General features: G+C 33.9%; 1 protein-coding gene and 3 long non-coding RNA genes across 4 annotated transcripts; all 4 read left to right on the top strand.

Annotated features, from left to right (window-relative positions):
* The first annotated feature begins 11,035 nt into the window (after positions 1-11,035).
* Positions 11,036-14,636, top strand: LOC146730062 (uncharacterized). Its single transcript, XR_014927951.1, has 3 exons — positions 11,036-11,394; positions 12,483-12,680; positions 14,490-14,636. It is a non-coding gene; the product is annotated as an uncharacterized LOC146730062 (long non-coding RNA).
* Positions 14,637-83,500: 68,864 nt separating this feature from the next.
* LOC146730061 (uncharacterized) lies at positions 83,501-84,363 on the top strand. Its single transcript, XR_014927838.1, has 3 exons — positions 83,501-83,610; positions 83,746-83,862; positions 84,350-84,363. It is a non-coding gene; the product is annotated as an uncharacterized LOC146730061 (long non-coding RNA).
* Positions 84,364-84,373: 10 nt separating this feature from the next.
* On the top strand, positions 84,374-92,868 carry LOC102808081 (death-associated protein kinase 1-like). The gene is made up of 5 exons (XM_085494407.1): positions 84,374-84,610; positions 89,819-89,930; positions 90,056-90,219; positions 91,075-91,263; positions 91,606-92,868. Exons 1-5 carry the CDS (start codon positions 84,449-84,451, stop codon positions 92,866-92,868), a joined length of 1,890 nt encoding a protein of 629 aa, XP_085350533.1. The 5' UTR covers positions 84,374-84,448.
* Positions 92,869-107,916: 15,048 nt separating this feature from the next.
* On the top strand, positions 107,917-123,662 carry LOC146730060 (uncharacterized). The gene is made up of 5 exons (XR_014927806.1): positions 107,917-108,158; positions 112,161-112,415; positions 113,364-113,432; positions 115,772-115,876; positions 123,194-123,662. It is a non-coding gene; the product is annotated as an uncharacterized LOC146730060 (long non-coding RNA).
* Positions 123,663-144,179: the final 20,517 nt, after the last annotated feature.

Here is a 144,179-nt window from a genome sequence, read left to right as displayed (position 1 = left end):
TATGCCAAAATTATGTTCTCATCATGAAGGGTATCCAGTTGGCATGTGCCGAAATCATGTTCTCATCATGAAAGGTATCCAGTTGGCATATGCCAAAATTATGTTCTCATCATGAAGGGTATCCAGTTGGCATATGCCGAAATCATGTTCTCATCATGAAAGGTATCCAGTTGGCATATGCCAAAATTATGTTCTCATCATGAAGGGTATCCAGTTGGCATATGCCAAAATCATGTTCTCATCATGAAAGGTATCCAGTTGGCATATGCCGAAATCATGTTCTCATCATGAAGGGTATCCAGTTGGCATATGCCAAAATCATGTTCTCATCATGAAGGGTATCCAGTTGGCATGTGCCAAAATTATGTTCTCATCATGAAGGGTATCAAGTTGGCATGTGCTGAAATCATGTGCTCATCATGGAGGGTATCCAGTCGACATATGCCAAAATTATGTTCTCATCATGAAGGGTATCCAGTTGGCATATGGCGAAATCATGTTCTCATCATTAAAGGTATCCAGTCGGCATATGCTGAAATCATGTGCTCATCATGGAGGGTATCCAGTCGACATATGCCGAAATCATGTTCTCATCATGAAAGGTATCCAGTTGGCATATGCCAAAATTATGTTCTCATCATGCAGGCTATCCAGTTGGCATATGCCGAAATCATGTTCTCATCATGGAGGGTATCCAGTTGGCATATGCCGAAATCATGTTCTCATCATGAAGGGTATCCAGTTGGCATATGCCAAAATATGTTCTCATCATGAAGGGTATCCAGTCGGCATATGGCAAAATCATGTTCTCATCATTAAGGGTATCCAGTCGGCATATGCCGAAATCATGTGCTCATCATGGAGGGTATCCAGTCAACATATGCCAAAATTATGTTCTCATAACGAAGAGTATCCAGTTGGCATATGGCGAAATCATGTTCTCATCATTAAGGGTATCCAGTCGGCATATGCTGAAATCATGTGCTCATCATGGAGGGTATCCAGTCGACATATGCCGAAATCATGTTCTCATCATGAAAGGTATCCAGTTGGCATATGCCAAAATTATGTTCTCATCATGAAGGGTATCCAGTTGGCATATGCCAAAATCATGTTCTCATCATGAAAGATATCCAGTTGGCATATGCCAAAATTATGTTCTCATCATGAAGGGTATCCAGTTGGCATATGCCAAAATCATGTTCTCATCATGAAAGGTATCCAGTTGGCATATGCCGAAATCATGTTCTCATCATGAAAGGTATCCAGTTGGCATATGCCAAAATTATGTTCTCATCATGAAGGGTATCCAGTTGGCATATGCCGAAATCATGTTCTCATCATGAAAGGTATCCTGTTGGCATATGCCAAAATTATGTTCTTATCATGAAGGGTATCCAGTTGGCATATGCCAAAATCATGTTCTCATCATGAAGGGTATCCAGTTGGCATGTGCTGAAATCATGTTCTCATCATGAAAGGTATCCAGTTGGCATATGCCAAAATTATGTTCTCATCATGAAGGGCATCCAGTTGGCATATGCCGAAATCATGTGCTCATCATGGAGGGTATCCAGTCGACATATGCCAAAATTATGTTCTCATCGTGAAGGGTATCCAGTTGGCATATGCCAAAATCATGTTCTCATCATGAAAGGTATCCAGTTGGCATATGCCAAAATTATGTTCTCATCATGAAAGGTATCCAGTTGGCATATGCCAAAATCATGTTCTCATCATGAAAGATATCCAGTTGGCATATGCCGAAATCATGTTCTCATCATGAAGGGTATCCAGTTGGCATATGCCAAAATTATGTTCTCATCATGAAGGGTATCCAGTTGGCATATGCCGAAATCATGTTCTCATCATGAAAGGTATCCAGTTGGCATATGCCGAAATCATGTTCTCATCATGAAAGGTATCCAGTTGGCATATGCCAAAATTATGTTCTCATCATGAAGGGTATCCAGTTGGCATATGCCGAAATCATGTTCTCATCATGAAAGGTATCCTGTTGGCATATGCCAAAATTATGTTCTCATCATGAAGGGTATCCAGTTGGCATATGCCAAAATCATGTTCTCATCATGAAGGGTATCCAGTTGGCATGTGCCAAAATTATGTTCTCATCATGAAGGGTATCCAGTTGGCATGTGCTGAAATCATGTTCTCATCATGAAAGGTATCCAGTTGGCATATGCCAAAATTATGTTCTCATCATGAAGGGTGTCCTGTTGGCATATGCCGAAATCATGTGCTCATCATGGAGGGTATCCAGTCGACATATGCCAAAATTATGTTCTCATCGTGAAGGGTATCCAGTTGGCATATGCCAAAATCATGTTCTCATCATGAAAGGTATCCAGTTGGCATATGCCAAAATTATGTTCTCATCATGAAGGGTATCCAGTTGGCATATGCCAAAATCATGTTCTCATCATGAAAGATATCCAGTTGGCATATGCCAAAATTATGTTCTCATCATGCAGGCTATCCAGTTGGCATATGCCGAAATCATGTTCTCATCATGAAGGGTATCCAGTTGACATATGCCGAAATCATGTTCTCATCATGAAAGGTATCCAGTTGGCATATGCCAAAATTATGTTCTCATCATGAAGGGTATCCAGTTGGCATGTGCCGAAATCATGTTCTCATCATGAAAGGTATCCAGTTGGCATATGCCAAAATTATGTTCTCATCATGAAGGGTATCCAGTTGGCATATGCCGAAATCATGTTCTCATCATGAAAGGTATCCAGTTGGCATATGCCAAAATTATGTTCTCATCATGAAGGGTATCCAGTTGGCATATGCCAAAATCATGTTCTCATCATGAAAGGTATCCAGTTGGCATATGCCGAAATCATGTTCTCATCATGAAGGGTATCCAGTTGGCATATGCCAAAATCATGTTCTCATCATGAAGGGTATCCAGTTGGCATGTGCCAAAATTATGTTCTCATCATGAAGGGTATCAAGTTGGCATGTGCTGAAATCATGTTCTCATCATGAAAGGTATCCAGTTGGCATATGCCAAAATTATGTTCTCATCATGAAAGGTATCCAGTTGGCATATGCCAAAATTATGTTCTCATCATGAAGGGTATCCAGTTGGCATATGCCGAAATCATGTTCTCATCATGAAAGGTATCCTGTTGGCATATGCCAAAATTATGTTCTCATCATGAAGGGTATCCAGTTGGCATATGCCAAAATCATGTTCTCATCATGAAGGGTATCCAGTTGGCATGTGCCAAAATTATGTTCTCATCATGAAGGGTATCAAGTTGGCATGTGCTGAAATCATGTTCTCATCATGAAAGGTATCCAGTTGGCATATGCCAAAATTATGTTCTCATCATGAAGGGTGTCCTGTTGGCATATGCCAAAATCATGTTCTCATCATGAAGGATATCCAGTTGGCATATGCCAAAATCATATTCTCATCATGAAGGATATCCAGTTGGCATATGCCAAAATTATGTTCTCATCATGAAGGGTATCCAGTTGGCATATGCCGAAGTCATGTTCTCATCATGAAGGGTATCCAGTCGACATATGCCGAAATCATGTACTTATCATGATAGGTATTCAGTCGGCATATTTAATTATTTCCTTTCTCCAAAATCACTCCTTTACAAGAGCCAATATTGTGCAATGTTTTTAAAATATCCAATATTCTAGTCATTAGATGAAAGTGCTGTTCAGCAACTAAATCGTTATTGACAAAAGGGTGGTTTGTTTTGATATTGGCTAAAATCGTTCAAAGCAGGCAAATTTTTTTCACCCAAATGCCTTAAATGTTAATTTTTAATGACTAATGCAAATAGCCCTCATTTTCAAAAAATAAGATTCAACTAGCTCTAAGCTATTTTCTGATTTCCTTATCACCCAATCAACATACTTGTATGCTTTACTATCATCATTATTCTTGATAGTGTCATTACTTTTTGACTCCCGTGTGCGAAGCACAAAAAGGGAGTCTTTGCAGTTAGTGTGTCTGTGTGTGTGTGTCTGTTCCACTGATATCTCAAGAACCATACATTGATTTTTGATGAAACTTGGTGCATAGATGCTCTGGGCCAATGCGCAGATTTGATTAGGTTTTGGTAAAAATCCATGCATATTAATTACCTCATTTACATGATAATTAGCTGATTTTAGGTGTTCCATGACTGTTCAACTGATATCTAAAGAACCACTCATTGGATTTTGTTGAAACTTGGCACATAGATGCTCCAAACTAATGCGCAGATTTGATTTGATTAGTTTTGGGTAAAAATCTGTGCAATATTAATTACCTAATTTGCATAATGATTAATCAATTTTCGGCTTTTCCACTGATATCTCGAGTACTATTCATCACATTTCAATGAGACTTGCTACATTATCTTCTAGGACTATGCAGAGACCTGATTAGTTTTAATTTAATATTATTTACCTAATTTGCATAATGTTCCACTGATATATAAAGAACCACGAATTGGCTTTTAATGAAACTTTTAAAAGGAACTATGCAGAGACCCAATCAGTTTTTGGTAAATATTTATACTTATTAATCACCTAATTAACATAATTAATTAACACTGATATCTCAATTACTGATCATCACATTTGAATAAAATTTGGTACATAAATGCTCTAGGACAATAGACAGACGTGATTAATTTTGGGTTAAAATTTGTTCATATTAATTCTCTAATTAGCATAATAATTCATAATTTTTTTGTTCTGTTCATATTAGTTACCTGATCTACATAATTAGTTTTCAGCTTTTCCATCAATATCTCGTGTACTAGTAATTTTGAATTAATTTTTAATGCGTCTTCAATACTCTCAGCACACGGGAGTTCTTTCTAAGCTTTCTTTGATCATAATTTTAGTGATGTTATAAATACCATTTAAATTATTGAGTGAATAAAGATTTTATTATTAAAGTACCGATGATGACCCACTTATTGCTGAAATGGTCAGCTAAGAATTGACTTATGCAAATGCAACAATCCAGTGGACATTTTAATTCTAACAAAACTGTTATTTATATCAGATCATTGTCTAATAGAACACTGCCAGCAAGGGCACATTGTTTCAAAACAGATTTATTATGTTGGTTTAATAATAAATACATCATGGCTGATGAGAAAATCAAACCACTTATCAGTGAATAATTTATTCTAATATTAATTTGTGTTGTACTCAAGCTGGTGTTATTACTACCGATATTTCAGATCCAACAAATAGAATATTTGAAAGTATTTACTTCCTGGCTGCTTATTCATATTTACCATTTTTACAGAGAAAGAAGGATGTGTTTCCAAGAAAACATGTGCAAAATAATCTAAAAACTGACCATTTTTAAACATTTTGCATAGGATCCACCACCAGTTCCCTCTTATCATCACAAGTTTATTAATGACATAGTCCTGTTTATAGTCTGCTCTTTTCTTTAGAAGATGGGGACAAAAGTAGCCAAATTTTGTGAGTGAAAAACTGAAAATTTACTCAGATTTGTGTCTGTTGCCCACAAAATTAGGATTCATTTCTAGAAATATTGAAGAATGTGATAAAAATGGGCAAACAAATTTAGGTGAGAAAGTCAGGTGGTGAAAAATTTACGCATATTATTCCATGGACCAATTGTAGAAATATTCAAAATTCTCCCATTTTTGTGATGTCCATATCGAGCCCTCATAGCACTATATATAATTTTTTTAGCATAGGTGACTGAATAAAATTTCTGCCATAGTGACCAATTGTATACTATTCAAAAAATGCACTTTTGATCAATTTTCAAGGTCGTTTTTTTTGAGAAATTAGTGACCTTATAGTTTTAATTTCAGAATTCTGAATATTACAATATTAAACCCAACCCCTTTTGCTGGATTTTGATGATTTCTGAGTATTTTTTTAATGGTAGCAAACTACCATAAATGAGTTTCTTAACCTGGGTTTACGTCAGCAATCAAAAATGTATTATTTAAAAGCAAAACATAAATTATATAAAAAGGTTGCAAATATAGTAATGTACTGACAACTGTTAATTCCTGAAAAGGCAGAAAAATGCTACTACTCAGAACAGTTTCCCAAATACCATAGGTGAAACATGGGAATCATCAATGACTTGATTGGTAATAAGCAGGGAAATAAGTCACTCCCAGACAGGCTGAAACGTCACGCTGGTGGTGCCAAACTTATTTGCTCAAATCCTAGAAAAATCACTGCTGAAGTCTTCTACAATTTGGTAAATATTGGTTCTAACCTAGCTTCTAAAATTGACAAAACAACCTCTAAACATATTGATTTGTTATGTGACCACCATACTTTTTTTTTATTGCCTACAACACAAAAAGTGATTATTTAAATAATAACACATGTTTGTGAGGGCATTATCACAACTTGTTGCCTACCCAACGGATGGTGGTCATGACCAAAATATTGATGATTCCAGATCCAAAATTAAAATTTCGCTTGATCTAATTAATGCTTTGCAAGGAGCCTGTGACTACTTTAAAGCATAAATGAAGAAATATGCAAATAAATACATCCCCAGAATTCATCTGCAGTGAGAACAATCTTTGGCTAAATTAGAAAATCAATACAATTTGTAAAAAATTACCAATAAAGTAATAATGTGTTTCTTCAATTACTATTCAAGTGGATTACTGGATGTTTATGGCACTGTGATGGGACAAATAGAGAATCATGCTGTGAAAAAGATTTGCTCTTTCAGGTTGCTTATCTAATGATATGCCATTGTTTTTGTTGTCAATATTGCCAAGAGTAACACTGTTGATGCTGTCTGGGGTTGTATATGTTTTGTGTCTCTGCCAATATATTGTTCATTTGTCATTGCTGGTCAATACTTGTCATTTTAGACAATGTGGATTCTTTTGCCAATTTAGTTGTGCATTAACAAGTTAATATCACTTTTATATTTTATGTTGATTATGATTTCAAACAATTAATACTATACATTTCAATATTTATAGTTTATTCAAATCATAATACAACAAATCATGTGAAACAACAGCATTTAAAATGTACATATTCCCATCAATATTGGTATATCTAAAATAATAATTGTTCAGCAGTTCACTCCCATAGACTGCATGGATACAAAAACGATATAATATCAGTCGTCACATGACAAGCATAGAGGGAAAAGTGTTGTCCCCTGATTCATGTCATTTTGTTTTGTTAGGCATTTATAGGCATGTCGAATACTCACTACTTGCCTTTAATATAAGCGTCTTAAATGAATACATCACTCTCATTTCATTTGTAAGTGTTCGTTAACTCTCAGACCGTGCAGTTTGGCGCTGTGTAGCAAAGTTGCTAAATTTGAGAATTGAGTTGACCAGCTTTGAACATTGCATTCTCATGTTCTTTGGTCATACCTAGTGCTTTCTTCAGTCAGTTGCATTTCCACATCTTCATTCATATTATACCATACTATTCTAAATAGAGATACTTCCTGTTTCGTCTTCATTTCTCTAATTTTTTTTATTTTTTGTGTACCAGACAGATTGTTGACTTCCATCATCCAGATGAAAGCAATTTTACCATCTTCCTCATCGTCATCGTCATCTATTACCTCTTTTATTTCAGTGTATGTTGATTGACGAACTATTTTCTTGAACGCCCAAGTCCATAATGTAAAATGAAATGAAGTTTGCATAATTTATGCCGAAATAAAAAAAATGCACTGGTACGTGACTAATTTGCATTGTAACATGAAAAACAAATATAAATTATCAAAGTACTGTCTCATTTGCATATTCTTGCAGTCAGTACCAGTACTAAAATTACTCATCTTCTATAATATGTTAAAAAGTAGAACACAATATCTTACTACTGCTTTACAAAGACTATTCAATATCATTTTTAAATGTGGAAATTAAGATGCCTGAATCATGGAATACAAGTATAATAATGCCAATAAATTAATCCAGTTTAAAACATAATCCAGTATACACGTACTACAGAGGTAATGCTATCTTAAGCTGCCGTGGAAAACTATTCACAAACATTTTAAACACTAGGCTAATATCATACTTAGATATGAATAACCTATTATCAAAGCAGCAGTTTAATTATAGAAAGAATTGTCAAACTACAGACAACCTATTTATATTAAAGACATATGTGAACAAATATCTGTACCATGCAGAACATTCTAAAAGCACTAAATCTAAGGCAAAGAAATCTAATAAAATTTATGCATGTTTCATTGACTTCAAGACAACTTTTGAGACCCATTTCAAATTTGGCTAGAAACATTTTTTTTGCAAGGCTTTAGACAATGCTTACTGGCTCAAGTTTCTGGGCCCTGATAAAACTGTTGTGTAAAACAAGGTAATTTGTATAGTACAGCTAATGACGTGGTGTCTAATCACTAAATAAAACAAAATTTTTGTTTATTTTAAGAGGCACCGCACCTCTGAATTTGATTTTAGAGTTCTGTTTAATAAGATATCTAATAAACCATATGAAATGCAAAATGTTTTAATACGATACTTACAGTGAAGGTCAAGGATTTTATACAGAATATGGTATATGTGAATGCAACTTTAAATCAAAGAATATATACAGGGTATTTTATCTAGCTTGTGTTTCTTACCCAATCCAAAAAAGTTCTCAGTTGGCATCATAACAAAAAAGGCTTGAGTTGCCACACAGAGCCGAGTCGGAGTTTCTGAGTTTCAATCATGATTTATCAGAGCTGAACATCTTGTAATTCAGAATGTTATCATATTTTCTGGAATGATCGATAAATGTCCTTTATGACAAGATTCACCTCCAATACAATTAATGTGGCCTGTACTAATTGAAAGCACACACAAAATATTCAAATATTCAATATTGCATATTCAGATGGCCCAAGTTGTCCATGTCACATGTATGGTATTGAGTGCCATGTTCGCCCAATCTGTCAGCTGTCAATTAATCTCATTATTGGTTACCCAACCTAAATGTCAGACCAATCAGAGAGCAGCTTGCTTTTTTAATATTTTTTTCATTTTTCTGATCATTGAACTTTCCCTTGCGTTCAATCTTGTTGAAAGATGTACATACTAATAATAGATCCATAGTTCTCCTTTAGTTGCCAGAAAATTAATTATAATTACTCATTTATTACAAATGTATCATCGGCCAAGTTGATGCCAATATTAATGAATTAAGATAATAGTCATTATTACTCATATGAATAGAATGATCATGAAAACTTGTAGTGCATTTTCTCATGTGTGCAAGTGAATGGGGCAATACAAAATGTTGGAATTATGTACTGTTTCTGTTCTGAGTGCAAGTACAGGTCAATGAACTAGGCATTACGTAACTTATTCAGACATTGCATGACATGACCTAGATTTCTACAATGATAAATGAATAAATCATGTTTGTACTGACCAAATCATCTACAGCATGCATTAGATATTCATGTTGTACTCTTCATTATATTTTGTTTTCCAGGATCAGAGTACTCCATTACATTTGACTGCAGTGGCTGGACATACACCTGTTGCAGAGTTGTTATTAAAACACGGTGCTGATATCACTGCTGTCAGCAATGTGAGTATACTGGTGATGTTGAATGAATGTATTTTGTTGTGAAAGCAATGTCAAAGGTCACAAGTAAATTGTGATAACATAAAAAATTTAGTGGTTTAATGTTGAGAAATACATGTAATGTACAGGCATGTGAACCCAATCACCTCAGCCACCCAAGCCTGGAACTTTGCATGTAACACTGTCATACCCCCCCTACATGCAATGATTGCTCTCACATCCATGTATATGTACATACATATAGATGTAAAAATGCCCCAAAAACCTGGAATTTTCTTTTTATGTCATACAATTTACAAACTGCTGTTATATAGCATAAACTGAATTCTAATTTCCCTGTCAAGGAATCATTTTGTACACATTAACTTTCCAGCATGTTGAATGTAAAGTCATAGGCTTTGGATGCAAATGACTTGTTGTATTTTGTTTATTGATAATGAAGTAATAAGGTATAGTTGGGGGGGGGTTCTGAATAAAATATGGTACGCAAGCTGAAGTATAAAAACACTTAAAAGGGGTGTCACTTAGTTATTTGATGCATGTATAGTGTTAGGATAGTCAAGTGTGAAAAAAAAGAATTTCATGAATTCATGTTACCTCAACTTGGAAACAGTATGATTTCAGTATGTATATACATGTAGGGTATCTATTTTAAGTTTCTGCACTTGAACAAGGGTATAATTTTACAGAAGTAAGTTCGTGTTTAGCGTTTTTTTTTTGAAAGGCAATACCTCAGCAGTTGTACCCGGTCTGACTTTGAGTACCCCCCCCCCATCGATTTCGATTTCATAAAAACAATGTAGTTACATATGACCACATTGTAAAATACCATTTCATTGGAATCCAAAAATGAGGATAGATTTACCTCTGTGAATCTCTACCTATATATTCAGATATATGCCTGGCTTGATGATGTTACAATTTCACACATGTCACATGTACACTCATTTGATGACCCAATTCGAGATGGTTGAATGCTGGCAATTTTATTTAAAAACAAATTATATCTTTGCCCAGAGTTTTATTTATTTAGCATTTTCAACTAACATTTTCCTCTAAATCTAAGCCCCACAATGCATCGTGTTTCAAGATTTATTAAATTACTTACAGTAACCTATACTAAATCATGACTTACTCAACAATGGTTAGAACGTTAAACCTTTGGCCCACATATTTCTACTAAACTAAAAGTCCAGTGAATCCTTCACAAACACCCCACTCGTAGACCACAGAATCATACCCAATGTTTTTTGATAAATTGAAAGTGAGCCTGTGATAATAACATAAATTTCATCATAAATCACAGTATAGTTCATGGTCAAGGTGATCAATAGTCTCAGTGTTTATATTTCGTAGTTGATTTCAGTCTCACATAATAATTAACGTGTTAATGATAGGAAAGTGTCAAGATGGACTGTGATTATAAAACTTTTATTGCAAAAGACGTCTTACTAGTATTTCGTGGCATGGCTTAGATTTATCGGCTCAATTGTTTTCAATTTTGCCATTGAATTGCGTGTTTGCACTGAGTGGTCAATTTCAGACGTATTCATCAGCCGAAATTCTTTCTTGCATCTTGGAGGAAATTCACAAACCTTAGGGTAAGTATCGAGGTCCTAATCTGAATATTGATTCATACGAGTTTGTTTGCATCTTTTATGTGGTGAGGCATGATGAATCTCAATTACTGTGTGCAAATGTTTTCTGTTTCTTTGCAGAGATCCCAGGAAAGAGATACAATGTGTAAGTGATTAAAGATTGGTTGTAACACTGTAGTAGAATGGAAGGGTGGCATACGTATAAAACAATTAAACCAAGGTATGGATACTGTCATAATCTTTTTCCAGAACTCCAATTAATACCCCAGCTTCCAATCCAGTCTGTTTCTCCACTTCACTATTTTTGGTAGCGAAGTGGAGAAACAGACAATGGAACCTGGGGTATTCAATCATGTATTACCACCACCCATCGTTCCATGGCTCTTTGTGGTCTTACTGCCCTCTACAGAGTAAATAAGAAATGCAGGCCTCAACAAAAGTGATGTGTTCCACCTCTGACATGAAAGTTCTATATTTTGTTGATGTTTGTAAATTACAACATTACCGGAATATCACAAAGTCATGGTAGCATCATATGGGTTATTCAACTAATGGGTGGTCATTATAATCATTCACATATCAACGAAACTATTTCAATTGGCAATTTCTGGTGAAAGAAAACAGTGATATTGGATATTTGAAAGTCTATTATAAATGACAATCCAGCAAACTTCAATCGTTCCTATATGACCATTGAAGGATTGTCAAAATTTGAGATATCTTAGTTGATTTTAGAGTGATTAATTAAAATCAAAATGATTTGGAATAACACCAATACCCCCTCCCCCGTCACATGTCAAATACATGGTATTCACCAAGTAATTTATATTAAAGGAACCTAAAAAAAAATATGTACTGCTTTTGACTGTTTTAATATTTATTTGACTTTTTATGCTTTTCTTTTTTTCATTTTCTGTTTATGTGCAAATCAAAATTTATTCTATGTTGTCAAAGTAATTTAAAATTAAACGTTACTGCTCAATCTGGTTTTACATATCAATACAAATTTTGTTTCATTGTTAGAATTCTTGGTTAACATTGCCCTTAATTTGTGTAATGTATTTGCTTTTTGTATTTAAAATGTTGAAAAATGTTGTCTCAAAATTGTGGCATTCAAAGTTAAACCTGTTGAATTACCATAGGTGGCGCAATAAGTTTGTTTGTTTGTGCTTTTTTTTGGAATGAGTGGTTGCTACATGTAAATGTTTATCCTTGGCGTCTTTAATAGAGTGACACATATTGCTGTAATACCACATACTTTGAATCATAATGACCATGCTGATTGTGTATCATGTATCGTACTTATAGGGACATGCATAACATCATTCCAAATCATGGAAATCAGAAGCGAAGGAAGAGTAAGACGTGTACACCCATGAATGCAAGTGGTATGCGTACTGACATGGGAATTGGAATTGTGTGTGCGTTTTCATTGATTGTGATCACTAATGTTGAGGTCTCTACATTGAATCCAAATTGTGCCAAGTCAGTGTGTTTGAAAGTCTGGTAAGTATGACACATGTGATAGACTGTCACATGTCTTGTTTTTTTATTAGTTGCAATGTATTGTCAAGTGACACCTAATTTGTTTAGAGGGTGTGGGGCGGCATAATCCAAGGAGAAAATCAGCTTTCAACGGTACAACTATTTTTACATTTTAGTTTAGACCGTCATTGGTTAAATATTAATTATTTTTTCCAAATATCATTGAACATTCCACTAACTACTTGATGATTCATTAGTAATTGGATTGTCCTGCATATGTGGAACAGAGCAATTACTGTAAAAAATAAAGATGTCAAACAGCCAGGGGAACAAAAACTGAAGTAGACTGAGAATCTGCTGCCACTAGGTGGCGCTATACAATGAATCTAATAGCTAGAGGGTGCTACAATAGAGAATACTGAACAGGCAAGGCTTTATATGTGTAGCAATTAACCCAATTTATACTGAAAACAGATTTAACACAATTACTGAAAAATACCTAATTTCCACTTTTATTTTTGATGTAGGGATGAATCAGTGAAAATTTTACAGTGATCCATACAATAGATGATTTAATTCTTATTATTGTTTTTAGATATTTAATATATGCTTATTATAATGCTCCTATCTAAATTCTGTAATCACTAGTAAACTTGTTAATAATATTTACTGTGTTTTAGGAAAAGTTTGTAGAACATTATTTGTAACCTTATAAAGATTTTGCCAGCTCACCTCCAGTCATACAAACTTGAATTTTGCTGATTGCTCAATTTAATATAACTGTACTTACCGGCAATTTCAATGTATTAATTCATACATGCCATGAAATAGGAATATTTTGTCAGGCAACCATTTCCAGTTAATTAATTATAAGTCTTACTTAATTACAGTTTTAGACTTGCACACAGTCTCTTGTTTATTTTTAGTTCCACTGTTGACTTTGTCAGTCGCATAATATTTTTATTTTTTCAGCTTCTTATTAAAGCCTTATTGCTTTGATACTTGGTGTATATGTACTTTGGGCAGACTTCTCAACTTCAATACAGTTTAGAAGTAAGGATTTATCAGCTGATTGTATTTATGGCGAGGAATTCAATGAAATTACAAATATTGTGAGCCATTTAAAATTGACTTGGTTAGGCAAAACAAATCTTGCTTCTTGTCACTGTGCACATCATCTTGAAAACAGTGCTTCACACTTTTTTCCAATGTTGCATAAAGTGCAGCCAAATATACAAATGTACATGTATGATAGAATGAAGAAATTTTGTTTTCTGTTGGCCCATGCTATATGTGAGACTAAGTAGTCATGTGCATTATTTTATTTTTCTTGATAATTATAATCCTATATTTACTATACTGTATATTTGCTCTATTAGAAGCGCATCTCCACTAGAAGTGTATATATAAATAAAAAAATCAGTTGTTATACTGAATTATTAAAATATTATTTAAAATATCTAAACATGTGCGTGTGCATTGATTGCACTACTAATACAGCAAATATGGTATACTATTTTTAAGTTTGAATTAAATTGTAACTGTTGTTTTCTAACTGTGTACCTGTGGTCAGCGCTTTGTCACTGTGTCATTTTGGTCTGTTTGCTTTGAAACCATCTAATAAAAGTTATATTTCTGATCCCCTCACATTTCCAGTCACTGTTATGTGAGCAACTAGAGAAGATCGAGTGATGTGAACAGGGAGCAAATCTCTCCAATTTTGAGCAATGAGTGTGACACAGTGTACATATGGCTTTATTTATTAAAGTATTGATTGCTTGAGATCTACATATATTTCATAATTGTTTTTTTTCTCTGCATTAAATTTAGATTTCCTGACTCTCCAGTATGGTGGCATGCTATCACAAAATGGATGGCTCTGTGCAGCATTCCAAGCTGTCCTACCACATACATATGTCACATGTATCTTTAAGAACAAAGTCACAGCCTCCATCATGCAGTCTTCAAAATGAGTTCATAATTGTGAGTATAATGTCAACTATTCTGTTTAGTTACAGGATGGTTGTCGTTTAATACGCAGTGCTTGTTTGATGTTTTCATATATTTTACATGAGTTGTATACTTCACTGTAGACTTGTATTGAAAACAATGTAACACAATGACCATCATTATTTTAGCTATGCTGTTGACTTTGTAGAGCGGAGCTTATCATTTGAGTGATTGTCCGTTGATGTCTAGTGGTATTCATTATTCAATACTGCTTGTTTCAGATTAGATATTGCTGCACACAACTATATGTCAGAACCATCTGATTCTTGGCAAGACTGTTCTTAATGAATAATGATTGTGAGTCACTCATAATTAGATGTTGTACGCCATTGGGTATTCATCTGTGCTAGTTTGATTGTCATTGTATTATTATCAACAATCAAACCATTCATTTTTACTTGCATTCTTTCTATAAGTTCCTCTTTTTTTATGCAGAATTTTATTTCTTGTATATCTTTATCTTTTATTTTAAGCTCCTTTAGTAATACTTGCACATAGTGCTTGATTATTGACATCATTGATAGAGCCTACTCTAGCATAGATTTGGCCGAGACATTCTGAGATGTTGCTGTCTATTGCTGTGAACGAAGGCACTTGTTGGTGGTGTCAACCAGTTGATGGTTTTCCATTTTCTTTATATTTTGGGGCATATATACATGTCATCATTGTATAGTCATTGTCACTAATCAGGCGTAGTTGGTGAGAATTTTCTTATTGTGGATATTGGTGTTTGTTTTCTGAATACACTTTCTTCAGGCAATTTAGCCAGAGAGCAATGTAACGATGTGTTTGATGTTACTGTTACTGTATGTACAGCTTTACTTCGATGCTAGCTGCCTCCTTTTTAGTCCCCGTTCGGACGAAGTCAGAAAACGTGGACTTATAATTCCGTCTCCGTCTGTGCGTCTGTGCGTCCGTGCGTCTGTGCATCTGTGCGTCCGTCCGGAGTCATATCTCTGAATCCCTTGGACCGATTCCGTTCATTCTTTGCATGTGCCGAGTAATTTATGTGGGACATATGCACATTCAGTGGTTTTACGATTCAATTCAAAATGGCCGACTGGCAGCCATCTTGTTTTTTTTTAAATGTTGTATTTTGGACATGCTTTGTCAGTTTTCATTCAAACTTGGTACATAGATTATACATGTTAGGATACATGTCCATGACGATTTATTTCACAATTGGATAAAAGATGGCCGACTGGCAGCCATCTTGTTTTTTGAAATGTCGTATTTTGAACATGCTTTGTCAGTTTTCATTCAAATTTAGTACATAAATCATACATGTTAGGATACATCTCCCTGACCGTCTGTGAGTTCCTGAGTCTGTCCATCCGTCCGTTCATGTGTCCGTCTGTCAGTCTGTCCAGAGTCATCTTTCAGAATCCTGTGGACCGATTCCGTTCATTCTTTGCATGTGCCTAGTACCTTATGTGGGACATATGCACATGCAGTGGTTCAGCGATTCGATTCAAAATGGCCGACTGGCAGCCATCTTGTTTTTTGAAAATGTTGTATTTTGGACATGCTTTGTCAGTTGTCATTCAAACTTGGTACATAGATTATACATGTTAGGATACATGTCCATGACGATTTATTTCGCAATTGGATCAAAGATAGTCGACTGGCAGGCATCTTGTTTTTTTATGCGGTATCTTTGATGTGCTTTGTCAGTTTTCATTCAAATTTGGCACATGTACTTTATACATGTTAGGATGCATGTCCATGACAATTTGTTTCAAAATCTGGGCAAGGATTGCCGATTAACAGCCATCTGACGTTTTGGCCTTACTACTATAGTTCCACAATTTATGTACCATTTTCATTCGTATTTGGCACATACATCATACATATCAGTGTGTTTCATAATCAGATCAAGGATGGTCGAATAACGGCTGTTTTTATTTTTGGCCATATTACTACTACATGGAATACGTGTTTTGTTGTAAATAAACAATCTGTTGTATATGCCACTTGGTACTCAAGTTTCAAGGACACACTCGCGACAACCCCTCCGCTTAAATATGACGAGCACAAAGAGAACTTTCAAAAATTCAACAGGGATTGTGTCATTTTCAATGACTTGTTCAATTTGGTTCTCCCCCTTGTCAAGCCTTGATAGCATGTCTGCTTCTAAACCCATCAACACTTCCACATGCAATGGTGGCTTTTTTTAGTCCCCGTTCGGACAAAGTTCGAAAACGGGGACTTATAATTTGGTCTCCGTCCGTCCGTGCGTCCAGAGTCATATCTCAGAATCCCTTGGACCGATTCCGTTTATTCTTTGCATGTTCCTAGTATCTTATATGGGACATGTGTACATGCAGTGGTTTAGCGATTCAATTCAAAATAGCCGACTGGCAGCCATCTTGTTTTTTTTATGCGGTATCTTGGAAGTGCTCTGTCAGTTTTCATTCAAATTTGGCACATACATGTACTTTATACATGTTAGGATGCATGTCCATAACAATTTGTTTCAAAATCTGGTCAAGGATGGCCGATTGACAGCAATCTGACTTTTTGGCCTTACTACTATATTTCCACAATTTATGTACCATTTTCATTCGTATTTGGCACATACACCATACATGTCAGTGTGTTTCATAATCAGATCAAAGATGGCCAAATAACGGCTGTTTTTATTTTTGGCCATATTACTACTACACGGAACACGTGTTTTGATGTAAATAAACAATCTGTTGTATACGCCACTTGTTTTTTTGTACTTTGATTCAATATGACTGCCCAATGTCCAATTCTTGTGTAAAAGCACTAAAATCATATTTTTTTACAAATCCAACTCCTATTAATGGTTTCAATCTAATCTCAATGACTTCATCAGCATCAAATTGATATGTCAGATCACAAAATTTGGGACGGGGACTGTGTCATTAACAATGACTTGTTGGCCTATGTAACTAAGACGTGTTTTTATAGTTGACTGGGTCTTGGTTCTGCTATTGTAGTGTACATGAATAGGTTTATTGTTTAGTTAGGGGCCCAAGCCCCTAGTCCAAAGGGCGAGGCCCCTATTATTATCCGTTTTTTCTTTCTTTCTTCCATAACTTTTTTCGTTAAGCCGTTTGAGAAAACCGCTGAACAGAATGGTCTTAAAATTCTCTATAATGATAGCCCCCTATGTGAACTGGTGCAACATGCTTTCAGAATTTTGATTGGTCAATTAGTTTGGCAGCCATATTGGATTGAAATAAAACCGGAAGTGGCTGTTTGACCACTTTCTGAGGGTCTAGGCGTCTAGATTTTTTTATGGTATATAGTACAACTCATGTGTAATAGATATCAGCAATAAAAACTTTAGCGGTCACGTGACTTTTTCCTGCCATTTTGTTTTTCCTAAAAATGACAAAAACACTTAAAAATCATCTTCTTTTACTCGGTAAAATGCTATCATATTTAGTACTTAGCTTTTATATATGAAGCACATTTATGTTTGAGAAAATTGTTATGATTGGTCACAGGTTTGGTCGCCATTTTGGATTCCTTCTAAACAGGAAGTAGTTTTTTACTCATGCCACACTCAAGGGATTATCTTCAGTTTTTCTGCATGGCATCTCTATATCGAACCTTTTCAGAAACCTAAAAAAGAATTCAGATCAGTCACGTGGTTTGGCTGCCATCTTGGATTTTAGGCAAAATTGACCAAAAGTTTGAGCATTTGTTTCTTAGAGGTGATTCAACCAATTAACTACTGATTTCGAATATAACATGCCTGAACATTGCTACATATGAGAAAAATAATATATTTTCGATAAGTCACGTGGTTTGGCCGCCATCTTAGATTTTACAAAAAACTGACCAATAGTTTAGGCATTTGTTTCTTAAAGGTGCTTCAGCGGATCTACTGGATGTTTTCATATTTACCATCCCTGTCTACAGTTCCATATGAAAAAAATAGTATTATTTTGATCAGTCACATGGTTTGGCCGCCATCTTGGATTTTGTGAAAATATAAATTATGCAGCTACATGTTTTGTATTAGTCTGATTACTTTCAAATTTTGTATGTGCATTTGTGTCATCAGATGCATCATTTTGCCCTAATAGCACACTGCTAGGCCTCGTGGCTCGGCACCCATGGGGTGGGGGCTTCTAACCCCATTAATATGCATAACAGTCATTCCTCAAGCACTGTTGTAGTTAGGAAGATGAATCCCGTGTTATTTTGACAACGTTGAACAAGAGATTTGATTAAAATAACAGATGATTATATATGGTCATGTGAGCTCATTACTATGCATAACCATTATATCTTAAACACTGTTGCAGTTAGGAAGATGAATTCTTGTGTTATTGTGACAATGTTGAACAAGAGATTTGATTAAAATAACAGATGGCCATATATGGTCACGGGAGGTCATTAATATGAATATTAACTGTCATATCTGTAACACTGTTGCAGAACGGAACATGCAACCAGTGCCATAATGGAGACATCAAATAAAAGAAGCAACTAACATAAGAGATTACCATATATGATCATGTAACCTCATTAATATGCATAAGCACATGCCTAATTTTTTTTTCTTTTTGTTAGAACTACTTATTTATTACTTTTTTTACCCAAGATGAATTTAACTTTAACAAATAAATAAATAAACGATTATTATTATTATTATTATTATTATTATTATTATAGCAAGCAAAAATTGATCAGTATTACATTAATATTTATAATTCATATTACATTTGTATGTGCAATTCAGACCATATTTCTAGAGTACTAGATATTGCCACTCAAAATTCAACTGTTTCAACAGCCTTGACATATGAATGTGTCATTTAATGGTTGATCCCAATGTAAGCCAATTTAATTACAGTTCCTATGCATATATTTTAACAACACAGTGAAACATAACCAGAATATTATTTTTTGTTCATGTTTGACTACCATTAATGAAAATTTAAGGGTGAGTCAGAATACAGTCACTATTTGGTCACTCAAGTTCATGTGAGGCAAAGGCTTTGGAATAGACTATGGCGCATGTACCAATAGGTAACGATGCACTAGTCACATTATTTATTTTTCATAATGGAGTACATCGGCATTAAATGTAGAACAGGGGCGTGCGTATTATTAATGATTGTGATTTTCAGATTGGAAAGTGGCCGACTGATGGCCATTATTTTAATGAATGCTGTTCAAACTTCACATATGCACTAACATAATATTATCACTGACATTTTATTGCTGTTAATCAATGGAAAGTATTTCTGAGGATTCAATAAATTTATTATTATTAAGTTACATACTTTGCCATAATGTGAAAATTCAATTGAAAATAGATGACTGTTTCAGTTTACTTTATAGCATGACTTGTGATTTGATGATGGCCGTTTGGTTTAATTCTAAAGTGTCCTTCTCTGACACACTCGGTGACCAATGGACTCCACATTTAATATTGGAACACGGGACATTGTTTTGACTTGTTTCAACTTCTTTATTTTTCAGTAAAAGAGAAGTGCATGACATTTGCTGTTGGACTATCAAACACTGTTTCAAGCACAAGAGACTTTCAGAAGCATACCACTGATGCTTGAACGAATATAACTTTGTACCTCAATAAAAATATCAAGTTATCACTACTTTAATAACAACATAGCAGCATTCCTATGGTGCATCTCAATTATAAAGTGTACATTTCTTGCTGTGATAGACATACAATTTATTTCAACTCTGTATTTAACGTAGAATCCATTAACATATGTAATTATTTTAAGTTTATCCTGGCAATATTCTGTGAGCTGTTTTTTTTTTCAATCATTAAACTGTACTTTGTAATACTATTTATTTTCATGTGTATTAAAATATATGTGGAATATGTATGTGTGTATACAAGGTTATGTGGTTTGTTTCTGAATCTCGCACAGCGTCATACTGGATTTGAAGAAGGTTCTAGAGGCAATAATGTGTTTGACTTCTCTCATATCATCTTGCCACCATATATCCTTCCTTATCGTTTAAATAACATGAATGGGATGGGGGATGTGTGCAGTGGGTAAGATTCAATCCCCTGTCTGAGAGACCTGTTATGACTTAATACTTGGCAGTGTTTTATTTGCGTGCGTCTGTACCATGGTTATAATCAGAATCGCTCATCAAATTTCAATGAAATTATTTACATAGATGCTCCGGGATTACTTGAAGACCTCAGTTTTGGGTTGACCTATGTGCATATTAATTACCTAATTTGCATAATAATCGATCAATTTCCACATTTTACACTGATACCTCAGGAACCACATCAGATTTTCATGAAACTTTGCTCTGGGTTAAGCAGCATATGTGAGTCTGGGATAGCCCACCTGTTGGATCTCAGTTGAAATATGTGCATATTTACTCAATTTACATATATTAGACCCATGACTCTTGACTGGGGTTTGTGGTTCTGAGAAACACTTGTTTTGAGAGTCAAGCAAGTAGATTAATTATTCAAATTTGTTTAGAATTAAAAAAAAATGACATGTGTCTTGGTGTTGTCACAAACACTCAACAGATGCTCATTTGTTTTACCAAGCATTGATCTGCATTGTCTGTTTCTGGATGTGAATATGTTGCTAACTGTTTCCTCATCCAGTCTACATGTGATATCCTATTCCATGTTTGGTACTTTGTATTAGGTGGGGGTGGTCGTGATTATGCCGGGGACTTTAATAAAACATATGTGTAATTTCATAACATACATCTCAGTAAGTTTCAAATATACTTTTTCTGTTGGGTTATCTGGAAACTACAAATTCCACAGCATTTCTGTGGCTGAAGAGAAAAATATGTGCAAATTTTACTGCATACTAAAGTGGAAAAAATGAAGGAAATGTATGAATAAAATATTAGTATGCCAAAAAATTGTGTAACTCCCCTAAATTTCAAATTGGTAATTCCTTTTTGTAGATTCAGGTTTGTGGGAACCATCGTTGGTTGCCACGCTGTCTTGCAGTGACTAGACTGCACATGGTGGCAAAGTTACACGTTCTTTTTGAGCTGTTATCTCTCATAATATTCATAATCTCGGCAATAATGTTTGTCTGGCTCTGAAGAACACGATACTTGGGGGTGAACCATCAGTAATTCTGGGGGGGGGGGCATAGCAGAAAAAAAAACTATGCAATATATTTTTTCCTTAACTTAGTTTTGTGCTAATTTTATTTTTTAACTAATGAAATCTTTTTTTTTCTTTTCTACGAAATAGACATGCAAATTGTTTCTGTTATTTTCTCTTTTTTTTTATTTCAATTCTGTCATCGCCTTCCCCCAGAGTTTATAATGGTCCTCCCATTAGAGTCCAAAATTGTATATTAGATTTTTTTATTCAGAAAGTTTGGGAAACACACTGCTAACATTCATAAGCTCTACCACAAGTGGAACATATTGAACAAATATAAAAATATCGTTATTGCTCCCATATAGCCCCACCTGGCATAAGGTTGGGAACTAGGTCACATTGGCTGGCATATAATGTAACGGGAAATGACGCCATGTCTCATGATTGAACTAACATGATTATGGATGGACCATTATGTTTAAGAATGGAGGCGACAAATTAAAAAAAAATGATAAAATTACGTTAAAATATACCGCTAGTTCCATTCATTAGTGCATATGAATTTAGCATCATGAAATAAATTAAGCATAAAGGCCTCGCTCATCTATGACATTGTATAAATAAATAATCCATGAGTCCAAGTCCATTTTTTTGACAGATTTGGTACCAGCTGTGTGGACTAATGTGGTATCATTGGATGGGTTTTGTGTGACAGTCAACTTTAGTATATGTATATGAATATGAATATGAATATGGAGGGGTCAAAGTTCATCTGAATTGCACTGGCTTTGCAAATATGTAAATATCACTGTCAATAGAACAGCAAGATAATCAGCTCATTCAGTTAAAGTACATTGTTACCTAGATTTTGACTGTATTTTAGGATATGGATATTATATCAAAAATATTTATTCAACCTAAAATAAAAATCATGAATGAATCCCACAGGTAACAATTTATGAAAAAGTTGGAAATACATAAATAAAGGGAATGAGTACTAATATTAAAAAAAAATCCCTGGTCTAATTACCCCTCTCAAAATTCGACCGTCCTGAGTCAACAATTGCATTTCCTAATTCTTGAAAACTACCAGCTCAATTGCTTTGATACTTGGTATGTTGGTACCTTGGGTGGATCTGTGTGTTCATTTCATGACGGTATCTTCAATTCTCTATTTTTGTCATTTTTTGTAAAACCACTATTTTTTACTATAAAACCACAACTCAATTGCTTTGATACTTGGTATCAAATTGAGTTGACAGTTTTTCAATATATCTTATGGATGCATTGCTCGACTTGGCTACCACAATGTGGGCTAATCTGCACTGGCTCGGAAGGTTGTAAATGATTAGCTAGTTTGAATTTCTAATTTGCATAACATTACTGAGAATGAACGTGCATTCAACGCCACAAGTTTTTGACTCCCATGTGCGAAGCACAAAATGGGAGTCTTTGCAGTTAGTATGTGTGTGTGTGTGTGTGTGTGTGTGTGTGTGTGTGTGTGTGTATGTGTGTGTGTGTGCGCGTGCGAGTGTGCGTGCGCGTGTGCGTGTGCGTGTATGTGTGTCCGACTGTTCCACTGCTATCTCAAGAACCATACATCGGTTTTTGATGAAACTTGGTGCATAGATGCTCTGGGCCAATGCGCAGACTTGATTAGGTTTTGGTAAAAATCCATGCTCGTTAATTACCGGTACCTAATTTGCATGATAATTAGCTAATTTTAGCTGTTCTATGACTGTTCCACTGATATCTAAAGAACCACTCATTGGATTTTGATGAAACTTGGTACATAGATGCTCTGAACTAATGCTAGGTTATGATTAGTTTTTGGTAATAATCTGTGGATACTAATTACCTAATTTGCATAATGATTAGTCAATTTTCGGTTTTTCCACTGATATCTCAAGTACTAATCATCACATTTCAATGAAACTTGGTACATAGATGTCACATGACACTGCACAGACCTGATAGTTTTTATGGTAATATCAGTACATATAATTACCTAATTTGCATAATTAATTAATTTTCAGCTATTGATATAAGTAGTGAGCATTACATTTCAATGAAACTTGGTACTTGCATACTCAAGGACTATGCAGAGATTGATTGTTTCGGATAAATATTTGTGTATAGTAATCACCTAATTTGCATAATTAGTTAATTTTCAGCTTTTCCACGGGTATCTCAAGTACTAATCATCGCATTTCAATGAAACTTGGTACATATATCCTTTAGGACTATGCAGAGACCTGATAAGTTTCAGGGTAAATAATTTTGCATATTAATTACCTAATTTGCATAATTAATTTTCAGCTTTTCTACTGATATCTAAAGTACTAATCATCACATTTCAATGAATCTAGAATTATGCAGAGACCCAATTAGTGTTTGGTAAATATTTGTGCATATTAATCACCTAATTTGCATAATTAACCAATTTACAACTTTCACACTGACATCTCGGGTACTAATCATCACATATCAATGAATGTTTATACATGGATGCTGTAGGACAATAGACAGACCTGGATAATTGTGGGTTAAAATCTGTACATATTAATTACCCAATTTGCATAATTAACCAATTTTAAGCTTTCACACTGATATCTAAAGTACTAATTTCCATTTTAATGAAACTTAGTACAAAGATGCTCTAGGACAATGTACAAACCTAATTAGTTTGGGGTAAAACTCTGTTCATATTATTTCCCTAATTAGCATAATAATTCATAATTTTTTGGTTCTAATCACATTTCAATTAAACTTGGTACATAGCGTTTTTGTTACATTGCGCAAACCTCATTAGTTTTACAATCAAATCTGTTCATGTTAATTTTCTGATTTGCATAATTAGTTTTCAGCTAAGTAATTTCAAATTATATTTAATGTGTCTCCAATACTCTCAGCACATGGGAGTTCTTTCTAAGCTTTCTTTGATTTGTTTTTTTAGCCAATCAGAATTCATCTTCCGAGCCAGTGCAGATCAGCAGCACAATGTTCTTGTAGGACTGCAGGAGCTATTTTGACCGTTATGTCGCTTGTTATCATTTACCAAAATTGTAGTAATGCAGTTGTGCTTGGTTGCTAAATGACTACTGGTTGAATTATGACCACAAAAATGCTAAAATTGGTACTATTGGGGCAAAACATCTTCCTATAGTTTCTGCTATATCACTTTCGAACTATATAGCATAGCAGTCTGATACAAAATACATTTGTCCGTGCGTCAGTCCGGAGCCATATTTCAGAATCCTTTGGACCGATTCCGTTTATTCTTTGCATGTGCCTAGTACTTTTTGTAGGACATTTGCACACGCAGTGGTTTAGCGTTTCGATTCAAAATGGCCGACTGGCAGCTATCTTGTTACTTGAAAATGTTGTATTTTGGACATACTTTGTCAGTTTTCATTCAAATTTGGTACATAAATTATACATGTTTAGGATACATGTCTTCCGACCTACAGTTCGTCCATTTGTCTGTGCATCAGTCCGGAATCGTATTTCAAAATCAATTTCATGTTTCAGAATGAGATGAATGGTATGGACAGAATAAAAGAAGGAATCACACATGTCAAATAAACTGGCCCCACTTTGAATCATTTTGAATAATTATTTGGCACTAAAACAGTCACTAAAAACTGGACAGAAACTTGTCATTGACAATGACTTGTATTATAAATACCTTGCTGTGAATTTTGTCAGACTAGACTTTATCTACTTGTTCGCCAATTCATTGTTATGGTATGCTACCTATGACAAGTTAGATTTCATTCTCGCCTGTGTGTTCCAGTACCAGGAGTAATTGTATGCCTCGTTCAGTTTGTTGTTATGACTACGCAGTTTATACTCGACCACCTTAAAGGGCGATGGTTGTCGTCTAGGACTGTGGGGCCGAATGATTAGCAGTAGGAGGCCAAGCTACAGGACTGTACTCAGGGCTAGTTGTCGTCCAGATCATGTTCTAATTTCATGTCAATAAACAATGTATTTTACACACGTCCTATACGTCGCTGTGCGTCTCATATCGAACAGGATGCGGCGTGATGACCACCGCCCTTTAAAATAAAAAAAAATTGTTTTCTATTGAAATACATGTAGCTGTTATTGTTTGGAAAATGTGATCTAGTAGAATAGCTTTTCTGCATATGTTCTGATAAATTAATTTATTTTGTTAAAACTTGTGGTTGGGTTCTGTCGGCCACATTCCAACATGAGACTTTAATGAAACTTGAACTTGAAAACTCACGAATCAGTTGTTTTACATAAACTACATTTATTGCTGTTCAAAACACCTCAAACGAATTTACAAGTTTAAACTTCTGGTAATTACAGAGACTTGTAGAATATCAAAAAAGCACAAACGTTAATATAAAATAGATGAAAAAACTGACCTACATAGTTTTCCATTCAGAAAGAGGTCAGTGACTGCGTACTAAACTAATCATGGAACTTCAGCTAGAAAGGAAGAAGGATGGAACATTTTTTTGATAGATTTCTATACAAACTGGAGTGGAATAATTATGTATATAACATCCTATAAACACAAAACCTGGAATTACTCATTAATTTGGAACAAATCACATAGATCAATAAATATATAGAAAATATCAAAACATATCTATGGTTTATTATGGTTTCAACGAAAAAACTGTGCAAACTGAGATAGTTATTAAACATGGATTGTATTTGTTTCTGTTGAGAACACGGCTTATGACAGAAATGATAGATATCAGAGTTATCATTGTCCATTACCACAAACAAGCATTCTAATTTTGGTGATAAAAATTAGCTCAGGGACATTCTTCTACTAAAATTCACTTGCATTCATAAAAACAAATAATGCTTTATAAGAAAAACATTTCTAGTAGAAAGAGGCATGAGGCAATGGAATGGCCTAAGTCCACTGTTATTTAATATATGATGACATTAAAAGACATATAAACGGGGGGGGGGGAATAATCCCCCATCTTTGTGAAATAATACACTGCCATGTTTACTATATGTAGATGACTTAATTCTACTATATGGAAGCAATTCAGGTTTGCAGAATGCACTAAGTAGTCTTCAAATTTACTACGAAAAAAATGAAAATTAAGCATTGATATAAATAAATCAAAAACCATGGTATTCAACAAAAGCGCAAACACGTTAAAAATTTTCCCATAGATGGTGTAGAATTAAAAAGTGTCAACCTGCACTTAAATTAAAAACAAATTGTAAATTTGACTTGGCACAAGAAGATCTTAAAAATAGAGCTATGAAATCATGTTTCAGGATGAAACAAGGTATTATTCTGAGATTCATATATACCTATAAAACACACCTTAAAATGTTTGATATGAATATCATGTCACCAATGGAACATTTACACTGGAAATATTGCAAATACCTACACAAAGTTAACAGCAAATTGACCTATTTAATTACAGCAGGTATAAAACAGATGATCAAATACTGGTCTAGAATAAACAAAATGCCTGCAAATTCATGGGTAATGTATATGAAGCATACAGTCTCCGCTTAGAAACAGACAACTCTGGCATCTACAACTGGGTCTCCGATCCGGTTCAAAACTTATCTTTAAATATCTAGATATAGACCATTTGTGGCATGAAGAAAAAATGCAAAACGTGAACAGTGTAATTATAGATAAAGTAATATCAGAAAAAAATTGTAAACTAATTTTTGGACAATGATAACAAAGGGGGAAAAATCACAAAAATAAATTGTGCACTTACAGAGAACTGAAAACAGACATTGGTTTTGAAAACTACTTACACATACCCTATAGTCATTACGGTAATACCCATCACAGGTCAACAATGATAAAATTAAGGATTAGTGCTCACAGACTACAAATAGAGACTGGGAGATATAACAACACAGATATAGCTGACAGAAAATGTCTATTTTGTGAGTGAACGCCATAGGGGACGAAGAACATATTTTTTGTTAACGTGTGATCTTTAGGCAGAAGAAATAAAAAAACTTTACTAGCAGTTATCACCCCCACATTTTGCAAAATATAAAGAAAAACTAAAATATGTTTTGAATAATAAAGATGAGAAAACAATAATACATAAGTAACTGTTTCAAAACAGCAGAAGAAAAACTGGAAAATAAAGTCAGCGACCTCAAGTTAAGGTCATGTACATGCACATGCATTGGTAAACCAAATATTCACCAACACAAATCTGAAAAACAATCCAAATTATTTTTTCATTATTTTTCTCTACTTTAATTTGCTTGTTTATTTTGTTGTTTTTCTTTGCTTGTGTTTATTTTATTTTATGAGTCATTAAAAGAGTTAAACAAAATAATGCTCTTTCACCTGGGAGCATTTTGTTGTTTGTCTGGTCTTCTCCTTTAATGTTCACCATTATTTGTATTCAAAATTATTTTATCAGTGTATCCTTTCAGTTAACATCACTAACATATTTTATCCCAGGGTATTTTGTCATAGATTGCATTATACTGATCAAAGTAATGTTTTCATTTCCTTTCCAGGACCAGAACACTCCATTACATATAGCTGCATGGAATGGACACACACCTATGGTTGAATTGTTATTAGCTAAAGGTGCCAATGTGAATGCTGTCAATGAAGTGAGTATGTTGCTGGTACCAGTGTAGTGTATAAACACACATGCATGTACCAGATTTATTGGGGAAGAGAAGCTATTTCGTAACTACATATAATAAAAAAAATTAAATAAATAAACAAAAATTTTGATGAATTAAAAAAAGTTGTGAATCTGAAAATTATCCATGGAAGTTAATTGCCAAAAATATTCCTCAAATAGAATTAATTTGAAAGAGTTTTGCAAGCAGTCTACCACACTACCACACCAGCGCCATTGTAGGATGTTTTCCAACAGTTGCTGTGTCAGGGCGTCCAGGTGAGGTCAAAATGACCACTACCCGGTAGCTGTAGTGAATTACACCATCGCTATTCACATATACGTCAATGAAATTTGCTCTACAAGAAGTGCACTGTCTCCAATGTAATTTGATTTCCAAAATTAAATGCATAACTATAATAGACTATTAGGAATCTTATGGAAACAACCAAAACTAAGGGATTAATTTACAGCCAGGCTGCTAGACATGGGTCTTTAAGCTAACAATTTATGCCAACTTCTTTTAACAGATTCATACTTTTTACAGCCATGAGTGGGAATAAATCATAGACCAGTTGAGATTTTTTCTAGGCAGAGGGCGGGTTAATTGAACAGCTTTTAATTTCACCTTTTTAGTCTAAATTAGTTAGCCCAAACTAATCTTTTTTAATATTTCACAGTTGATTTTTTTAAACAAAATATTGGTCACTATTAAAATGACATATCCTAAATAATAATAATAGCATAACGTGTTACCGATGGAAAAGTGCAAACAGGGAATGACATTCAAAAACTTTACAAAATACACCTTTTTTCGTGATGTGCCCTGTATCTACAATTTTCATTGAATCACCAATTATGGCGTGTTTGCTCTAAGTGGACGACTTTAGACAGATTCATTGGTAAAAATTCTTTCCTGCCTGCATCGGAAATTTACAAACCTAGGTAAGTATTAAAGTCCTAATCTAAATATTAATTCATATTACAGCTTGTGTGCATTTTGACGACAATAAATTACTCCAAAACCTATTAAGGTATTTGCAAAGGTCAACATCCAGGGTATCTTCAAGTTGTGTTTGAGTGATTTATTTGAAAAACACATGCTGAATGAAAAGTATTCTCTGAAAAATTTATGTTAAAGAACTGAAATATATTTTGCTAAAAAATTGATAAATTCAAAAAAAGCGTGATTCTGTGCATGTACAGCTTGTCTGTTTTATTTACTATTGGAAATTTCATGTGTTTGAGACTTCCAGGTTCATTTACTGTTGAAGCATCATTGTCATTCATTCTATGTTGCCAAATTAGTTTACAATAACATGATTTCCATCTGTCTTTGCGAATCAAATATCATTGTTGTGAGAGTTCAACCTATGTGTAATGTATATATTTATATTCAGCAATTTCACACAGTACACAGTAATTTTTGCGGTCAAATTTATCACAGGGATGATAATGGCATTCAGATTTAAACAAAATGAACTGATTGAGTGGCCGTAGATGGCGCACAACATGTTTACGCGTGTCGTTTTACAAGTGAGAGTGAGTGATGAGTGTCTGCATGGCATTGCTGTTGACTTATATTGCAGTAATGTCGCATAATTTGAATCTGCTGTTGGTGTATTGTGAACTTGTAGGTACCTGAGTAACACCACTCAGAATCATATAGAAAGGAAGCAAGAATGAGATTCTGAAAATTACAATGAGCTCGCACTCGGCTGAAGCTAGCAGACACTCCCAGCAGACAGTGGAAGCTAGCAGACACACTAGCAGCCACAGTCTATCAGGCATAATAATGCTTTGAATCAAGGTTTATCACATCTTTTTGCATCACGTAATCACAGTTTGACATCAATATATTAATGTAAATGGCTAATATTCATTTAAACAGAGAATTTCTAACAAATGTACTCACTCCCCCTGAAAGTGTATCTCTATGTGCATGTATATAAAGACGATTCCCAATTTTTTTGGGAAATATTGAGTGTGCACCTTAACCACCTATGTGGTATGAAACATACATATATTGACTACAATTTGTGATAGGTGACATTTAATAATTAGCAGAAAATGTTAAAATATGGAAATCATAATTATGGTAGAACTGCCCTATCTATTTGCTAGCAGACACTAATTAAGTCACAAATTACAGTAAAAATATTGAGTGTGCACCTTAACCACCTATGTGGTATGGAACATACATGTATTGACTACAATTTGTAATAGGTGACATTTAATAATTAGCAGACAATTTTAAAATATGGAAATCATAATTATGGTAGAACTGCCCTATCTATATGCTAGCAGACACTAATTAAGTCACTAATTACAGTAAAAATATTGAGTGTGCACCTTAACCACTTATGTTATATGAAACATACATGTATCGACTACAATTTGTGATAGGTGACATTTAATAATTAGCAGACAATTATAAAATATGGAAATCATAATTGTGGTGGAACTGCCCTTTTTGCTAGCAGACACTAATTAAGTCACAAATTACAGTAAAAATATTGAGTGTGCACTTTAACCACTTATGTGGTATGAAACATACATGTATTGACTACAATTTGTGATAGGTGACATTTAATAATTAGCAGACAATTTTAAAATATGGAAATCATAATTGTGGTAGAACTGCCCTATCTATTTGCTAGCAGACACCAATTAAGTCACAAATTACAGTTAAAATATTGAGTGTGTACCTTAACCACTTATCTGGTTTGAAACATACATGTATTGACTACAATTTGTGATAGGTGACATTTAATAATTAGCAGACAATTTTAAAATATGGAAATCATAATTGTGGTGGAACTGCCCTATCTATATGCCAGCAGACACTAATTAAGTCACTAATTACAGTAAAAATATTGAGTGTGCACCTTAACCACCTATGTGGTATGGAACATACATGTATTGACAACAATTTGTAATAGGTGACATTTAATAATTAGCAGACAATTTTAAAATATGGAAATCATAATTGTGGTGGAACTGCCCTATCTATATGCCAGCAGACACTAATTAAGTCACTAATTACAGTAAAAATATTGAGTGTGCACCTTAACCACTTATCTGGTTTGAAACATACATGTATTGACTACAATTTGTAATAGGTGACATTTAATAATTAGCAGACAATTTTAAAATATGGAAATCATAATTATGGTAGAACTGCTCTTTTTGCTAGCAGACACTAATTAAATCACAAATTACAGTTAAAATATTGAGTGTGCACCTTAACCACCTGTGTGGTATGGAACATTCATGTATTGACTACAATTTGTGATAGGTGTAGAACTGCTCTTTTTGCTAGCAGACACTAATTAAATCACAAATTGCAGTTAAAATATTGAGTGTGCACCTTAACCACTTATGTGGTATGGAACATACATGTATTGACTACAATTTGTAATAGGTGACATTTAATAATTAGCAGACAATTTTAAAATATGGAAATCATAATTGTGGTAGAACTGCCCTATCTATATGCTAGCAGACACTAATTAAGACACTAATTACAGTAAAAATATTGAGTGTGCACCTTAACCACCTATGTGGTATGAAACATACATGTATTGACTACAATTTGTAATAGGTGACATTTAATAATTAGCAGACAATTTTAAAATATGGAAATCATCATTGTGGTAGAACTGCCCTATCTATTTGTTAGCAGACACTAATTAAGACTCTAATTACAGTAAAAATATTGAGTGTGCACCTTAACCACCTATGTGGTATGAAACATACATGTATTGACAACAATTTGTAATAGGTGACATTTAATAATTAGCAGACAATTTTAAAATATGGAAATCATAATTGTGGTAGAACTGCCCTATCTATTTGCTTGCAGACACTAATTAAGTCACTAATTACAGTAAAAATATTGAGTGTGCACCTTAAACACTTATGTGGTATGAAACATACATGTATTGACTACAATTTGTGATAGGTGACATTTAATAATTAGCAGAAAATTTTAATATATGGAAATCATAATTGTGGTGGAACTGCCCTTTTTGCTAGCAGACACTAATTAAGTCACTAATTACAGTAAAAATATTGAGTGTGCACCTTAACCACCTATGTGGTATGAAACATACATGTATTGATTACAATTTGTAATAGGTGACATTTAATAATTAGCAGACAATTTTAAAATATGGAAATCATAATTGTGGTGGAACTGCCCTTTTTGCTAGCAGACACTAATTAAGTCACTAATTACAGTAAAAATATTGAGTTTGCACCTTAAACACTTATGTGGTATGAAACATACATGTATTGACTACAATTTGTGATAGGTGACATTTAATAATTAGCAGAAAATTTTAATATATGGAAATCATAATTGTGGTGGAACTGCCCTTTTTGCTAGCAGACACTAATTAAGTCACTAATTACAGTAAAAATATTGAGTGTGCACCTTAACCACCTATGTGGTATGAAACATACATGTATTGATTACAATTTGTAATAGGTGACATTTAATAATTAGCAGAAAATTTTAATATATGGAAATCATAATTGTGGTGGAACTGCCCTTTTTGCTAGCAGACACTAATTAAGTCACAAATTACAGTAAAAATATTGAGTGTGCACCTTAACCACCTATGTGGTATGAAACATACATGTATTGACTACAATTTGTAATAGGTGACATTTAATAATTAGCAGACAATTTTAAAATATGGAAATCATAATTGTGGTAGAACTGCCCATCTATGCAATTTAAATCACCAATTTAATTAAAAATATCGGGTGTGCACTGTCATTTAGCTTTCACTCATTAATTATCACTATATTAATGAGATTATCGCAATCTATATGCACTCTAGCATTACGGTAACTTATCAACCTCTGCTACACTTCTGTCGATATTATCACCATACTGCTGTTGTGTATACTTCGTGTTATTCTTGTAATAACCTCATAATATTATTATACATCTGTCACCGTAATGCCAGAAGTTACAGCATGCCGTAATTGTGCGGTATTTTATGGGGTATTTTCATCCTACCATATAAGGAAATGCAAATTCCAGTATGGAATGATTACATGCATAAGCGTCCTCTAATGATAAAAACAAACATGGCTGCCACTAGACTTTGAATTGACTCCACACAAAGAAGTTCGCTGATTCTGTTCTAAACATTTTGGACTTCAGCTTTCCCATTATGTACCTTTGGAAGGAAAAGATGTATAATAGTAAGGTTATTCTGAGGATATCTCAAAATATGCACTCAGACGGTATGCCGTTGCATCAACCTCATAATAACCTCATAATATTATTATACATTTTTTCCCTGCTTTTAATAATAATTATGAAACTATAACACAAAATCGCAATAAAGAACCTTTAGCATTATGCAATATTTAATAGTGTTCTTGTGTCTGAAGTGAACAAAAGAATGTGACGTTAAAGTGACACATAATTTTCTAAATATGGAAGACATACAAATGCATCAATAAAATTTTTGAACACATCTGTATGTGACATTTCAAAGATTGGTGAATTGTATTCGGTCTCAGAAATATAATAAAGGTGCTGTTGTTTGAGGTGTACTTGTGGTATTATATGTGGGGGTGAAAGTGCCTATATATGAATCATTGCTTTCACTCATAATGTCACAATCGTCATACGGTTCACATTCAAATTTTAAATAAAAAATGTATTTTACGTAAGTTGTACGCATGGGACTCATCTATGACACAACATGTTATGACGACTGTGACAATGACAATGACACTGGTAACAGTTATAATAATGGAATGCAACACATTTCATTGAAGTTCAAACGAGTTTATTTAAAAGTTTTCTGTAAAAACATTAAAAAAAATCCATTTCCAAAAATGATTTCTGTCGAAACAAATTTCATTGTGGTAAACAATGACAATAGATTTTCCTAATTGAATTAAAAAAAAACAAACATAGTCACTAACCAAATATAAACTGTGATTATTTGTGTGTGATAATTATTGACAGGTCAAAAAAATTCAAAGCTCAGTGATAATTGTGCCAAAATTTTAATGAGCTTTTCAGGTTGTCTTTTCAAAATTGTTTGTTAATTCCCTAAAATAAGTAATTTTTACTGATGACTTATCACAAAAAATCCTATGCTATGATATTTCCTGTACTGGGAGTGCATACATTTTCCCTGATAATTAGATCAAGAATATATGATGAATGCAGTAAGGCACAAAATATCTGCAAGATATAAAATTGTAATGTTAAAAAAAAACAAAATTTAAAAGCAGGTCCAATTTACTGTGGGTAAGTTTCAGATGATGTGATCTCACCCGAAACATTTATGCTTATGGACTACTGTCATGTCCTATTTGTCTTAGCAGTGTCTGATGCCATAGCAGATACCCACAAAGCTGTACATTGTGTGATACCTGCAGCCCAGGAAAGGATGGATGGGGTGATGACATGATTACCATGGTTTTAAATTCTGAAAAGAAAGAATTCTGACATAAGAAATCTTTGAAATCAGACTTCTACCAAAGGTAATTCTGGGATTTATGGACGGCCTAAAGTTTGTGGCTGTTTTTCAACAGCTACAAATTTTAGTACTGGTCACTTAGGGATGCTTGCATCTCTAGGCTGCTGGTTTTTCCAGCGCTCTCAGATGCTTGTATTTCAAACTTGGAGCTTTTGGATAGTAAAGCCGATCAAGTTTTAATCAAGCCGATCACGTTATAGGTAGGCATGACTGAACATTGTAAAACTAAGCTATTTATTTATTTATTTGTCTAATGGACAAGTGGCACAAGCATCAAATCCAAGATCGGAAGGTGTAATTGGCAATTGCTGTATCTGGAGCAGACACCCTTTCCATGATGGAACTTTCTGCCATTCATTTCCATGAATATCTGTTAAGTCATTAAGAAATACTGTTGAAATCACTATTGGTATCTATTTTATATTTAATTCTTTCGCAATACGTATTCGATGATTGCCATCATATAAGTATGCATGTCCAGTGTCAAGTTTAACTGAGAGTGTAAGTGGTTCTGAAATTTTGAAATTTTCACGGATAATTTTTGGTTTTATAAATCCATCAAGGAAGTCACTTCTCTTGCTTGGATTTTTAATTACTCTTCTATCTACCTCCCGATATCTCCAAATTACAGATGTTTCTACCCATTCGACTGACCGTTTATATAGTTTAGGTATATTAACTTTTTGTTTATCAAATGAAAATCTTCTATCTTGCAATTGTTTGCTCTATTTTACCTGTTGTTTGAATGGTTTTAATATTGGTTTCACTTGTAATTTGCTTTCTAACTAGGATATTCTGTGTAATTAGTTCATATGCCATGGTAACTCTCATGCTGTTTAGCACCTCTAAACTTGTGTCTACTGACAATGGTGCATCAAGCAATATGCACTTGGCATATGCACAACTTAACAACCCACAGTTTTGTGTATCATTCTGCTTTATGAATAATTTATTTTGAGATAAGACTTTTACAGTCCATTGGGTTAAATGATTTTTATTTCCATATCTTAATAGATGTATAAATTGTATGTATTTAAATAGCTGTTCTAAAAGGTGTTCGCCATTACTATCAAGTGGGCCATAAGGATCAATTACATAAATTTCCTGTAGTTTAATTTTGACTATAAATATAATCCAGTGTGATCCCCTTAAATTTGAAGGTATATAGATATATTCATAATTGAACCAATTTGTTTGTCTATAGGGCATTGGTAACCCAGCATTTAATGAACTTGACAGTTTTTGGAGTGCCCAACAAGCATCTTGGACAAAAATTGTATTCTGTTTATTATTGCCTTCAACAAGAAGTCTTATGTATGATGTAATCAAACAGTCATCTAGCCAATGTCCATTTATTAAATCAAAGATACATTGTTTTTGTATATTTATCCCTACCACTAAAATATCATCAATATCTCGCATATCCTCCAACATTTTCTCATACTTTTTCTTTCCAATTGATATTACAATTTTATTTTTACCACAACTATTCATATCATTATCAGAGCTACGTTTGAATTTAATATCGGATGATGAATATTTACTCTGAGTTATTCTGTCATAAAATGCTATGCATTCCTCTGCCTCAAAACAGTCAGTGTGAAGTTTACTAAATGTACAAAATGATTTATTCTGTGGGCTGGACATAGATGTGAGTTCCCACTTCCCAACATTTTTAATATAAGTATTGTATTGTACGTTTCCAGAACTAACAGATTTACAAACAACAATGGTCTTCATTGAAAATACAGTCCTTTTACTTATAAAAGTTGGGAATTCATCAACAACCACGGAAAGATCAAGATTTGCTGTTAGTTGGAAGTCAGTTGATGTTTTTTTGTATAAAGTATTATTGTTTGTCCTACTTGAAAAATGTAAGGTTCTGCACTAGGCTTAAAACTTCTAAATTTATCTGGCTTTGTACATGTGTTAGAATTACATTTTGGATTCATGGGCTTTAATCTTATTTCATTTATTGCATTTTTAACAGAGTCTTTTGTGAAATTGTTGACAGGCAGGGATGTAATTTCTTTAATACCACTTGTTGACACAGTTTGACAGTGCAGACAATTAAAATGTTGTAATAGTTTAATAACAAATTTCTTTTTACTTTGTGATGTTAGCATGTCTCCTAAAACATGATTTATAAACTTTATTGTAGATACATCTGCAAGTGGTTCACCTAGGTTCATTGAAACTGTTTTCAGTATATTAAAATCTGAATTATTTTTTCATGGTATCATCTTTGTGTGTTTTTTGGCTTATTTCTGCTGCTATATTTTTAACTGCCAAACAATTTTGCATTGCTGATAATAAAGTGTTTTGCCAGTGAGGTATGGGTGAATTTTTTTCTTTTATATCTTTTTCAAAAAATATTATGTACTCATGATAATTTGGAGGAATTTGTGTAATGTGATAAGTGTCAGTATCATCACACATGATTGGAAGATTATCTTCAGAATATAATGTTGAGACATAGTGACCACAACTGGCTGTAGTGCCAGCATGAGATACACTTGACTTTATTATGTAGTTATTTTCACTAATAGGGTTTTTCATTAAAGGAGAAAGATCAATTTTGTCCTCCAGTTCAATTTCATTTTTGATTTTAGATAACCGTTTTGTTCTTTTATTCCAGCTGTGCCTGGTCAATAATATGACAAGAATATTAGATGTTGATTTAATGAAGGCTTGTGACGTAATTATTCGATTTTCATTTTTACATTGCAAACTCTCACAGTCTACGTGAATTTCCTCTCTTTCAAATAAACGCTGTAAAATATCTTGTAGTGTAAAACTATCTTGTTTTCGGTTAGTTGGGAAGTTTAGTTGTATATAACTTAATATTTCATCTGTTCTTGTTTTATGCCCACATGTGTTGCAAGTTCTTTCTCGTGTTATTATCATTTCTGTCTGTAAGCCCCTGTACTTGAGGAATTTATCAATGAAGTTAATATAAAATTCATGTGCATCATGTTGCTTCCTTAATTGTAATCTCGCTATTTGACTGCTAGACCTAAGTGTATTGGCCATATCTGTTTTTGTTAGAGACATTTTGGAAGTTGTTAACATCTTGTTTAGTAACTGATGCAAGTTGTCAAACGAAAATCGTTCATTTTGTAATACTTCTATGAAATCCCTGAGTGTTGATTGATTTTTCATCAGGGAATTCTTTACTGATTCACAGTGTAGAATACTTTGAATAACAGCATTAAACCAACAATTATTAGAAAAGTTTTCTAATCCAACAACTACATTACTATTTGCCGAAATCGTTTGAATTGAATGATTTGGATCTGGTGTTGAAGGTGACAAATGATTTAGTTCATCTTTTATTAAATCAGGTGTATTATGCCACTCTTGGCCAAGTTCTCTGTTGAAACGATGTAAATCGTTTGGTCCTGAACATTGTTTTGTATTGCTAATAAATTTCTTGAATGTACCTGTTGACGTATTACTTTTAATTTGTCTTAATTTTTGCGAAATAACCTTTACTGACTTTGGTGGTGTGGCTTGATAAGAAAATGTTCTTTGTTTTTTTCTTTTTTTGCTATCCCATTGTTCTCTAATTGTTGTTTACATTTTGCGTTTCTTACCAACGAGAAGATTGCTAGTAAATGCATTTTGTTGACCTTTTATATCCCCATATACATCAGAAATAAATTCATCCAATCTGAGTGTTTTACCGCCAAGTTGAATATTCTTTAAAATCCCCATTCTACGTTCACTATGACCTATTGTCCTTGCATTTCCCCTGTCAATGAAATTATAGTTTTTATTAGTTAATTTATTTGTCTGTTCATGACGTGTCAGATCTCCCAACAATAACCCAGACCAAAAAGGACATGTTGGTAAGTAATATTTGCACATAAAATCTGCTAATTTGGGTGAATAATATGCATTTGTTTTGATCATTTCTGTATGTTGTTGATTTTCAGCTTCAATTTTTGCCTTTTCTTTGATCTCATTAAAATGTTGTTTGAAATTTGAATTGAATGTTGTAAGAAAATCCTCTTCAGTTTGTTGGGCTAAAACAGTTTTTGTTTCTTCTTTTGAAAGATTATCTGGTTTTTCAATGCAATATTTAATGGTGACCCCACCTAAATTATCAATGTTCCTGACTTTTGACTCCAAATGTTTGCATGCCTGTTCTAATGTTGGTGATTGTTGTTTACTGTACAAAAGCACCATTATTTTATACAAAGTTTCATCAAAATCATCTAAGTTTGGAGAATTTAAAAGAAGACTCATGCAATACATGATGCTCAGATTTGCTGATTTTTCACTAATGAATGTTTTGAGTGAACGTTTAACCTTTTTCATGAAATGACTTGCACATGCATGAGGAATTGTTTTTTGCAAGTCATCCTTTCTTGATTGGCCATTGACTGTACGCCAGGCTCTTTGTAGAAAAGCTTCTAATGTTTCCTGATTAAAAACTTCTAAAGTTGCCAAAAGAAAAACCCAGCTTTCATCACTGTTAATTTGTAATGGTTGTGATATTTCATGAAATCCAAATATTGTTTTTTCTGCATGACGAAAACACTGCATCCAGAATGATATGTATGGTAAGCTGTGTGCTTCAGTGATCATAAAGGAAAGTGGGAGATCTGGCCCTTGACCAACTGGATTTGCAACTGTTAGTTCATAGTAAAACAAACGCCCAGATGATAATGTTGATTTAAGACATCCACCAGTAGCATCCCAGAAAGCCACAACCTTTTTACTCAAATCATGCCAAAACCGGACACCTGCTTCAGTAAAACAAACAACAAAAAGTGGTGAGACACTAAAATGTTGTATAAACCCTTTAACTTTACAATTTTGTTGGTTAGATGCCATTTCATCTTTCATTGTCAGAATACTTTGTATTTCATCATTATGTAGTCTTTTACTGGTTCTGGCTTCACTTGAAATTTTCTGAAATACACTTTGAGTTTTACCAGTTGTATTTCTGTTGCCTGAAAGAATCTGTTTTCCATCTAAATTTTCCATTTCTGTTATGTAGTGTTTAAATGGCTTTGTACCAGCTGCAAATTTGTTTTCTAACTCACGTCTTCTCTCGCCACGAATGGGTCGAGCTATATTTTCTGTTGGATCATGCTTCATTTTTCCTTCATAATATATTTCACATTTGTATAATTTTTTCATTTTTATTGTCACTGTCACAGAACAGTGTTGCGACTGACAATGACCTCGTGCTTGGAAAAAGCAGCCCTTTGGATTTGGGGAATTTGTTGTTGTGACTTTGTGATAATTAAACATTATAGCACAGTATGGATTTGACTGTGCAATACCTTTTTCAATTGTTGACTGCCATTCACCTTTTGGAAATAGTCTCCCAGTTTGATGTTTTCGAAGATGTTCCCATGTATTTGGGGGGAAAATGAAAGAGGATGATTTTGGTATATCATTCTCTACAAATCCAGAAGGCATGTCACATCCAGACACATGTCTCATTGTATTAGAAGATATAAATTCTCTAATTAGTAATTTATTGGCTGGTTCATGTGAAGGAGAATAAATTTTCTTCTCCTGCTCATGTTGGTTAATTTCATTTTCACTATCACTAGATTCTGTGTCATACTTGACACTACTGTCATTTAATTCTGCATTTGGTATTTCTCCAATCTTTGCATTATAACTACCACTTTCCTTTTCTTGGTCATCACTGATGTTATTTTCAATTTCATATTTTGTATTATTGTTATTGTTACTATTTATAAAGTGACCAACCTTGCTTGACATTTGTTTTTGTACTTGTGTATCTATAATTATATTTTCCTGGCTATTACATAATTGAGACTGGTCATTATTTACAAATAGAACTAAATCCCTGGTTGAATCTGTTGAGTTTATTGAATTTAGTATTGATGATTTATCTTCTATTGTTTTCCTAATATTTTCTTTTATTTCACTAGTTGGCATTTTTGTTCCATTAATCTCAAATACTGTACTACTATCGTTACATTTTTCTAAACCACACACAAATGTAATCCCTTTTCTAGATTTAAAACCAGAATTCAATTGCAAACAATCATAATGATACCATTCATTACACATTTGACATTTGATGTATTGTTTTTTTTATCATATTTTGTTTTACAGACACAATATAACTTTTCACTTTTGTTTGAATTTTTTTCATTACATAACCATGATTGACGGCAAAACTTTTCTGGTAGTTTAGCATTTCGTTTTGGTCTGGCCTGTTTTTCTTTTTTCTCATTCGAAAGCTTGGGTGATTTATCAAATGAAGATTTATTGTTAAGATTAATCTTTTTATGTTTGTTATTTAAACCTGTTTCCTTGTTATCCACTGTATTGACTAAGGATGATAGAAGATGTTGGATATTCCCTCTGTTTGCTCTCCATATCTCCTGTAAATATGTCACTGTTTTTTTGTTTGTAGGCCATGCAGCAGTTTTAGCTACTCTAGTCCAAAATGTTTTGTCTGTTATGTCCGGATATTCACTATCTAAAGGAAGTTGTACCCATATAGCTTCTGCTAAACAATTGTAGTCTCTAATTTGTTTTCTATTGTTTACAAAATGTGATTGTTTTGATTCAGGGGCACCACCCAATAAACCGTCATGAATGTCAATTACCCTTTTAACTATACAAGTACTGTTTTTGCATTTGTACTTCAAATCATGCAATTTGTACAAAGAGCTGCACCTGGGTGGCTTGATTGCAGCTGAGAACTCATTTCCTATGTCAGTCTTAAAATATCTTGAAAGAAAAAGTTGACTACAAGACATAGGAGTAGAGGTTCCTGTATTTGGACGTTGGAGAGCAGAGGAACAAGTGTTGGAAGGTCTAACTGACCTTCTAGCACTCGAACAAGGCGGAGGGGAGGGACGAGTGCTGGAAGGTCTAACTGACCTTCTAGCACTCGAACAAGGCGGAGGGGAGGGACGAGTGCTGGAAGGTCTAACTGACCTTCTAGCACTCGAACAAGGCGGAGGGGAGGGACGAGTGTTGGAAGGTCTAACTGACCTTCTAGCACTCGAACAAGGCGGCGGAGAGGGACGAGTGCTGGAAGGTCTAACTGACCTTCTAGCACTCGAACAAGGCGGAGGGGAGGGACGAGTGTTGGAAGGTCTAACTGACCTTCTAGCACTCGAACAAGGCGGAGGGACGAGTGTTGGAAGGTCTAACTGACCTTCTAGCACTCGAACAAGGCAGCGGGGAGGGATGAGTGCTGGAGGGTCCAACTAACATTCCAGCACTCAGACAAGGCAGAGGGGAGGGACAAGTGTTGGAAGGTCTATCAGACCTTCTAGCATTCAGACAAGGCGGCGGGGAGGGACGAGTGCTGGATGGTTCAACTGACCTTCTAGTACTCAGACAAGGCGGAGGAGAGGGACCAGTGTTGGAAGGTCTATCAGACCTTCTAGCACTTAGACAAGGCGGAGGGGAGGGACGAGTGTTGGAGGGTCCAACTGACCTTCTAGCACTCAGACAAGGCAGAGGGGGGGGACGAATGTTGGATGCTCTAGCAGACCTTCTAGCACTCGGACACAACGGAGGGGAGGGACGAGTGTTGGAGGGTCTAGCAGACCTTCTAGCACTCGGACAAAGCGGAGGGTAGGAACGAGTGTTGGAGGCTCCAACTGACCTTCTAACGCTCGGACGAAGCAGAGAGGAATAACTGATAGATGGTAAAACATACTGTCTAACAGTCACAATGTCAGCATAGGATGGACGAGATCCAGCAATGCTGTCACAAGTTGGAGTACCTACCGCAAGGGTAGGCAACGTAGCACTAGAATAAGACACATGTCTTACTCTAGAAACATATGGGGGAATGACAGAGGTCGGTTGGCACAAAGCTGGGAACGAACCAGGAGGGAAAACAGCTTTACCAACACCAGAATCAGTACTAGTAATTCTGGAACTACTAGCACAATATCTAGCCTCTATCAAACGTAGTACAGAATCTGTTAAACACAGTGTCCCTTCAGATGTCTGTACCATCCTAAATGCAGCAGCTTCTAGACAACGTAGAAGCTGTCGCAGGCCATACTTACTCAGGTGTAATCCGTCATGGCTCCACAGATGACCTGCACTAGATGGAAATTGACTTGATAGGCCAATGAACGATACACCATGACTGAGTGCTACTTCCTTGCATCTCAAATTAAAATCTTCTACATAGCTTCCCAGGTAGTCAAGCCGGGGACTATACTTACTACTGCTATCTGTATAAGTTAAAAACGTATTCTTGTTTAGTTATAAATTACATTGATTTTCACACATATAATTACAAATAATGAAGTAAAATCATTCATGATATGGATTTTAACATAATTAGAATTTGTTTCAAGGACACACATTCTCCATGTTTGTCACCACCTCAATATTATAGCCATAGAAGCATATAGATAACAACCCTGTGACTTAAGTTCATAAAAATTTCAAACTTGTATTTGTATTTTATATGTTTTTGTTTTGACCAGTTTTTGTTTTGTGAAGATAAAAAATGCATTACCTTACTCGTCGGGAACTTCTCTTTAGCCACTCTCAGCAGCTTAAGATAGTCCCTTTGGCTTCTATCAAAGGAAACACTAATGTTATTAGTTCCAGCACAAAGCAAAACTATCTTAGGCTGTTGAGGTGGCATAGAATATGTCCCTTCCTGGCTGATATGGTGATATTGACCACCAGGAGTGCAGTTCACTCCTAATGCTAGCCCACTTTTGGAAGGTAATGTGACGTCACCTTCCACAGCCATCCTCAGTCCTCAGTAGCGAGTCACCATATAGCATGACAAACTGTTAAAAATAAAAAATAAATATTATTGTCATAATTTGTGCAATATAATATAATTAAAATATTTGAATTTAATAGCTCATACTGTAAGTCACATCACAATGTTACAGCCGTTCTGAGAATTATTCGGACAGTCAGTTAGCAATATATGTTAGAACTTTGCAAAACACTTGGGTCTTTTCCAATATAGACTTGATGGCGTCGTTGTATTGGCACGCCCACAATTGGAATCATTCCATTATCTTGCAAGATGCGGGTAAAACGCTGTTTAAAAAGACACGCATTGGTTACCATATATTAACAGGTTATATGTTGTATATGCATTCAAAGTGTTATTTTAAATTGTTATAACCATCTGAGTCCACCTGACATAGCACAATTTACAAAACAACTCCCGAGTGTTGAGTAACCCCAGGTATTAATGAATTAATAATTCTCAGAACGGCTGTAAGTGTGCACCAATTACAGAGTGGGATTTGCAATCAGAAAAATAAAATTCAAATAGTCATGTGGATGTCATATACCATCATGCCTGTGATACTGGTCTGCACTTTTCATAATGAGTTGTGGCTAATATTGCATATATTTAGCCATGATTGTGCAGTCATAGAGGGTGTTGTACGGTTGGCTTAAATCAAATAAAATAATTAAAACTGAATATTCTCAGAACACACAACATGATGAAAAACATCTATCAAGTCTGTTGTTTAATTTACCATGCATCACATCGTGCCATAGAGCATGGTCTGCAGCGGACTAATAATTAAGCAATAACCCCCAGCCGAAGGCGTGTGTACCACGAGATAATTGCACAATTCAAGACATATATACATAAGCCACAGACGAGTGCATATATGGAGTGAATTGTGCAATATCAAGTGGTATACTCAACTTCGGCAGGGGGTTATTGCTATTATATTATACCAGTATATTGACAATTTGATAAAACTTGTAAAAAAAAAGTTTACTTGCATCGACTATAAGATCATGATTATGGCCCTTGAACATGAATATTTATAAAAAATAGTATATAGTTGTACGCTGAATGCATACAAAAATTACATCCGGAACACAATTCAAATTGAATACAAACTAATTTTTATTTCGCATGAAAACAAACATATCCAAATAGAGCAGCGTAAACACAAAAATTAGCATAACAGATGACCTTTCTGACCTTTTACTGACTGCGTCAACGCCTTTTGAAATACAAGGTTATGTACAGTTTGGATCATTAAAACAACGAATTTTCTACGTTTTCATTCCAGTTTTTGTACAATTTGACCCGTATTTTTCCCATTTTGTGAAATAAACCGGGTTTGTGACTCGTAATACTACTTGTATCTGGATATTTGACATTCAGCGGTACTTTGGTTGACTGAGGTTTGAGACATGGCGGGACGTGGTGGTGTATGTATCATGTATGGTGACCGCCACCCTCAACCGGCATTTTTGCCTGTGACTCTTATTTTTTTTTGAATTTTTGTTGTTCTTCAATCCCTCAATCTCATCTAGTTGGTTTTCTTTGACTGTATTTAAGGATTAGTAACACTGAATTAATTAACAAGCTGACTGTTGACTTCAAAAGTATGTCATTTCTCCTTAAGTTTAAAGACAATTATGATATTTTTGCAGATGTTTATAACCATTTAATATTACAAATATATCCTGATTATTTATCACACATTGATGGTATTTTTCATATTTCAACTTTAGTGGTTTTAATATATAATTATGCATAATAGTTATCCAATGCTGGGTAAAATTCTCTTATAGTGGCATTACAATTCAACGTTATACCCTAATGTTTGATTTTTCATATTAAATTCTTTAATTTGTGAAAGCCAATTTTTGAAGAATGCACTCAATAAAAGGAATACATGTAGTAGCAGTTTGACTTGTAAACTTTTAAAATTAAAAACAAAACAACAACATACAATGTACCTTTAAATTTGTACAAATGTAGATAATTCATTTCGTAACCGAATAGAATTGTTGTTAAATATAATTTCACTTGATTTCTCAATTATAGAATTATAAATTTTCACCATATTTACTCAGTTAGTAGCCCATGTGAATAACTGTATGGTAAAATGAATACAAATGAAGTCTCTCTCACATATTAGGGACCCAGTTATTTGAATTGAAGCATCTGTGTTTTGTTTTTCAAAAACACAATATGCATATTATTTTTTTTTAATTATTAAACTTTCCCTACATTTATTTTCGATTGTCTGGATGTTGTACATATACATCATTTTTTTGTACATTTGTAAATACTGGTAGAGATTGTTTACTTCTTTGAATTAATATAGAATAATTTTCATAAAAGGAAATCAAGTCTTTTGAAGTGCCAGAGTAGGGGAATTATTATTTGTGTCATTCAAGAATTGTCATTTTTTTCATTGTATTTCAACAGAGGTTGCAGCACAATATTTTGCATGGGGGGGGGGGGGTCTGCTCACCAGCCCTCGCGCCAGTATTTACAATTTTTTGACACAAAATCTGATTGGACAAATTCCTGTAGGATTCCTTTAATATTTTGACACAAAATCCTTGTCAAAATATAGGCATTCTACAGGAATTCGTCCTATAGGAACCCTATAGGAAACTTTTGTAAGAGTAATTCAGCGGGATCTACTTATCAGCAAAAAATAATAAAATTAAAACCCAGTGAATAACTAATGCATTCACAGCAGTCTAGTACAATTGCACAAATTTGATAATCAATGAAACAAATAATGTCAAAGCTGATTTTCCAAAACTTGATATAAAATGTTGATAAATTAACTACTGATAATGCACTAAATTTTGATGAACATCGATTTGCATATTTCTCCATAAATATCGTAAAATCTGTATTGGAATTTGAATACTTTTTTGTGACTGACTAGAGTTTATGATTATTTCAATAATCTGTTAAAAATTTAAAATAAAACTCACCAGGCTCTTCTCGGCTACTGGTGGGAAACATGATCTATTTGTCTTCCCACTAACACCTCGACTCCATTTGCTCCTCTTACTACGCTTTACTACTGACCAGTTTTCATTCATCATGTTCTCCATAGAGTGTATGAATCAAAAGGAGCAGGAGATTTGAAAGTTCTTGCTTATAAGCAGAAAAACTGAAACACTTACCTAGTAACAGCCAATAACATTGCTAGCTGAAATGCCAATGTATGTGCATGATATGCAAATTCAAGACCACTCTCATGGCAACCACTCAGGTTCTTGCAACATTGTTGCAATATCAGGCAAATCAGCATTCATTCAAAATCACCATGTTGGAAGTCTGCCAGTCCAATTGTATCGGTCAACCAATAGCAGCACAGTCACGACGGCACAGCTAACGCGCATGCTACGCTAATACATATAATATATCTAATTTATATGAATATTCTTGGTAGTTGGCCAAAACAAGATAGCAATGGTACAAAATCAGGATATTGTGAGGGGGACATACATTATTTTTAGACTATCAGCAAGAACCTTATCTTTTGGTAATACTTTTTATTGTGCCGAAAGTATATATATCAAATTCCAAGTAAATTTAAATTTACTGGCTCGAACAAACAAACAAACAAACAAAATTAGAGGCGAACCATAGTCTTTATTAGTACATGTTATGTATATTTATTTCTTATTGAATCTGGAAAGTTCTTTTGCATCTTTATAATAAATTGGCAAAAAAAATCGTTCAAGTTAAGGATTTAACACTTAAAAGTTTAGGACAGTTCTAATATAATTATGTTTTCCATATTTTGAAATTGTCTGCTAATTATTAAATGTCACCTATCTGTATAATACTTTATTTTCGCTTGGAATTTATTTTCGCTATTTTCGCTGAAGGGATGATTCCGTGAAAATAAAATCCAGCGAATATACTTTTTTTCCTATATTTCACATTAAACTCATGAAAAATCAGTGAAAATAAATTCCAAGCAAAATGCCCAAAAAGCCTTTTCAGCGAAAATTAATTCCAGCGAAAAATAAAGTATTCCACAGTATCACAAATTGTTGTCAATACATGTATGTTTCATACCACATAGGTGGTTAAGGTGCACACTCAATATTTTTACTGTAATTAGTGACTTAATTAGTGTCTGCTAGCATATAGATAGGGCAGTTCCACCACAATTATGATTTCCATATTTTAAAATTGTCTGCTAATTATTAAATGTCACCTATTACAAATTGTAGTCAATACATGTATGTTTCATACCACATAGGTGGTTAAGGTGCACACTCAATATTTTTACTGTAATTAGTGACTTAATTAGTGTCTGCTAGCATATAGATAGGGCAGTTCCACCACAATTATGATTTCCATATTTTAAAATTGTCTGCTAATTATTAAATGTCACCTATTACAAATTGTTGTCAATACATGTATGTTTCATACCACATAGGTGGTTAAGGTGCACACTCAATATTTTTACTGTAATTAGTGACTTAATTAGTGTCTGCTAGCATATAGATAGGGCAGTTATACCACAATTATGATTTCCATATTTTAAAATTGTCTGCTAATTATTAAATGTCACCTATTACAAATTGTAGTCAATACATGTATGTTTCATACCACATAGGTGGTTAAGGTGCACACTCAATATTTTTACTGTAATTTGTGACTTAATTAGTGTCTGCTAGCATATAGATAGGGCAGTTATACCACAATTATGATTTCCATATTTTAAAATTGTCTGCTAATTATTAAATGTCACCTATTGCAAATTGTAGTCAATACGTGTATGTTTCATACCACATAGGTGGTTAAGGTGCACACTCAATATTTTTACTGTAATTAGTGACTTAATTAGTGTCTGCTAGCATATAGATAGGGCAGTTCTACCATAATTATGATTTCCATATTTTAAAATTATCTGCTAATTATTAAATGTCACCTATTACAAATTGTAGTCAATACATGTATGTTTCATACCACATAGGTGGTTAAGGTGCACACTCAATATTTTTACTGTAATTAGTGACTTAATTAGTGTCTGCTAGCATATAGATAGGGCAGTTCTACCATAATTATGATTTCCATATTTTAAAATTTTCTGCTAATTATTAAATGTCACCTATCACAAATTGTTGTCAATACATGTATGTTCCATACCATATCGGTGGTTAAGGTGCACACTCAATATTTTAACTGTAATTTGTGATTTAATTAGTGTCTGCTAGCAACAAGAGCAGTTCTACCATAATTATGATTTCCATATTTTATAATTGTCTGCTAATTATTAAATGTCACCTATCACAAATTGTAATCAATACATGTATGTTCCATACCACATAGGTGGTTAAGGTGCACACTCAATATTTTAACTGTAATTTGTGATTTAATTAGTGTCTGCTAGCAAAAAGAGCAGTTCTACCATAATTATGATTTCCATATTTTAAAATTGTCTGCCAATTATTAAATGTCACCTATCACAAATTGTAGTCAATACATGTATGTTTCATATAACATAAGTGGTTAAGGTGCACACTCAATATTTTTATTGTAATTTGTGATTTAATTAGTGTCTGCTAGCAAAAAGAGCAGTTCTACCATAATTATGATTTCCATATTTTAAAATTGTCTGCTAATTATTAAATGTCACCTATCACAAATTGTAGTCAATACATGTATGTTTCATATAACATAAGTGTTTAAGGTACACACTCAATATTTTTACTGTAATTAGTGACTTAATTAGTGTCTGCTAGCATATAGATAGGGCAGTTATACCACAATTATGATTTCCATATTTTAAAATTGTCTGCTAATTATTAAATGTCACCTATCACAAATTGTAGTCAATACATGTATGTTCCATACCACATAGGTGGTTAAGGTGCACACTCAATATTTTAACTGTAATTTGTGATTTAATTAGTGTCTGCTAGCAAAAAGAGCAGTTCTACCATAATTATGATTTCCATATTTTAAAATTGTCTGCTAATTATTAAATGTCACCTATCACAAATTGTAGTCAATACATGTATGTTTCATATAACATAAGTGGTTAAGGTGCACACTCAATATTTTTACTGTAATTAGTGACTTAATTAGTGTCTGCTAGCATATAGATAGGCCAGTTCTACCATAATTATGATTTCCATATTTTAAAATTGTCTGCTAATTATTAAATGTCACCTATTACAAATTGTAGTCAATACATGTATGTTTCATATAACATAAGTGGTTAAGGTGCACACTCAATATTTTTACTGTAATTAGTGACTTAATTAGTGTCTGCTAGCATATACATAGGGCAGTTCTACCATAATTGTGATTTCCATATTTTAAAATTGTCTGCTAATTATTAAATGTCACCTATTACAAATTGTAGTCAATACATGTATGTTTCATACCACATAGGTGGTTAAGGTGCACACTCAATATTTTTACTGTAATTAGTGACTTAATTAGTGTCTGCTAGCATATAGATAGGGCAGTTATACCACAATTATGATTTCCATATTTTAAAATTATCTGCTAATTATTAAATGTCACCTATTACAAATTGTAGTCAATACATGTATCTTTCATACCACATAGGTGGTTAAGGTGCACACTCAATATTTTTACTGTAATTAGTGACTTGATTAGTGTCTGCTAGCATATAGATAGGGCAGTTCTACCATAATTATGATTTCCATATTTTAAAATTTTCTGCTAATTATTAAATGTCACCTGTCACAAATTGTTGTCAATACATGTATGTTCCATACCACATCGGTGGTTAAGGTGCACACTCAATATTTTAACTGTAATTTGTGATTTAATTAGTGTCTGCTAGCAAAAAGAGCAGTTCTACCATAATTATGATTTCCATATTTTATAATTGTCTGCTAATTATTAAATGTCACCTATCACAAATTGTAATCAATACATGTATGTTCCATACCACATAGGTGGTTAAGGTGCACACTCAATATTTTAACTGTAATTTGTGATTTAATTAGTGTCTGCTAGCAAAAAGAGCAGTTCTACCATAATTATGATTTCCATATTTTAAAATTGTCTGCTAATTATTAAATGTCACCTATCACAAATTGTAGTCAATACATGTATGTTTCATATAACATAAGTGTTTAAGGTGCACACTCAATATTTTTACTGTAATTAGTGACTTAATTAGTGTCTGCTAGCATATAGATAGGGCAGTTATACCACAATTATGATTTCCATATTTTAAAATTGTCTGCTAATTATTAAATGTCACCTATTACAAATTGTTGTCAATACATGTATGTTTCATACCACATAGGTGGTTAAGGTGCACACTCAATATTTTTACTGTAATTTGTGACTTAATTAGTGTCTGCTAGCAAATAGATAGGGCAGTTCTACCATAATTATGATTTCCATATTTTAAAATTTTCTGCTAATTATTAAATGTCACCTATCACAAATTGTAGTTATTACATGTATGTTTCATACCATATAAGTGGTTAAAGTGCACACTCAATATTTTTACTGTAATTTGTGACTTAATTAGTGTCTGCTAGCAAAAAGGGCAGTTCCACCACAATTATAATTTCCATATTTTAAAATTGTCTGCTAATTATTAAATGTCACCTATCACAAATTGTAGTCAATACATGTATGTTTCATATCACATAAGTGGTTAAGGCGCACACTCAATATTTTTACTGTAATTAGTGACTTAATTAGTGTCTGCTAGCATATAGATAGGGCAGTTCTACCATAATTATGATTTCCATATTTTAAAATTGTCTGCTAATTATTAAATGTCACCTATTACAAATTGTAGTCAATACATGTATGTTTCATACCACATAGGTGGTTAAGGTGCACACTCAATATTTTTACTGTAATTAGTGACTTAATTAGTGTCTGCTAGCAAAAAGAGCAGTTCCACCACAATTATGATTTCCATATTTTAAAATTTTCTGCTAATTATTAAATGTCACCTATCACAAATTGTTGTCAATACATGTATGTTCCATACCACATAGGTGGTTAAGGTGCACACTCAATATTTTAACTGTAATTTGTGATTTAATTAGTGTCTGCTAGCAAAAAGAGCAGTTCTACCATAATTATGATTTCCATATTTTAAAATTGTCTGCTAATTATTAAATGTCACCTATCACAAATTGTAGTCCATACATGTATGTTTCATACCACATAGGTGGTTAATGTGCACACTCAATATTTTTACTGTAATTAGTGACTTAATTAGTGTCTGCTAGCAAAAAGAGCAGTTCCACCACAATTATGATTTCCATATTTTAAAATTGTCTGCTAATTATTAAATGTCACCTATCACAAATTGTAATCAATACATGTATGTTCCATACCACATCGGTGGTTAAGGTGCACACTCAATATTTTAACTGTAATTTGTGATTTAATTAGTGTCTGCTAGCAAAAAGAGCAGTTCTACCATAATTATGATTTCCATATTTTATAATTGTCTGCTAATTATTAAATGTCACCTATCACAAATTGTAGTCGATACATGTATGTTTCATATAACATAAGTGGTTAAGGTGCACACTCAATATTTTTACTGTAATTAGTGACTTAATTAGTGTCTGCTAGCATATAGATAGGGCAGTTCTACCATAATTATGATTTCCATATTTTAAAATTGTCTGCTAATTATTAAATGTCACCTATTACAAATTGTAGTCAATACATGTATGTTTCATACCACATAGGTGGTTAAGGTGCACACTCAATATTTTTACTGTAATTAGTGACTTAATTAGTGTCTGCTAGCATATAGATAGGGCAGTTCTACCATAATTATGATTTTCATATTTTAAAATTTTCTGCTAATTATTAAATGTCACCTATCACAAATTGTTTTCAATACATGTATGTTCCATACCACATCGGTGGTTAAGGTGCACACTCAATATTTTAACTGTAATTTGTGATTTAATTAGTGTCTGCTAGCAAAAAGAGCAGTTCTACCATAATTATGATTTCCATATTTTATAATTGTCTGCTAATTATTAAATGTCACCTATTACAAATTGTAGTCAATACATGTATGTTTCATACCACATAGGTGGTTAAGGTGCACACTCAATATTTTTACTGTAATTAGTGACTTAATTAGTGTCTGCTAGCATATAGATAGGGCAGTTCTACCATAATTATGATTTCCATATTTTAAAATTGTCTGCTAATTATTAAATGTCACCTATTACAAATTGTAGTCAATACATGTATGTTTCATACCACATAGGTGGTTAAGGTGCACACTCAATATTTTTACTGTAATTAGTGACTTAATTAGTGTCTGCTAGCATATAGATAGGGCAGTTCTACCATAATTATGATTTTCATATTTTAAAATTTTCTGCTAATTATTAAATGTCACCTATCACAAATTGTTTTCAATACATGTATGTTCCATACCACATCGGTGGTTAAGGTGCACACTCAATATTTTAACTGTAATTTGTGATTTAATTAGTGTCTGCTAGCAAAAAGAGCAGTTCTACCATAATTATGATTTCCATATTTTATAATTGTCTGCTAATTATTAAATGTCACCTATCACAAATTGTAATCAATACATGTATGTTCCATACCACATAGGTGGTTAAGGTGCACACTCAATATTTTAACTGTAATTTGTGATTTAATTAGTGTCTGCTAGCAAAAAGAGCAGTTCTACCATAATTATGATTTCCATATTTTAAAATTGTCTGCTAATTATTAAATGTCACCTATCACAAATTGTAGTCAATACATGTATGTTTCATATAACATAAGTGGTTAAGGTGCACACTCAATATTTTTACTGTAATTAGTGACTTAATTAGTGTCTGCTAGCATATAGATAGGGCAGTTCTACCATAATTATGATTTCCATATTTTAAAATTGTCTGCTAATTATTAAATGTCACCTATCACAAATTGTAGTCAATACATGTATGTTTCATACCACATAGGTGGTTAAGGTGCACACTCAATATTTTTACTGTAATTAGTGACTTAATTAGTGTCTGCTAGCATATAGATAGGGCAGTTCTACCATAATTATGATTTTCATATTTTAAAATTTTCTGCTAATTATTAAATGTCACCTATCACAAATTGTTTTCAATACATGTATGTTCCATACCACATCGGTGGTTAAGGTGCACACTCAATATTTTAACTGTAATTTGTGATTTAATTAGTGTCTGCTAGCAAAAAGAGCAGTTCTACCATAATTATGATTTCCATATTTTATAATTGTCTGCTAATTATTAAATGTCACCTATCACAAATTGTAGTCGATACATGTATGTTTCATATAACATAAGTGGTTAAGGTGCACACTCAATATTTTTACTGTAATTAGTGACTTAATTAGTGTCTGCTAGCATATAGATAGGGCAGTTCTACCATAATTATGATTTCCATATTTTAAAATTGTCTGCTAATTATTAAATGTCACCTATTACAAATTGTAGTCAATACATGTATGTTTCATACCACATAGGTGGTTAAGGTGCACACTCAATATTTTTACTGTAATTAGTGACTTAATTAGTGTCTGCTAGCATATAGATAGGGCAGTTCTACCATAATTATGATTTTCATATTTTAAAATTTTCTGCTAATTATTAAATGTCACCTATCACAAATTGTTTTCAATACATGTATGTTCCATACCACATCGGTGGTTAAGGTGCACACTCAATATTTTAACTGTAATTTGTGATTTAATTAGTGTCTGCTAGCAAAAAGAGCAGTTCTACCATAATTATGATTTCCATATTTTATAATTGTCTGCTAATTATTAAATGTCACCTATCACAAATTGTAATCAATACATGTATGTTCCATACCACATAGGTGGTTAAGGTGCACACTCAATATTTTAACTGTAATTTGTGATTTAATTAGTGTCTGCTAGCAAAAAGAGCAGTTCTACCATAATTATGATTTCCATATTTTAAAATTGTCTGCTAATTATTAAATGTCACCTATTACAAATTGTAGTCAATACATGTATGTTTCATACCACATAGGTGGTTAAGGTGCACACTCAATATTTTTACTGTAATTAGTGACTTAATTAGTGTCTGCTAGCATATAGATAGGGCAGTTCTACCACAATTATGATTTCCATATTTTAAAATTGTCTGCTAATTATTAAATGTCATCTATTACAAATTGTAGTCAATACATGTATGTTTCATACCACATAGGTGGTTAAGGTGCACACTCAATATTTTTACTGTGATTAGTGACTTAATTAGTGTCTGCTAGCATATAGATAGGGCAGTTCCACCACAATTATGATTTCCATATTTTAAAATTGTCTGCTAATTATTAAATGTCACCTATTACAAATTGTAGTCAAAACATGTATGTTTCATACCACATAGGTGTTTAAGGTGCACACTCAATATTTTTACTGTAATTTGTGACTTAATTAGTGTCTGCTAGCAAATAGATAGGGCAGTTCTACCATAATTATGATTTCCATATTTTAAAATTTTCTGCTAATTATTAAATGTCACCTATCACAAATTGTAGTTATTACATGTATGTTTCATACCACATAAGTGGTTAAAGTGCACACTCAATATTTTTACTGTAATTTGTGACTTAATTAGTGTCTGCTAGCAAAAAGGGCAGTTCCACCACAATTATGATTTCCATATTTTAAAATTGTCTGCTAATTATTAAATGTCACCTATCACAAATTGTAGTCAATACATGTATGTTTCATATCACATAAGTGGTTAAGGTGCACACTCAATATTTTTACTGTAATTAGTGACTTAATTAGTGTCTGCTAGCATATAGATAGGGCAGTTCTACCATAATTATGATTTCCATATTTTAAAATTGTCTGCTAATTATTAAATGTCACCTATTACAAATTGTAGTCCATACATGTATGTTTCATACCACATAGGTGGTTAAGGTGCACACTCAATATTTTTACTGTAATTAGTGACTTAATTAGTGTCTGCTAGCAAAAAGAGCAGTTCCACCACAATTATGATTTCCATATTTTAAAATTGTCTGCTAATTATTAAATGTCACCTATCACAAATTGTTGTCAATACATGTATGTTCCATACCACATCGGTGGTTAAGGTGCACACTCAATATTTTAACTGTAATTTGTGATTTAATTAGTGTCTGCTAGTAAAAAGAGCAGTTCTACCATAATTATGATTTCCATATTTTAAAATTGTCTGCTAATTATTAAATGTCACCTATTACAAATTGTAGTCAATACATGTATGTTTCATACCACATAGGTGGTTAAGGTGCACACTCAATATTTTTACTGTAATTAGTGACTTAATTAGTGTCTGCTAGCATATAGATAGGGCAGTTCTACCATAATTATGATTTCCATATTTTAAAATTTTCTGCTAATTATTAAATGTCACCTATCACAAATTGTTGTCAATACATGTATGTTCCATACCACATCGGTGGTTAAGGTGCACACTCAATATTTTAACTGTAATTTGTGATTTAATTAGAGTCTGCTAGCAAAAAGAGCAGTTCTACCATAATTATGATTTCCATATTTTATAATTGTCTGCTAATTATTAAATGTCACCTATCACAAATTGTAATCAATACATGTATGTTCCATACCACATAGGTGGTTAAGGTGCACACTCAATATTTTAACTGTAATTTGTGATTTAATTAGTGTCTGCTAGCAAAAAGAGCAGTTCTACCATAATTATGATTTCCATATTTTAAAATTGTCTGCCAATTATTAAATGTCACCTATCACAAATTGTAGTCAATACATGTATGTTTCATATAACATAAGTGGTTAAGGTGCACACTCAATATTTTTATTGTAATTAGTGACTTAATTAGTGTCTGCTAGCATATAGATAGGGCAGTTCTACCATAATTATGATTTCCATATTTTAAAATTGTCTGCTAATTATTAAATGTCACCTATTACAAATTGTAGTCAATACATGTATGTTTCATACCACAAAGGTGGTTAAGGTGCACACTCAATATTTTACTGTAATTAGTGACTTAATTAGTGTCTGCTTGCATATAGATAGGGCAGTTCTACCACAATTATGATTTCCATATTATAAAATTGTCTGCTAATTATTAAATGTCACCTATTACAAATTGTAGTCAATACATGTATGTTTCATACCACATAGGTGGTTAAGGTGCACACTCAATATTTTTACTGTAATTAGTGACTTAATTAGTGTCTGCTAGCATATAGATAGGGCAGTTCTACCATAATTATGATTTCCATATTTTAAAATTTTCTGCTAATTATTAAATGTCACCTATCACAAATTGTTGTCAATACATGTATGTTCCATACCACATCGGTGGTTAAGGTGCACACTCAATATTTTAACTGTAATTTGTGATTTAATTAGAGTCTGCTAGCAAAAAGAGCAGTTCTACCATAATTATGATTTCCATATTTTATAATTGTCTGCTAATTATTAAATGTCACCTATCACAAATTGTAATCAATACATGTATGTTCCATACCACATAGGTGGTTAAGGTGCACACTCAATATTTTAACTGTAATTTGTGATTTAATTAGTGTCTGCTAGCAAAAAGAGCAGTTCTACCATAATTATGATTTCCATATTTTAAAATTGTCTGCCAATTATTAAATGTCACCTATCACAAATTGTAGTCAATACATGTATGTTTCATATAACATAAGTGGTTAAGGTGCACACTCAATATTTTTATTGTAATTAGTGACTTAATTAGTGTCTGCTAGCATATAGATAGGGCAGTTCTACCATAATTATGATTTCCATATTTTAAAATTGTCTGCTAATTATTAAATGTCACCTATTACAAATTGTAGTCAATACATGTATGTTTCATACCACAAAGGTGGTTAAGGTGCACACTCAATATTTTACTGTAATTAGTGACTTAATTAGTGTCTGCTTGCATATAGATAGGGCAGTTCTACCACAATTATGATTTCCATATTTTAAAATTGTCTGCTAATTATTAAATGTCACCTATTGCAAATTGTAGTCAATACGTGTATGTTTCATACCACATAGGTGGTTAAGGTGCACACTCAATATTTTTACTGTAATTTGTGACTTAATTAGTGTCTGCTAGCATATAGATAGGGCAGTTATACCACAATTATGATTTCCATATTTTAAAATTGTCTGCTAATTATTAAATGTCACCTATTACAAATTGTAGTCAATATATGTATGTTTCATACCACACAGGTGGTTAAGGTGCACACTCAATATTTTTACTGTAATTAGTGACTTAATTGGTGTCTGCTAGCATATAGATAGGGCAGTTATACCACATTATGATTTCCATATTTTAAAATTGTCTGCTAATTATTAAATGTCACCTATCACAAATTGTTGTCAATACATGTATGTTTCATACCACATAGGTGGTTAAGGTGCACACTCAATATTTTTACTGTGATTAGTGACTTAATTAGTGTCTGCTAGCATATAGATAGGGCAGTTCCACCACAATTATGATTTCCATATTTTAAAATTGTCTGCTAATTATTAAATGTCACCTATTACAAATTGTAGTCAATACATGTATGTTTCATACCACATATGTGTTTAAGGTGCACACTCAATATTTTTACTGTAATTTGTGACTTAATTAGTGTCTGCTAGCAAATAGATAGGGCAGTTCTACCATAATTATGATTTCCATATTTTAAAATTTTCTGCTAATTATTAAATGTCACCTATCACAAATTGTAGTTATTACATGTATGTTTCATACCACATAAGTGGTTAAAGTGCACACTCAATATTTTTACTGTAATTTGTGACTTAATTAGTGTCTGCTAGCAAAAAGGGCAGTTCCACCACAATTATGATTTCCATATTTTAAAATTGTCTGCTAATTATTAAATGTCACCTATTACAAATTGTAGTCAATACATGTATGTTTCAAACCAGTTAAGTGGTTAAGGTGCACACTCAATATTTTTACTGTAATTAGTGACTTAATTGGTGTCTGCTAGCAAATAGATAGGGCAGTTCTACCACAATTATGATTTCCATATTTTAAAATTGTCTGCTAATTATTAAATGTCACCTATCACAAATTGTAGTCCATACATGTATGTTTCATACCACATAGGTGGTTAAGGTGCACACTCAATATTTTTACTGTAATTAGTGACTTAATTAGTGTCTGCTAGCAAAAAGAGCAGTTCCACCACAATTATGATTTCCATATTTTAAAATTGTCTGCTAATTTTTAAATGTCACCTATCACAAATTGTTGTCAATACATGTATGTTCCATACCACATAGGTGGTTAAGGTGCACACTCAATATTTTAACTGTAATTTGTGATTTAATTAGTGTCTGCTAGCAAAAAGAGCAGTTCTACCATAATTATGATTTCCATATTTTAAAATTGTCTGCTAATTATTAAATGTCACCTATCACATATTGTAATCAATACATGTATGTTCCATACCACATAGGTGGTTAAGGTGCACACTCAATATTTTAACTGTAATTTGTGATTTAATTAGTGTCTGCTAGCAAAAAGAGCAGTTCTACCATAATTATGATTTCCATATTTTAAAATTGTCTGCTAATTATTAAATGTCACCTATCACAAATTGTAGTCAATACATGTATGTTTCATATAACATAAATGGTTAAGGTGCACACTCAATATTTTTACTGTAATTAGTGACTTAATTAGTGTCTGCTAGCATATAGATAGGGCAGTTATACCACAATTATGATTTCCATATTTTAAAATTGTCTGCTAAGTATTAAATGTCACCTATTACAAATTGTAGTCCATACATGTATGTTTCATACCACATATGTGGTTAAGGTGCACACTCAATATTTTTACTGTAATTAGTGACTTAATTAGTGTCTGCTAGCAAAAAGAGCAGTTCTACCATAATTATGATTTCCATATTTTAAAATTGTCTGCTAATTATTAAATGTCACCTATCACAAATTGTAGTCAATACATGTATGTTTCATATAACATAAGTGGTTAAGGTGCACACTCAATATTTTTACTGTAATTAGTGACTTAATTTGTGTCTGCTAGCATATAGATAGGGCAGTTATACCACAATTATGATTTCCATATTTTAAAATTGTCTGCTAAGTATTAAATGTCACCTATTACAAATTGTAGTCCATACATGTATGTTTCATACCACATATGTGGTTAAGGTGCACACTCAATATTTTTACTGTAATTAGTGACTTAATTAGTGTCTGCTAGCAAATAGATAGGGCAGTTCTACCACAATTATGATTTCCATATTTTAAAATTGTCTGCTAATTATTAAATGTCACCTATCACAAATTGTAGTCAATACATGTATGTTTCATACCACATAAGTGGTTATGGTGCACACTTAATACTTTTACTGTAATTAGTGACTTAATTAGTGTCTGCTAGCAAATAGATAGGGCAGTTCTACCATAATTATGATTTCCATAATTTAAATTTGTCTGCTAATTATTAAATGTCACCTATCACAAATTGTTGCCAATACATGTATGTTTCATACCACATAGGTGGTTAAGGTGCACACTCAATATTTTTACTGTAATTAGTGACTTAATTAGTGTCTGCTAGCATATAGATAGGGCAGTTCCACCACAATTATGATTTCCATATTTTAAAATTGTCTGCTAATTATTAAATGTCACCTATTACAAATTGTTGTCAATACATGTATGTTTCAAACCAGATAAGTGGTTAAGGTACACACTCAATATTTTAACTGTAATTTGTGACTTAATTGGTGTCTTCTAGCAAAAAGAGCAGTTCCACCACAATTATGATTTCCATATTTTAAAATTGTCTGCTAATTATTAAATGTCACCTATCACAAATTGTAGTCAATACATGTATGTTTCATACCACATAGGTGGTTAAGGTGCACACGCAATATTTTTACTGTAATTAGTGACTTAATTAGTGTCTGCTAGCAAAAAGAGCAGTTCCACCACAATTATGATTTCCATATTTTAAAATTGTCTGCTAATTATTAAATGTCACCTATTACAAATTGTTGTCAATACATGTATGTTTCAAACCAGATAAGTGGTTAAGGTGCACACTCAATATTTTAACTGTAATTTGTGACTTAATTGGTGTCTTCTAGCAAAAAGAGCAGTTCCACCACAATTATGATTTCCATATTTTAAAATTGTCTGCTAATTATTAAATGTCACCTATCACAAATTGTAGTCAATACATGTATGTTTCATACCACATAGGTGGTTAAGGTGCACACTCAATATTTTTACTGTAATTAGTGACTTAATTAGTGTCTGCTAGCAAAAAGAGCAGTTCCACCACAATTATGATTTCCATATTTTAAAATTGTCTGCTAATTATTAAATGTCACCTATTACAAATTGTTGTCAATACATGTATGTTTCAAACCAGATAAGTGGTTAAGGTGCACACTCAATATTTTAACTGTAATTTGTGACTTAATTGGTGTCTTCTAGCAAAAAGAGCAGTTCCACCACAATTATGATTTCCATATTTTAAAATTGTCTGCTAATTATTAAATGTCACCTATCACAAATTGTAATCAATACATGTATGTTTCATACCACATAGGTGGTTAAGGTGCACACTCAATATTTCCCAAAAAATATTGGGAATAGTGTTTATATACACTCACATAGAGATACACTTTCAGGGGAGTGAGTACATTTGTTAGAATTTCTCTGTTTAAATGAATATTAGCCATTTACATTAATATATTGATGTCAAACTATGATTACGTGATGCAAAAAGATGTGTTAAACTTTGATTCAAAGCATTATTATGCCTTATAGACTGTGGCTGCTAGTGTGTCTGCTAGCTTCCACTGTCTGCTGGGAGTGTCTGCTAGCTTCCGCCGAGTTGAGTTCGCAGAAAACTGGATTATGGATTATGCCGCAGTCGTCGATTGACTCTGCCAGAAAGTTTATGTGTGTGCCTGTTCGTTGATTACATGGTGGTCACCGTCGCTTCCTTGAAGTCTCTACACTTATTCTGTATCCAAAGTGTGCCATGTCGGTGTGCATTTAAAAGTTGGTCTGGTAATGGAGCTCCGTGATCTGGTAAGCTTATCACATGTGATCGAATTTCAACGGTACTTGGACCTCGGGTTTATTTTGAGTTAAATTTGATAGCTACTGTATATTCTTGTGGTAAGAAGACATTTTGTGTCAATTGAATTGTTTTATGGTGACACATTTGCTTTTTTTCGAATTCAAGAAATAGTTGTTGCGCCTGCTCACCATGAGAGGTGGAAAATATCTTGTCATAATACATTTCCAGAGGTAATTGATTGTTGACCGTTGTGTGCTCATTATTGTTTTTTCTGGTTGATTGGATAAAACTGTTTTCATTGACATGATACATTATGCTTTGCTAGATCCCATAATGCGGAACAGTTCATTTTGTGCCTCTAACCCCACTTTAAAATTAAATTTAAAGATTCTTTAATTATTCTACTACATTTTGTGAGAGTGACAGTGTATTATTTTTGAAAGGGATAAATCAATTTTTTGCCTCCACCTTATTTAATTTAACCAGTTATATAATTAACAGTGAGTGAGATTGTTGCTGAAAATTTTTAAAGGTGAAGATTAATTAATATCTTGTATTTGAATTTATGGCAAGGAATTTAGTGAAATTGCAAATATTGTTTAGCCAAACAAAAATCTTTGTCAGTTTCAGATCAGTTTGAAACTTGTGCCCCACACATTTATTTTTAATTTTGTATACCAATGAATGTACATTTTCAGAGGATCCTTTGTCTGTCCAAATGATCCTATAAGTATGTGGTTTGAGCATTTAAAAAAATGTACACACATGTATCTACTTCCAGTATTGAATAATCTTAATAAACAAAAAATCAATAAACATCACTGCATGTTTTTCAAATTTCTCCCTTGGCTGGGAAGCAAAACATTTTTTTGGCGGGGATCTATACTACAGGGGTTCTGCTGTAATAATAAAATTATTTATCAATCTTTAAATTATTTTTAATTTTATTCATAGACGGTGTGTCACCACCAATCAAATTTCTTGCATGATCATGTATCTTTGAGAATAAAGTCACAATATCCTCCTCGTGCAGTGTTCAAAATGAGTTCACAGTTGTGAGTATTCGAATATTCTGTCTTAGCTAAAGGGTTATGGTTGTCATAAAATTAGGATAATAGTTTTTGTAAACTAAGGAAATATGAGTATTGATATTTTAATTTATGCAAATTAGCCATATTTCACTTGTAAAATGTTTTTTTTTGTATTTGTATTTGCTTCCTATGATGTATTAGTTGACTAGAACATGACAATAACATGTCCACTGTTATGATGACAGTAATACTTTCACTTTCATCTTGCATAGGACCCCATATATGAACCAAAAATTAAATTTAGTGTATAATGAATCATTAAAATATAATTTTATTTTGACCATGGAAACACCTCTGCAATTTACATTAAAAGCACAAGTGCATGGAGGTAATTTCAGAATGGAAAGTCAATAAAACCTGAAAACTGACACAGAACAATTTAAATGCAAACATAATTACTGATTTTGACATGGAAAAAATTTTGTTTCTTGTAATGGGCAAACAAAATATTGAGTAGGCAAATAGGGTTTCTATTTTATTTCAGTTTATTTTTCCCCAATAAAATACCATCTAACAGGTTATTTTTTATAACAATCATGCACTTATTACTGTCCCCTTCTAGTCTGCCATTACATCAAGTGAACTAAAAATATTTTGTGTGGCCAACTTTAATACACTGCATTCACAACCAGTCCTACATGTGTACTGAGTGACTCCGTATGAATGCAGCTTTTATTTCCAATGATGTAAATATTTCTTGTGATCAGATTCAATGTCTATGTAGGTTTCTCCTCTAATGCTAGTATTTGCATCTCAGTATTTGAATACACTGCATTCATAACCGGTCCTACATGTGTACTGAGTGACTCCATATGAATGCAGCTTTTATTTCCAATGATGTAAATATTTCTTGTGATCAGATTCAATGTCTATGTAGGTTTCTCCTCTAATGCTAGTATATGCATTTCAGTATTTGAATACACTGCATTCACAACCAGTCCTACATGTGTACTGAGTGACTCCGTATGAATGCAGCTTTTATTTCCAATGATGTAAATATTTCTTGTGATCAGATTCAATGTCTATGAAGGTTTCTCCTCTAATGCTAGTATTTGCATCTCAGTATTTGAATACACGGCATTCACAACCAGTTCTACATGTGTACTGAGTGACTCCGTATGAATGCAGCTTTTATTTCCAATGATGTAAATATTTCTTGTGATCAGATTCAATGTTTATGTAGGTTTCTCCTTTAATGCTAGTATATGTATTTCAGTATTTGAATACACTGCATTTACAACCAGTCCTACATGTGTACTGAGTGACTCCATATGAATGCAGCTTTTATTTCCAATGATGTAAATATTTCTTGTGATCAGATTCAATGTTTATGTAGGTTTCTCCTCTAATGCTAGTATTTGCATCTCAGTATTTGAATACACTGCATTCACAACCAGTCCTACATGTGTACTGAGTGACTCCATATAAATGCAGCTTTTATTTCCAATGATGTAAATATTTCTTGTGATCAGATTCAATGTCTATGTAGGTTTCTCCTCTAATGCTAGTATTTGCATCTCAGTATTTGAATACACAGCATTCACAACCAGTTCTACATGTGTACTGAGTGACTCCATATGAATGCAGCTTTTATTTCCAATGATGTAAATATTTCTTGTGATCAGATTCAATGTCTATGTAGGTTTCTCCTCTAATGCTAGTATTTGCATCTCAGTATTTGAATACACAGCATTCACAACCAGTTCTACATGTGTACTGAGTGACTTCATATGAATGCAGCTTTTATTTCCAATGATGTAAATATTTCTTGTGATCAGATTCAATGTCTATGTAGGTTTCTCCCCTAATGCTAGTATATGCATTTCAGTATTTGAATACACTGCATTCATAACCGGTCCTACAAAAATGTACATGTGTACTGAGTGACTCTATATGAATGAAGCTTATTTTTCTAATTTCACAATTGAATACACAGTCCTTAATTGGTGTTAACGCCTGAAAATGAGCAGTCATCACTCACTAGCGATTTCTCTTGTCATTGTTACCAATTTGACCTGGTTTTTTATCCGTGTTATTTCTCCGCCATTTTTCCTATATTTACCTCATTACTCATATATACATCAGTCATGACCTTTGACTTATGTCCACATCCTCAGCCTATCCCTTGCTTTATCCCTTATGTCATTCTCATTTACCAATTAGATGTCTGCATTGTTAGCATTTCCTTTGATACACCACTCATTCAACTCCTGTTTCCATGCAGTCCACGTCATTTCAAGTTTTAATCCTACATACTCTACAACTCTATCAGCTCTGCAGTTGTCTTCAATTGTTCCTCTACGTTACAATGAATACAGTGTGTGTGGGGTTTGTCACCAGAGATTCACAGTTCGGTTTGAGTAATGCATCACCCTTGTCCTGAGGTGAGTTAAATATGACCAAAACACCAAGGGAGATGAGGCCTCAGTGACACCTATGCGTACGAGTCCCCACAGGCGGCTGCCTCACTCAAGCACCACATTGTCATGTTCTGGGTCATTCATGATCTGGGTCACATGAGGTCATTCCCCCCAGACTTTTTCTTCCAATACCTGTCTCTGTATCATTTCTTGGGTGTTAATGAGACAATCAAATAAAATTCACTTTTATTTAGTTACTCATGATTAAAGGCCATAATTTGATTTTCAAAGACTGGGACTGTGGCATTTATGTCTTGTTTATTTCTTGTCGATAAAAAAACTTTAGTGTGATCATTTCCTGGCAGGTGGTTGAATTGTTAGACCAAAAAAACATTTAAGACGATCGGCCTATGGTAATACAAGTTTCTAACTAATAAAATATTACAATGAAATCTGACATAGTTATAAAGGTTGTGGTGTTGAAATAATTTTACAAGGTCTTTGTTTCGGTAATAAACTTTGTTAGGATCCATTAAAAGCCACAACAAAACTAATTTTAGTTTCTGCTCATGTCTGCATTTTCTTTTTCTGTGCAATGTTCTATAGCTATGTATTTCAGTATTTTTTTTCATTAAATTAACCCAATCATGCCCAAAGGAAATTATAAATTTTAATGTGTGCAAGTACAGATAAAATAAAATAAAATAAGTCATGTGGGGTTATGGAAAATACAAATATTTATTTCCCTTGCCCAACTGTACTTTGAGAGGTGAATTTCTGCTTTAAACATTTGAGGCCCAGCACATTGAAATATGCGAGGGTAGGTAGAATAGTCAGCTACTAGTCAATAGAATAGTCAATAATGTCAGAAAATATCTGTCTTCATTGTTATTGTTGCTGTTTTCATTGACTCTGTCAGAAACTTTTCTTGGGGCTGCATTAACTCAAATAGTTTTTTACCATTTTTTCCCCCAACTTATTGGTATGTGTTAAATTAGCATTTTTTCTCAGAGATAGTTGGGCCACTTTGGATCAAAATTTATATATTGATCATTTATATAGCGTTGTGATTCAACCAAATATGGTAGATTGTTGGCCATTTTCTATTTTATTTTGTACATGTTATTGAATGCAATGATCATCTCTGTTTAACTTTTATAAGTACACAGATAGAATACCAAGTGATACATCTGTGCCAACAAAAAGACTAAATTTGATACATGATGATAAGTAATTTCTTGCTATAATAACAAAAACAAATCACAAATCTCCAACAATTCATTATTTTTATACATAATTTAATTACCATGACATTAATTACGCCTAGTGCAATGACATAGACATACACCACAAGTTGCTTTACTTTCACTTATTCTTTGCTATGTCTTATGTTGAGTACATAAAGACAATGTTGAAACAATTTTATAGGAATTCTGTCAGTCTGGCTTGTATTTTATTTTTAACTTTTAGCAAAAAAGCAAATTATTGCTAACCAAGGTGAATTATATACATGTGTGTAAACATTTCTATCAAGGAAGAAATAAATGACTTGCCTACCTTGTACTGGAAACCAAAACTCAATAAAACATCAAAACTAGATTTATTGCTGGATCATTTAACCAACGAATATTCTGAAATAATAATATCTATTCTGTCTACTACCAAAGAGGTGCTCCAAGAATACTGGATATTGAACATTACAAAAATTTAAATCAAGATCACATGTTAAATTAATAATGATAAATTAAATTAGGGTTTGACCATTAAAAACTCTGCGGGGGGCAGAAAACTAAGCATTTTTTTTTTCTGCCACTTATTTTTTTCCCTATTTTTTCCCCAATGATAAATTCACAACATTTTCTTTATTTCATCAGTGTGTTATTTTTTTTTCGGTTATTAATCCCTGCAAACTTTTTTTCTCTTTAAGAACATTATCCATCAAGCATTTTTCAATTAAAGTGGTTCTAGTCAATTTATTCCTTTATTTGATTTTCATTTGAATTAATTAAACATGATCAGTACAGAGAAGTCAAATCCTTTACACTAAAGAATCTGTTTCTTACATAGATCTGTGCCTTGAATTTGATTCTATTTTCCACACCTTCATAGCAATATTCCACTCTCTCCTGCTTATACATTTTCCAACTCTTTCACTGAGCATGTAAGACATATGCAGACTTTCAAAAAAACTGTTACAAAGATGATCTTGGATGGCATCAATGTCACTTGTCTGATATCGATGTAGACCTCAGGATTCAAACAGAAACCATTTGATTATGACTCTAGAAGAAGTATGGCAAGTGTCACATGTGAAGCAGCATGTGCTCACTTATTTTTGAAACACCTGAAATCACTCCATATAAATTTCTTTTACTGATTTGACTATGTAGTATTGTGCATTTTGTCAGTTGTTATTGTTCTTGTTGATTGTTTTGTCAATCAATGTCAGTCATTTGTATCGTGTTTTGGACTTGTACATTTCCCTATACTACTTTTGTCTAAAGATCTATGATTGGGTATGTTATTTCTACTCCACTTTTATTTGGGAACTTTTTAGCTCCGCTGTCGACTTTGTCGAGCGGAGCTTATCATATGAGTGATTGTCCGTCGTCGTCGTTCGTCGTCGTCGTCCAGCGGCGTCGTCCGTCGTCCGTGTCAATGTTTTACTTGTTCGACTTCTTCTTGAAAACTACAAGCCTGAATGCTTTGATACTTGGTGTATATGTACCTTGGGTAAACCTCTCTTAGGTTTGTTAATTTCGTGATGATATCTTCAATTCTCTAATTTTGGTGAATATTTTTGTCATTTTTGGTAAAAAGTGATATTTTTGACTTCTTGTTAAAAACCGCAAGTGCAATTGCTTCGATATTACATATATAGGTACTACATGTGGACCGCTCTCAGATTTGTTAATTTCGTGATGATATCTTCAATTCTCTAATTTTGGTGAATATTTTTGTCATTTTTGGTAAAAAGTGATATTTTCGACTTCTTGTTAAAAACCGCAAGACCAATTGCATTGATACTACATATATAGGTACTACATGTGGACCTCTCTCAGATTTGTTCATTTCGTGATGATATCTTCAATTCTCTAATTTTGGTGAATATTTTTGTCATTTTTGGTAAAAAGTGATATTTTCGACTTCTTGTTAAAAACTGTAAGTTCGATTGCTTTGATATTACATATATAGGTACTACATGTGGACCTCTCTCATATTTGTTCATTTTGTGATGATATCTTTAATTCTGTAATTTTGGTGAATATTTTTGTAATTTTTGGTAAAAAGTGATATTTTTGACATCTTGTTAAAAACCAAAAGTTCAATTGCTTTGATATTACATATATAGATACTACATGTAGACCTTTCTCAGATTTGTTCATTTCGTGATATCTTCAATTCTCTAATTTTGGTGAATATTTTTGTCATTTTTGGTAGAAAGTGATATTTTCGACTTCTTGTTAAAAACTGTAAGTCCGATTGTATTGATACTATGCATATTGTTCATTTTCTAATGATGTCTTCAGTTCTTTAATTGAAATGTGCATTGCTAACAGCGAAGCTATCTCAGCCGATAGGCTGCTTGTTTACAGTTGATGTTGTATTATTCCATGGAGGTATAAACAGATTACACCTCCATGTTTATTCTATAAGGGCCATTATGATTAATACAGTACATGCAGTATTAATTGGCTAGTATTTTTTTTGCCAAATTTGGCTTGGATATGTAGCTATATTAATTTTAGGAACTTTTATAAAATTCACGTACCATTATTTTATAAGGGACATTGAGATTAATACAGTACATGCAGTATAAATTGGCTAGTATTTTTCTTGCCAAATTTGGCTTGGATATGTGGCTATATTAATTTTAGGAACTTTTATACAATTCACGTACCATTATTCTATAAGGAACATTGAGATTAATACAGTACAAGTATTATTATTTTTTTCATGTAATTATGATTAAGTGTTCACATCTAAATTTTAGCCTGTATTATTACGTTGTTTCTTTTGCCATGAAAAGAAAAGTTTGTGTTCCATTAATTTAACCCATCCATTTGTTATCTATATTCTGATTGGAAAGGTTATATGTAGGCTATTTTTGACTTCTTAAAATCTCTCAGCTGTTTAGGTTTCATAGTCACTGCAAATGTGCCCTTAGGATATGACCCGTATCTATGACAACAAATTTTATTTTTAAGGTCTGTAATTTTTATTCCTAAATATGATCATTTTGATTTCTACAGGCAGTCATTTCATTTTACTATTTTAAACATGCAATCATTTTGATTCCCACATGCACTCAATCAAAACGTTGGGCAATCTTTTTTATTCCACTTTTTTGCCACTGCACAGCACCCTCTGTTGATGAATTGAACAAACCTGCATAATTTGTGCAAAATCACCCCGTTACCTAATTTTTGTTTTTAGGTCTTGCATATACCTCATATATATGTATATGCATAACCCCGCCCCCACCCCGGATAATGTTAATGCATGGACATCCATGATGTGAAACATTAATGTCTTTATATAAAGCACTTTTACCAAACTCTGTACTTGTATGTGGTGTCTCATCTAGTGTTGACACCAATTTGTATGGGGATGGTGGTGGTCTTTTCTATAGAAAGGTATAAGGGTACCATGTGTACTGGGTGTAGTGGGGTTCTATTTTATTTCTGTTTAGACTTGGGTTTGTTATTTTTTCAGTTCAGTTCTGATGGCAGTACACACCTTACCTATTTTACAGGTGAAACCCCCTGGTTTATCAGTCATGCATTTAAACTTGAAAATTAATGCATATTACAAATACAAGTTGATTTAAACTGGTCAACCCTTTGTCATTGTAATTTTTGCATATTAATAAAAAAAAATCCTATAACGTTGGCGTTTGCCCCACGGTTTCATGTGGTAACCACCACGTGCCGCAAAGAGGCCTGGGTTTTACGAAACTAACTTCCAACGATGTAAATTAAAACACTGATATCGTATTCTTAAGAAAAAAAAACTGGTCAACCTTTAATCAGAAAATTTGTACCTACAAAGTCTGACTGCTATGATATATAGTATAGGTGTATCTCTCTCATATTTATTCATTTTGTGATATTATAATTTCTTAAATAAAAAATATAAATTTTGAGGAATATTTTTGTTTTGTCACATAGTTTGCCACTATATTGGAATTATGGGGTCTTCAACTGGTTCATGTTCATACAGTATGCTTTATATCCCCTGTAACATTGTTCACAACTTTACATTTTGAATGCTCTTATAAATATACCCTACATCGAATTGATGCCTTCAATTCACTCTGCATACAGGTCTTCTTTCTTATACTGTGGCACAGATTGCTTTAGACTGGCAAAGTCGGGACTTCTTTTTTGTTTTCCAAAAAGAAATAATTAATTCTTCTTTCAGTCCTTTTAGCGTGATCGCAAAAACTAACCTGACAGCTAAAGAGATCTTGACTGGACGCATCTGCGGGCATTTGACTGCTATTAATTATTCATGATGTCTTTGATTATTCATGAGTGGGTGTGTGCATATTCTTAATTCACTCCAAATTTAGTATGGAAATACTGGATCTTTACAAATTTCTCTTCTCTTGTATTTTTCAGTATTTGGTAGAAACCAGCTACACATGCATTTTCTACAGTCATATTGATTGAGAAGTGTGCCAGTTGAAGTATCAAACTATGCTGTTTCAAGGCGGAGGGAGACTTTCAGAACCATACCACTGAATGAATATTGTGTCGGTACCTCAATACAAATTATATGGAGATATCAAACTATTACTACTGGTATTTTAATAACAACACAGCAGCACTCCCATGGGGCACATTTCTTATGTGAAAGACAACTAAGTTATTTTAGCTTTGCTTTTCACAGAACACATCAACACTATTTCAAGTTTACCATGGCAATATTCTGTGAGAGTGTTTTTTTCCATAAAACTGTAACTTTATAATGCTGGTTATTTGCATATGTCTGTATTTGTGATTTATGTATGGGTATATACAAGGTATGTTTTTTAGACTAGTTTGTAAATACATCCCAGAGAGTGCAATATTTTTATATTGCTTCAGGGAATAATGGACAACACACTGCCCATTAGTGTGTGTTATAAATCACAACTATCAGAAATAGAGGTTTTTATAATGTCATAGCTTTTTTATCACATGATAAACCTCTATTCACTGAATCCAGCAAGTATATTTAATTCAGATAGTGGTGATAATGAATTCCCCACAGTGTCGTATTGGAGATAGACAAAAAATGTACGTTTCCTGTGGAGTTATCTGTATTGGGCGTATTTGGTGGTACATTAAACTATAAATTCCATTTTTGTTTTCTGATTTTGTAAACATAATATTTCTATGGAGAAAAAAAAAGGAAAACTGTGTGAATAAAATATTAGCAAACAAAACAATTTTTTAAACTTCCACATTCAAAATTTGGTAATCCCTTTATATGGTATAGATTCAGGTTTGTTGAAACCATTGCCATTTGACACAATCTCTTGTGGGGGCTATACTGCACCATTCTACAAATACCGTTGTGGGATTAGCAAAGGTGTGCAGATTTTTGAACATTTTTTTAGCAATGACCAACAAAGCAGATTATTTCTATTTTTGAAGAAAGAAACCAATTAAATAACTTCTTACTTATAGTGCCAAACTTATGTCATGCAAATGTTCGCGAAACATTTTTCTTTGGAATTGTGGGTTTATCTCTCATTTGCAGTAACATGCATGGTCATTTGATATAATGTTTGTAAAGTTTCCGTGTACAAAAACCAGACCTGTACTCTTTTAGTATGAGCTATTATAGGTCTAAGTTTATTAAACTACTGTTGATTGGGCAATTTAAATGACATCACTATTTATGAATAATTCATGATCGTTGTTTTGTAGCTTTATAGTTCCTAGATGTGTTGTATTTTGTATGTCTTATTTTTTTAAGAACTTACTGTGTTAGAGTTGTGTCAATAAAATATTATTATTATTATGAAAACCCAAGTCATATTATTGTCTCAGCTTTGTAGTTCTTGTGCATGTGCAGATCATCCGTTTACAATCCATATTATCCACCAGGTTATTAAAACCAAAAAAAAAACGTCCAAACAATATTGCTTTCTTTTTTACTACTCTCAGTGGGTACAAAGCACCACAACCATTTACTTGTTTCAAAGCATATACAAGGCAAAATGTGATACATAAACAAAAACTATCAAAAGACAAGCTGCTCTCTGATTGGTCTGATTGTTATTGTTGGGTAGCCAATCAGGCACAATCTTGTATTTAAAGTAGCTATTAATATGCAGACAATAGAGCGATCCTCTCGTAATGACAATGACTGCATCCAACTAGGATAAATTAAAAAAACTGCACTAAATTGCTTCAAAAGTTTCCACTTGATCTAACAAATTGTGGGAATTAAAATGAAAACAAAAGTGATTTAAAACTTGTGTACCTTAGCTGGACCTCTTTCAGATACATTTATTTTGGAATATCTTAAAATCTCTAATTTTGATGAATATTTTTGGTAAAAAGTGATATTGAAAATTACTAACCCGATTGCTTCAATATTTTCTATGTAGACGTTTTATATGTGATGGCCATGTCAAATCAGTGAGTAGTTACCCGGACACTTAAGAGCTGAAAACCCAAATATATCAGTCTGTACTATATTTCCTCAAAAATCCACCATTCAACGATTCATGTAAAATATAAAAATAAAAATGTTATTCATGTTTATTTATAAATCAATAAACATGCTTTCCAATCACAAATATATTTTGTTCAAAACCGTACAATTCATGAAAATTCGGATTAGAGGGAGTGCATTATGATTGGTTAAAAGTCAGCTGATTGGGCCATTACCCTGGTTACAGCACCATATTGGCCATGTAACCAATAGTGTTTTGTGCAAGCCCCTGATTACAATATAGAATATAATGAAATAATGTTTTCATTTCCAGGACCAGGAGACTCCATTACATAAGGCTGCCTATAGAGGACACACATCTACAGTGGAGAAGTTACTACATACAGGTGCTAATGTGAATGCTGTCAATAAAGTGAGTGTGTTATCAATGCAGGTGTAGTATATCAGTGTGTCTACATGTTATATACCAACTCACCCTCATGCATGTTCCAGGTTTATTTCTTAGGAAAAGGAGTTTTTTGAGATTTCATATTGGGAAGAGAACCATTCAAAAATGATTCTTGGAAGTAAATTTAATAATTTTTTTCCAGGAAATTTAGGAAAAATATCTGGCAAATTTCAAAATATATCAGACAAATGGAGGAATGGATCGGTAGACTAAACCTGCCTACTGTTCATATCCTTAATGGGCACACTATTGGAGACTCAGTCAGTGAAATTCTCATGATTTTCATGAGGAATTTATGGAGAATATCTATTCAAAATATATCTGGGGGGTCCAGACTGAGGCTACAAATGGAAGAAAATTATAAGATTTTCCCAAGAAATGTCATATTTGAGGTGTCGTCATAGTGGGATGTTTTCCAACATTAGCTGTGTAAGAGTAGGGTGCAACATCACCACAATAATGGACAATACTGTGGGGACACAGGTACGTTGATGAAATGAAGGTAAACAAACTTCAAGCATCACTCAAATTGAATGATATAAATTTGTCGTAAACAAAGACAAAATATCGAATTTATGACACCGGCCACAAAGCAACCTGTCCCGAGTTTGAAAAAAAATTATCTGTAAATGGTGCCATAGAGTAAAAATAGATTTCAAAAGATTTACCCCACCAGTAATTTCAACAATAGCGCCATCAACGATAAACTACGGAAATCATTCATCATTACCCAAATCTGGAAAAGTTGAGAATTTATTTTCCATTGATCTAAAATTAAAAATATCTCAGCATATTTTTACTCCTTTCATTGTTATCTGATTTGCTTTATAGTGTCATATTTCAGTGGTTTCAACCAAATCAAATGTCACACTATTGTAGTGATTGCAATCCAGGTGGGTGTTTGTACAACTGCACTGCTATGAACCGCAATTAGATGGTGCACTTCTCAGTGTTTATTGAACTAGATTAGATTACCAACTATATTGTAGTTTATAATTATATGCAGAAATGTCCTAGTACTTAGAATTGCTGCCAGTCGATACATGTTTTGTATTCGTTGTATGAAGATATGATTAATTAGCAGCTGGGCAGTGAGAGGTTGTGTTTTTAAGCTATGCTAATTTTTTGACACATATTTCATTTAAATGCCTGTGTCTCAAATACATAAAATACTAACAGTATATGGTTAATAAAAGTATAGCAGCCAGGGTTCAAAGTCAGATATTTATGTTTCACACAGCCATGGTTAATGAGCGACTTAACAAATTGCAATTCAAATTATTAGATAATAGTTATGGCGTTGTATTGTCTATTTGTAGCACCACCACATCTGAAGGCATTCATTTGTACCTTCTGTATACTTCTGTCAGAAAGAGGCCTCCGAAAATAACCTATGCAATTTTTAATTCTCTTCTGTCCTCACTACATTATACATGAATTCCTTTCTTTAACTACAAAATGTAATCATCCAACAGCTTCTGTGTGTTAAATGTCAGTAAAAGTTTGCTACTACCAAAATATTAGCACTAGTGCACCCAAAGTACAGGTAATTTTTGAAGGTCATAGTCATGCTTGTTAATTTCAGTTTTTGGCTAAAAAGTATTAGCATTATTTGTAAACCCAGACACTACTATTTCATGAGACAATGTCGCTTCTTATGATTTTTTTTTATGAATTCACTTTATTAAAAAAAATAATAAAATTCAAAATTAACCTTGAAAAGCAATTTAAAGCGAAATTTCTGCACTAATTGATCAATAATGTATTCTGCAAATACTCCATATATTATATAAATTATACCAGCCCTCCATATTATTTGATTCACATTTATGATGTAATGACTAACCGCTCACCCCTATGTAACCCTGTGCTCTAAATCAGACAAGTATGATACTTTTATTTTAGAGTAGAGATGAGAGGTGGCCATATGCCTAATTAATAGAATATTATATGCAAAACCTTAAATAGTACCCTTGCAATAGAGGTAACAGTTTATGAAGTAGGTATACTCACATATACCAGTAATTGTTATTCTTCGAGACCACATTTACATTACGTTTACCTTTTTATTACTTCTCCACAATCTCAACTTTTAACGGTATATATATAAAGATTTGCAGGAATACCAAACATTTGTCTTATTTGATTTTCATACACTGTGCTCTCAAGATTATAGTCTAATGATAAATTATCATCAGTCTCAAGAAATGTGAGTAATAATCCTCTGCTTCTGAGCCATCTTAAAAAAAGATTATTGACTGTAGAGGGCGCTATACAAGAAGCATCAAAAGCAAAATAAAGTTAGTGTATGTAGTTACTGTATAACACTTTATTTCAGCTGGAAATAATATTCGATGAAAATAATTTTTAGGTGTTTTGTATATAGTTTATTTTTTAAGAGTTGAATGGAAAATATAGGTAAATAGGTATCATTCCTGGAATGATATTTTTTATTTATTATTTTCACTGTTCCTCATCCCTTCAGTGGAAATAGCAAAAATGAAGTATTTTACATCTAAGGTCTATTGATTGAATTTCATTTGAAGAATAAGCATGGCGAACACATGTTCCCACTGGAGTTTCCTGGCTAAACTATTTTCTGCTACTGGCTATTCAAAAAATCAACTTAGGGTGAGTGAACTGAATACTGAACAAAAAGCTATTTGTATTTGGACCAATTTTCAATTCAAAATACCCGTCAGTATAAAATTCAATACCACAAGATTTTTTCCTCTAATTTTTATGTTCTCTTCGTCATGGACCCAATGGTTTAGTAAAATATCAAGGATTTGTATTGCTTTTATTTTTTGGTAACATTTTTTTTTATCATTTTCAACCTCAAAAGAATACAAAGAAAGTGGCACTCCTGCCACAGTACTTTTTATCACCTGAGACCGCTAGTCATTTTCCTGACTGCTAAAGATGTTTATCTTTTTATTTTGTTCTTTTTTAATATTCAATAAGCATGTTAATCATGACAATTTCAGAGCAAAAGTTTAAATTTCTGTGAACACGGCAGTATTGGCATGACAGAAACAAATTAGATTTTACTGCCACCACCATCGATGGCACCTGTTGGGCATTTTATTGTTGCATTTTCACAGCACTCTACAGTTTGTGTGAGTAGTCTGTATTTACAAGGACTGTGGATGCTATGTAAAATTTACTATCATACGATTGCTCTGACTATAATTTTAATGTTTTGTAATGAGGTGTTATGACATGAAATCACTCATGATAATCCTTTGTGGCAAATCTGGAAGTACTTGTATTGCTTTGTATTCAGGTGTGGTTGCCCAATGTAATTCGTTGGACTTGGGTGTTGTCATTTAGCGCAATGCATTTTGGGGAAGTTTTTGTAAGATAACTTTTGTCTGAAATGATGCCCTCCTCCCTCACTCACAAATAATTATTTGGTGTATATGACATCACAAATGAAAGCTTTACATAGGATGCAGTAGTGAATACAAATTGTATACTGAATTATTGAAGTTAAAATTTACAAGAATGACTAAAAATGGTTCAGATCATACTACCCAATTTTAGGAAAAAAAATAATTCTAGGTCCATGGCAGACTAATGTAAAAAAATAAATCAAATAATATGTACAAGTTTCAAGCTCGTTTTTGGCAAACATATATTTTGAATATTACAAGTAGTATTGTTAGTATTGTGGAATTTGGTATCAAACGTTTTAATAACTTCATTTTCATAAATCTAAATGTATTCATATTACTGTATGTTATTATGACACATGTTATGTTCAACACAGAGGGCGCTATTATGATTATAAAAAATGTATGGTTGTGGTCACGTTTTTAAAGAGAGCACATTTCATCATCGCATATATCCATATGATGTTGGCGGCGACAGGATGTGTGTTTTATACAGTGCATATAGTTAAGGTGAATGTCAGACCCGCTACCATAATTCTAATCCACTTTCTGTGCACAACTGAATTATGTGATTGTATTTATGACAACTGGCAATGTAGTAGTTCATCAAAATGTGGTCTACATTATCTGACAGTGTCTTGGTTGAGAGGTGGTGGTTATCGCGTAGTGTCGTGTTCGTGTTTGGTGCAGCTGGTGATTTTTTTTCATTAATGAGAGACCTGATATGGTGTTACTGAAAATATTTCCCTCTACAAACTTTAAAGCTGCTGGCATGAAAGTGTTAGTGTGTGTTTTGTGGTTTTTGTTGACACTTTCAAGTAAATAAACCCTTATCCTGCCAGCCCATGTACTTTTACATTGACTTGACCAGATAAAGGGTAAAGCAGCCAGTGTATAAGAAGCTAACACCACTTGACATCAGAGATTTGTGTCAGACTATGCCCTCACAACACTAATTATTTAGTGGATTTTAATTTTGTTGAAACAAATCCACATAAACATGTAAACAAACAATAGCACTTTTTATTGTCAAATTGGTGTTTCTAAAACTAAGTGAATATGCTCAAAATACTGATATTAATTTCTAGTGTAAATAAGTATACACAGTAGCTGCTTCAATTTAATAAAGGAATAACAACACCTCAGATGACAGTATACCACAAGATTTGAAACAGTTGACATGTACACATGAACAATTACAAGTGTTTATATGAAGTGAACTGGCCAAAATTGAGTGGTACACTTGCTCTGCAGGTGGTTATTAGTCCCTGACTGGATTGGCACCTCACGCATGGATTATTTGCATTTGATTCGATTATTACAGTATATCAGATTTTCCCCCAACTTGGTGCATGGTAGTTGCACAATGGTATAAATATACCCATAATATTTTGTTTTCTTCAGATACAAAATGGTCGACTGATGCCCGTATTTTTCCTCCAAAATAGACCAAAAACATACATTTTATTTTAAGTTGTGCTGGTCATTTTTTTCAAACATAGAATATGGGTATCAATTGTTAGCATACTGAGGCACATGACTATCGGCCATTTTTTTCGTCAAAAATACATATGAATGTGTACAATTACTAAGTTTATTTGTACACAGGCAGTATATTACCTCAGGAAGATACAAGATTTTTGCTCAATACTCCAATTCCTACTTCCCATTTAATTTCATTTTGTATTAAACCATTTAATCGTCAATCTATAGCTGTAATTAGTTAGGTCTAGTCTTTCATAGAGTACCTCGTCGTTAATTTGCTAATGTCTCATCAATTAGTAATCATTATTTCTTCTCTAATGTTCATCATTTTATGTATTCATATTTTGTTTTGCATTATTGATTAGTGTACAAGTACAAGATTATGATCATTGACGACTTTTTGCAGTTTTCTGTCATGAAATAATTCCTTCATATTTCGTTACTTTGATGAATTCCAAGGTTGTTAAAGCATTTCATTAGTTTGATATTTAATTTTCAAATGTTGTGTACTGGGGAAGTGTGCCACCTATGGCAGAATAGAGAAATGTTTTGTGTATTTAAATCAACCTTCAAAACATGTTTTTAAATATTTGTTTATAAAATGTTAAACTTTAGACATAAATCTTAGTACCAAGAAAAAAAAAATTAATTTGCAAGAAGTAAAATCTATTTTTTCAGCTCTTATATTCAATGGCAAAAGCATTCCCATAATGCACCACATATATGTGAAGTAGCAATAATTAACCTAATTAATCAACCTGTCGTTTATTTGTTGACAGACATAGTTTTACATCTTTGTTCTTTTTTCTCAGCCTAGATACAGGTTTATCAGATAATCTTCACTGATGATGTCATAAAATCCACTGGTATATTGAAAATACTTTATATAATAGCAGGGTTCTCCGCGGTTTGAAAATTAAACAGGGTGCACCAATGTGAAAGTGGAGTGGGCGTGGCACATTTGTAGCGTGCATCATTGGCATGGACGTTGAAAAATGGAAACCAAAAATCTATTAATCTAAAATTACATATGCATATTTACATATATATATATATATTTATTATTACAAAATAGTTTCCATACATGAATGAGAATTTCGAAGAGCTATTATTTAATAAGTAAACATCACCACATACAATCAGCTGATTTTAGCTCCACGATTCATCACGCGGCTACATCAGTTGTTGTTTACCAATAATGATCACGTCCAGAAAAAGACTAAACACGTTTGTTAATTTGTTTTACCAAATAGATAAATATGTTTAATATATGTTAATATGTTTAATATGTATATGTATAAGAAATAGTTCAATGTCAATGTCTGTCACTGAGCATTTCGCCTAAAAAAATAGCCATTAATAGCCATGAATTTTATGATATCATCACTGCAGATTATTTCAAATAATGTATCCATTATTGAGCTGCAAGGCCCCTTACCATGCATAGAAAAAAAAATTGGAAACGAATAAAGGGAATTAAGGGCTTTTAAAGAAACAAATAAAAATAATGGAGTAAAAACAAATAAAATTCAAAACTAAAAGTCAATATAGCTCTACTCTCTATATATGGTAAAAGATAGTAATTTCATTCATGGTTTATATAAAAAATAATTCTTGGTACGACGACAAATTTGTCACAAAATTATCACCTTAATTGTGGCTTTGCAAAGTCACATGACAAGGCATCCATCACCACAGCTCACCAAAAGTTACATGACAAGGCGTCCATTGCCACGGCTCACCAAAAGTCACATGACAAGGCATCAATTGTCATGGCTCACCAAGAGTCACATGACAAGTCTTCCATTGCCACGACTCACCAAAATCACATGACAATGTGTCCATTGCCACGGCTCACCAAAAGTCACATGACAAGGTGCCCATTGCCACGGCTCATCAAAAGTCACATGACAAGGTGTCCATTGCCACGGCTCATCAAAAGTCACATGACAAAGCATTCATTGCCTCGGCTCACCAAAAGTCACATGACAAGGCGTTCAATGCCACGGCTCACCAAAAGTCACATGACAAGGTGTCCATTGGCACGGCTTATCAAAAGTCACTTGTACAAGGCGTCCATTGCCATGGCTCACCAAAAGTCACATGACAAGGTGTCCAATGCCACGGCTCACCAAAAGTCACATGACAAGGAGTCCATCCCCACGGCTCACCAAAAGTCACATGACAAGGAGTCCAATGTTTTGCAAATATTTACCACCCTTATACTTGTTATAATGGTTGACCAATCATATCCATACAGTGACATCATTGTAATTACAGAGTATTGACAGAAAAATTGAATTGTCAGATAGTTATTAGTCCTAAATTATATAGTGCAGACTTTATAAAATATATCTTGAATTGAAACCTGAATTCAGTATAGAGATAGATATTTTCATACATCCTGCCTGGGCCAGGCCTCTGATTGAACGTTGTACATTGTACCATTTTGATAAATGACAATGAATTCAATGAATAGATTGTATTATAACGTCATCCATCTATCAATATCTACTATTCATATCATAAACAACTCCATCTACATTTAGTTTACCAATGTCAATATATTGTACATGAATTCTACTTTTTTTAGTCCCCGTTCAAACAAAGTCCAAAAACGGGGACTTATAATTTGGTCCCCGTCCGTTCGTCCGTGCATCCGTCCATCCATCCGTAGTCATATTTCAGAATCCTTTGGACCGATTCTGTTCATTCTTTGCATGTGCCTAGTACTTTATGTGGGACATATGCACATTCAGTGGTTTAGCGATTTGATTCAAAATGGCCAACTGGCAACCATCTTGTTTTTTGAAAATGTTGTATTTCGGACATGCTTTGTCAGTTTTCATTCAAATTTGGTACATAGATTATACATGTTAGGATACATGTCCTTTGACCGTCTGTGCATCTGTCAGTCCATCTGTGCGTCTGTCCGTCTGTGCGTCCATCCCTCAGGAGTCATATTTCAGAATCCTTTTGACCGATCCTGTTCATTCTTTGCATGTACTTTATGTTGGACATATGCACATGCAGTGGTTTATCGATTCGATTCAAAATGGCCGACTGTCAGCCATCTTGTTTTTTGAAAATGTTGTATTTTGGACATGCTTTGTCATTTTTCATTCAAACTTGGTACATAGATTATACATGTTAGGATACATGTCCATGTCAACTTCTTTGGCAATTGGATCAAAGATGGCCGCCTGGCAGGCATCTTGTTTTAATGTGGTATCTTGGACATGCTTTTTCAGTTTTTATTAAAATTTGGCACTTACTTTATACATGTTAGAGTACATGTCCATGACAATTTGTTTCAAAATCGGATCAAGGATGGCCAATTGACAGGCATCTGATATTTTGGCCTTACTACTATATTTCAAAGATATATGTACCATTTTCATTTGTAATTTGCACATACATCATACATGTCACTTTGTTTCATAATCAGATCAAAGATGCCCGAATAACTGCTGTTTTTATCATTTGTATTTGTGTATCATTTTCATTGATATTTAGTATATCATAAATGGATACATGTACATGTCAATTCAATTTGCAATTTGATCAAATATGGCTGACTGGCGGCCATGTTGTTCGTTTAAAATGCGATAACTTGGACATGCTTTCACTTGTATCTATGTTTTTCTTTGCTATGTCTCAAACCGGAGGAGTCGTCGCGCAACACGTGTTCGAATTTTATGTAAATAATCAATATGTTGTATACGCCACTTGGGACTCAAGTTTCAAGGACACGCTCATGTCAACACCTCCACTTTAATATGACAAGCACAAAGAAAACTTTCAAAAATTTAACGAGGACTGTGTCATTTTCAATGACTTGTTTTAATTTATTTTTTTATTGTTTATTAATGCCACTGTTATCTCAGCCGAATATATTTTTGTACAATTTGCAAGTGCAAGTGCTGACATAGTGTATTTTGCCACAGAGACCATATTTCGGTTTGAGACATGTACCCGACAGGACTATGTGACCATCTTCCTATCATAATGGCTTTATTTCAATTTAATGTGTTATGTTCTGGTGTCAACCAGACCTGGTCAAAAACGCCAGCATCTGCGAACCTTAACCAAGGTTCCTCCAAAGTAGCATCCATTAGTCAATGAATGTCAGTCAGTGAATTTAGCCTTCCTATTGAGTCTATGGCAAAGTCCACTTAGGTTAGAGGGGTGACCTTTTTTAGTGTGCTATATCCTGGCATCTACGGACCTTAACCAAGGTTCCTTCAAAATTGCATCTATTAGTCAATGAATGTCAGTCAGTGAATTTAGCCTTCCTATTGAGTCTATGGCAAAGTCCACTCAGGTTAGGGGGGTGACCTTTTTTGGTGTTCAACCCCAGGTAGGATTTGACACCAATCATGAGTTTGATGCAACAACCACTATGCTACCAGTGATCAGTTATGTGAATTCTACTTTAATAGATAGTCTTCATAATTCTTAAAACCATTTTTATTTTACCTATATGTGGTTACACCTGTATTTATTATCGTGAATATCTGGTCGTCTCCATTGAATCTATGTTGATAACAAAATGTTACGGGTCATCCAATTAAAACCAACAAGTTTTAATCCTGATGACGTATGGGCACTGATGGATTTACAAGTTGACATTCATATATGAACATTTGTTTATTTGTTTGTTTTCTACTTATTCCCACAACTGCTTTGACAACTTTTGATATTCTATTCACCATATAAACAATGACTCTTCAAATTATTACTTTGTTCACGCATTATGTGTTTTACATCAACCTATATATTGTATTGCAGGAGCATAAGAATGCACTGTTTAATGTTATTGATATGCCCAGCTGGCCTGTCATGACATCACAAGATAAAACCAATAGATTGAATATCATGAAGATTTTATTAGAGAAAAACATTGACATGACGTCACCAAATAAGGTTTGTAATTTACATTCCATAATATGTACAATTGATTTATAAATGTTATACAAAGGAACCTGTTAAATTGGTTACAACCATAATTGTAACTTTACAAAAGTCCTTTTACATTGGTTCACATAATACTTATAAAGTGTATTATGACAATAATGTCTGAAAGTTTTTTACAGATTTGTCATTGGTGCGAATTAAATATGGAAACTCATAAATTGTAATTTTAATGATTTATAAAAAATAGTAGATATATCTTCAAATTAAAATGTTCATGTTTCTTTGGCAAATTCTCCAAATTATATATTATAAAAAACCAGATACACTGAGTGCCACAGATATTATACACAATATTGTATTTTTGCAATTGTTGGTGATTTTACCGTAATAGTTACAATTTATTTTAAATTTTAGGCCGACGAGACTGCAATTGAGTATGTGAGGTCTGAAATTGGTACATGAAGTGATCTTCAGAACAAATTTTATGAAGAAGCTGAGATATTGTTGATTAAAGTGAAAAAGGTATTACTTATTTCAATACTATATTTCGTCTGTCAAACATAATACTGAACTCGTATAATTCCACCAGCAACCAATCACAGTGTATTCACTCAGGACAGTTATTCTGAAGTTAAAGTCAAATAAAATATATTTTAGGAACGTGACTATAAAATACTGCAGAAGGAGCCTGGAATCCCCATCGACGTAACAAAACTACTGTTTTGTGGAGATGGAGGTGCAGGGAAAACAACTCTGAAGAAGTCTTTACTCAAAGTGAGTAATGTCATGATAGTATATTTTGTTTTACAATGATCATCTATCAGTAGTACTTAACATCGTAAAAATGTATGGTAGATATATTTCATGGAAGACAGTACAGAGGGAGTATTGACCGGGGTTTCGCGAAGGTGGATGAAATGGTGTACTGTCTGAGTACATACTTTGAGGTATCCTCATAATAACCTTATTATTATACATCTTTTCCTACCAAGGATACATTATGGGAATACCAAAATACGAAATGTTTAGAACAGAATCAGTGAACTTCTTTGTGTGGAGTCCGGCCAAACCCTGGTGGCAGCCATTTTTGTTTTTATTATTAAAGGATGCTTATGCGCGTAATCATTCCATATTTGGAATTCGCATTTTCTAATATGGTGGGATGAAAATACCCCGTAAAATACCGCAAAATTAAGGCACGCTGTAACTTACAGCGTTACGGTGACAGATGTATAATAATATTATTTATCATATATTCCAGACATCCAAATCTAAATCTGGTCCTGAACCAGGCAAAGATAAGTATGTGTTGACCCCTGGCATAGACATATCCAAAGAAGAAGTGCCAGGTGTTGGTAAAATGGTTATGTTAGATATGGCAGGACAAGAGAGTTATTTCTCCAGTCATGCCATATTTCTGTATGCTGGCTTGGCCACTATAATTGTGATGTACCAGGTGTGTGACTTTATAAACGGAAAGATAATCAGACCATTGGATATTATGGAGAGAGAAAAGACTCGGGTAAGAGATAATTTCAATATGAGATGTTATCAGCTGTGTCATCAATTTCAAGTCTGCTTGGTAACATCAACAATAATAAGTATATGATGATTGTCTGACTAGACTTGCTTTGGGAAAAATTCTGATCCTAATCTAGCAATATTGTTACTTGTTAGACTCTGGCCAGATTATTATAGAGAGTATTACAAAATAATTTTGACCAGAATCTCAGGTAATATCAAATGTCTGAATATTTATATCATTGAAATTCATATACTTAATTCAATCGCATCTGAAAATAAAACTAAAATAACAACATTCAATATAAATATGAATTTACAAACATATCAAGTAAAAAAAGTATAATTTAGAATCTTCATTTTGGTATTCATTGCTGAACATAATGAGAATGTTGGTTTTGACAACATACATGTAGTATGGAGATTTATGAGGATTGTTTTTTACTCTTATGTGTGAAGGACACAATGGGAGTCTTTGCAGTCTGTGTGTGGGCACATAGGTACCCTTACAAGTCAACAAATTCCCTAGGGATTGCAATAGGACACATTTGTATAAGATTTCTATAGGATTTGAATAGAACAAATTTCTATGGGATTGCAATAGGACACATTGTTATAGGATTGCAGGAGGACAAATTTCTATAGGATTTCAATAGAACAAATTTCTATGGGATTGCAATGGGACAAATTGTTATAGGATTTCAGGAGGACAAATTTCTATAGGATTGCAATAGAACAAATTTCTATGGGATTGCAATAGGACAAATTTGTATAGGATTGCATGAGGACACATTTCTATAGGATTTCAATAGAACAAATCCCTAGGGGATTGCAATAGGACAAATTTGTATAGGATTGAATGATGACATATTTCTATAGGATTTTAATAGAACAAATTCGTATAGGATTGCATGAGGACAAATTTCTATAGGATTTCAATAGAACAAATTCCTATGGGATTGCAATAGGACAAATTCCCATGGGATTTCAATAGGTCTACTCCTATAGGATTTTGACATGTGTAAAAATATTGTAGGAATCAAACAAGTTTGTCCTGTAGGATTTTGTGTCAAAATCTGACAGGCTTCTTTTCCTGTAGAATCAGGATCTTTGGGGAGTCCATCATTCATTTACGTAACATCTAAACTAATTAGTTATACAAGAGTACATTACTCAACATGTACCAGACATAATTGATGGAAAAATATAAAAAAAAGATAAAACTATTACCATGAATACATTGCACAGCATTACTTGAAATATAATGTACAACAAATAAGTTGATTTGAAAAAAAAGTAATTCTGCCACCCTGATACTTCAGAAGACTTTGTTTATAAAATATATTTTATTTCAAAAAGCAAAATAGCTAATGATATAAACTTGCTACCAGTAATCACAAACTTTTCAGTCAATTAAAAAAAATGCACAGTGCAATAAACTTGATTTTTTTTGCCTTGGATTGAAATAATATAAAGTCACATCATTGGGACAATTGCATATGAATGTATGAAAAGTATAATAATTACAAAGAAAACAATATTAAGCAAAGTATCCTCAATCTAGGTCCCCAATTTCTAGGTCCCCAATATAAGACAAAGTCTTCATTTTAGGTCTGAAAGTTTTGTGACAACAACAAATAGAAAATATAAGATGTGTAATATAAAATGTTGATAGTCACTGTAGTCTTCAATATAAAAATACAAATAAATATAATTTCACTTCTTATCTGTGAAGTCATTCACAGGATTTGGGCACTACATCTGTTAAACAAAAAAGTATTTGTGGCAGTGATGTAATGTTTTATTTTTTTAAATTAAATTAATTTGCAAAAGATAAAAATAACTACCATTTAATAATACTGTATCTGCTCTATTAGAGGCACGTTGCAAATAGATTTGCATATAAATCAACAATCGCATAGGCTGTAAACTAAATTATTAAAATATTTATTTTGACCATTAAAAAATAATTTACATGAGCAACTAACAGAGGAAATATGGTGAAAATATATAATTTAAATAATTTTATTTTTGAGAAATCTAGACAAAAAGTAAAATTATATTTAATAACAATTCTATTAGTTTTCTGTAAAAACATTTGTTCAAATTTGAAGGCATATATTTTTTTAAATAGCAATTTTAAAAGTATATAATATGTCATCTGAGAAACTGCAATTCTTATATTCATCTGTAAAGAATGTTTTCAGCCGATAATATTCAACAATATTACATGTATTCCATTGCTTCCATTTAATGCATACATCTAAAATTGTCTTCAAAAATTAGATAAAATAATTTGATAGGAAAAAAAGAGGTTGTTTTAAGCATACACACTACTTGAATAAAAATTTTTTAATCATACTTCCCCAAACATGCAACTAGTTGTCATTAGATATTTAAATCAATTTAACAGGATAAATATTGGGATATAGAATTAAAATTTATTGCAGTTATAAGGAAATTAGTGCATTAAGTGACAATTATGTATAATTCTGTATGAGACTCACCCCCCCCCCCCACACACACACACACACTAACACTATTTTAAAACATCAATAGTTAATTATGGAAATAATCATCTGTTTGATAAATATATAATTGCAAATGGTTATGTACATCCACAACTATATTATATTTGTCTTTAAAGTGCATGATGGGTAAATCACTTAGAAGGAGGCTGCACGAAGTGCGCCATCTGTGGTGACAGGAAGTCCAGTCCCTATGTTCTTCCAATTATTTTAAAAGTTTTATGTTTTTCTTCTAATTCGGATTTAAGTTATTGTTAATTGTTTTGAAATTAATCAAATATCTATAAAATACTACAAAAAAGTATTAAAACTATACTTGTAGATCTGATAGAGAAGTGACGCAATTCACGATGCAGATCAAAAAGATAGAAAATCATGGTTTTCACAAAAAATGTGATTAGCGTTATTAATTTTTCAAATCACATTTCAAGTTTTAACAATTCTGTAACCACTATAGACTATCTGGTTTACACAAAGAAAACAAATGTTACTAAATGTATTAGTATTACTTACATATTGCAATGTCAGTTATTCACATTTCAACTGAATGTTTATTATGAAAACAATATCACAAAGGGAGAGTATTATTTCAACCACAATCCCTCTAGAGGGACTGTGTTTCAACATTATTTTAAAAACCATAAGGAGACATCATGTCTAATTAGCATAAATTAACATATTATTCAAAACTGTAGTTCCATAAAATCATGATTTCCCTTTTGTTTTGACACTTGGTTATTTAATAACTAGGTTATCACCAGATATCATTTATTTATAGAGCTGACTAATAATCATGACGTCATGTCCAATTAGCATAAATTAACATATTCATAACTGTAGTTCCATAAAATCATGATTTCCCTTTTGTTTTGACACTTGGTTATTTAATATCTAGGTTATCACCAGATATCATTTATTTATAGAGCTGACTAATCATGACGTCATGTCTAATTAGCATAAATTAACATACTATTCATAACTTAGTTACATAAAATCATGATTCCCTTTTGTTTTGACATTTGGTTATTTAATAACTAGGTTATCACCTGATATCATTTATTTATAGAGCTGACTAATAATCATGACGTCATGTCTAATTAGCATAAATTAACATATTATTCATAACTTAGTTCCATAAAATCATGATTTCCCTTTTGTTTTGACACTTGGTTATTTAATAACTAGGTTATCACCAAATATCATTTAGTTATAGAGCTGACTAATCATGACGTCATGTCTAATTAGCATAAATTAACATATTATTCATAACTTAGTTCCATAAAATCATGATTCCCCTTTTCTTTTGACTAATAATCATGACGTCATGTCTAATTAGCATACATTAACATATTATTCATAACTGTAGTTACATAAAATCATGATTCCCTTTTGTTTTGACAATTGGTTATTTAATAACTAGCATATCACCAGATATCATTTATTTATAGAGCTGACTAATCATGACGTCATGTCTAATTAGCATAAATTAACATATTATTCATAACTTAGTTCCATAAAATCATGATTTCCCTTTTGTTTTGACACTTGGTTATTTAATAACTAGGTTATCACCAGATATCATTTATTTACAGAGCTGACTAATAATCATGACGTCATGTCTAATTAGCATAAATTAACATATTATTCATAACTTAGTTCCATAAAATCATGATTCCCCTTTTGTTTTGTTTTGACTAATAATCATGACGTCATGTCTAATTAGCATAAATTAACATACTATTCATAACTTAGTTACATAAAATCATGATTCACCTTTTGTTTTGACAATTGGTTATTTAATAACTAGGTTATCACCAGATATCATTTATTTATAGAGCTGACTAATAATCATGAAGTCATGTCCAATTAGCATAAATTAACATATTATTCATAACTTAGTTCCATAAAATCATGATTTCCCTTTTGTTTTGACACTTGGTTATTTAATATCTAGGTTATCACCTGATATCATATATTTATAGAGCTGACTAATAATCATGACGTCATATCTAATTAGCATAAATTAACATATTATTCATAACTTAATTCCATAAAATCATGATTTCCCTTTTGTTTTGACACTTGGTTATTTAATATCTAGGTTATCACCAGATATCATTTATTTACAGAGCTGACTAATAATCATGACGTCATGTCTAATTGGCTTAAATTAACATATTATTCATAACTTAGTTCCATAAAATCATGATTTCCCTTTTGTTTTGACACTTGGTTATTTAATAACTAGGTTATCACCAGATATCATTTATTTACAGAGCTGACTAATAATCATGACGTCATGTCTAATTAGCATAAATTAACATATTATTCTTAACTGTAGTTCCATAAAATCATGATTCCCCTTTTGTTTTGACACTTGGTTATTTAATAACTAGGTTATCACCTGATATCATTTATTAACAGAGCCGACTAATAATCATGACATCATGGGCTGTTTTAATCTGAGTAAAATCTGATGTATTTTACCTTTACTATTTTTTTGTATTTATTATTTTGAATTTTTATGTTTTTTGTTACATTTTTTTAACTTATCGCCACATTGTTTGGCTGGCATTCGCAATTACCAAAACTAAGAAATGTGTATTTAGAACAATTAGCGGTTTACATTGACAACTTAGTTTATTATCAGTAATTGAATTGATATATGTGATACATTTCAGATTACTAAATGGTTTCAGATGTTAAAAGTCAGAAACCCTGGAGTTAAGCTGACGGTAATCTTAATAGGAAGCAGAGCTGATTGGGCAGAAAAGTTTAATTATTATTCTGAAGGTCAGCTTACCATTATTTGTTTTTTTATTAGTTTGAGTAATCAACACTATTAATATATCACTTACATCCGATCACTGTAAGATGGTGGTGTTCCTAATTTAATAATGGACAATTGTTTATTTTAGCTCTAAAAATGGCTAAAACATTGAAAGAAGGATTGGAGAAGACATTTAGTCGATATATTGATATCATAAATGAACTATTGGTTCTCAATGTACACGATTATGCTAGTTCTGGTATGGATACCTTACGACGAATTCTTAAAACACGTAGAGAATACGTGATTCAGGTAAATATGTATTTTAGTTGAATATATGAATATGTTCCTGTGAATGGAATGGGATATATGTGTGAATGAACTCTAACCCCACAGGACTATATTGGAGGGGGGACAGGTCTAGGGCAAACTAACATGTGAAGCGATTAACTCATTATCAATTCTAGAATCTTTACCAAAACCTTTATGATGCTGTTGGAGAATAATTATTTTTAAATAATTAAACAAATTTAATTATATTTGGGAGCTTTTTGTTGAATTGAATTCACTTATGAATAGAGGTTTTAGCCATGACGTCATACACACCTCTAATTTTGATAGTGGTGATTTATAATGGACATAAAAGTAATGCCAGGAACACTATTAGTTATGCGTGTGGTGGTATGATTTGCTTATTTGTAATAAAAGTAATGTCAGGAACACTATTAGTTATGTGTGTGGTGGTATGATTTGCTTATTTGTAATAAAAGTAATGCCAGGAACACTATTAGTTATGCGTGTGGTGGTATGATTTGCTTATTTGTAATAAAAGTAATGTCAGGAACACTATTAGTTATGTATGTGATGGTATGATTTGCCTATTCGTAAGCATTGTTAACATTCAAGTCCAATGCAAGGAATTAGACTGTCATACATTGCAACTGAAATGCACACAATTTTGTTGGGTTTAAACCATATTTATGACATCACAGACATTGAATGCATCACAGGAATTGCCTTGTAATCAGAGGACAAAAAAAAGTATTGCTTAATTTCTCAAAATCCATAAAGTTCACACATTGACTACAAGATTGGCTACTGCATAAATGGTTTTTCACATTGTGTGTTTCTCATCAGTTGAATGAGTATTGTTTAATGTTTCTGTAGATATCAGAACCAATGCCAGCGATATGTGCAAATATAATTCATGTGAAAAGAAAATGGATTGAGAAATGTATATTATTTCCTGTTATGTATTGGAGAGATTACGTGACCAATGTTAGACGAGATATCGATTCATCAATTGAAGAGGATTTCCTGAGTAAAGCATCTGAGTATCTTTATGACACTGGTGAAGTAAGTGGACACTAATAAGCGCACAAAATAAAACGTTACCAGTATGTACATATTTTACAGCTTTATCCACACTAATGAGATCATCAAATATTATTCAAAATAGTGCTTTTATATGACAAGCGTCATATTTTGGCTCAATATTATATCATAATAAACACATGTACCCATGTGAAGAAATGCTAATCTGTGTTCTGTAAATAAAATTTGTATTGAAACAAACTGATGACACAACTAATATTTATTGTATACATTTAATAATTACTGATGTAGTGAGGCAACGTTATATGCTAATTATCCAATTTATTGTGACGTCATTGTCTTACTTTTATATGTTGGTTTCAGATTCTGTATGTCAGAATGTCTGATATAGAAGATGTGATAATACTTGTTCCTCAGTGGTTTTGTGATAGAATAATTGGACCACTCATGGCTACTGACTTGTTTGTCCAGTACTCAGAGAAGTTGAAGAAGCAGACGATATACACATTTGAAGACATCAAAGAAGTGCTTGTGAAGGAAGCAGATATGGGCCTACTGATACCCCTGCTGGAACACTTTCAAATAATTGTTCTATTGGGTGAAAAAGATTATGGTGGTGGCCATAGAGGGAAGTATATTATTCCGAATTTACTTTCACTATATATGCCAGAAGATCAATGGAAGGAAGAACCCCATAAGCTTCATTATTTTGGTAAAGAATTCCTGTGCAAGGCAGCAGCTGACATGTTTTCCCCCAATTTCTTTCCTCAACTGCAAGCGTGTCTTCACGATCTTTACACAAGATTACAGCGTCCACCGAGTGGTATTTGGAAAAACGCTATCAAGGTATGTGAGGATGTTGAAGCCTTGGTCTTTCTTTCAGAAGACAATCGTGATGTCAGTGTCGCTGTTCGATGTGAAGGAAGAAAACATTTTGGAAAGTGTCATTCGTTAATGCAAAAGGTGGCTGTTGTTATACGTCAGGTTTTACATGAAACAAGCCCTGGTGCAGATGTGGAGTTTCACGTAACCAGCAGATCTTCTTTGCGAAGCCACCATGACCTCAATAAAGTCAGATCCTATCCAATAGAGCAAGTACTTCAAGCAGAAAAAATGAAAATCACTGTCTATGATGAAGAGATTGGAATAGCAGAAGAGGTCACAGATTTACTGATTCCAGGATTTGACTTGACAATTCTGAAAGAAAATGGTATCAAGTCCGATGTAAAGTGGATGGCAGACAAAACAAGACAAGAAGTGGTGAATGAATTAGAAAAAGAAAGAGATGACTCTAAAAATCACCGACTGCTGTCTGAGTATATGGGGATATCTCGTTCTGATCATGAAGCGATAGCTGAACATGCATCCAATACAGGGGTTTATATTACTGATTTGCTCCTTGACAAGTGGTCTGAAAGCTGGATCGAAATTGTCAGAGAAGATGGAGCATCCGCAAAGTCAACAGAAGGGGAGGTGTATCATGAAAGCAGCATCGAAAATCTGTTGGAAATCAACAAGAAGTACCTAGAAAACTACTTCGTGACACGTGCGATTGAAGATATGCTTAAATACCCTGATGGAAAACCTAAACGAGCTGCAGTGGAATATAGAGAAGAGGATGAATGAGAATAACTAACCTTGACAAAATTGATTTCATTACCATTTGTATGGTCATGCAATTCACAGTAACAGTACAATCTTGATATTTGAATCAATAACGCAAATTCACTGACAATATTTTCACAAGACATTAGTTTGATTGCAAAACAATCAGTGTTGAGTTGTCTTATTATTAGAATAAGTCAGTTTAATTTCGAGGGTTTAACTTGATTCCCTATGTTTATGTTTTTAATTGAATGAAGGCAAATTGAATTTCAGCAAATGCATATTTTTGAATTGAAAGTCATTTGTCATCCCATATAAGGACGATCAGTATAGTATGTCAATTTCTGTGTATATATTCGACCATTGATAGGAAAGCATGAATGTTACAGCAGTGTTTTGCAGTTAGAAAAATGTTGATCTGTTCCTTGAGTATTTTTTTATCATCATCGACCATTTCAGTAGCATAGTTTATGCTGATGATGTGAAATTTTAGCATTATAAAGCAGTTCTAAATTTATTTCAAAGGATTGACCAGCAAGCAAGGCACACTGTAATTGTTGCACTGCAATCCCTGGATTTTACTCGCTAATGCTGCATGGGTACCAAATCTACATAACAATGACGTTCCCAGTATAGGATAGTTTTAACTATGCTTGTTTTTTTTTTATTTGATTTTTCAGTTAATTTTAAAGCATTCTTGAGATACACTTCTCTGGTATCCACTGATGATATAGTAACATTACTCATTCATATCCGTTTGTTTGTGTGTGTGTGTGTGTGTGTGTGTGTGTGTGTTGTGTACTAAAATTCCTGCTCCAAGTAAAACTATAATTGGATTTTAATTTTAGTTTATAGTAAGGATTTTGTTTATGTCTAACATTGTTTATCAAATTAATCATTTCTGGGCTCTAATTAATGAGCATTATATTAAAGCATACCTTTTTACTTGTGTGTGATATTAGTTAAAAATTAGTTGCATCTTAGTTGGAACATTTTGATTTGAATTAATTTTTACTGTTTAAGGTAGCGGCACTATTATTTGCATACTTGATTTCATCTTCCAGTTGTGACTAAATGACTACAAATAGACCCAGGAAAGTATATATTTTCAGAATCGCCAGACTTCAAACCTTTCACAAGTGTATTTTGCATGCCCGTATCTGCATTCTACAATGTTTTACTCAATCAAAGGTGAAAAATTACTTTTTCTGTAAAAAAAATAATTACGCATTTATGCTGGCGATAAGAGGTATTTTTTTCACTTTTCCTAGTTGTTCAATAGTCTGGTAAATTGAATGTGTCTGGTCAGTTTTATGCAAGCAACACGTTTTAAAAAATAGTGTGCTGAATTTCAATTACAGTTTTAGTCGCATTGCCCCCAACTCAAACCACAACTCGTTGGTAAATAATCTATGCAATAGTTTGTCTGGACACATTCAAGTTCCTCTCACTGTCACCTTAAAGCTGTGAAAATTTGGTGTTAATCCTACGACAATAAATATACGTTATTTTTTGTTAAAGACCTTGTATTTTGAAAAACATAAACTCCTAGAAAACGTCCATGAAGTAACAGCAAAGATTTTCAAGCTTGTTTATCGGCACAATCAATTTGTTTTCCCATCAAGGTCTGTTTTAACATGTGTAGGGACATCCAAATGTGTAAGGCTATTGGTAACCAACAAAATAAAGGAATGGGATAGCTATAATTGGATAAATTCGGCATATGAAAACACCAAAATCAATGATTTTTTTCAGTGGCTGTGTGACCTTGTGTCTGACGCATTCACATGCAAATGACTAATCTGTGAAACAAACAGGGGGCGGGCGGAGACAAACCACTCAAATGTTTGGAAACACTCGTTGTGTGTCAGATAGCTACTGATAACACATCCTAACATTGCTTTGTCTTGAGTTTATCTTTGAAACTTATAGGCACACATATTAAACCTGTGTTGCTGATTTTGGAAAACACTACTGAGGCTGCCTTGCTTCCCTTCAGAAAATCAACATTTTAACCAACTTACATGACATTCTATATTATGTTGACTTTATCACATGAAAGTTTATAGTGCATTTCATCAATTATTAAATAAATGTGAAAATCGTAATTTTCAACACAAATAATAGTCTCGCTACCTTAAGTATATATAAATGTTATGCTATACAAGAATCTCTATTCTATATTATTCACATAGTCTTACTGTTAACCCTATTGTTACCTTGTAATGAATTGAGAAAACAATAAATATCATTTAATATGTATTATAATATCACCAGCAATGGCGGCATATTGAATATGAAAGTTCATTTTTTGGTTTTCAAAAATGGAATTAAATTTATACTAACTTTATGACAATGATGTGAACAACAGTTTCAATTCAACTTTGTAGTTTAAAATAAAAATAATGTTTATCAATAAATATAAGTGGTAAAGGGCAATATTGTGTTGTTATTGTATTGAATGTAATGCAACTGCATGTTTTATTTCATTTCCATCTTCTATTATGATGGATAATGTGGCAAATTGTTGAATTAATCAACTAAAATTTATAAAAAAAAAGTATGTATTTATTGCAAAATTTCGTTAGTTTTAGTTTGTAATAACACTGCTTTATGGTGGATCAGTTTGACATAAACTAACAATCTCTCAGACTTTCCACAAATTTCTGCATATTGTAAGTTTATTAAATAAATAAACTACAAATGCGTGTAGCCTGACATTTAAATTGGCACGTAGAAGCTGTGGGTATATAAACTTTAAGAAGGTTTAAAAGTAGGGCCTGTGTTTATGATTCCATGCAAGCACTACCCATCGCCAATGAGAAAGTCTGGTCAAAGGTGTACTAATGTTTTAGAAAGGGTCATTTAAATGGCATTAAATTGGATAGATATAAATGCAGCACAGTGTAGAGTAGATTAAAATTACCACAACTATAACAGCAATATTTAGTTGTGAATTAAACCACCATTACTGTAAAATTACTAATTTTCACTGGTTCAGTGGGCTTTAAATTCACGGTTTTATCATTTAGATAATGTATTCTACGCTAAATTTTACATATTCACTGGGTTTTAATTTAAAGCATTTTCCAGTCAGTGAAATGAGCAAAATTAAAACCCAGTGAATAATTAATCCTTTTACAGTATATCCAAAATATGTAATTCCGTGACCTCAAAGATATGAAAATATTATTGACACATTTATACATACGAACGACATGTTAATATATTTATAATGATTTAAACATTAACAAAATAGAAATATTGTAAGGCTTTGTTTTCATCAGCTTCTATGACGTCATAGGTCAATGGAGCTATGATTATATACAAGTATAGTAATTATTTCTCAATAAATATCCAACTGTTTGCCCATCCAACTGTTTGCCCATCCAACTGTTTGCCCATCCAACTGTTTGCCGCCATATTTATCGTTTTATGATATGCTAAATAACAGAAGAGATTAACTAAACAAACTTACACTAAGTGAAAACAACTTTTTCATTGCCAAAATCAGTAACGTATTCGAAATTTGCATAATCAGACTTGCTCTAGATCTAGCATGATTGTCTGGCACCTTCAATTAAGTAACCAAATTAACGAATACCTGCGGAATTTATTATTGCATATATTAGCAGCTGAGAGAAACAATTAACTACCGGCCTGAGTACTCACTAATAAACGATGCTGAAAGATTCTTTATACAAAGTTACGTGAATTATTTATTTAGTCAACATTGTTTAGACATTGACTCATCCATGAGTATTTTGGGATGGATGTTATCCTTATTAACGGTTATTTTATACATGTTTTGACCCGAATGCCATTATAAAAAGCCATATTTGGTCATAATTTGTATATTTATCGGATGCTGATGCTAGAAATAATTCTAATTTCAAGCTGTATAGATTATAGATTACAATAATATTATGTTATTACGAGAATATTGCAATGTGGGCATGAATACAGTACAACGGCAGTATCGAATGACTGTACGACCGTGTACTGTACTGATCCATACTTTGAGATATTTTCTAATAGCACTATTATTGTACATTACGTGTACTACTAGTATTTACGCTCCAAATGTGTGCTCAAAACTGGGAAAAACAGTGAAACTTATGAAAGCGAAATTTTAAAATAAAAATATTTTCAGACAGTTGACAGTAGGATACAGTGTACACTGGCGAGCGTGAAGTTATTGAACCCGATTAACCTCATAATGGAATGTTAATATGTTTACATTGTTCAAATATTAACTCTATATACAAACACTTGACAATACTTAATGGTTTATTATCAGCAGTCTGTACAATGACATTGATGCTATTCAACATGGTACGCATGCGTCAAGATTCCCAATGCATTTAGCGTGATTATATCTATCTAAACCTAAGGTAACTAGATACATTGATAAATATCATGATGCATTCAGTAAATTGAAAACAAGACATTTATGGAGGTATGCAGCCAGCATGATGTCACTGGCAATACTAAAAGATCTAGTAAAGAGAAATTAAACAATAAACGAGGACATGTGCTTTTAGAGTTCTGTCTGCAAAAACCTGTACTATCCGGTTAGATGATTTTAAGGTGGTAGAAAACAAACATATATTATGATTTCCAGTAACCTACAGCCAACACCTGATCAATGACGTATCCATTGTAGAACACCGACAATAAGCTGTAACGAATCCAGAATAATTGCATGACAAGTGACAATGTAGATATTACTAAATCATGTAATAATTGTTTATTTTACAATATCTATTCTTCTCAGAGAAATATTTGATTCAATTAGATTTTCATCATAATATGAACTAAAATATATTTTTATAGTTTCATGTCAACGAAAACGTTTTTTGTGTACGAGGGCGCGCTACAACACATTCCGAATTCGTTAACAAGATGGAGGTATTGAACCCGAACTACACAAGAACGGAATGTTAATGTTTACACTGGTGCAATATTAACTCAATAAACAAACACTTGACAACACATAATAGCTTGACTGTATGGCTGTGTACGTAATACGTACTGCATATTGTGTATTGCATGCAAGCTTGAACACATTTCACGACCATTCACATTTCGTTGCCATGGTGATATTTTTTGCCTCTATAGTAATTTGTATTCATAATACAAGAGTTGTCAGAACGAGTCAGATTAAAAGATCCAAATATATTGTGTGTGTAGTTATTGATAGTTAATATGGTTAATGGTTCAAATAAATCAGAATATGAGATACTGTCTCACGTCTGCTTATAAAGCCTAACGAATGAACGAGGAGATCGATTTGAAGTAACTTTGTCAGTACTGCAATAACTACGATGCCTACAGACGATGCATTTCTGCAGTGTTATAGCTATATTATACAGACGATATGACCTGAACGCTGATTGGTCAACGTGATGTAAACATAACATAAGAGTTCCATAATTACATGCAGGTTATGACTTTTTGACCCCATGTAATCCATTTACCTGCTACACTGACAAGTGTGAACACAGTATGTTTGTTTATTGGTAACACTTGAAATAATACTTCAACAGAAAATCGCCGCAGGACAAAACGAAGTATAAATTGCGTCTTGGTCACGTGGTAGTACGCAGTCCAATAGCAGTGTAGTATTTTGAGATATTGCTGATTCTATGTTTATCACGTGATGTTGAAAATACGTTTATATTACAGACGGTAGATGACAAATGTAATAAATAAAAAAAGCTAATATTGAATAGATGTCCCAGGGTAACTAGAACTGCTTACCACGTGTAACAATGTCATCGCATAATTACATACGTTTTTATGAAAAAAAAAACTTCATAAGATATCCGTGTATATTAAGACGATTTAAATTGTGGTTACTGTATGGAACTCTTTTCTAGAGGGCGAACAGTAAAAACATTGATCAAACTAAAACTGTAGGTTCATTGAATCTGAATTAAATATGACCATTGTGTTAATACATTTCAGCCAAGTCAAATAGTAACTGTGTCACGGATAGTCTGTTATCAATAAGTTGTGCTAAGTCATTGTTAAGAACGTGTTTATGACATGTTTAATTGGGGTGGTTGAACAGAAAATAGCTCCTCGGTATTTTTACAGTATTGTTAATAAAACATAATAGAGGGAATTATTTATTAAATATTAAGTTTATTGCAATACATTTCGAGGGCTTAAAGACAAAGTATGTCTTTTTAGTGTCCAACCAAGCCGACAAGAGTAAACTAAGTAGAGAAAATAACTAAAAACCTGTCAACCATCAATGTACGGTGCTCACTAAACTACTCACAGGTCACATAAAATAATAATGAAAAGAGGGCAGGGATGGGGATAAAACAAAATAGACGGAAATGCATCAGTAAAAATTTTCCCACTGGATGCCTGTTAGTCAGCAAGACCAGTTGCCAATCAATCCTTGGGACAGGGTCCGTGGTGCTGCTTAGTCAGTTATCATGACGAACAGTGATTATAACAGTGGTGAACATACATTCAGAGAGACCTGTTCGTATGGTAGCTAAACGATGTAATGATTTTATTACAAATGTTGCATCCAAAAGCGGGTAAACATAGACCAGAATAATGTACTCTATATATTGCATGCACGATGAAAACACACACTTGTAAAATTCTACCAAACATAACAGAACTTGGAATGCAATATAATGTTACAGGGCATTTCCTTTAAATATACACAATAACGCGATTGGAAACATGCGTTATTAGACTTGCATACAGTTTTTTGTTTATTTTTAGGGAGTGTTTTCAATAAAATATCATTGGAGTGTGTAAATGGCGAAAGCCGTGTTACGGAGAAGGTCGGCTTTATACACTCCCATATTATATAATATTCATTGGAGTGTGTAAATGGCGAAAGCCGTGTTACGGCGAAGGATGGCTTTATACACTCCCATATTATATAATATTCATTGGAGTGTGTAAATGGTGAAAGCCGTGTTACGGCGAAGGTCGGCTTTATACACTCCCATATTTTATAATATTCATTGGAGTGTGTAAATGGCGAAAGCCGTGTTACGGTAAGGTCGGCTTTATACACTCCCATATTATATAATATTCATTGGAGTGTGTAAATGGCGAAAGCCGTGTTACGGCGAAGGTCGGCTTTATACACTCCCATATTATATAATATTCATTGGAGTGTGTAAATGGCGAAAGCCGTGTTACGGAGAAGGTCGGCTTTATACACTCCCATATTATATAATATTCATTGGAGTGTGTAAATGGCGAAAGCCGTGTTACGGTAAGGTCGGCTTTATACACTCCCATATTATATAATATTCATTGGAGTGTGTAAATGGTGAAAGCCGTGTTACGGCGAAGGTCGGCTTTATACACTCCCATATTATATAATATTCATTGGAGTGTGTAAATGGCGAAAGCCGTGTTACGGCGAAGGTCGGCTTTATACACTCCCATATTATATAATATTCATTGGAGTGTGTAAATGGCGAAAGCCGTGTTACGGCGAAGGTCGGCTTTATACACTCCCATATTTTATAATATTCATTGGAGTGTGTAAATGGCGAAAGCCGTGTTACGGCGAAGGTCGGCTTTATACACTCCCATATTATATAATATTCATTGGAGTGTGTAAATGGCGAAAGCCGTGTTACGGCGAAGGATGGCTTTATACACTCCCATATTATATAATATTCATTGGAGTGTGTAAATGGCGAAAGCCGTGTTACGGCGAAGGTCGGCTTTATACACTCCCATATTATATAATATTCATTGGAGTGTGTAAATGGCGAAAGCCGTGTTACGGTAAGGTCGGCTTTATACACTCCCATATTATATAATATTCATTGGAGTGTGTAAATGGCGAAAGCCGTGTTACGGCGAAGGTCGGCTTTATACACTCCCATATTATATAATATTCATTGGAGTGTGTAAATGGCGAAAGCCGTGTTACGGCGAAGGTCGGCTTTATACACTCCCATATTATATAATATTCATTGGAGTGTGTAAATGGCGAAAGCCGTGTTACGGTAAGGTCGGCTTTATACACTCCCATATTATATAATATTCATTGGAGTGTGTAAATGGCGAAAGCCGTGTTACGGTAAGGTCGGCTTTATACACTCCCATATTATATAATATTCATTGGAGTGTGTAAATGGCGAAAGCCGTGTTACGGTAAGGTCGGCTTTATACACTCCCATATTATATAATATTCATTGGAGTGTGTAAATGGCGAAAGCCGTGTTACGGCGAAGGTCGGCTTTATACACTCCCATATTATATAATATTCATTGGAGTGTGTAAATGGCGAAAGCCGTGTTACGGCGAAGGTCGGCTTTATACACTCCCATATTATATAATATTCATTGGAGTGTGTAAATGGCGAAAGCCGTGTTACGGTAAGGATGGCTTTATACACTCCCATATTATATAATATTCATTGGTGTGTGTAAATGGCGAAAGCCGTGTTACGGTAAGGTCGGCTTTATACACTCCCATATTATATAATATTCATTGGAGTGTGTAAATGGCGAAAGCCGTGTTACGGCGAAGGTCGGCTTTATACACTCCCATATTATATAATATTCATTGGAGTGTGTAAATGGCGAAAGCCGTGTTACGGTAAGGTCGGCTTTATACACTCCCATATTATATAATATTCATTGGTGTGTGTAAATGGCGAAAGCCGTGTTACGGTAAGGTCGGCTTTATACACTCCCATATTATATAATATTCATTGGAGTGTGTAAATGGCGAAAGCCGTGTTACGGTAAGGTCGGCTTTATACACTCCCATATTATATAATATTCATTGGAGTGTGTAAATGGCGAAAGCCGTGTTACGGCGAAGGTCGGCTTTATACACTCCCATATTATATAATATTCATTGGAGTGTGTAAATGGCGAAAGCCGTGTTACGGCGAAGGTCGGCTTTATACACTCCCATATTATATAATATTCATTGGAGTGTGTAAATGGCGAAAGCCGTGTTACGGCGAAGGTCGGCTTTATACACTCCCATATTATATAATATTCATTGGAGTGTGTAAATGGCGAAAGCCGTGTTACGGAGAAGGTCGGCTTTATACACTCCCATATTATATAATATTCATTGGAGTGTGTAAATGGCGAAAGCCGTGTTACGGCGAAGGTCGGCTTTATACACTCCCATATTATATAATATTCATTGGAGTGTGTAAATGGTGAAAGCCGTGTTACGGCGAAGGTCGGCTTTATACACTCCCATATTATATAATATTCATTGGTGTGTGTAAATGGCGAAAGCCGTGTTACGGCGAAGGTCGGCTTTATACACTCCCATATTATATAATATTCATTGGAGTGTGTAAATGGCGAAAGCCGTGTTACGGCGAAGGTCGGCTTTATACACTCCCATATTATATAATATTCATTGGAGTGTGTAAATGGCGAAAGCCGTGTTACGGAGAAGGTCGGCTTAATACACTCCCATATTATATAATATTCATTGGAGTGTGTAAATGGCGAAAGCCGTGTTACGGCGAAGGTCGGCTTTATACACTCCCATATTATATAATATTCATTGGAGTGTGTAAATGGTGAAAGCCGTGTTACGGCGAAGGTCGGCTTTATACACTCCCATATTATATAATATTCATTGGTGTGTGTAAATGGCGAAAGCCGTGTTACGGCGAAGGTCGGCTTTATACACTCCCATATTATATAATATTCATTGGTGTGTGTAAATGGCGAAAGCCGTGTTACGGAGAAGGTCGGCTTTATACACTCCCATATTATATAATATTCATTGGTGTGTGTAAATGGCGAAAGCCGTGTTACGGCGAAGGTCGGCTTTATACACTCCCATATTATATAATATTCATTGGAGTGTGTAAATGGCGAAAGCCGTGTTACGGTAAGGTCGGCTTTATACACTCCCATATTATATAATATTCATTGGTGACTACGCTGAGTGGTCGTTTCGGTGTTACCGGTAGTGAACAATTTTAGCTATGTGCAAATAAACCGAGTTTATGTCAAATAATGACACTAATATTGCACTATAATAGCTAATGACGTAATCAATACAATAGCTGCTATGATTAGTCACTATAATGGCCAATGACATGATCAGCACTGTAATGACGTAATCAATACACTAACTGCTAACAGATGTAGTCACTATAATTGCTAATGACGTAATCAATACACTTATGACGTAATCAATACAATAACTGCTAACTGATGTAGTCAGTATATTTACTAATGACGTAATCAGTACTCAAATGACGTAATCAATACAATACTTGTTATAGAGTAGTCGCTATAATGGATAATGACGTGATCAGTACTCTAATGACGCAATCAATACAATAACTGTTATGATGTATTCAATATAATGGCTAATGACGTAATCAGTACTCAGTACAGTAACTGCTATGATGCAGTCACTATAATGGCTAATGCCGTAATCAGTACTCTAATGATGTAATCAGTACAATAACTGCTATGATGTTGTCACTATAATGGCTAATGACGTAATCAATACAATAACTGCTTTGGTGATGTACTGCTATGATTCAGTCACCATAATTGCTGAAGATGTAATCAAAACTCTAATTACGTAATCAATACACTAACTGCTCTAATATAGTCACTATAATTGCTAATGACGTAATAAGTACTTTAATTATGTAATCAATATAATAACTGCTATGATGTAGTCACTATAGTTGATAATGACGTAATCAGTACTCTAATGACGTAATCAATGCAATAACTGCTATTATAAAGTCACTATACATGTAATTGCTAATGACGTAATCGGAACTCTAATGACGTAATCGATACACTAACTGCTATAAAGTAGTTACTATAATGGCTAATGACGTAATCAGTACTTTAATGACGTAATCAATACAATAACTGCTATGATGTAGTCACTATAATGGCTAATGACGTAGTCAGTACTATAATGATGTAATCAGTACAATAACTTATAACTGATAACTGATGTAGTCACTATAACGGCTATTTATGTAATCAGTACTCTAATGACGCAATCAATACACTAACTGCTAAGATGTAGTCACTACAATGGCCAAATGACGTAATCATACTCTAATTACGTAATCAATACAATACTTGTTATGATATAGTCACTATAATGGCTAATGACGTAATTAGTACTCTAATGACGTAATCAATACAATAACTGCTATGATGTTGTCCCTATAATGGCCAATGACGTAATAAGTACTATAATGACGTAATCATTACAATTACTGATCTGACGTAGGCACTATAATGGCCAATGACATAATAAGTACTCTAATGACGTAATCAATATAATAACAGCTATGATGTAGTCACTATCATGACGTAAATAAACAGCACACCCAATTGATAAATAACTCCCCTGTGGGTGACCATACATACACGATGAAGGTAAATAAAACACGAGGTATCAGAAAGAACTATTTAAGCACCCTCTTAAAATCTCATGAAAAAAAAACACAATCTCATTTTCTTTAATCAATATTCATGAATAATGGAAATCGACTTTTATGTAAAACTTTGACAAAACGTATTCCAACAGCCAGCCTACAGGTATAAATTGATTGATTTTAAAAGAATCCATGAAACCAATAAAAAGTAACCATATATTTTCATTTTAATATATTCATCTATTTACGACTTTCATGGAGAATGAGAGACACACGTTGTCAATTCACTCTAGTTTTATTGCTCAAAATTTCTCACAGTTTGTCCAATATGATTCACCAGTGATCAATAAACAGTAAGCATGTGCAGTTTGAAATGAAACATCTTTAAACGCAATAAAATCCACCATCGTAAATTCCCGGTTTCTTTCCCTCACCTGGTGGCTACCATGATTTTATTGTAGTATTCATATAACTGTAAAACAGCTAAAATGAAACATGTTTTTTTCGAGAAGAATCCGTGACTTATCGTTGTCATCGTAAATGAATCGAGAATCATATCACGTGACAGTTTTTCTTACCTTGAGTGTTCAATCAATACACACAATATGACTCTTTTCGCTTACGTCTAAGTTGGTTGAAAATTATTTCGTTGCATGCTGGGAAACGTTTAGCCTGTTATTTGATGTTGTACTTGTTGATGGGATCGTACTTAGCAGAGCAGATGCTTCGCTTCGATATATTGAAAGTAAACCTCCAAGACCCGTTGAATTCGTTTTTTTTTAAATTTAGATATATTAAAATTAGATATTTAGTCAATAATGGGCTGGTCGTTAGAAACTCCTTAGAGGCGGAGACAATTATGAAAAACAGGGGAAAAATACAAATGAAAAACAAATATTCATAAAAACATATGAACACATATTTGATAGAAGAATGAAAAAAGAATACAGCATTATCACCGTTAAAAAGTCTAGCTTAAAACTAAGTGAAAAATAACAAATAATTTGTGTTGTTTTTCTACAATGTCGATCTTCTCCCACAGTTTATAATGAACGTAACCCCTAACAGACAGTTACTCGTCCGCCGTAGCAATTTCCAGTCAATTTTGAACAATTTTGGTTATTTTTTTTCTCTGCGTCTGCGGCTTCTTCTCATTTCGGCTGTATACGAATCACCTTGTCCTACCAAGATCCGAAAGTACTCGATTGGGTAAATAACGCAAGACTGGCTCGTTGGCTTCGGAAACATCTATACAACAGTATCATTCTTTCACTTATATTTCAGGTAAAATAAAATAAAATAAAATAAAATAAAATAAAATAAAATAAAATAAAATAAAATAAAATAAAATAAAATAAAATAAAATAAAATAAAATAAAATAAAATAAAATAAAATAAAATAAGATAAAATAAAATAAAATAAAATAAAATAAAATAAAATAAAATAAAATAAAATAAAATAAAATAAAATAAAACTATGACTCCTGCTGCGCCACAATAAAGACATAAAATTCATTTGCAAATGAAGAGGTATCCTGGCAACCCACTCGGCCAAAAATTGGGTACCCAACTTTGAAATAGGGATCAAATTCCGCCCTAACCACATCTTATTGAATGTCCACATAATAGTCTCCAGAAACCCGGAATAAATTGGTTTAATAGTAGCGTTTTATGAAAAGGAGCACAAAACGATGAATGACGTTAACTGGGGAAAACGCAATTGGAATTGAAAAGCCTGAACATGCGGTGTTTGTTCATCCTTTTTTCCACGGAATTTCTCTATAAGCACACGATATGAGTTTTAAATTATTGTGTTTTGATTACTAGTACATTGCCATGTACGTGTTTTTCCTTCTTCTTAAACTATAAATCAATCACATTTCATTTTGTTGTTTCAAAATTGACCACCCTCGCAAGTTTACTGGTTTCCCCGTCACAAGTTATTCCCATGGACTAATCTTACAACGCGTTGCTTTAGCAGCTATGAAAACAAAAAAGAAATTCAAAGATAATATCCAATTTAGTAGCTATGAAAACAAAAAAGAAATTCAAAGATAATTTCGACCAGAAAAAATACTTAATAAGGCTAACACATTTTCGGAGGAACGACACTAGATTCCGTTTGAACTATCATCATTTAAAATTAGAAACAGTTAGATATATACTCAGCCAAAAACAGCAGTAGATAATAGCACCATATTTGCCGCTTGGTGTTTCGTTTCTGATAGGAAGCAGTCACCTCCTGCGCTCATGTAGTAAAAGTAATAATATTAAACATCACGTGTGTACTCTATGATCGTCGTACTAACAGTGGTTCTCATTGGCAATACGGATGGACGTGTTATCCAATACCGTCTTGTAACTTAACTATGTGAGTATGTCAAATGAAATAATAATTTTGCGTGGGCGGCGACGTTTTCTATGGTTTTACGTTTTTCAGCCACAGATAAAGTTGCTGTCGTCGTACACTGCTCTTCCCATTCTCTGAGAAAACCAAGAAATTCTCTCTCCAACCACTACAAGAATAAAAGTCAAATAACAAACTGGAGGTTTGAGGTAAATGTATTTTTTTACATATTGCAAAACTGTGGAGATGTTGTTTGGCTATGATAAGAATTTCATCATATTCTTCTATGCTCTATGACTAATATGAGACAATTTCGGGCCGTTTTGGTAAAGGAAGAGAAGGAAGATATCAAACGCCTGGTTGGAGAAGAATATGAGGCTCTGGCTGTTGAAAAACTGAGGCAATACCTCAAACAAACGAGGAAAAGAGTGCAGGACTCCCGAAAGGGCAGGAAACGTACTTCTAGCCTCAAATAAACCAGTGCTTCGGCACACTAACCAAACGGCCTTTTTAGAGCCACTACATCCTCCAAAAAGAGAACTACTGTTATTACTATGGACTCTTTCCATACAATCAACAACACAAAACGCAAAAGACACTTCTCACGTAAGAAACACATTGCAATATGAAAAACGAATAAAGTAATACAATGCTAAACTAGGTAGAAATAAACGGTTGGCTGATCAAGCTTGTTTGGTCTCAAGTTTTATTCGGAATTTTTCGAGTAGAATTCTGACCCCAACAGAGGTCATTGCCCTTGGCAACGGATTCTAATTTATGCCAACCCCACCTAAGCTCAGAGACACGTCTATGCTATCTAAGAGAATGCGTATCAAATATCTAATGCGCAATAAACAATCTCAACAACATCGTGAAAAACGACACACCAAACGACGAAGAATTGTATAATGATAAGTAATAACGTGGAACATTCTGAAAGCTAAATAAATCGAACGATTCGGTCAAGTACTGTTCCGACTGATGAAGGGTTCAACAAAGAACCCGAAACAGCACCATCACATTAGTGAATAATCCAAATACGGATAAATTTGAGTGCTGTATCGACATAGGCATTCTTAGTATTCAGTTTCGTATTCCAATACTGTTTCCGTGTTTACTTCTATCAGGATCACACCAGACATATTTTAACACGGAATAATACATCTATTACGTATTTAGTTAGTTAATGCAATACTGCCCTCAGTCGGTGAGATGTTCGTCAATCCACCACCCCCATCGATACTAGTGGGACGTTCCCTGGCGACTACCTAGCTTAGTGATAAAAGACCCATAGTCTTTGGAAGAAGAATCATGAATAATTTCAACCTATAATCAGATTTTGGGCAACAGATAACTGTTTATTCCAAGATATTACGACTTATATGTAGCATCATTGTCAGTCCATTGTGGAATTCCGATCATGAACGCTACAAAGGTTCTATCGCCGCATCGGGTCGCTGTTTGTGAATGTTGCTCGTGTCACAGTTCGCCTGTCAGAAACAAGTGTGTATCGACAGATCTGGAGCACGGAATTTAGTGACTGACACTAAACAAAACAAGGTAAGGTTCTATTTTATAACGCTACATGGTACCTACAAGATGACTGTTTTATACTCGATATTAGAAGTAAACAAATGTACGAGTAAAATACTAGTTGTACAAGGTCGACCATCTCCATAATCACAGACCTGTACACAGTGCTAATGTATTGCTAAGATCACAGTCACATTGTGGAGGGACTTAGCTGCAGTTCTGTAGCTGCTGCTTTCGCTTTAGTTTGTCTGTGAGCGTTTTATTATAATCGGTAAGTTTTTTTTTCCAGTTCTTCGCCATGAGGGACTATGCTCAGATGTTATTACCGGTATTGTTCAGGGGAGTCGATCTGAGTTCAATGGCGGGGGGGGGGGGGTACTCAACTGCTTGGTTGGGTCAAACTCATACGGTGGTCCACAATTAATAATCATGTTTTACTTCCTGCAATATGAATTTAATTTCTCAAAACACAAATTGAATTAAAAAAACAAAACATTAATTTAAAAAAATTAAACTTTACTTTCTGGCAAAAGACAATTTCTGGAAACACAAATTTAATTTACAGAATTAAATTTAATTAATTTACAAAACTTAATATCTCACAGCATAAAATTTGTTTCCAAAATACAACTCTAACTTTACAAAACACATTTTTTTGTTTCCCAGAACAAACCTTTTTGTAAGAAATTGAAAGTTGGGTACGTATCCCAGCATTCCCTGAGTGACTCACTGCAATTTTTATTTGGTTTTGATTGCTAATATTTTTGATTGCCTTTTTATCACAACTTTGCTACTAACCACTCTGTGCAGGCCTACTTTTCTACAGATGGTTTTGTGGTTCCTGGTTGTTATTTTGCAATCAGGATTATTTTGTGTGTGGGTCCACATACTATCCTGGTACTATCTTGAATAGAACAATGACACCGCAGCACCACAGCGGACATCACTGCTTATCAATTAAACGTAATGACTGCTGTCTTATTTCACTTGATTGGTTATTTGCCTCAAAGACTCAAAGGGATGTTGCTATAACTCAAGGTGGAAAATGAAGTAAACATCCTTGCTGGTTGACTGTGGTGTGTGTTTTTTTCTCAAAAAATTTGAATCTATAAATTTAATTTCAGTTCAGTATGTAAATATATAAATTACAAATTTGAATGTATCTATTGGCGTATACATTTTATTTACATTGAAATACAAATCAATATAGCATGTACAAATTAGCATACACCAATAGTTTTAATGAAGTATATATTGACTCAACATTCACCCACTTTAATGCATAAATATTATATAAGAATTTGAATCTATGAAATTAATTTCAGAATGTAAAATTACAAATTTAAAAAATAAATCTTCTTCAAACAAATTTGATAACAAAATCCAAGTTGTAGCCATGCCTCTTTCCTGACGCAGTTGAATGTTTCTGGCTTTCCAACTTCTACCGAAGTGACACTGTGCCACCAAACATCAGACAAAGTGCCATGTACTGAATTTGTAAAAACTCATACCAGTATAACAAGTCTGTAAATTAATAGAATATTTGAAAATCAATTGGATATAATAATTTTTATGTCATTTTATTGTATTTCCTGAGTGCAAAATATTATTGGCCAATTGGTCTTCTAGCGGCATTATACTGCACACCTATACACAGTCAGTATTCCAATAAGTGATCACCGCTAACCAAGTGACGTTCATTGCTGTGTGAAAGTAAAAACTGATTACAAAAATAAAGTCTAATAACATCTCAAATGAATCGTCCTGAATTTCTCTTTACCTTGAAAGTGTCTCTCAATATTAGACCATATCAACAAAAGCAACCCAAAATAATGGCGCATAAAAATCCAATTTAGAAACCAGTTTTTCACTCAGCAGATGGGTTGTCATGTTTCGTTGCATCAAATTAGAAATCTAATTTTATGAAAGAAGCTTGCAATATTACACATTGCATATGATAGAGGGTCAAATGATTGACCAATGAAAAACATGCATAGACGCATCAGGTCATTGAAGGTGTTCAAATATGGTACTGATATCAATAATTATTATTACCGCCAAATATCTGTAGTAGTGTTTATTCCGTGGGTAAATTGAATGCGCGTCGGTCTAGTAAAATTGTTATTATATCCGACGGTACTGTAATGACATAACTTGTCTGCAACTCTGGCTTTGAATATATCAACATTGTTTACTTGGTGCGCTGATTTTCCAATGACGCAAATTTGTTTACAATATTGTACCGGCTCTGAATATTTCAACTTTGTAATGCTTTCATAATAATTACGCAAACTCAAGTAATTTATATTACCGACTTTATAATGCGTTGCACTCATAATAATTACGCAAACATAAACAATATTACACATTGCATATGATAGAGGGTCAAACGATTGACCAATGAAAAACATGCATAGACGCATCAGGTCATTGAAGGTGTCCAAATATGGTACTGATATCAATAATTATTATTACCGCCAAATATCTGTAGTAGTGTTTATTCCGTGGGTAAATTGACCGCGCGTCGGTCTAGTAAAATTGTTATTATATCCGACGGTACTGTAATGACATAACTTGTCTGCAACTCTGGCTTTGAATATATCAACATTGTTTACTTGGTGCGCTGATTTTCTAATGACGCAAATTTGTTTACAATATTGTACCGGCTCTGAATATTTCAACTTTGTAATGCTTTCATAATAATTACACAAACTCAAGTAATTTATATTACCGACTTTATAATGCGTTGCACTCATAATAATTACGCAAACATAAACATGGGTGCATTTAAATCATAGTAGTCAGGTGTCTTGTGATTCATCGATGTTCCCAATGGTGAATTATTTTATTCGAAATGAAGTGAATATGTAATATAATAAACTCTGGGCAGTTCACTTCGATCGCATTATTCACGTACATTTCGACTGAACTCTACTACCCATGTGTTTGAATTACGTGCGGCATTGGGCAATGACCTCCAGAATTCATGCACTGATATTTAAATTCGGGTCACCCAGTTTCACCCAAATTAATATAGTTACCTGTCATTTGTTCAAAAAATCTTTCAACTCTCACAAATACCACGAACGCGAAGAGTTTACTGAAAGGGAACATCTTTTTTGGAAAAAAAAACACGTAAAATACAAAATTATGTGTGCAACGTCAGATTTCTAGAACATACACGACCGCTTAACTCTGTGTTTTTTTAATAATCATGTCGCGTGGGAAATGCAGGAAACATTTTAGCTCGCCAATTTCCTGTTTACCAATCTTGAACTTTTTGTCAGGAATGCTATACGAACAAAGATTAAACATTAACGATACACCGTTGTCAAATCAACCAAGAGGCTCCAATCAGGAAGGCTTGGGTATTTCAAACTTCGTAAATAGCATTCATTTCAAGCGCAGACTTTATTTGATTGTAATAAGTTTAAGAGAAATGTATTCACAAGCCATAATACTCGTACCTCCTAAAGTTACGACTTTTACTCTTGAAATTGGTAATAAATACTTGCATAAAATACAAACATATACCATTTTTCATGCAACAACAATTCGTATACAGCATTGGATTTATTGGATTTTTAACCGTTTCAACTTCACAGTGAATTATTTTTAGCTCAATGCAAGATGTCAGACGGGAAAATTGGGGTCTGTACAAATGTTTGTTGGTTCAGTCAGGCAATGTGTGGACCAAAACATCGCCCACTATTTGAAACATCGCCCATGGGCGGGGTTTAGGATGGACGGGGAATCAGCCAAATCCAGTAATAAATAAAAAATTAAGAGAAACAATTTTTTTTATTAAAAATAAAGTTAGAAAAACACTGTACCCCAGTCACATGACAACTGGGACACCCATGTACCATGAAAATAAATTTAAAATTCACATACCGCAGGTATTATGTTTACGTAACACTTCATTTGTGACCAGACAGCACAAAAGAGTCACTGTGTTCTCTCTCTATTGGTCTATTTTCTACACAAGTGATAGGATTTATCTCAATCATTTATATTTCATACTTGCAGGTATTGACAGAAGCACAAGGCAAGACATGGTCTGAAGTCACATCACCAGCCAGAAATGATATACCACATTGTGCATTCCAATTCTAGTTTGAAATCGAATCACTCTGTGTCTCCGCCAGCCTTTATAAAACCAGTAATTCATCCAGAGGTTCTTAAAGTTCTGGAGGCGTGTACTGAGACTTTGATGTTGTACATGGTATGGGTTATCAGAGTGGAACACAGGATGACTGGGATGCAATGTTTTCACTTAAAAAAGTATGTCCTATTTCACAGTACTATCAGTATCTGTCTGTCTACTGTATGTTCAATGCTTCTACCTTGCCTGTGAGGTTAATAGAGGGGCAAGGTTCAGGTATAATCTGTCATTGTCATTGTGTTATTTTGTACAGTATGTATCCCTGCAAGTAAGTTAAAATTGTATTTTTGGCAACATTTTATTTGAAATCTTGTACATTATAAGTTATATGTGTACTGTAATAAATACAACAGCTATGGTATACACAAGATATCTACCTTGCCAATAACTGAACATAAAGAGTAGTTTTGTGGTTCCAGTCATCATTAGATTTTCACCATATTACTGTCTTAAGTAAAATAATTCAATTAAGATGTGAATTATTTTCTATTAAGATGAGTCTGGGATGCGTAATAATCTTTTGATTTGTTTTCTTGTATAGCCATTGTGTTCCTTCCTTTCCAATTCATAGGGTGACTATTTTACTTACCACTGGATTTAAAGCACAGAACATTATTTACTTCTAAAGTTAGTTGTGTTTAGCGTTCACCCAAAGTAAAATTTTTAACAGCAATGCATGATGGGATTTATTGTAGGAAAGACAAATAATAATGCCCCAGGTTTGATCAGTGTAACTCACAAATGTAACAACTTTCCGATTTGATTTTTGGTCAAATTACTCAAAATGTTGCCAACAATCCAAGCAGCAAACTATTTAGAATGTGGAAAATTTCAAAGTCTTGTATATTCCTATTTTGTAGAGCAAAGAGCAAATAAAAATGTGTTTCCATGGGAACAGACAAACTTTTAAATAGCCAGTCACAATTTCATTTATACTGAATTAAGTGTACATGTAGGTCTGATAAGAATCCATGGCATACAAACCAGAGGAGTTTTTACTGAACTGAGCTGATGTTATGTACATTGTAGATTTGAAGAGGTAAATGTTTATTTTATATTTTTATCAGGGAAGAAACAAATGCTCAGAGAGAAGAATTGTTTGAATGACGACAGAGAAAAAATGCAGTTAAGTCAGTGTAAGTATCTATAAATGGCATTACATGTATATATAATAACAATTATTGAAAAAGAAGACAGTTTTTGTTGTTGTATACTTGCATGGTTTATTTATGCTATCAACATTTGGTGGGAAGGGGGGGGTCACATTAGCATCTGTAACTCTACACTCTGAGGGTGTATATTGAGAATTATTTGCGTGTTGAGACAACTGAGTAAAATATTTGATTGTCAAAAAAAAAATTTATTATCCACAAGGATTTCATCTTGTTTTGAATTACTGAAGCCTGGAATGATTTGAACAGAAACAAATCTTTATGAATTGACACTCATGGAAACGTTATTCACAAAACATTACCAAAGGAAATTTAGACACACATTCAAATGAAAAGCCAAAATAATCACACTTGGATGTTCTGAAAAGCTTTTGAACATTTATTATAATTTCCCACAATTCCTATAAAATCAAATATTTGACATAGTAGTGCCAAGACCCTGATATAGTCTATGTATCATCTCAAAGGTACAACTTTAATAAAATGTTTATGAATACATAATTTCTGTGACTCTCCAAAATAAAGTGCTTTGTTGTATATCCTTATTCCTTGTATCTTTCTCATTGATATCTGCCACCAAGTCAATGAGGGCGCTGTGTTTACATAGATTTTGGAAATACACCAAATCTTCCACCAGACAATCGCAATTATGAATTCTTAGATGGAGTATTATCTTCTTTGTCTTCTTTGTCCGCTGTCATTGCAGATGACTCAGTGGAGCTGTTGGTATGGGGGTCTCTCCGGCGTTGTCCGTTCCGTGTCCCGCATGAAGTGTTCCTTCAAACGACTTCTTCTTCAAAAGTACTTGACCAATTACATTCATATTTGTACCAAAGGTACTTGGGGTGGTCCTCTGTCAGATCTGTTAAATTTGTGTCAAAATATGCAAATTTGGATTTTTAGTGAATATTTTTGTAATTTTTGTTAAAAAAATTTATTTTCGACAACTAGTCCGAAACCATTAGTCCAAATGCTTCGATATTTGCAGCAATGATACATTGGGTGGTCCTCTGTCAGATTTCTTAAATTTGTGTCAAAATATGCAAATTTGGATTTTTAGTGAATATTTTTGTCATTTTTGGTAAAAAATGTTATTTTCGACAACTAGTCTGAAACCGTAAGTCCCAATGCTTTAATATTTGCAGCAATGATACGTGGGGTGGGGTGGTCCTCTGTCAGATTTGTTAAATTTGTGTCAAAATATGCAAATTTGGATTTTTAGTAAATATTTTTGTCATTTTTGTTAAAAAAAAATATTTTCGACAACTAGTCCGAAACCGTAAGTCCAAATGCTTTGATATTTGCAGCAATGATACGTTGGGTGGTCCTCTGTCTGATTTGTTAAATTTGTGTCAAAATATGCTAATTTTGATTTTTAGTGAATATTTTTGTCATTTTTGGTAAAAAAAGTTATTTTCGACAACTAGTCTGAAACCGTAAGTCCCAATGCTTTAATATTTCCAGCAATGATACGTGGGATGGTCCTCTGTCAGATTTGTTAAATTCGCCTCAATATATGCAAATTTGGATTTTTAGTGAATATTTTTGTCATTTTTGATAAAAAATGTTATTTTCGATAACTACTCTAAAACCATAAGTCCAAATGCTTTGATATTTGCAGCAATGGTACTTGGGGTGGTCCTCTGTCAGATTTGTTAAATTCGTCTCAAAATATGCAAATTTAGATTTTTAGTGAATATTTTTGGTAAATAATGTTATTTTCGACAACTAGTCCTAAACCGTAAGTCCAAATGCTTTGATATTTGCAGCAATGATACGTTGGTGAAAAAAAAAATATTTCATATTTGCAGCAATGATATGTGGAGTGGTCCTCTGTCAGATTTGTTAAATTTGTGTCAAAATATGCAAATTTGGATTTTTAGTGAATATTTTTGTCATTTTTGGTATTTTCGACAACTAGTCCAAAACCGTCAACCACAATGCCACTTTACTGATTCTTGTTCCATGATAATGAAGACAGCAGAGAAATTTTGACCATCAGGTTGCTTGTTTAACATATTTTGAGCTAACTGGGACAGCATTTCTAATAAGTTGACAATTATTTTTTTCTTTCCCAAACTGAATTTATTATTACTTAATCTGTCTTTAGATCATAACTAAATAACCTCTGCTCAGTGTTTTTAGAGTTTGATTATTTTGAGTTGTGTGCAAATTTCAGTTATGTACTCTGCATATGTACTCATTTCTAACTGAATTAATTTTTGAAATTGCAACATTGTAACACAAACCATGGTTAGTAATATGATTTTAATGGTACAATGATATGTATTGTTTATTTTTAGACACAAGAATATTCATATAAAGTGAACGAGAGTTTTATTAAACCAAGCAAAGAAGGCACTTTATTGGATGACCTTTCAAAAGGAACCTAATCACTAGCTAGTAAGGTAAAATAGACATTATTTACTTTCAGTCATTGGTTGCCCACTCAAATGCCACCATAGATCCTGCAATAGTAGAATGAGGTGGATGTGCAAGACAGAATTAATGTACTCAATATACATGTGTACAACAGGGATAACCTGACTTTGATTCCCTGAATATGAGAATTTACTTTAAGTTGCAGGAAATTAGAAGTATAATTGAGATATTTACAAATAAATTGAGTTACTAGCCATTATTAGTTTGTGTTTAGTTCAAAACAGTGTGCATTAATTTGCTGCACTTCCACCTCATTTTACTACAGACAGCTGATGATGGAATGTAAATAGCGCCCTCTCTGACAATGCCTTGTACTCAGGGCATTAATGTGAAAGAAGTCAAAGCTGTAATTTTAGGTTGTAAAGTCAAACACATGTATTAAACTAGACTTATTAAAATGGTCTTCATATAAATGTGGTCTCAATATGAACATTAGATAATTTTTTAATAGATCCCAACTTGTACAATTCACATTGACAGAAAATAATGAGATGTTTGAATTTAGGAAATTAGAAATTATGTTGTAAACAAAATGCTCAAAATACCATTTTGTGAATCCACAAAAAATATTGTTGAAAGGATGCATAAAACAGATAACTCGTGCATTATACCTTGGAACTGCCTAAAAGTGGTCACAATAGGCAGGTGATCTTTATACACAGGCAACTCATGCATTATACCTTGCAACTGCCAAAAAGTGGTCACTATAGGCAGGTGGTCTTTATACGCAGGTAATTCATGCATTATAGCTTGGAATTGCCTAAAAGTGGTCACTATAGGCAGGTGGCCTTTATACACAGGGAACCCATGCATTATACCTTGGAACTGCTTAAAAGTGGTCACTATAGGCAGGTGATCTTTATTCACAGGTAACTCATGCATTATACCTTGGAACTGCCAAAAAGTGGTCACTATAGGCAGGTGATCTTTATACACAGGGAACCCATGCATTATACCTTGCAACTGCCTTAAAATGGTCACTATAGGTAGGTGGTCTTTATACACAGGTAACTCATGCATTATACCATGGAACTGCCAAAAAGTGATCACTATAGGCAGGTGGTTTTCATACAGGTAGTTCATGCATTATACCTTGGAACTGCCTAAAAGTGGTCACTAGAGGCAGGTGATCTTTATACACAGGTAACTCATGCATTATACCTTGGAACTGCCTAAAAGTGGTCACTATAGGCAGGTGATCTTTATACACAGGGAACCCATGCATTATATCGTGGAACTGCTTAAAAGTGGTCACTATAGGCAGGTGATATTTATACACAGGGAACCCTTGCATTATACCTTGGAACTGCTTAAAAGTGGTCACTATAGGCAGGTGATCTTTATACACAGGGAACCCATGCATTATACCGTGGAACTGCTTAAACGTGGTCACTATAGGCAGGTGATCTTTATACACAGGGAACCCTTGCATTATACCTTGGAACTGCTTAAAAGTGGTCACTATAGGCAGGTGATATTTATTCACAGGTAACTCATGCATTATACCTTGGAACTGCCAAAAAGTGGTCACTATAGGCAGGTGATCTTTATACACAGGGAACCCATGCATTATACCTTGGAACTGCTTAAAAGTGGTCACTATAGGCAGGTGATCTTTATACACAGGTAACTCATGCATTATACTATGGAACTGCCAAAAAGTGGTCACTATAGGCAGGTGATCTTTATACACAGGTAATTCATGCATTATACCTTGTAACTGCCTAAAAGTGGTCACTATAGGCAGGTGGTCTTTATACGCAGGTAATTCATGCATTATAGCTTGGAATTGCCTAAAAGTGGTCACTATAGGCAGGTGGTCTTTATACGCAGGTAATTCATGCATTATACCTTGGAATTGCCTAAAAGTGGTCACTATAGGCAGGTGGTCTTTATACACAGGTAACTCATGCATTATATCTTTGAACTGCCTAAAAGTAGTCACTATAGGCAGGTGGTCTTTATACACAGGTAGCTCATGCATTATACCTTGAAACTGCCTACAAGTGTTCACTATAGGCAGGTGGTCTTTATACACAGGCAACTCAGGCATTATACCATGGAACTGCCTAAAAGTGATCACTATAGGCAGGTGGTTTTCATACAGGTAGTTCATGCATTATACCTTGGAATTGCCTAAAAGTGGTCACGAGAGGCAGGTGGTCTTTATACACAGGTAATTCATGCATTATACCTTGGAACTGCCTAAAAGTGGTCACTATAGGCAGGTGGTCTTTATACACAGGTAACTCATGCATTATACATTTACCTTGGAACTGCCTAAAAGTGGTCACTATAGGCAGGTGATCTTTATACACAGGGAACCCATGCATTATAAGAACTGCTTAAAAGTGGTCACTATAGGCAGGTGATCTTTATACAGAGGGAACCCATGCATTATACCTTGGAACTGCTTAAAAGTGGTCACTATAGGCAGGTGATCTTTATACACAGGTAACTCATGCATTATACCTTGCAACTGCCTAAAAGTGGTCACTGTAGACAGGTGGTCTTTATACGCAGGTAATTCATGCATTATAGCTTGGAATTGCCTAAAAGTGGTCACTATAGGCAGGTGGTCTTTATACACAGGTAATTCATGCATTATACCTTGGAACTGCCTAAAAGTGGTCACCATAGGCAGGTGGTCTTTATACACAGGCAACCCATGCATTATACCTTGGAATTGCCTAAAAATGGTCACTATAGGAAGGTGGTCTTTATACACAGGTAGCTCATGCATTATACCTTGGAACTGCTTTAAAGTGGTCACTATAGGCAGGTGGTCTATCTACACAGGTAACTCATGCATTATACATGTACCTTGGAACTGCCTAAAAGTGGTCACTATAGGCAGGTGGTCTTTATACACAGATAGCTCATGCATTATACTAGTACCTGGAAACTGCCTAAAAGTGGTCACTATAGGCAGGTGGTCTTTATACACAGGCAACTCATGCATTATATCTTTGAACTGCCTAAAAGTGGTCACTATAGGCAGGTGGTCTTTATACACAGGTAGCTCATGCATTATATCTTTGAACTGCCTAAAAGTGGTCACTATAGGCAGGTGGTCTTTATACACAGGTAGCTCATGCATTATACCTTGAAACTGCCTAAAAGTGTTCACTATAGGCAGGTGGTCTTTATACACAGGTTGCTCATGCATTATATCTTTGAACTGCCTAAAAGTGGTCACTATAGGCAGGTGGTCTTTATACACATGTAGCTCATGCATTATACCTTGAAACTGCCTAAAAGTGTTCACTATAGGCAGGTGGTCTTCATACACAGGTAGCTCATGCATTATACCTTGGAACTGCCTAAAAGTGGTCACTATAGGCAGGAGGTCTTTATACACAGGTAACTCATGCATTATACATTTACCTTGGAACTGCCTAAAAGTGGTCACTATAGGCAGGTGATCTTTATACACAGGGAACCCATGCATTATACCTTGGAACTGCTTAAAAGTGGTCACTATAGGCAGGTGATCTTTATTCACAGGTAACTCATGCATTATACCTTGGAACTGCCAAAGAGTGGTCACTATAGGCAGGTGATCTTTATACACAGGGAACCCATGCATTATACCTTGGAACTGCTTAAAAGTGGTCACTATAGGCAGGTGATCTTTATACACAGGTAACTCATGCATTATACCTTGCAACTGCCTAAAAGTGGTCACTATAGGCAGGTGGTCTTTATACACAGGTAACTTATGCATTATAGCTTGCAACTGCCTAAAAGTGGTCACTTTGGGCAGGTAGTCTTTATACACAGGTAACTCATGCATTATACCTTGGAACTGCCAAAAAGTGGTCACTATAGGCAGGTGGTCTTTATACACAGGTAACTCATGCATCATACATGTACCTTGGAACTGCCTAAACGTGGTCACTATAGGCAGGTGGTCTTTATACACAGGTAACTCATGCATTATACCTTTGAACTGCCTAAAAGTGGTCACTATAGGCAGGTGTTCTTTATACACAGGTAACTCATGCATTATACCCTTGAACTGCCTAAAAGTGGTCACTATAGGCAGGTGGTCTTTATACACAGGTAACTCATGCATTTACATGTACCTTGGAACTGCCTAAAAGTGGTCACTATAGGCAGGTGGTCTTTATACACAGGTAACTCATGCATTTACATGTACCTTGGAACTGCCTAAAAGTGGTCACTATAGGCAGGTGTTCTTTATAAACAGGTAGCTCATGCATTATACTAGTACCTTGAAACTGCCTAAAAGTGGTCAATATAGGCAGGTGGTCTTTATACACAGGTAACTCATGCATTTACATGTACCTTGGAACGGCCTAAAAGTGGTCACTATAGGCAGGTGGTCTTTATACACAGTTAACTCATGCATTATACCTTGGAACTGCCTAAAAGTGGTCACTATAGGCAGTTAGTCTTTATACACAGGTAACTCATGCATTATACCTTGGAACTGCCTGAAAGTAGTCACGAGAGGCAGGTGGTCTTTATACACAGGTAGCTCATGCATTATACCTTGGAACTGCCTAAAAGTGGTCACTATAGGCAGGTGATCTTTATACACAGGGAACCCATGCATTATACCTTGGAACTGCTTAAAAGTGGTCACTATAGGCAGGTGATCTTTATTCACAGGTAACTCATGCATTATACCTTGGAACTGCCAAAAAGTGGTCACTATAGGCAAGTGATCTTTATACACAGGGAACCATGCATTATACCTTGGAACTGCCAAAAAGTGGTCACTATAGGCAGGTGGTCTTTATACGCAGGTAATTCATGCATTATAGCTTGGAATTGCCTAAAAGTGGTCACTATAGGCAGGTGGCCTTTATACACAGGTAATTCATGCATTATACCTTGGAACTGCCTAAAAGTGGTCACCATAGCAGGTGGTCTTTATACACAGTTAACTCATGCATTATACCTTGGAACTGCGTAAAAGTGGTCACTATAGGCAGGTGGTCTTTATACACAGGTAACTCATGCATTATACATTTACCTTGGAACTGCGTAAAAGTGGTCACTATAGGCAGGTGATCTTTATTCACAGGTAACTCATGCATTATACCTTGGAACTGCCAAAAAGTGGTCACTATAGGCAGGTGATCTTTATACACAGGGAACCATGCATTATACCTTGGAACTGCCAAAAAGTGGTCACTATAGGCAGGTGGTCTTTATACGCAGGTAATTCATGCATTATAGCTTGGAATTGCCTAAAAGTGGTCACTATAGGCAGGTGGCCTTTATACACAGGTAATTCATGCATTATACCTTGGAACTGCCTAAAAGTGGTCACCATAGCAGGTGGTCTTTATACACAGTTAAGTCATGCATTATACCTTGGAACTGCCTAAAAGTGGTCACTATAGGCAGGTGGTCTTTATACACAGGTAACTCATGCATTATACATTTACCTTGGAACTGCGTAAAAGTGGTCACTATAGGCAGGTGATCTTTATTCACAGGTAACTCATGCATTATACCTTGGAACTGCCAAAAAGTGGTCACTATAGGCAGGTGATCTTTATACACAGGGAACCCATGCATTATACCTTGGAACTGCTTAAAAGTGGTCACTATAGGCAGGTGATCTTTATTCACAGGTAACTCATGCATAATTATACCTTGGAACTGCCAAAAAGTGGTCACTATAGGCAGGTGATCTTTATACACAGGGAACCCATGCATTATACCTTGCAACTGCCTAAAAGTGGTCACTATAGGCAGGTGGTCTTTATACACAGGTAACTCATGCATTATACCTCAGAACTGTCTAAAAGTGGTTACTATAGGCAGGTGATCTTTATACACAGGCAACTCAGGCATTATACCATGGAACTGCCTAAAAGTGATCACTATAGGCAGGTGGTTTTCATACAGGTAGTTCATGCATTATACCTTGGAACTGCCTAAAAGTGGTCACGAGAGGCAGGTGGTCTTTATACACAGGTAATTCATGCATTATACCTTGGAACTGCCTAAAAGTGGTCACTATAGGCAGGTGGTCTTTATACACAGGTAACTCATGCATTATACATTTACCTTGGAACTGCCTAAAAGTGGTCACTATAGGCAGGTGGTCTTTATACACAGGTAACTCGTGCATTATACCTTGGAACTGCCTAAAAGTGGTCACTATAGGCAGGTGGTCTTTATACACAGGTAACTCATGCATTTACTTGTACCTTGGAACTGCATAAAAGTGGTCACTATAGGCAGGTGGTCTTTATACACAGGTAACTCATGCATTATACCCTTGAACTGCCTAAAAGTGGTCACTATAGACAGGTGGTCTTTATACACAGGTAACTCGTGCATTATACCTTGGAACTGCCTAAAAGTGGTCACTATAGGCAGGTGGTCTTTATACACAGGTAACTCATGCATTTACTTGTACCTTGGAACTGCATAAAAGTGGTCACTATAGGCAGGTGGTCTTTATACACAGGTAACTCATGCATTATACCCTTGAACTGCCTAAAAGTGGTCTTTATACACAGGTAGCTCATGCATTATACTAGTACCTTGAAACTGCCTAAAAGTGGTCACTATAGGCAGGTGGTCTTTATACACAGATAGCTCATGCATTATACCTTCACTGATTCACTGTGAAATATAGGGAGGAAATGTTTCACTGGATTTTTTTTACTGATTAATTCTTTCAGCAAAATTAGCGAATAAAATTGTGAAAATAAGTACGCTTTAACCATAACCACAAAAGGTCAAACATCCTGGCACTTTTAATATAATGACCTCCATTTTTGCTGATTTAAACTTATTTGAAAATGTTTTTAGAAATTCTCATATATAGTATAATCTCCCCCTCCCATAATTACCAGGATGTGTGACTTTTAGGGGTCATGCATAACAAAGGTGGATAATAGAAAGGGTTTACAACGATTGTACATTCAGAAAGTTTCTGTTGAAATCACATGAGAACTCTCATATATTTCTGAATTCTATGCACTCCTCTATAGGACAATTAGTGACCAACTCTGGGTTGATTGTTGAACCCAAAACACTTAGTACACATTCTAAACATTCCTAAAAACTTAAAAAGAGAACCTGAGATGAATCATTTCATTCACTTGTTTTGTTATTTCTAGAAATGTGCATCTATTGATTTCTCAGAATCCATGGAATATTCATCGCATGTCAGCATAGTTGCATGCCCTTATTTTTATTTGCCTTTGATTATATCTAAGGTATATCTGGGGAAAAAAATAGAAATAATATATTGTAGTTTAGAAGTTTTTTTTTTTTTATTTTCATAGCTACCGGAATCAGGCATGGTGGGAAAAGATGACCCTGGATGACGTCACTGCTTAAAATTGGAGTATTATGCTAATTATTGCACATAATGAGGAAAAACGTCTTGTAACTCTGCAGCAGTTGCCATGACTACCAGTCTTCCAATATAGCATATCATTTATATTGAGGGAGCTTTATTTGTAGTACAGTTTTTGCCCAACATGTCACAACTATACCTATCGCATTGCCCTTCTATAATTGTGTTTATTTATTTGATACGAATCACTCTCACTTGTATTGTATATTTCTTTTACCAGAGCAAGTTTGAGTTTTTTTTTTAAATAATCCATTGTGATATGTTGATGTATTTTCTTACCTTTTTTGTTCTGAGGTACTAAATGTCGCTTATATTTCGTGTAAGTGTAAGGGGTATTCCAAGACGTTCGTCTAATTTATTTAATGTGATTTCATATCATAAAATTACCAATAATAGATCTTAAATAATTATAAACTTTACTTTATTTTTTTCTCACATAAAATAATCCGTTGTGCTGTGTTGATGTATTTTCTTACATTTTCTGTTATGAGGAACAGAAGGTCACTTTTTTTGTGAAACACAAATGTACATGAATTGCTGAGGTATTCTGACACTTTCATCTAATTTATTTCCATGTGACGTCAAATCATAAAATAATCAGCAATAGATTTAAAATGAAAATAACTCATTGAGAGTGAGACTTGTTTTTCTCCCTCATATAGTGCTCTATTTTATCCCGTTGTCATGTCTTCTGTGTCAAATACCTTGGTTACAAAGATCAATAGAACAGGAGACATGATGCTGGGAGAGAATGGAATACTATTTGAGGGAAAATACAAGTCATGTGACTCTCACCCTCATATAGTGCTCTATTTTATCCTGTCATGTCTCCTGTGTCAAATACCATGGTTACAAAGATCAATAGAACAGTAGACATGATGCTGGGAGAGAATGGAATACTATTTGAGGGAAAATACAAGTCATGTGACTCTCTCACTCTCCCTCATATAGTGCTCTATTTTATCCTGTTGTCATGTCTCCTGTGTCAAATACCATGGTTACAAAGATCAATAGAACAGTAGATATGATGCTGGGGGAGAACGGAATACTATTTGAGGGAAAATACAAGTCATGTGACTCTCACTCTCATATAGTGCTCTATTTTATCCTGTCATGTCTCCTGTGTCAAATACCATGGTTACAAAGATCAATAGAACAGTAGACATGATGCTGGGAGAGAACGGAATACTATTTGACGGAAAAATACAAGTCATGTGACTCTCTCATGCTCCCTCATATAGTGCTCTATTTTATCCTGTTGTCATGTCACCTGTGTCAAATACTATGGTTACAAAGATTAATAGAACAGTAGACATGATGCTGGGAGAGAATGGAATACTATTTGAAGGAAAAATACAAGTCATGTGACTCTCTCACTCTCCCTCATATAGTGCTCTATTTTATCCTGTTGTCATGTCTCCTGTGTCAAATACCATGGTTACAAAGATCAATAGAACAGTCGACATGATGCTGGGAGAGAATGGAATACTATTTGAGGGAAAATACAAGTCATGTGACTCTCTCACTCTCCCTCATATAGTGCTCTATTTTATTCTGTTGTCATGTCACCTGTGTCAAATACCATGGTTACAAAGATTAATAGAACAGTAGACATGATGCTGGGAGAGAATGGAACACTATTTGAGGGAAAAATACAAGTCATGTGACTCTCTCACTCTCCCTCATATAGTGCTCCATTTTATCCTGTTATGTCTCCTGTGTCAAATACCATGGTTACAAAGATCAATAGAACAGTAGACATGATGCTGGGAGAGAATGGAATACTATTTGAGGGAAAATACAAGACATGTGACTCTCTCCCTCATATAGTGCTCTATTTTATCCCGTTGTCATGTCTCCTGTGTAAAATACCATGGTTACAAAGATCAATAGAACAGTAGACATGATGCCGGGAGAGAACGGAATACTATTTGACGGAAAAATACAAGTCATGTGACTCTCTCATGCTCCCTCATATATGGCTCTATTTTATCCTGTTATGTCAAATACCATGGTTACAAAGATCAATAGAACAGTAGACATGATGCTGGGAGAGAATGGAATACTATTTGAGGGTAAAATATAAGTCATGTGACTCTCTCACTCTCCCTCATTTAGTGCTCTATTTTATCCCGTTGTCATGTCTCCTCTGTCAAATACCATGGTTACAAAGATCAATAGAACAGTAGACATGATGCTGGAAGAGAATGGAATACTATTTGAGGGTAAAATGCAAATCATGTGACTCTCTCACTCTCCCTCATATAGTGCTCTATTTTATCCTGTTGTCATGTCTCCTGTGTCAAATACCATGGTTACAAAGATCACTAGAACAGTAGATATGATGCTGGGAGAGAATGGAATACTATTTGAGGGTAAAATACAAGTCATGTGACTCTCCCACTCTCCCTCATATAGTGCTCTATTTTATCCCGTTGTCATGTCTCCTGTGTCAAATACCATGGTTACAAAGATCAATAGAACAGTAGACATGATGCTGGGAGAGAGTGGAATACTATTTGAGGGTAAAATACAAGTCATGTGACTCTCCTACTCTCCCTCATATAGTGCTCTATTTTATCCTGTTGTCATGTCTCCTGTGTCAAATACCATGGTTACAAAAATCAATAGAACAGTGGATATGATGCTGGGAGAGAATGGAATACTATTTGAGGGAAAGATACAAGTCATGTGACTCCCACTCTCAATGAGATCTCGGTGGCCATTTCTGTCATTGCTATTGTTATCTTACATGTTCACATGAAATTTATTTATCTGTGAAAATGGCGAAATTAAAATACAGTGAATAATTAATGCATTTACAGTATGTGATTAATTCAAAATGGCGTCCATGCCTTGGATACGGTGTAAACATATTGTTGAAAAGTTTGTTCCGTGATACCTACATTTGGAAGAAATAAAAATGTATTTATGAATGAATGTTTAACAGAACTATACTGTTTTAATTTGGCTTCGGCTGTAACAGTAGATTGGCGCCATATCTGCACATCATTTTGTAGTATGCATTTGTATGAATTGTGGGAAATTACTAAACATTAAATTGTTAATGATTTTTCAGCATATCTCATTGTTGTCTCTCATTTTGACTTCCATTGGTTTGTTAAAGTTTGTCTTCTTTCAACTCCCCCACTATTATATACTCTGTGTTAGACACTAAGGGTAGTCCTATATAGTCTGCGTCAGTAAAATTACCATTGGACAACTGAATAGTAATATGATGCTATTTAATAGTAAATATATATGCAAAATTACATTTTGGACAATATTAATGTCAAGTCCTGAAAGAATTTTATCATGGTGTTTAATCTTACTGGTTGCAACTCTTGACTTTATACAAATTTTAATTCTTCATTACACATCATGAATGACATCTGTAACAATTACAATGCTTTGTGGAGAACTGCACTAGAGGGCGCCATTTATCAGGTATAATCAATGGAGTGATAAGATTTAACAAGTCATTGTCAATGACACGTCCCCGTTCCGTTCATATTTAAGTGACATATACATCCAAAGCAGATCATGACCGAAATGCACCTGCATATGTACAACACATTGTGCTAAATCTGAGCAAAATCCATCCATGCATGTCTGAGATCTGGTTCCGGAATTATGAAAATACGTGATTTTGATGCATTTTCGGCCTTAAAATGGCCATCATTCAGCTATTGTTAAGCGGATCATGAAACAAATGCACATATCTATTTGTGACATGATGTACATGTACCATGTGTGTGTGAAGTTTGAACTTGATCAATCCAGACATGTCTTGGATACGGATCCAGAACTGAATTCTTTAACAAAATGGCCACCAGTCGGCCATTTCGAACTTGATCTGAAAAAAAGAAGACGTGCATCAAGGTCCTATTATGTTTAATGTATGTACCAAATTTGAATGAAATTCGTCCATGCATAACTGAGATCCGGGTCCGGAATGGTGAAAATGTGCGATTTCAATGCATTTTCGGCCTTAAAGCGGCTCCCATTTGGCTATTGTTAATGAGATCATGAAACAAATGCACATACATATTTGTGACGTGATGTACCTTGTGTGTGTGAAGTTTGAACTTGATCAATCCAAGCAAGTCTCAGATACGGATCCAGAACTGAATTCTTTAAAACAAAATGGCCACCAGTCGGCCATTTCGAACTTGATCCGAAAAAAAAATGATGTGCATCAAGGTCCTATGATGTTTAATGTATGTACCAAATTTGAATGAAATCCATCCATGCATAACTGAGATCCGGGTCCGGAATGCTGAAAATATGCGATTTCAATGCATTTTCGGCCCTAAAGCGGCCGCCATTCGGCTATCATTAATGAGATCATGAAACAAATGCACATACATATCTGTGACATGATGTACCTTGTGTGTGTGAAGTTTGAACTCAATCAATCCAAGCAAGTCTCAGATACGGATCCAGAACTGAATTCTTTAAAACAAAATGGCCGCCAGTCGGTCATTTCGAACCCGATCCAAAAAAAATCCGTCCATGCATAACTGAGATCCGGGTCCGGAATGGTGAAAATGTGCGATTTTGATGCATTTTCGGCCTTAAAATGGCCGCTATTCGGCTATCGTTAATCGGATCATGAAAAAAATGCATGTGCATATGTCCCATATAATGTGTGATGTATGAGTGAAGTTTGAACTTAATCGGTCCATGCATGTTCGAGATACAGGTGATCACGGACGGACGGACACACACAGGGCAAAACATAAGTCCCCGTTTTCAGACTATGTCTGAACGGGGACTAAAAAGTCATTACAAAATATTGGCTGACTAATTTTGACTAAAGATGGGGAACTGAAAGCATAACCTCCACTCCAGCTAATGAATTCCTTAACTCCCCCCTGAAATTCTTTAGAAAATGTTCTAAAAAAATTTAGGATTAAGATACCTCACCCTCTAAAGTTTTACAATGCCCTCCCCCTAAAATAATCTCCAGACTCACCCTGAACAAATTCTCCACAGTTTCTCCTGTCTTTAGAAAATTGCCAAATTTTTCCTCTGACCTCAAAAAATCTAAATTTCCCCTTGCTTTCAAGAAATCAAAATTTCCCCTGCCCTCAAGAAATCTAAATTTTACGCTGCCCTCAAGAAATCAACATTTTCCCTTGCTCTCAAGAAATCGAAATTTCACGCTGCCCTCAAGAAATCAACATTTTCCTGTGCTTTCAAGAAATCTAAATTTTACCCTGCTCTCAAGAAATGAAAATTTTCCCCTGCTCTCAAGAAATTAAAATTTTCCCTTGCTCTTAAGTAATCAAAATATTACGTTGCCCTCAAGAAATCGCAGTTTTCCTTTGCTTTCAAGAAATCACAGTTTTCCCTTGCTTTCAAGAAATCTAAATTTTTCCCCTGCTTTCAAGAAATCAAAATTTTACCCTGCTCACAAGAAATGAGAATTTTCCCCTGCTCTCAAGAAATCAAAATTTAACGTTGCCCTCACGAAATCAAAATTTTACATTGCCCTCAAAAATCTAAATTCTCCCTTGCTCTCAAGAAATCAAAATTTTACCCTGCTTTCAAGAAATCAAAATTTTCCCCCTGCCCTCAAAAAATCTAAATTTTCCCTTGCTTTCAGGAAATCTAAATTTTCCCCTTGCCCACGAAAAATATAATTTTTACTTTGCCCTCAAAAAATTAAAATTTACCCTGCTCTCAGACAAATTTTTTGAAACAGGTTTTTCGATGACCAGCTCCATTGACTGAACCTGATATATTTATTGCCACTAGAGGGCGTCATATATGACAAGGGATGACATATCCCATTGTACCAGTGATTAAATGTGTTATGTATATGCCAGTCAGACACTGACATGTAAGTAAATGGGTCAGGACATATAGTTGACATAGGACTTGAAGTCTATTTAGACAGAGAAACTATGAGAAAGCAGGTAAAACCAATGTTGAAACCATTCTTTTCTGTGATGAATTAATACATGCACCAATACAAGTTATATATCAGAATGTGGATTGAAACGTACACATTGCTAATAATAACAATTATTGGAGGACATGTTTTACCATCATAGTCTTCTTATCAGCTGTGAAGTGATTACCAACCACCTACTCCCCTTGTATCTGTGAAAACATCTAAAATAAACTAACATGGTTAATGTGAATAGGTGGGTCATATACTTGGGATAATGATCATACCAACTCTTTTTGTCACAATAATTGTCAAAATTATACAATTCTTTTGCTTAGCACTCAACAACAGAATATAGTATCATGTCCATTACTGCAGAAAAAAATGCATCAACAAATTTCCAATTTCATGTACAGAAGAAAACAATTGCAATAATGCAAGCACAATTTGCAAAACAATTTAGGGTTTTGCCAGCTATGTCAAATAAATATTTCATTTCAAAATTATTTCTCCTTGTGCTTGATACTGTATTAACCTGTAAATGCAACAAGGTTAAAGGTCATCTCTTGATTTTGAACAGGTTTTATTTTTGGTCTAAACAGAAAAATTGACTCTGACATCAACAGGAAACAGATAGTTTTAACAATGAAATTAATTATTTATGCAGAAAAACTTAGCAAACCAAGAAGGCCGAGGCCGAGGCCGAGGCCGAGATGTCACTCCAATATTTTATCGATGTGCATATATGCCAACCATTGTGAAAATGATATGATATTACACGATTCACATCTACAATTAAATGAAATCTGGGATGACCTCATTTCTTTTCCTCTATTCATTGTTGACAACTGCAACTTCAAGTCTCAGAGCACTGAGTATTGCGGATTACATACATTGCAGTGACTTCTTTAAATGCAGAACACGTATGTTTTATAAAGCCAAGAATTCTAAATGACTTACTGACAACAATGGACACATGTACATTGATATTTAAATTACAATTCAATAAAATACCAAGATCTTTAACCTTTTCTGAATTGGCAAGCAAGGCCCCATAAATGAAATATTCATGACTGGTAACATTTCTTTTGGTAGTAAAAGAGATACACTTGTCTACATTAACCTTTTCACCACCAGACTTCCTCGCCTAAATTTGTCTGCACTTTTCTCTATATTCTTCAATATTTCTGGAAATGAACCCTAATTTTGGAACCAACAGATAAAATTTCAGTAAATTTTCAAATTTTACTCAAAAAATTTAGCTTTTTTTGTCCCAATCTTCTGAAAAAAATGCAGACTATAAACGGGACTATTTTGTGAATTTGTGATGAAAAGAGGAAACTGGTGGTGAAAAGGTTAAGTGATAGTTTCTAATTCACTGATGTACAAAGTTTATGACATCTTGAAGTAACATACAATCAGTGTTATCATAAATTGGTTAGTAAATGTTTGCATCATTAGCATACAATAAACAGTTTGAGTGTCTAAGAACTGATGGTATGTCATTAATATAAATAATAAAGTAATAGGCCAATCAGAGATCATTGCAGAACACCTGATGTAACAGAGGCCCAGGAGGAACACTAATTGTCAATAACCACTTTCTTTTACCATGCCAAAATGATGCCTATGACTGGTGCATTTAGCATTGATAAAGTCAGTATATATACTATCGACATTGCCCTGATTATCAAGAATTGCAGTAATTTACATAACAAATTAGGTTTGAGAATAATTAATTAATTTTCATTAAATAAAAAGTTATGATAAAATAAAAGTTATTCCTACCTATCTACCATCCCTACTAATGTTTTAAATGTTACCAGAAACATATTATTAATTTTATTCGGCCACATGAACAATACAGGTTCTTTTTTTAAACAAGGAGCAACTGGGGCGCAGCGCCCTCATGCCATGGCCATGTACCCACTTACCAGCAGAACCTCTGGCAACCATAGATAAAATTCCGATTGACCAGTTATCACATGTGACCACAGTCTTCAACTGTGACCTGTCTGATAGTAATTTTGGCTCCAAAGAAGGCATAGAATGCTCCATTTTAACTTAGAATTATCAAAAACTCCAAACTCCCCACTTGCTGGCGCCGCTGAATTGCATTGCTCCCTCTAGCAGTTTTTTTTCTAGAAAAAACCCTGCAATACATAATTGTTATCCAATACTTACCTGTTAAATCAAGATTTCAGAGTTCTAAGACGTTAGAATCATTCATATTATCTTGAGATGTCTGTCTATCCAATCAAAGTGTATCTTGGAACAGAGCGGCATGGACTGACATCACTCATCTTATCCCTAATGCTGAATTGAAGAACCCTTTCAAGTAATCTGGATGAGAAACCAAACGATAATTATGATAATGAGATGTTTTGTATTTTTATGAAAAAAGGAGAATATAAAACACAATGAAGGTGGATAATACAGCACAGCAGCTTTATAACAGCGCCCTCTGTGTTGAGTCAAGTCAACTCTGTTGTCACAGTAGTCAAATCAACACATGCAAGATAACACCAAAACTAAAAACACCAACCTGCTTTTTCTAATTGATATTAAAGAAAGCTTAGAAAGAACTCCCGTGTGCTGAGAGTATTGGAGACACATTAAAATTAATTCAAAATTTAAGATTTGCTTTTCAAAAAAGAAGCTTGGCAACTAATTTTTGTCTGCAATTTGAGATGCATAACATGACAAAAATTTGATTCACATTATCAAAATTTATAATACATACAGAAATTACATTTGATTTTTCATCCATGGTTTTTAGTCTAATTAGTTTCAGAGCACCTCTGCGATGAATTCAATCTGATTTTTTTATCAGATATCAGAAATGGGCTAATAATAGATAATCAATATTCATGTTTATCAACCTTAAACTAATCATGTCTGTGGATTACCTAAATGAACCAAATGAATTATTATACAAAGCAATTATTATGCATAGATTTAGTTCTGTATATTTTTTCAGGGTGCACATGTACAAAGTTTCATTATAATGTGATGATTAATCCACTAAATTAGTGGAAAGCTGAAAAGTAAATTATTATGCAAATTAGGTAACTATTATAGATGTATATAAACCTAAAACTAATTTGATCATCTCATTGCATTAGAGTACATGTGTACCAAGATTCATTGAATTAAGATGAGTACTGTCACAGACCATCTATGTACGAAGTTTCATTGAAACGTGATTAGAAACAAAAATTATGATTTATTATGCAAATTAGGTAATTAATATGATCTGATTTCAACCAAAAACTAAGCGGGTCGGTGCATTGTTCTAGAGCATCAATGTACCAAGTTTCATTGAAAAGTAATGAAGTAATAGTACTTGAAATATCAAAAGCTGAAAATTAACAAGTCATTGTCAATGACACGTCCCTGTTCCGTTCATATTTGAGTGACATATACATTCAAAGCAGATCATGACCGAAATGCACCTGCATATGTACAACACATTGTTCTAAATCTGAACAAAATCCATCCATGCATGACTGAGATCAGGTTCTGGAATTGTGAAAATACGTGATTTTGATGCATTTTCGGCCTTAAAATGGCCATCATTCAGCTATTGTTAAACGGATCATGAAACAAATGCACATACATATTTGTGACATGATGTACCATGTGTGTGTGAAGTTTGAACTTGATCAATTCAGACATGTCTCAGATACGGATCCAGAACTGAATTCTTTAAAACAAAATGGCCGCCAGTCGGCCATTTCGAACTTGATCCGGAAAAAAAAATAACGTGCATCAAGGTCCTATTATGTTTAATGTATGTACCAAATTTGACTGAAATCCGTCCATGCATAACTGAGATCAGGGTCCGGAATGGTGAAAATGTGCGATTTCAATGCATTTTCGGCCTTAAAGCGGCCGCCATTTGGCTATCGTTAATGAGATCATGAAACAAATGCACATACATATTTGTGACATGATGTACCTTGTGTGTGTGAAGTTTGAAGTCGATCAATCCAAGCATGTCTCAGATACGGATCCAGAACTGAATTCTTTAAAACAAAATGGCCGCCAGTCGGCCATTTCAAACCCGATCCAAAAAAAAATGACGTGCATGAAGATCCTATTATGTTTAATGTATGTACCAAATTTGAACGAAATCCGTCCATGCATAACTGAGATCCGGGTCCGGAATGGTGAAAATGTGTGATTTTGATGCATTTTCGGCCTTAAAATGGCCGCTATTTGGCTATCGTTAATCGGATCATGAAAAAAATGCATGTGCATATGTCCCATATAAAGTGTGATGTATGAGTGAAGTTTGAACTTAATCGGTCCATGCATGTTCGAGATACAGGTGATCACGGACGCACAAACGCATACAGGGCAAAACATAAGTCCCCGTTTTCGGACTACGTCCTAACGGGGACTAATTATTAAAAAATTAATTATTAATGATTAATTATGCAAATTAGGTAATTAATATTTCACATATCTGTGCATCGTCCTATGTATCTATGTAAGTTTCATTGAAATGTGATGATTAGTACCTAAAAGATCAGTGGAAAAGCCAAAAATTTACTCATCATTATGCAAATTAGGTTTATAATTATATGCTTGGATTTTTACCCAAAACTAATCACATCTGTGCATTAACCCAGACAACTCCCACGCCATCTTGTAGACTTCTTTCTGTTTGATAACATATTCAGTGATTTTAAATTATACTAATAATTGCTTATGAGGAATGAGATTCTGACTGTGACTGTGTGAGTTTGATATGGGTCCCATACTATGGGTAGCAACATATACGTGTATGGGTCAAATATGTTGTTTATTTACATTAAATTTACCTGCACACAATTGTGATGATCACCACACTTCAATTAATTCTGGCACTGTATATTTTAAGTTGTTGCCATGGTGATAGTGGCACCTATATGCTGTACATCCATGAAGTGTTTTCTTTTTTCCCAGAGAGCCAGAATGAAAGATATCGTCACCATTCAAACCTGATAATAAACTCTGTGAATTTGAGAATTATTAAGTGTAAACTTTGAAGTATATAAAGATTTGTCTCCCTGATGTGACAATTGGTCATGACTTAGGGAGACAAATCTTTATGTACCCCACAGCTACAGTTAATAATTTGAGAAATAAACAATTATTAAGTGTAAACTTTGAAGTATATAAAGATTTGTCTCCCTGATGTGACAATTTGCCATGACTTAGGGAGACAAATCTTTATGTACCCCACAGCTACAGTTAATAATTTGAGAAATAAAACAATTAAGTGTAAACTTTGAAGTATATCAAGATTTGTCTCCCTGATGTCACAATTGGCAATGACTTAGGGAGACAAATATTTATGTACACCTTGGCTGCAGTTAATATTTTGAGAAATAAAACAATTATTATGTGTAAACTTTGGAGTATATAAAGATTTGTCTCCCTGATGTGACAATTTGCAATGACTAAGGGGGACAAATATTTATGCACTCCTCAGCTGTGTTAATAATTTGAGAAATAAAACAATTAAGTGTAAACTTTGAAGTATATCAAGATTTGTCTCCCTGATGTCACAATTGGCAATGACTTAGGGAGACAAATATGTTTGTACTCCTCAGCTGCAGTTAATATTTTGAGAAATAAAACAATTATTAAGTGTAAACTTTGGAGTATATAAAGATTTGTTTCCCTGATGTGACAATTGACCATGACTTAGGGAGACAAATCTTTATGTACCCCTCAGCTGCAGCTAATAATTTGAGAAATAAAACAATTATTAAGTGTAAACATTGGAGTATATAAAGATTCGTCTCCCTGATGTCACAATTTGCAATGACTTAGGGGAACAAATCTTTATTTACCCCTCAGCTGCTGTTAATAATTTGAGAAATAAAACAATTATTAAGTGTAAACATTGAAGTATATAAAGATTTGTCTCCCTGGTGTGACATTTGACCATGACTTAGGGTGACAAATCGTTATGTACCCCTCAGCTTCTGTTAATAATTTGAGAAATAAAACAATTATTAAGTGTAAACTTTGGAGTATATAAAGATTTGTCTCCCTGATGTAACAATTGGCCATGACTTAGGGAGACAAATCTTTATGTACCCCTCAGCTGCAGTTAATAATTTGAGAAATAAACAATTATTAAGTGTAAACTTTGGAGTATATAAAGATTTGTCTTCCTGAAGTAACAATTGGCCATGACTTAGGGAGACAAATCTTTATATACCCCTCAGCTGCAGTTAATATTTTGCATTGTGTTGATGCAATAAACAAGATTATGTGTTAAAGATCACAACAGCTGGAGGAGCTGACAATTTCAGGTTGGAATGTAAAATATAAACTTTAGGCTTGCATGTCCACTTGCCATGGAGATATGCTTCTAATAGAGCAAAACATACAGCAATGGTACTTCTCACCTCTTCAAAATAATCACTAACTTACCTCTGAAGTGTTGATCCATAGGTTGGTGCAAGTAGTGACCTCCAGCACATTTTAGTCATACATGTACAGTTATAAAGCTTGTATTTGAACTGCAGTGATGAAAATAAAAATAAACTCAATCAGTTATTTGTCTTTCATATTAAATTGATTGCTGACAACACAGAGATTATATTTGTATCTAGAACACAACAAAATATAATCAACTAAGAAATTTTTACATTTTGTACATGGGATGTGTTCCTCAATTGGGCAATACACTAACATATAACACATTAGTGTTAGAGAGAGTAGCAGAGACAAATAGAAAATCCAGTCAAGCACTCCAGTGTATGTGTTTTTAATGAATGTAATATTATAATACTGAAAACTATTGTTCTCTGAGACAATACTCTTAGATTTATATGTGTAACAAATGTAATGAAATGAATACATGTACACATTTAAGTGTCAACAATAAATGTTCAAATTTACAGTTTAAAAATTTGTAATTTGCATAAATTAAACAGTTCAGTGTTACCTGTGATTCACGTATATTCATACAATTAAAGTTATACTCTCAGATCAGTTCTATATATTTATTCTGGTCTTGGGACTATAATATGCATTGATTTTTTTAAACAAGAGAACAGGGGCGCAGCGCCCTCATGCCATGTCCATGCACCCCTTTACCCTTGGAAGCAGATCCTCTGGCAACCATAAAATTCTGAATGACCAGGGATCACATGTGGCCACAGTCTTCAACTGTGACCTGGCTGATAGTAATTTTAGCCCCAAGAAAGCCATAGAATGCTCCATTTTAACCTAAAACTATCAAAAACTCCACACCCTGGTAGGGAGAACCCTATCTCCCCCACTTAGCGCCGCTGAATTGCAGTGCTCCCTGATGCAGTTTTTTCTAGAAAAACCAGTGATATGAAATATGTGATGGTATGAGTATGTACTATTTATGGGTAACATAAATTACTGTGACCCATAGTTCCAAATTACTATGGGACACAGTAATTTAAAAAACAATTCAAAATATTATCTAGTATAAAATAAAATAAATTGAAAAATGATGACCAAAACCTTCATATGGCCCAGTTCTATCAACAATAACTGACCAATTACAATTCTCGTTTCATATTTACTCACCTGGTCATTGGCTAACAAGAGAAAGTTTTCATTTGTGATTGGAGGATACATGGTGAAGCACTGAGGAATGGCACTCTGTTCAATTCTGTCTGAACTGATAAGTTGTACTGCTGAAGATAGCATACTCAACCTATATGCAAAAAATAAATAGGTTAAAGGTCAATATGTGCACATTCAACTGAGTAAACATTAAATTGACTTAAGATAGCCTGAAGGGTGCATCTGATCATCTAAGCATCTCAAAAGGCAAACATTACGTAAAAACATAGCAGTGCTCATTTGTTTAATGTTTCAACCATTTTGAATAGCATTCTAAAGAAATTAAGATTTTTTTCAATTAGCTATAGTGATTAATTAATTGTTAAAAAAAATATTTTTTCTTTTTCTGCCATCTTAACATGTATGTCACATGGAACCCACATTGAGCGCATTGAAGCGTCACCATGGCAACCACTCTTATATAGGAAATTAGGCTTCATGAATATGACTAGGGAAATATTTAGAACCAGCTTTAAAACAAAATATTCAAATCAACCACTTCCATCTATGATATGGTAAGACAAAAACCCAGACAATAAAGATAACCTTGACAAAAGTTTAAAATGGCTTTTTAGTGAAAATCCATCAAAACAAATGAATACAAATTTGGTATGATAATCATTTAGGAATCTTACCAGCGTTCTATCTTCACTGACAGACAAGCAAGCAAGAGACTTCCAAATCCAATGTTCAACCAAACATGACCCTTCTGACAGGCTTGTAGTGCGCCCTCTGTGATACATGAATGACTCCTACTCATTGTACGGCTGGGCTTTGAAGACACTCGCACAGTAATCAGCATTCTAGACACAGACATATTGAACATATGTGCAATCATGAATTAAGTTGATGAAAGAGAACTAACTTAAGCCACACATCAGACCATTCAATATTTCACACAGTAGTTCTAAAACACAGATGAAACTAATAATATCTCAGAGTACAACTTTAAAGATTTAATATGGGAATACTCACATCACTGACATCCAAGTTGATAATGATATTACCAGTAGAGTCTTTGAAATGTTGACCTTCAACTGACAGGAAAAACGCTAATACTCGTAATCTTCTGTTGGACCATGATACTGATATAGACTGGGTGCTACATTGTACCACCAACACACTCCATGAACAAATCAACTAGCTTGTCTATCTAATTCACATTGGTTCATCTGGTAAGAAAAGTACAGACATGATATAATGAAAAAAAATCTTAAAAGGGACAATGACAGGAGAATAAAATCTAGACACAATTAACACATCACTGCTGGCACCATAAATAACAGGGATGATTTCAGTTTTCTGGAGAGACTCTCAGCTTGCGATGCGTTAATATCAAATACCATTTATTTAATGGATAGTTATTGTAACTGTATTTGAAATATTACATTTATATATGCAGATTATATTATTAATATAGTATAAAAACTAATTTTTGAGTTTTGTAAAATTAATTTGTCATTTTTTAAAAACACCAAGTTACTCTGATATTTAGAAAAATTATTATATAAAAATTATTTATATAAATGTATTGATAACAGTACAGATGTGAATATTTCTAAAATTAAACAAATATTTAGCATATAGACCCAACTGTAGATTACATTTACACTATTGATGTGAGAAAAACTTGAGTGTTTAACTCTATGTACCCGGTAGTAAAATTTAGACAAGTTAACCACTTTGACATACATTATTTTTATCACTTGTCTCTAAAGACAGTAATTAATATTAATTAAATATGTATTATAAATAAATATGCAAATGAGCATGGTTGTCAACTAAAAACTAATCAGGTTTGCGTATTATCCAACAGTATCTATAGCTACGTTCTCACTGGCGATCTCGATCCAGATCGAGATGGAGCTAAACCTCGGCACGTGCCGAAATCTGTGTGAGAACAGTCGGGCCGAGTCGGCACGTGCCGAGTTTTTGCGTATCTTGGTCCGCTTAGAAATCCCAGATCCAACTCAACACGCACCCACTTTTGTGTGTCGGAACGCATTTTAGTGGTACAGAAACCACCAGCCAGCTCCTTGTATGAAAAGTATAAATGAAGATCTCAGTCAACGATGTGCATTGATATAACGCTGTAATCGATTTCTTCGTTCAGTGATATATTGACGTGAGCGCACGGCAAATAGACGGATTCTTTGTTGTCTCTCTCATGCTCGACAATTTGTTGTACTTATCAGCAAACTTAACAACATTAAATACAAGACAGCTGGGCCGTTCCAAAGATCAGACATGCCGCCAGCCATTTTGATTAAAAACTGTAACCACTCCGTCGAGTGGAGTGTTTTCAGCATATGCCGACTGGGTCCAGTCCTGGTATGAACGCATTGTTGTTAATCCCTATACAAACATCAACGATTAACTCAGTTTCGATCCGGATCGAGTTCGCCAGTGAGAACACAACTTATATGCTGAGTTTCATTGAAATCTGAGATTCTTGAGATACTGGTGAAACATACAGACAGACAGACAGACAGACAGACAGGGTAACTGTAATGAATCCCATTATGTGCTTTACTGGTGAAACAAACATACAGACAGACAGACAGACAGACAGACAGACAGGGTAACTGTAATGAATCCCATTATGTGCTTTGCTGGTGAAACATACATACAGACAGACAGACAGACAGACAGGGTAACTGTAATGAATCCCATTATGTGCTTTGCTGGTGAAACATACAGACAGACAGACAGACAGACAGACAGACAGACAGGGTAACTGTAATGAATTCCATTATGTGCTTTGCTGGTGAAACATACATACATACAGACAGACAGACAGACAGACAGACAGACAGGGTAACTGTAATGAATCCCATTATGTGCTTTGCACACAAGAGTCAAAAATAGCAAAAAATACACATGACCTTCATGTAGGTCACAAAGATAGAAACCATTCAACGACATGTACCAAGCATGGTTGCCACAATGTAAAGGAGATCCTATAGAAAAAAGAAGAACTATGTACATTATTTTAGGCATATAAGCAACAAATCACTGGAAATGCTGACATAGCAAAAAAACAATCATGGCCAAGCAATGCATGAATAGTCATAGTCAAGACATATGGCTGGTGTAGATAGGATGGGATTGTGGGAATCCAGAGCCATGTAAACTGTGTGTAAAATAATGGATTAAAAGAACCTAACAGAAGAAAGTCCGACTTGACTTTTAGACGTGCACTCACAAAAATAAAACTCAAAGCAGAAAGAAAAGCAACCATTCAGAAATCTGCAACTACCCACGCTATTAATAGCTGGTTACTATAGTAACAGTGCTGCTAGAGCAGTGTTTACACTGGGACCATACATTGTACATGGTAACTATGGAAACAGTAATCCTACAAACTAATTTTAATACCAAGCTTGCTGTCAACAATACCCTAGTCAGCTGTGAGTAATAGATACAAGTGTTATGTCTTAATTAATTCTTCCATATGACACACATGGACAAGAATGTATGTCTAAAAAACATTTATAAGTTTACAGCCATACCATATGTACACTATCAATACAGGACTACAAATGTATACCCTGGAGTTAATTATAATCCACAATCAAATGGTCAAACCAGTGTTCATTTCAAAATAACATCAATGTGCTCCCCAGAAATTCAAACCATTATAGCAGTAAAAATTCACATACTAATTTAAATAATTTTTTTTTAAGTTAAACGTAAATCCATTTAATGTCAAATAAACAACAATGTAAAAAAAATACATATTGTCATCCATATTTCCTTTTTAACGAATCAAGCATTTTGATGTTTTTCTAGTGTTTCACAATCTACATTTTTATTCTATTAAATTGACCAATACAAATCACTCATTCTTGGTGTTCTAACAACTAAGGGCCTTTGAATCAAACTGGTTATCAAGTCACTGTTTTTATCATGAATTTCAGGTCTACCATATATAGAGTAAAGCATTTTGTCAAATTTATTTTTGTTTAGCGTCTCATCAATAAATTTAGCCTTTGTTGAATGGATAGTGAGAGCAATCACAAATGTAAATGTATACTAGCAGCCTGTCGGCTGATACAGCTCTGCTGTTTGTGATGCAAGCTCTGAAAGCAATGACTAAGAAGCAATTTTAACTTAATGCTAGCTGCTTTAATATCGCAAGACACCAACTTTCTTGATTTTGTTGCAGAGAATATTTTACTAAAGTAGAGAATTGAAGATATCTTTACGAAATGAACAAATCTAATAGAGGTCTACCCAAGCTGCATGCGTACAAGTATCAAAGAATTTGGACTACTGGTTTTGAAGGACAAGTCAAAAATATGTTTTTCGATGAAAAATGACGAAAATATTTGCTAAAAATAGAGAATTAAAGATATCGTCATGAAATTACCAAATCTGACAGAGATTCACCCAAGGTACTTAAAAATAAAGTTACAAAGCAATCGGATTTTCAAGAAGAAGTTGAAAATAACGTTTTTGACCAAAAATTACAAAAATATTCATTAAAATTAGAGAATTGAAGATGTCGTCACAAAATCAACAAATCTAAAAGAGGTTCACCTGATGTAACTACATATACAATATCAAAGCAATCAGACTAGCAGTTTTCAAGAAGAAATCGAAAATATAATGTTTTACCAAAAAATCACATTAACGAACCTCGTGCGCCAAATACAATTATTTTGTTTCATTTTATTAATAACATACATGTAAGTATATTCTAAAAAAAGTTTCAAGTAAAAACAAACCCAACAACATTGCTTAGTAGCAAATGATTGTGGTAGCGCAATTTGGCCATTCTGCTTTTCACAATTGTTGATTATTACCTAGTAATGATTATAATAATGTGCAAAAAATAAATTTGTTGAATTGTTATGCTATGTTATGCACTTACAAGTCGGCGGGCGCGAGAAATTATGCTGAAATAAAATTGTATTTTTATTTCATTTTTGGCTCCTGTTCATTCGTCAGGTTTGCGAAACAAGGGATAATAAAAGTCTGGCCTAAGCACACTTCAAGCCAGTTCAAAGCTAGCTAAATGTTGAGTTACACTCAGACAGTATTGTAGTTCTATTTATAATAAAGACATGTTATTACCAAATCAGTTAAAATAGTTTCTAGTAACATTGAACAAAAAATACAATGTAGGTAGGTATTAATCTTGGAATTGTTGTCAAGATGCTTGGGGGAATGTTGGTCCATACAGGAGCATTTTAAATTTTAACAACACATGATGACAATGTACATACTAACATGTTCCTGCAAAGAATTTGTCAAGCAAACAGCTAGAAACAGTAAGTAAGCACTGTCCAGTTACCACTTTATAGTCTAGTCACAAAAAGATATAAAGTTAGTGTGCAAAATCTAGGCAAGGTTGGGTTACTGAAAAAATCACTGTCATTTATGGTTCTGATCCATTATAAAAACAGCTGAAAAATCTTAAATCCTAAGATATATTTCTGGTCTCAAAGTGAATCACAAATATACGTAGACAAACAGACTAGAATTATAACTATGGCTAGAGAGAACACATACAAATGTCACAATGCCAACATGACAGAAAAATAAATTTTCTTACAATTTTGTTAAGTATAGAGTACATGTCATAAAGAGTATACCAACTTCAATACAACCTCATTACACAGAATAAAAAGTCTTTTTGGTTAGAATCACTATGGTAGTGAGTAAGTGAGAGAATATTCACCTCAAATAAGGGTAGTGTACAAAACACAACACAGTATCACTGGCAGTAAATCCATACACACCACTGTATATCAGCTGATGTACACAGTATCACTGGCAGTAAATCCATACACACCACTGTATATCAGCTGATGTACACAGTATCACTGGCAGTAAATCCATACACACCACTGTATATCAGCTGATGTACACAGTATCACTGGCAGTAAATCCATGCACACCACTGTATATCAGCTGATGTACACAGTATCACTGGCAGTAAATCCATACACACCACTGTATATCAGCTGATGTACACAGGCAGGTTAGAATCACTATGGTAGTGAGTAAGTGAGAGAATATTCACCTCAAATAAGGGTAGTGTACAAAACACAACACAGTATCACTGGCAGTAAATCCATACACACCACTGTATATCAGCTGATGTACACAGTATCACTGGCAGTAAATCCATACACACCACTGTATATCAGCTGATGTACACAGTATCACTGGCAGTGAATCCATACACACCAATGTATATCAGCTGATGTACACAGTATCACTGGCAGTAAATCCATACACACCACTGTATATCAGCTGATGTACACAGTATCACTGGCAGTAAATCCATGCACACCACTGTATATCAGCTGATGTACACAGTATCACTGGCAGTAAATCCATACACACCACTGTATATCAGCTGATGTACACAGGCAGGTTAGAATCACTATGGTAGTGAGTAAGTGAGAGAATATTCACCTCAAATAAGGGTAGTGTACAAAACACAACACAGTATCACTGGCAGTAAATCCATACACACCACTGTATATCAGCTGATGTACACAGTATCACTGGCAGTAAATCCATACACACCACTGTATATCAGCTGATGTACACAGTATCACTGGCAGTAAATCCATACACACCACTGTATATCAGCTGATGTACACAGTATCACTGGCAGTAAATCCATACACACCACTGTATATCAGCTGATGTACACAGTATCACTGGCAGTAAATCCATACACACCACTGTATATCAGCTGATGTACACAGTATCACTGGCAGTAAATCCATGCACACCACTGTATATTAACTGATGTACACAGTATCACTGGCAGTAAATCCATACACACCACTGTATATCAGCTGATGTACACAGGCAACAAACAACACAGCTGCTACTCATTGCTTGTTAAGCCTAATCCTTTTATATGAAAATTTGTTTGCAACATCACTGGTCAGATGCTCATGAAAAGAGCAGAAATCAAGCGGTAGTCTCAAAAGTTTACATAAATTGACTGATTAAACTCTGGCATTGCATCATGGGATGACATGATTTATACTTTGTCCATAAAGTTGAAAGTAAACTTTATGTTTGACCCTTGAACTTCACACATCTTGGCACTTTCTGACCTTCTGATCATTTCAAGACTGTAATGTTTGTGTTTTTACAGAGTAAGTTGAGATCACCACTGCAGTGTGTCATGTATATGCTGTGCTGACATGAATAAATGCATAACTCAAATAAGATAAATGGACAATGTTACAAGAAAGCGTTATTTTTATGAATGCATAAAAGCTGCACTTTATGTGTTATACTATTATGCAAACATTTGAGAAAACCCCTTAATTTAGGATAACCAAACCCTATAAGTGAGCTGAGCAGCATGCTAAAGTCTTTCAATGCCAAATATGCATGAACACAATTGTTCAGTAAATTCAACAATTTA

Source organism: Saccoglossus kowalevskii, chromosome 20 (genome assembly GCF_978046115.1).
Source record: "Saccoglossus kowalevskii chromosome 20, keSacKowa6.1, whole genome shotgun sequence".
Classification (NCBI taxonomy): domain Eukaryota; kingdom Metazoa; phylum Hemichordata; class Enteropneusta; family Harrimaniidae; genus Saccoglossus; species Saccoglossus kowalevskii.
The sequence above is the reverse complement of the archived record's forward strand: the minus strand, read 5'-3'. Positions and strand labels throughout refer to the sequence as shown.

What these genes read in the sequence shown, in the direction of transcription:
- LOC102808081 (XM_085494407.1), top strand. Translation starts at nt 84,449, where the DNA reads ATGGTTATGTTAGATATGGCAGGACAAGAGAGTTATTTCTCCAGTCAT. An exon ending in TGGAGAGAGAAAAGACTCGG is followed by an intron (nt 84,611 to 89,818) that starts GTAAGAGATAAT and finishes GATACATTTCAG; the next exon opens with ATTACTAAATGGTTTCAGAT. An exon ending in GTTTAATTATTATTCTGAAG is followed by an intron (nt 89,931 to 90,055) that starts GTCAGCTTACCA and finishes TGTTTATTTTAG; the next exon opens with CTCTAAAAATGGCTAAAACA.